This window comes from Puma concolor, chromosome C1, assembly GCF_028749965.1.
Source record: "Puma concolor isolate L17-30 chromosome C1, mPumCon1.1.hap2, whole genome shotgun sequence".
Classification (NCBI taxonomy): Eukaryota; Metazoa; Chordata; class Mammalia; order Carnivora; family Felidae; genus Puma; species Puma concolor.
This window is the reverse complement of record NC_141674.1, coordinates 155,907,831-156,027,295: the sequence shown is the minus strand read 5'-3', so window position 1 is coordinate 156,027,295 and position 119,465 is coordinate 155,907,831. Positions and strand designations below refer to the sequence as shown.

General features: G+C 37.8%; 1 protein-coding gene and 1 non-coding gene across 6 annotated transcripts; one reads left to right on the top strand and one right to left on the bottom strand.

Moving 5' to 3' along the window:
- Positions 1-14,606: 14,606 nt before the first annotated feature.
- On the top strand, positions 14,607-113,487 carry GALNT3 (polypeptide N-acetylgalactosaminyltransferase 3). 5 transcript variants are annotated; one of them, XM_086718801.1, is made up of 12 exons: positions 68,623-69,409; positions 83,711-83,789; positions 88,847-89,470; positions 93,801-93,973; positions 98,549-98,698; positions 100,355-100,589; positions 101,070-101,187; positions 102,706-102,906; positions 105,102-105,233; positions 105,444-105,545; positions 111,148-111,300; positions 112,402-113,487. In XM_086718801.1, the coding sequence occupies exons 3-12, from the start codon at positions 88,956-88,958 to the stop codon at positions 112,522-112,524; spliced, it is 1,902 nt and encodes a 633-aa protein (XP_086574927.1). In that variant the 5' UTR covers positions 68,623-69,409; positions 83,711-83,789; positions 88,847-88,955; the 3' UTR covers positions 112,525-113,487. The 5 variants fall into 5 exon arrangements, with proteins under 5 accessions (XP_086574928.1, XP_086574927.1, XP_086574926.1 ...); XM_086718800.1 differs by lacking the exon at positions 83,711-83,789 and adding an exon at positions 80,008-80,096; XM_086718802.1 differs by lacking the exons at positions 68,623-69,409; positions 83,711-83,789 and adding an exon at positions 14,607-14,704.
- On the bottom strand, positions 17,974-18,075 carry LOC112849091 (U6 spliceosomal RNA). The gene has a single exon (XR_003222533.1). It is a non-coding gene; the product is annotated as a U6 spliceosomal RNA (small nuclear RNA).
- Positions 113,488-119,465: the final 5,978 nt, after the last annotated feature.

Sequence of the window (119,465 nt, the reverse complement as noted above, 5' to 3'; positions counted from 1 at the left end):
GATCACACATCCAGGAAAGCGGGAGCTCAGACTGCTCTGAACTGCTGCTTGAAGGAATCAAGTTAGATGAGGGTTTGGGGGCTGCACTCAGGACAGAGGAGAGGAGCACAGCATGGAAGAATTTTCTGTCAACCTAGGATCAGAATACCATCCCGTCAAAGTTTAATGCACTTTGAGCTTAAATCAGCTAGTATGACGAACTGGGTCCCAAGAAGAAATCGCTTTCTTTCCAAAAGTCAAGAACCTAGAGCCATTCTGGAAGGGCTTTATGCACCCACAGCTGAGGAAGCTAGGTTGAACTTTGCATTAGGGTACGAGTAGCTAACAATCATGGAAACCAAACGACCAGTTAAGACTGACAGAAACAATTTTGAGTTTGGGACTAGAGACGACAAGTGAATAGCCTTATAACAGGATCCTATAGCAGCACTAGTGCTGATAAAGTAACAAATGCCTTGTTTGAAATGTAAGATTGGCAGAGGTGCAAGGAAACCCACATTCACACTCTGCTGGCAGAGCGCAGTGCAGCCTTACTCAAGCACATTTTGGCATCGTGGATTAAGAGTTTGTCCTTTGACTAATCCCACTTGGAGAAAATTTATCGGAAATACTCAGAAATTCCGGTTAAAAAAATGTGATAGCAAACAGCTTGAGTTTTTTGGGTTTTTTTTTGTTACCAAAAACACTCAACATAAATGAAGTGGTCAAATACATGAAAAGTGTACCCAATAATGGAGTACTACTATGTAGTCATCAAAAACTATTTTCGAAGATGTTTTTATGTGTTTTTTGAAACTTTTTCCAGATTTTTAACTACTAAATTCTCACAAAATAGTAAAAAAGAAGAAACATAACTTCATATATTAACTTGCAAAAAATGGATGCATAGATATAAATACAAAACTAGATGAAGTTAACCCAATTTATAGCTAGTTATATCTGAGTGCTGAAATAATCAGCAATTTATTTCTTTGCTATTATTCAAGTTCACTGCAGTGAACATCTACACTAAAAAAGTTCGGGTTTGGTTTTGTTTTGTCTTGTTTTTTTAGAGAATAACGTTCTCAAGCTTGCTTCTTGCTGCCTGTTTAAAGCTGTTTAGCTGAACAAAGATGAGTAGAAAAAACTACACAAAAGCTAGCATTCTTTCAACTCTTAACACCCACACTCTACTACTAATTGTTTATGCAAAATGTAATCTGGTTTATTTCAGTTGTCAGAGAAAAAGATTCAGGATGTAGAAGTTAGAACAAGACGCTGCTGGAAAATGTTAACCCGAGGGGTAATAGCCGGTAATAGAACATGGAATTACTAAGGAGGATAGGAGCTTCTCTTGTCAAAATGGGTGAAGAGCACAGTCCCACAACTGCGGGAAAATGGAGAGCAAAACCAGTCCTCTGCACTTTTAGCCCATATTCTAGCAGCAGAGTTTTGCCAGTGGAAATAACTGAAATCACACAAGGCCACAAAGTGTGGTTGTGTAGCTCGTGTCCTGAATGGAAGGACCCCGCTACGGGGGTGGTGGGTGGAGGCTGAAATCCAGCATCCAGGTCTTACGTCCTGCAACTGCCCCCCACTTGGAGGAAGAGGATCCCCTCTTCTAATCTGAACAAAAGGTCCTGGTGGGTTAGTGACAGCCCTGTGAATGGAAGGTAAGGAAATACAGTGCAGGAGAATGTTTAGATACAGGACTGAAGGTAAGGGTGACGGAGTGCTGGCTGCAGAGGGATATGACAAGTGTCTTGCTTTTTTTTTCCCCCCCCCCAAGGGAGGAACTGCTTGAACATCTTGGAATATTTAAAGCCAATAGATACTGAAGGTAGAAGAGAAGAGGGAAAAACGAAAAGGAAAAGGGTAGGTTTCTAGGGGGTGTTTAGAAAAATTAAGAGTTTGCAGGCATGCACGATTTTTATAAGAGTATAGGAACAAAATAACTGTAGAAAGAGGTGTAACATATAAGGTGGCCTCAGGAGCCCTTACACTAATTTGCTCCAATAGTTTTGTAATCAAGAAAATGGACTTTGACCTAAATGCAGTACCTCTCCTTCATATGCATGGAATTTGGGGGCCTCTGTTTTCCTTGGGTTCTAAAATATTTTTCACTTACTTCCAGGTTCCTGGTTGTGGTTGCTGGAAGTCTGCCTGCCAGATTAGAGGGGGGTTACCGTAACATAATAAATCATAGTTATGAGCAAAAAAAAAAGTGCTACACACCTTTTAATACTCTTCTTAAGAGCCAGATGTTTTCTAGAAAAATGCTTCACTCTACAATCTGCCTTACAGTGCACATAAATGAATCTGGCACAATGCCCATAAAAGCAATTTGATCCCATAAATGAGGAAAGCTGAGTAATGAGCAGGTTCTAAATGTCTTCCTTCCGAGCGGTATAACCTTAGAATCTATGGCAATCTTTAAACCAAGCTGTTTTCAAATAGTGTGCATGTTATTTTTATCTTTCTTCAAACAAATTGTTTTGGCAATGTGAAAGAAACTCTGTTTTTAAAAAAAACAAGGGTATTTTAAGAAGGTAATTACTATTTCAGTTTCTGCCAAAGGCAGGCTACTTTTATTTTTAATGGGTAAATGATGTAAGACGCTTTAAAAAAAAAAAGTTTTTTGAATCACAAACAGCTGTGAAGTAGTCAGTAGTATCCTCACTTGTAATGGGTCAGGGTAACAGGTCCTGCCCCACAGTTACAGATTAAACTTTCTTAGAAAAACACACTACGTTTAAAAACTTGGAAGGGAAAAAATAAACTTTTTTGCTAAAATGCTAAACAGTCATATAAATGCTCTTTTCAAACAGTTTACGTGAAATACTTGAAATTACTCTAGTTGGTGAATAAAAACTTCTTGACATATAATTTCTTGAAAACTGGTCAATTTTTCACATTGACCTAAGTCACAAATTGCAGAGGACAGTTTGAGGGGAATTTAGGAGTTGGGCAAGTCCAGGATTCTGAGAACACCCAAGAGCAAAGTTAAAGTGATTAAACATATGCCACACAAAGAGGCAAGAGAAAGAAATGGTACAACCAGGGTGTGTCTGTATCCCGCCATCACTTCTCTGTGCTAAACACACAACCCTGGGTTACAGTGTAACATTTTGTTGTATGTGTTGTTGTTTTCACAAATTAAGTATCAAAGAGTCCTTATTTTAGTTCCAGTACAAATTGTTTTTGTTTTCACAAAAAGAGAAAAAAAAATTTTTTTTGGTTGACTTTAACTATTTGTAAATCATTTTAAACTTACAGAAGTTTCATGAATAAGAAAAGTACAGAGAGCGCCCACATGCCACTTACTCAGATACATATTAAAATATTGCCATTATTTTACCTCATTTGTGCTGTCATTTGTGCCTTCTCTGTGTGTTTACGTATGTTTATATATACATTTATATACACTACATATATACTCCTATCATACATGAAATGTTTTTTTTTCTTTTTTAAAAATTTTTTTTTTTTTACATTTGTTTATTTTTGAGAGATAGAGTGAGACAAAGTGAGAGCGGGGGAGGGGCAGAGAGAGAGGGAGACACAGGATCGGAAGCAGGCCCCAGGCTCTGAGCTGTCAGCACAGAACCAACACGGGGCTCGAACCCACAGACCGTGAGATCATGACCTGAGCCGAAGTCGGACACTCAACCGACTGAGCCACCCAGGCAGCCCATGAAATGTTTTTTTACAAGCATTTTTGAGAATAAGTTGCATACATGCCTCTGTCCTCCTACGTACTTTCTTGTGTATCTCCCAAGAATAGGGATATCCTCTAAAATAATTACAGTACAGCTGTGAACTTCAGTAAATTGAACATAGACATGGTACTTTTCATCTTCCACTCTCTGTCCGTTGATCCCATAGTGTCCTTTATAGCATCCTTTTCCTCCAGACCCGTTCCACTGTGGGATCAGATACAACCGTGTTGCTGGTCATGTCTCTTTAGTCTTGTTTAACCTGGAGCAATTCCACAGCCTTTCTCTGTCCTTTATAACACAGCCATGTTTGAAGAATCCATCCACTCAGCCCCTCCTTTTCTTGAATAGAGTTGTTCCTTGTTTGGGGATTGTCTGATATTTCTTAATGATTAGATCCACACTGAGTATACCTGGCCATAATACCAGATATTGCTGTGTCCTCCCGGTGTCCTCTGGAAGCACACAATGTCCATCTGTCCTCACTGGTGACATTAATTTTGATTGCCTAATCAAAGTTTTCCACTATGTAGTTGTTATTGTTTTCCCTTGTAACGAGCAATCAATCTGTGAGGAGACACTTCTAGATCATACATATAGTCTACTCTTCTTCAAAAATACCCCCTAGATTAGCATGATTATTGCCTGATGTCTTCTTTACCACGATGGTCATAAAAGATGACTGTCTAGGGGCACCTTGATGGCCCAGTTGGTTGAGTGTCTGACTTTGGCTCAGGTCATGAGCTCACATTCATGGATTCGAGCCCCGTATAGGGCTTTGTGCTGACAGTGCAGAGCCTACTTAGGATTCTCTGTCTCCCTCTCCCTCTCTGCCCCTCCCCTGCATAATCTCTCACATGCACGCGCTCTTGCTCTCAAAAATAAGCATTAAAAAAATTTTTAAATACAATCTATCATCAGCACTTTCTCCACATGTACCAACCAGTCAGTACTCAGCATTTTACTGTAAGCAAGACCCCTTCCTCTATTTTTTTACTTTTTATGTATTAATCTATTATTTAATATCATATGGGTTCATGAATTCCCTTCCCCCTCCCCCCCACCAATGATTCATAAGTCATTAATGTTCTTTTTTTGGTGCTCAAATTGTTTCAGTTTTGGCCAGCAGAAACTGCTTTAAGCTGGCCCCCGTGGGCTTGTGACATCCCCCCATCACTTTTTTTTTTTTTTTTTTGAGCACTTCCCTGCTTTTCAGCATAACAAAATGTGTTAGGTTGAACTTCTAATTACCCTGCGTCAGCCCTGCAAGCTGCAGTTTCTACAAGCAGCCCTGGTTTTCTTTAGTGGGGGAATGGTATCAGAGATCAAGATCTTACTGCTAAGTGCTCATTGCTACCAGGGTGAATTGCTTCTAAACACATTGAGCAAATAAAAAACATTTGGATGTATATATATGTGTAAATACACGTGTATACACATGCATACACACATATAAATACACATACTCATATACTGACACATATTTTAGGAATCACAAAATTACATACATTTCTCAAATTCCGATTTATCATCTTAAGGTTCATTCTTGCTTTTCCCCAGTCTTCATTTGTACATCCCTTCTTCCACAGGGAGACCCTGAGTCCCAAAAACCTCAACATATTTGTTCATTTCTTCAATCCTGTAATCCATCTAAAATAGCTTCAGAATTGCTTCACTTAACACTCATGATAAAAAAACAAATCTACTAAAAGACCTCAAGGTTTGTTTACTGTCCCCCACCTTCCACAGCACCACCAATTTTGATTGATTTTAATGTTGATAAATTTAACAGCCTATCTTAAAATGTTACCATAACCATTTTGCAGTGGTATGAAGTATTTTAAAAATCAAACTAAATAATTTACTGCTGACAAGAGTGTATGCTTTGCTCCATAAACCAGCTTTGCAATTTCCTTCCAAATATTCATCTACTTGCAAAATAAATGCCATCCCTTCCCACACGAACTAGTGTCATATTAATGATGTAGTGGCAGGAAGGAGAATAGGAGACTCTGGAGCTTAAGCAAAACATCACGTGCTGAGGATTGAGAGTTGAGCTTTTCATCAAAAATATGTAGTAGATCTTATTATCATAAACTGATTTATTTTGTGTTTGCCCTTTAAGTGTTTTCAGACTCTTTGCTATGATAGTTTGCATGGCAGTTGTAAACATCTCTAAAAACATAGCAAGGAAAATTTGCTTCCTGGATTATTCAAAATATAAGTTTCTAGTTTTATAGCGACTAATACCATTTTCCCCTCAACCTGCTTTTTTCATACTGTTGCCTTTTTTCACTGAGAGAATCCTGATCTTTGCTTGAAAAGGTTAGATGTGTTTCACCCTTTCTTTATTTTTGTATTTACGTTTTGTATCTATTTTCTTGAGTCCTAGGACCTCACCAAATGGTTTTGAATAGCAGAGCTGCAGAGATGACGGGGAGGTCAACTATGTTAATTTCAAAGCGCCCCAGTCTTCGGTGTGAGGTTGCCTAGCAACCCATCTCTCAGGCCTCCTTTGTGGATGTGAGAAGAGGAAGCAATTCAATACACTCTCAAACCGAGATGGTTTTATAAAGTGAAAAACCTTTTGCAAAGGGTCCAACACAACCCGTCTCTCCTTTTCTGCCCACTTTGTACACTTCACACATGATGAGAGAAATATTCCATCCTTTGATGCCTTAGATCTGACACAGATATAAAACAGAGCTATACACGCTATGGTCAAACAGTGGAAGTGACCTGTATCCCTATGTTAAATTGAGACACATTAATTAAACCACTTGCCTTTCCCTTTCTCTTACATGAAAGCATGCTTCCCCTCAAGTTCTAAAAGCCAGTTATGTTAAATGAAACTGCAACTGCCTGCTGAGCATCAGTTACCATAGCGACGCAGGCAGGAGTGGTGGTTTTCTCCTGAGGCACAGGATGGCTGAAACGTGCTCAACCAGGGATTCATGCCGCATGCTGACTAGAAATCAGGCATCTGGGAAGAACCTGTTCTATTCCCTTTTCTCCACACTAACTTGAAAAAAATAACTAACCCCTCTGCTATTTTGCCAAAGCTATTAGCTTTTTAGAACTGAACTTCAGTGGGTGGCAGAATTGCCCTACCTTAAGGCATATAGGAGAAGGAGAGAACAATAATGCATGCCAGTAAAAGCCACATGGAAGGCTGAGACATGTAGAGAAGAGTATTATACAGGATACGCTGCCCTTTCAGACCTTCTGAAAACACAAAGCAAAAGTAACAGCTAGAAATGCATATACACAATGTTTTGAACAAAATACTTATACACAACGTTTTGAACCATTTACGACCCCTAACTTTATTTTCTAGGCAGACAATGCTATTCAGGAGAACATTCTGGTTCTGATCAATATTATGTAATGGACAGTCTTTGTGCCTGTGCCATTTTCACTTGCCTCCAATTATGGCCGAGAAGAGGGAGGTAGGAGAGCACAGTGGGCCTGGGGTCAGACAACCTGGCTTCACCGCATTCGTGCTGCCACTTGTTAGCAGTGGAATATGGGACGCGTTTCTTAAATTCTTGAAGTCTCTCTTTCCTAACATTTGAAATGAGACTAAGAAGAAGATGGTTGACAGTGTGAAATGAGAAAATACATGAAGGGGCACTTGGGTGCTTTAGTCGGTTAAATGTCCGACTCTTGATCTCAGCTCAGGTCCCCATCTCAGGGTTGTGAGTTCAAGCCCTGAGTTGAGCACCACACTGGACATGGAGCCTACTTAAAAAAAAAAAAAAAAAAAAAAAAAGGAAGAAGAAGAAGAAAAGAAAGAAAAGAAAATATATGCGTGTGTAAAGCACCCGGCACTAGTAAAAGTTCAACAACGATAGCTGTCATTATGAATTTGGCTTAATCAATCACCCAGTGCTTATACCTAAACCTGGTATAGGCCCAGCCTTATGCTTGATGTGAGAGGGATACTGAAGAACTATCCATCCAAAAAGAGGGAAACCAAGTGTGGGTGACTCCTACAAGTTATCTCCCATCCAGACATTTCAATTTGGTGTGTCTTTTCACCAAACATGGTGTATCAATATTCCATCCTTAGGGCCATGGCGCTCCCTGGAGTCTGCCTCCGGGGCCAGTTCATGGGAAAATTGTCACTGCTATTTTACAGCCAAAATTTGCCTTCTGCCCAAACTGGTGTTACCAGCACTCTCAGTCACCATTTTATCAGACTGGAGATCTGCCTCCATGGAGGGAGTTAAAATAATGTGTGACCACCTCTGAATGCACTTCCAAAAGAGCTTCCCAACTGTTTTCAGCAATGACACAACATGGAAAGTATAAGAATTTCCAGAGGGCCTACCTTGGGCACTTGGGCAACATTATACCTTGTATACAAATCATTGACACAATTCCTGGAAAGCATAACCTCTTAAAAATTCAGATCATTTAGTTTAATCCTTTCATTTTAGATATAAGGAAGAGAGCTCAGGGACACTGATTGATTTGGAGTATATATATGTACATGATACTATATATACATACACATGCATACACATACACTCATATAAATATACATATATACAAAGAGAATAAGTCCTATGGTTTTTTTTTTTTTTTTCACATAAGTCTCAAAGTAGACTCCAAACTCCCCTTATTAGTGATTACAATCTCCAGTAACAGAAACCAACATAGAATGGCTTGTGCTACTAAAGTCAGCACTGGAGCTAAGAGGCAGGAAGGAACTAGAACCAGGGACTGGAATGTGGGCAGGACTCTACCCTTTTTCTCTGCTGTTTTCTGCATGGCTGTATTCATTCTTCCATCCATCCATTCACTAATTCAAGTCATTCAACAAATGCTCACTGAAGACAACTTCCAAGCAAGAGGAGAATCCTCAAGCAGGGCAGAAACACTCTTCACTTCTCATGGACATTTCACTGCTCCCATGTTACAGTTTTAACCACAGGCAAAGACTGATGTGCAGCCCTTGGTCCCACTTCTCTCCCACTCTGGCCACAAGGGAGGCCACCCAGTGAAGCAGACTACCCAAGTCTCCTCTAGGGTTCAGAAAGTTCTAAGCAGACAGCCCAAAGGCTCCACTACAAGCATGTCCTCTGATCTTTTTGCACATCTCCCTCCAAAGTATTTAATGCAATATACTTTTTTTTAAAGGCACTGAGGCACAAGCATAGCTGACCAACTACATAAAAAAGCACAAACTTTAGTTAAATAATGGGAAAAATTACTCAACTTTCATTGATAAAGTAATTTTTAACACAGTAAATTGTTCCAAATCATAATTTCTCCATTTGTTTTCTTTCTACCAGATGTCCAAAAAGCCCCACCTAGGATGTACCGAGGTCTACACCTCTTCAGTGTTAACTAGGAGTTCAGAGGGGCCTGTATTGCTGAGAGTCTCAGTGACTTCATAACTGCCCAGGCCTATGCTTTTCCAAATCAGCCGAAATGACCAGTGCCCCTCCATATTGGTTACTAAGCTATTTTAAAGAATATGTTGACAGGGGCGCCTGGGTGGCGCAGTCGGTTAAGTGTCCGACTTCAGCCAGGTCACGATCTTGCGGTCCGTGAGTTCGAGCCCCGCGTCAGGCTCTGGGCTGATGGCTCAGAGCCTGGAGCCTGTTTCCGATTCTGTGTCTCCCTCTCTCTCTGCCCCTCCCCCGTTCATGCTCTGTCTCTCTCTGTCCCAAAAATAAATAAACGTTGAAAAAAAAAAAAATAAAGAATATGTTGATCTATAATAAGACCTTTGACCTGGATATTCCTTCTGCACAGGATGGCCCGTGTATTTACAGGGAATTTTATTATCATGTAAAAAGAAGCCATTAAACATTATCCCAGCTCATGCGAAAGACAGGTACCGGTAGGGGAGAAATTAAACTGGTTCTATTTAGCTTAGTTTTTGTTTGTTTGTTTGTTTGTTTGTTTATGCCATTCCATTAAGTTTCCAGGACTCCACCCCACTTTTCTTGGGCTCTCATTATGCTTGAGGCAGTGTGGGGTAAGAGTAAGTCAGGCAGAAACCAAGAAAAATTTAAGGAAATGGATAAGCATCATTTCTTCAGAGAGGCCTCAAACAAGATGCTAACTGATGAAGGGACATCTTCAGGAGAAGCAGAAGGCAAGTACAGATAACTGAGCCTGCAGAGGTAGGAGATGCTTGTTTGGATAAAAGCTACCACTTCCCAATGATGACTCCGCTCCGAGGAGCTGACTGGCCATGGAACTACATCCTGCTGGCACACAGTGGAGGTAAGAGTATTTTTGCAAGGTTGCTTGAGGTCCCATCTGCTTAGGTATAGTCACCTCCCCTTGCCCCTTTTCCTCCCTGTCCCACCTCTAATTCACATACACGCGGTACTTTCTCTTCTTCTTGTATGTCCAAAAGATAGAACTCCTTTCTTGCCTGGAGTGAAGCCCTGCTACTGTGTTCTCTTTCTGTTCAAGATATTTCCTTGATGTCCCCAATTCTCTTGTTTTGGCTTCTAGCCAAAGTATTTTGTCCTCTTTCTTATAACCAACCTTTAAAAACAAACTTCGTCATTACTCAGCCTTTTTATGAGGAAATTGATGGCACATCAGTCCCAGTATCTGATCAACAACAAGAATAACAACCAGAATGTCTATTTTTGCATAAGTGCCAGAGAAGCTTAAACTCTAAATTCTTCAAGTGCAGCAAGGAAAGAGAAGAAAAACAGAGTAGTTTGTCCCATTATAAAATATTAGTAATACAATGTTTGCAATTTAAAGAGAATTAATGAAGAATCTGGAAAGTAAAAAACAGGCTTTAAAGAGTTCTTGGATCTTGCTGGCCTTCTTAATCATTTCTCTCCTCCTTCCACGTAGATGAGCCTGCCTGTTCTGGACTTCCATCTGTCATTAGGAGAACATGACCATCTGGAGCCAGAACAAGATCATCAATCCTTCCACATATCCAAGTTATTTAAAAGAGATTTTTTTTTAATATAACACAACTGAGAAGTCATCGTTAAATTCCTCTGCTGATTCTGTCTGATTTTTGTTAGGGATTCATTCTAATTCTGAGTGATGTGAATGGTGCCATGATATCAGGGCAAAGATGCTGCCTTTGGATTCTGTATTGCTTTCCTGTTGCTGCTGTAACATATTACCACAAACTGAGTGGCTTCAAATAACACAAACTTATTTTCTTATACTTCTGGAGGTCCGAAGTCCAAATGGAGCTTATGGAGCTAAAATCAAGGTGGCAGTAGGACTGTTTCTTTTGGAGGCTCTCGGGGAGAATCTATTCCTTGACTTTTCCAGATTCTAGAGGATGATTGCATTCTTTGGCTCATGGTGACACCCCTCTGACCTCTGCTTCCATCATCACATCTCCCTCTTTCCCTAAAAAGGACCCTTGTGATCATATTGTGCCCACCTGGAAAAGCAGTGTATATAATTTTCCCATCTCAAGGTCCTTAACTTAATCACATCTGAAAAATCCATTTGTTAATGTCAGTTAATATATTCATAGGTCCTGGGGATTAGGATGTAGATATCTTTGTTGGGGAGGCAGGGTGGACATTATTCTGTCTGCTGTAGGGTCTAACATAATCAGAGGATTACCTCCTGGAAACCAGAGAACCTGATTTCCAGTCTACTATTAGGTACATGCATGGGGATTATTGATATCTGGGTTTAACCTTTGGATTATTTGACTATCAACCCAAATTCCGGTGTTACAAAGAACACTGGCTTCAAGTTAGACCTACCTGGGTTCTCATCTCTACCACTTAGGAAGGCTGAAAACCTGGGCAAGTCCCACAGCTTCTCTGAGTTTCATTTTTCACCTCTTCTATGGGGATGTCTTAGGGGAAACACAGAGACAGAGACTTGTCTGCTGGTGTTCTTGGGAATAAAACTAAAAGGGAGTGTAGGAAGCAGGACTGGGATGTGATGAAGTCACAAGAAAGGAAGTCACAACCAATCCTGCAGGTACTCTGTTGTTGGGATGACCTTTCAACATTGTCCCTCTGGAGGGCAAATGAGCCAAGCAATAGTACCACCTTCCAGAGTTGGGACTTGGGTGAGGTAAGGGAGGCACTCCACTCAAGGACAAAATTTAGGGATGCCAAAACCCTCAGTTACCATGATAAATATTTTTATGCACTATTTTAACAAAATCTAAATTAATACAACATCCACAATGAACAAAATATTGAACATAATAAATTAAGATAGGATAAGTAAGAGTGCTGTGTGGAGCCATATTGAAGCCCCAGGCAAAAAAGAAAAATTGGTTATTATTGATGCTGTCTTTATTTACAATTGTGATATTTGATCATCATGGATTCTTTACATTTTTTATTTTTTTTACATGTATTTATTTTTTAGAGAGAGAGAGACAGAGACAGAGCACAAGTGGGGGAGGGGCGGAGGGAGAGGGGGAAACAGAATCCGAAGCAGGCTCCAGGCTCTGAGCTGTCAGCACAGAGCCCAACGCGAGGCTCAAACTCACAAACCGTGAGATCATGACCTGAGCCAAAGTCGGACACCCAACCGACTGAGCCACCCAGGCGTCCCTACATATTTTATTTTAAAAAAACTAGTGCATTGAAATATTATTTATCTTGGTTACTGAGTTTTTGGCCCCCCTTTAAATTGAGCACCAAGGCCAGTTCCTCACTTCCTCCACCCACCTCTTGGCCCTGCATTGTGTGCAGGCTGTCCTTCCCCCACTCCAGTAGGGGATATAATCTTGGGCCAAGGATAATTCCTAAAAAAAGGGGCTTAGCTGTGAACCATCTGCAGTCACAACCTGGCAGCTGGGGGAAGGAATGCTTTGATCTTGAAGAGGGAGATGGTGCCCACTACAGAAACCACTGGCGATGCAATGCCCATCTATAAGGAGATCACTTTTTTATACAGTTGTTTTCAATCATTGGGATAGAAAAATAGTTACAAAGCACTTAAAGATATATGTGGCTACTAAAGCTAATTGTTTCAGGTGCTAGTGAATGTTGTCACAGCCAAGACTTGCCTGACCTCTTCCTTCATCTTCCTAAGATCCAAACATCTGAGTGAAAGGACCAGATAATTTACTTAGACGTGAGGTTGCCATTAATATTACTGTAAACATGTGACTTTGATCTATGGTTTCTTAGTGTTGGTTTGAATGGCTGAGCAGATAAGCCAAAGTGAAACTTCATCTATCCCATGGCCTGTCTATACCCTTAACCCCAGACAACTTTCTTCTGGTGGCGATCACAACAAAGTGATGGATAGGCATAAATCTTTCATTGCTACAAGAAAAAATAAAAGTGCAAGCCCTCCCAAATGTGGGTTAGTGAATGCCCTTGCTGAATCCAACATACACAGACCATGTTCTAGAAGCTTGTTAACCTGGCATGGAGAAAATATATAAATTCCTTATCTTCATTCCAAAGATCAGTTATTCTCAAAGGGGGAAGAGGTTTATAACCTTTGAGAACATTAGTGATTCTCAAAAAGGGAAGCACTTTACAACCCGTGGGTATCCTATAAGAATCTCCTGAGCAAGGTGTTTAAAGCTGGAGTCCCTTCCATCTCCCCACTGGAGAAAAATTCTACTACTTAGCATCATCTCCTACGAAAGCATTCATGATTAGTCGAGTGATCCCTATTACTGATAGACTAATATTTACATCAGGTGTATTGGGACATAAAAGGACAAGAACAGCCATCACACACCGTTGACAAAAGTATACATGAAACAAAACAGTGGCAAAATATTGCATAACTAGTTGATGTGCCTAGTGTCATTTGCCTGATGAAAGATGTAACTGCAGCTTTTTGGTTTTGTTTTTACCTGAAAAATAGTTGGCCATGTTACATTGGCTTCAGGTGTGCAACATAGTGATTGGACAAGTCTACACTATGCTCACCACAAGTGTAGCTGCCATCTGTCACCCTACCACACTGTTACAATGCCATTGACTGTATTCCCTACACTGTAACTTTTAGCACCATGAGTTCTTCATTCCATAATTGGAAGCCTGCCCCTCCTGCTCCCCTTCGCCCACTTTGCCCATCCCCCGCCCCCCATGTCCATCCCCTCTGGCAACCTTTTCATGAGCCAAATTTCAACAGCTGTTGAATGGTATTTAAAGGGTGCATTATTTGTAGAAATCTCTTTTCAGGAGAACTGGAAATTTTTAACTTTTATATATTAGCTGAAAGAAAAAGAAGGCACTTTATTATATTCCAATAAGCCCTCTCCACCCCTTTTGTTTCTTGACTTGATACTGGTTCTCTAGCTTTCTTTCCCCCCTCCCTTCCCTTCCTCCTCCTCTTCTTCCCCTTCCTCCTCCTCCTCCTCCTCTTATAAAATAACTTCACCGTCTTTACTAGTGCAAGCCTCACATTGATTCTGATGAAAGAAGCAATAGAATTTCTGGACACTGTGTACTTTTAGATAATGCACCTCTACAATGAATCAGTTTCTTTTTCTAATTTTTCAGATCATTTAGCAAAGTGTACATCCTACAATGGATTGTGTAAGTGCTTTTTCATGTGTGAGCTTATTATAATTCCTTTGGAAATTTTTCTTTGTGATTTTAACATCCTCTGGGGTAGGGTGCTAATGTTCTGTATTTGCTTTTGTTTTTATTTTGCTCTGGTTGCCTTTTAAATCCAACAGTCACTTCTCTTTCCTCGTGATAATCACTTCTGTTATGATCTGAGAGCATTTTGTTTTTCTTCACTGTAATCCTAGCTGATTGTACAATATCTTCATTGTTGCTCAGTAAGTCTGGAGGTTTCAGCTGCAGTGTCCAAACATGATGAGCTTCAGTCATGGCTACTGACGGGGTCTCAGGCTTTCAGCTGGTCTTTGGAACAACCTTATGTACTGCCTTTAATACCATGTCACTGGACATTTGTTCTTCTAGATGATCTGATGGAGATTACACTTCAGAATCACTTCCTTGGAATGCCAAAGATGCATTTTCCTCTCATTCATTAAGGAGGAAAAAAGAAAGAAAATATAAAATGAATGAATTGAAGAGTCTGCCTGACAGGTATCTTTTCGTGAGTATTTTCCACTGCCATCCCCTCCCATTTTAAACTAAAATAGTGTGTAACTGAATGCCCACTCAGTATTTTTTTTAAAGCAACTCCTCCACACCAAAAAATAATAGTAGCTCCACTTACACAGAGGAAAAAGTACTAATATTTTCAGAAACCTAGAAAGAATTTTGAATCCCAGAATTTTAAGACAAGTTGCAGATAATTTAATCTTGTAATTATTAAATTGAGGAAAATTACAAAATAAATTATAATAACATGGGTTAATTGTTGACCTTTAAGGTGGAAAGTAAAAGAATATTCTTTTTTTTTAACGTTTATTTATTTTTGAGACAGAGAGAGACAGAGCATGAACGGGGGAGGGTCAGAGAGAGGGAGACACAGAATCTGAAACAGGCTCCAGGCTCTGAGCTGTCAGCACAGAGCCCTACGCGGGGCTCAAACTCACAGACCGTGAGATCATGACCTGAGCCAAAGTCGGCCGCTTAGGCGACTGAGCCACTCAGGCGCCCCAAGTAAGAGAATATTCTTAAATTTAGTGAACTGTAAATGTTTTAATTATTGTCATATTATTTTAAAAGGGGCTTTCCACTATACATTCTTAAATCAGACTTAAAAATTGCATAAAACTTTTTTTATTTTTTTAACATTTTTATTCATTTTTTGAGAGACAAAGAGAAACAGAGTATGAGTGAGGGAGGGACAGAGAGAGAGGGAGACACAGAATCTGAAGCGGGCTCTGAGCTGTCAGCACAGAGCTCCATGCGGGGCTGGAACCCACAAACTGCAAGATCATAACCTGAGCTGAAGTCGGCCACTTAACTGACTGAGCCACCCAGGGGCCCCAAAAATTACACAAAATTTTTGATTGCCATGATAGTTCTTATAATTTATATGTATATGTATATTAGAAGAAAAAATTAGATACATACACATTTATTTTTTTCATTTGTCAGTATTGAGAAGTTTTTAAAGTATCACAGAATACATCTAATATGGATTATTTTTTCTGCTACAAATGGTAAACTGATTCAATTATCTTCTACAGCTTTCTTCATTGAAAATTGTCACCTATCACTTGTTGGTAATCTTGATTTGAATGTTACTGCTCAGAAATATGCCTAAATGCTTTGTCACTTTTTAAGGAATGGAGTTCTTTCTTTGGGGACAATGCATTACATGTAAATTTGTTATGTGTCATATCTGTGACTTGAGGATGTACTGAAAATGTTATATTTACACAGAAGTATTGTCTCAGTAGGGCATTAGAGTTGACTGTATGTGATTATTTAATAGTATTACAGAAACAAAGATAGGAATTAGAAGATGATCTTCTAGCACGTTTCATTCCCTTCAGGAAAATAACCTGTAAACCCCTGAAAAAGCACCTTTCATTAATACTGATTGAAGACATTACTGAATTGGAGTGTGACTGTGGCAATCTAGCATATTGCAGTTTATGCTTTTAGACCTTTTAAGTGTTGCTGTCCTGTGTGCACTCTGTGCTTGCACACTGAGAATTATTCACGTGGGCATTCAGTTGTCCTCATGCTGTTCTGATGGCCATTGCATGACATGATGCACAGCCCAGATCACCCAACCCTTCTTCAACTCTAGCCATGATAGTCCCGCAAGGAGGGGTGGTGTCTCATGGTTAAGGAAGCCTCTAGTTTGGAAGAATGTAGACCAACTCAGAAATTGTTTTACTGCTGAGCTTCCGTAACCAGCCGGGGTGGTCAGGTAAATCTTTCATCCTGACCCAGTAGGGCCAAGTGGTTATTGTTATTTTTTGTTTGCATTCTGAGAAATGAGATTGAAATGTTTCCTAGTTAAGGTTACTTTAACATTGAAATGTTTCCTAGTTAAAGAAAGAGAAATTGTGCTCTACTATTTTTAAAGTACCTACTATGAACAGGGCATGGTATTAGTGTCTGAAAGGCTTACATTTGTAGGTCGTAGTTTTTGTACTGTCCACCAGTGCTAAAAGCTCAGCCTCAAAGGACCTCCTGTGAAAAATTGCTAACTGAAATTTTGTTACAGTTCTACTGCTAAATATATAGACATAGTTTCATTCATGAGTTTTACTCTATGTGTCTGAAGAGTAGCATTTTAATGAGAAAAAAGCCTGGGAAATTGTATTCATATCTCTTCAGCTATGCTAAATTTTGCTGTTACTATAGCTAAGACCTTATTAAGATTCAGATTTTATTAGCCTCTGGAAATTTTTGGAGTAAGCAGAAGACAGCAAAGAAAAAAAAAACTTACTTTGAACTTCACTAGTAAAATGCAGGAGCAGCACAATAAAATAGGTACTGATAAAATTTTATCTGGTGTCTTGGTTGATCGCCTTGTGGAAAAAAATGAACTATAAACTCCAAATGGGACACATTTATCTATTAGTAAACAGGAAAATCCTAATAAAAATCATGACTGTTTCATTTAAAATAATTTCAATCAGAAAAGATTTTCTGGGGCGCCTGGGTGGCGCAGTCGGTTAAGCGTCCGACTTCAGCCAGGTCACGATCTCGCGGTCCGTGAGTTCCAGCCCCGCGTCAGGCTCTGGGCTGATGGCTTGGAGCCTGGAGGCTGTTTCCGATTCTGTGTCTCCCTCTCTCTCTGCCCCTCCCCCGTTCATGCTCTGTCTCTCTCTGTCCCCAAAATAAATAAACGTTGAAAAAAAAATTTTTAAAAAAGAGAAAAGATTTTCTAATCTAGATCCACCACACTTTTAGAATGTCTCTTAGGTGTTTGAGTTGGATACACACACCAGGAAATAAGGAGAAAACAACTACTCCCCATGGTTGTCACAAAATCCATGGATCCTTTTCCAGTGGGAGAGGATGTGAATGTGGTAGGCATGGGGATAGCCAACAAAGGGTGGAACAGCTAAAACAATCATGGCGGAAAGAAATGACAGGAAATTGAGAAGGAAGACACTAATAAAAGGCAGACTGGGTTTGTAAACACGTGGAAGTTCAGGGCTATTTGTATAATGCTAAGCCTTTACACCCCAATGGCCTCTGTACACATTACTGCCTTTTGTCATAATAAAATAGTTGATCTAGTGATCCTATGCTTAAAGTTATATCATTAATTTCTATTCACTGTACAAACTAGAAAATTCTACAGAAAGTGTTTAGATTTAAGAAAAAGAGGTGGGTGAACTAAAAAGAAGTAGTCATAGGGTTAAGTGATGGATCACTTACATAAAACACCATTCCCCAAAGGTATAGATAAATGAAGTAAATCCCCCCCCCCTTTTTTTAATATGGAACATGTCACGAATTTGCATGTCATCCTTGCACAAGGGCCATGATAATCTTCTCTGTATCATTAAATGGAATAATTTCTTACTCACCTTAGTTTTTTCTTTTTCCTCCATCTATCTGCTACCTTTCAAAATAGGCAAAAATCATTTTCAACCAAGTGATAACATTTACTGTAGGACATACTCCCTCAAATTTGTAGCCAAGTGATAATTGTATTTACAGCAGAGGTATGTGCCTTGTATTTTCTGTTTTGTTCGCCTTGCTTCCATTTGTCTATTTCTTGCTTCATTCATTTATAATTTGTAACTTCCTGTGTGAGTTCTAAAACACTAGATGGTAAATGTATTCTTAACCACATGTCTAAACAATGTCAAATATGTGTAATGGTTTGGAAAAGGCACACATCAAAAAAAAAAAGGAAACAAAAACTAAAACAAAAAAACAAAAAAAGAAAAGAAAAGGCACACAGCAGCTATTCCTTGTAATTTCTTCCTTGTGAAATCAGATTGACTGGAATAATATGTGTATGCACACCACACACACACACACACACACACACACACACACACACACACACACACCATTGGTATGCCCTGCCTTGTTGAGCTGGGTGTTAACAAAGACCTGAGGATGGAGATCCCACAGTCCTTGACTAGAGAGTATATAAGTGGAATGCACCATGAAACCCAGGCTTAAAGTCTCTTTTGGCTGTTTATACATAGATACAACATTATCTACTACAAGATTGCTCTGCTCAAATGTAATGATTTCAAACAGATTCTCTTCCATTAAGACAAGACTAATGCACAAGTTCTAACACCTTGCCAAAACATTTGTCATTGTATTTTCTCCAAGTACAAATCTAAGAAATTACCCACTTTATTTTTAGAAAAAAAAATCTCTCTATTCTCTTCAGCATTTGAGAGTGTGTTATCCTTATGTGGCTCTTCTCCCCAGTAAAACGTTGGGTATCCATTTTTAAATTCAAATATCTCAGGTCAGTGTAAGGTCTTCAGCCTATAAGAATAAAGTTTCATTCCACAGCATTTTTAGTTGTCTTTTGGGGGACCTCAAATGCTGAAGGATGTGTTAATCATACCTTTTAGTCCATAATGAACAATTATTAGTCCGGTCAAGACCCCACCTTTTTTTCTTTCATATGTTTTTTCTTTTAATCTATTCCCTATCCATCTACCCCCTGCCCCCACGTCATCTATCTTTCCCTCGCCTACACGCAGCCATTTTTAATGAGTTTGATGTAGGTTATTGTAAATGTTCTTTAAAAATACATAAACTGGGCTCAGTCGGTTGGGCATCCAGCTTCAGCTCAGCTCATGATGTCACAGTTTATGAGTTTGAGCCTTGTGTCAGGCTCTGTGCTGACAGCTCAGAGCCTGGAGCCTGCTTCAGATTCTGTGTCTCCCCCTCTCTCTGCCCCTCCCCTGCTCATGCTCTGTCTGTCTCTCTCAAAATATGAACATTAAAAAAAAATTAAAAATACATAAACTGATTATATGTATGGATTTTTTTTTCTTTTTGAGAGAGAGAGAGAGAGAATGAGCAGGGGTAAGGGCAGAGAGAGAGGTGGGGAGAGAATCTTAAGCAGACTCCATGCCCAGAGCAGAGCACAACACAGAGCTCGATCTCACAACTGTAAGATCATGACTTGAGCCAAAATCAAGAGTCAGATGCTTAACCAAATGTGTCATCCAGGCACCCCTGTATGCACATCTTAATATTCAGAAGTGTTCCTATACAGTAGATTTAATTCTTTACTCTCTCCTATACTTTTTATTCATTCAATGCCTTATCTTTAAGATGATGTTATACATACTAATTCATAGCTTCTAACCACTACATGTTATTTCATAGGAGGCATCCAACACTTTTAATTATCCAGTCCTTCAATAACAGATCTAGGTTGACACCTGCATCCAGCTTCTATAAAATAGGGAGTTGACACTTTGTTAGGTTTTCAAAATATACATGGTGAATCTCTCCAAATATTGCAAATTGATCTCATCAGTTCTAGTTAGCCAATAGCCTTGTACAAAGGTTCCCAAGACTTACCAACACTTGGTATTATTGAAGTTTTTAGTTTTTACCAACGTGATGAATATAAAGGGACTTCTCATTTTGATTTGTTTCTCTGACTGCTAGTGAGGGTGACCACTTTACTGTATACTTATGAGCCATTTGCAGTTCTTTTCTGTGAATTGCCTTTTTCACATCTTTTCCCAGTTTTTTTTTTTTTTTTTTTTTTTTTTTTTATTTTTGGGACAGAGAGAGACAGAGCATGAACGGGGGAGGGGCAGAGAGAGAGGGAGACACAGAATCAGAAGCAGGCTCCAGGCTCCGAGCCATCAGCCCAGAGCCTGACGTGGGGCTCGAACTCACGGACCGCGAGATCGTGACCTGGCTGAAGTCGGACGCTTAACCGACTGCGCCACCCAGGCGCCCCCCCAGTTTTTAAACTTGTTTCACTCTGTAGCATATTCATTGTTTTTTGAATATCAGATGACAGGACTAAATCAGGATGGTTGCCTATGTAACATCCTTGGGCTTAAAATATGGCATGAAAATTGGAAATCTGATTGTTTGTGGAAATTTCCAGTAGTGGGAACTGTTAATTACGTATTTGAATCACAGTTTCACAACTTAATTGCTGATTGACTTGGAGCAAAGCACTTTTTCTCTGTGTCTCTTTTTGCGTGCATACCAAGCATGTGAGTGCACAGATGTGTGTAAAATGGGGGAAAGCAATACTTGTGTCTTACTGTGAAAGGCTTATTGTTATTTAATATAGGGTTATTTACCTAAAGTTCATCATACAGTACATGGGCAATTGTAAGTGCTCCATAAAGTCAGTGCTTCCTATTCTGTGTGATGTATATGAGGAACTCGGTAAGTAGAAGATGGTAATATTCACATCGTCATCATCATTGTCATTGTACGTTTGGGAAGGTTTGGGGAAAACTTTACCTGAAGTAAAAACAGATCACCTATCTTCTTAAGATCTTTTTTGGTCCCATATGTTCATAGAATTCACCCAAATCTAAACCTTGCAGGTCACATAAATATTTTTTGTATGCTGTTTTCTTAAAATCTTTTAAGATAACTCCTTTTAATGTTTTCGAACTGATTTTAAAATGACCAAATAAGTCCTTTAAAAAATCTGGAAACTTTAACTGAAGCTGTATTCCTTTCTCCTTTCCTTCCTTTCTTCCTTCTAATGGAGGGCTAGTTATTTATGTAGCATCTTTATAACCTAACACCTTATATTAGTTCTCTCTTGCTGTGTGATGAATTACCACAAACTTAGTGGCTTAAGACAGCGCCCATTTATTATCTCACAAATTCTGTGAGTCTGGAGTCTGTGCCTGACCTAGTTGGGTCTTTTGCTTAAGGTCGTACACAGCTGCAAGCAAGGTACCAGCTGGGTCGTATTCTAATCTGGAGGCTTAACTAGGGAGGAATCTGCTTCCTAGTTCGTTCAGGTCGTTGGCAGAACTCATTTCCTTGCAGTGGACTGAAGACCCTAGCTTCTTGTTGAGTGTCAGCTAGAGGTTGCCTTCAGTTCCTAGCTGCCACCCTCTTTCCTAGAGGCTGCCTACTGCTCCTTACCACGTGGGCTTTCCCATGGCTTACCTCTCCCGGCCCGCAAGGACGCCTCTAGAGTAGTCTGCCTGCAAGACAGTCTTCTAGAAGGTAAGATAATCTCAAGAGTGACATCTCATTACTGCTACCATATTCATTGGTTAGAAGATGGTCAAAGGTCTTGGTCACGTGCAAGGGGAGAGAATTGCAGAAAGGTGTGAACCTTTATGTAGTTATTTGTTCATAGTCCCATTTTTACTAATGTATCATACTAATGATACACACATAGGCCCAGTTTTACTAATGCTATACAAATAACTAGCCCTCCATTAGGGGGAAGGAAGAAAGAAAGGAAGGGAGACAGGAGGCGGGAATCATGGGGGTTCCCTTGTATGGTGTCTGCCACAAACCTCCAACGCCCCACTTGTAAACAGACACATAAAGGCAAAGACAGAGAACTCTGCTAAGGCATGTTATGTTCTGTCCTCCTTACTTGGAGATCTTAAAACTTTGTAAATTAATTTTTGTAATTATAAATTCTAAACTGTAATTGTAAATTTTATAAACTTTTTAACTATTTAATTCTTTACATTTATTTGTACTTCTAATGCCTATTTAGATCCTACATCTCACAGAGCTTACAGGTTTGGGGGAATCAAAATATAAATTGCAACTATAATATAATGTCACAAATGTTATCAGAGACAAATTAAAGTGATGGGCAGTCATATGGAAGGGATACCCAACCTATGCTGGAGAGGAAGGGAAAGATTTATCAGAGGAAATGACCACACATTTTAACTGAAAACCTAGAAGAGTAGTAAAGTAGTCAAATATGGAAGTCTATATTGAGAACCAACATTTTTTATGACCTAAACAGCAAGCAGAATTGCCCTTAATTTTACCTGTCTGCTTGAAATTACAGCTTAAACCTCAAAAAATTCGCAGTAAAGTTTTAGTGATACACTAGTAAAAATGGGACTATGAACGAACTCATAAAAGATTATATTATGTTGTTGAATAAGATTATTAGTTATCTAAACTTGGGTAAAACTCTTTACTTCTTGATGGTTCAGTTATCTCATCTATAAAATGAGTTCAAGTTTGTCATTTCTAGGATATTTAACAGGTTCTAAATTCCATGATTCTATGAGCTTATAGGTTTGAGAATGGCTTTATGTAAACAGGAACGATGGTTCTGGAAAGCACTTCCGCTGAGATCCAAACCTAGGTCTCTCAGCCAGTCAAGGCAAGACCTCCACCAGCCAAGACTTTGTGGGGATTATCATAAGGCTCCCACTCCTGGTGGATGCACTATAGAAAGGCATTCCTTTAAGACTCAGTTTTTTCAAAAGCAGTGAGGGATGGATTTCAGGGCCTCAAATGCTCTTGTACAGAGCAAAAAAGTATATGATGGTACTGAATCCAGTGTCACTTCTGATCCACTTATAACCACTCAAGCCTCCAGTTTCACAAGAAATCAGAAATGTTCTGGAAAAGGATACTACCAACCTCAGATACATGTAAAACTCCTGAACATTCCAGTTTTTGAGGTGCTCTTAGATTTATTTTTAATATTATTTACCTGGCTACATAACATTATTAAAGGCAGAATTGTGTGTTTTTATAAAATAAGTTGATTTCATTTTCTCCCTTATTCAGTCTTTTTTTTTTTTTTTTCCAGCCTCTGGAATAATTACACTTCAGGCATTTGGGGAATGGCAAAATTATCAGATTTACAAGGTGAAGGCTACCATCTATCAAGTTGAATTTGCCATTTGCCCCTTCTGAGTGATAGCTCCTGTCATAGCCTTCTCCCTCTGCCCCAGAGCCATTAGTCCACATCAGCCAGTCCCCTTCCTGGGAGCAGATACCCCCAGCTGGCTCCTCCAAGGGACTTGCTACCTACTGCACCCTGTGATTCATCTCCTCATGGCAGGTTGGTTGCTTGGTAGCTATTCAGGAGTCATTAGGCCCATTTAATCCCCACTGGTCCCAAAGGCTCAACCCAGCAGGCATCTCTTGTTCAGACAAGGGATCATTTAGGTTCCCCAATGCCCTAGAAACTAAATGCCTTCTTTGCTGCCTCAACAGATGGCTGTTGGGTGGACCATATTTTTTTGTTCAGATTTGGCACTGATCTGGATAGTCAAGGGCTGATCAGATCCTGGAGAGAACCAACCTGAGTCTGACAGTCCTCCAGAACATGACACCCACTTCCACCATATGACAAAGCCCAAGTAGGGTCCAGAATGAAAGTATGAGGAATATTATATATATTGAGTAATGTTTTATAGATATAGGGGATAAGAAACCACTACTTTGACCATAGCAATTTATTGAGATTGAGCTCAGAGAAATGGTCAACTTTAATTATTATTACTATCATTATCAAAATGGCTAATATTTATACCTATTAATTGTTCACTATGTGCAGACTTTTTACTAAGCACTCTACTGAATTATCTAATGAAATCCTCACAATGTTCAGAATTGCTACCTACTATTATTTTCTTTCAAGGGCACTCTCCTTTGTTTCATGAATAATTTTACAATAATTAGTTAGTAAAATGAAATTTAAATGACTCCCTAGAAGGTGTTTAAAAATGAGAAAGATGATATGTACTGACAGGAAAAGATGTTCAAGGGATATTTTAAAACGGAAAACAAAATGACACAAAACCCAAAAGCTGTTGCAAAAGTTTCTTTTCTGTAATTTTAAACTTCCTGCAAGAATGATTGCATTTATTTTGTAAAGAGAAAATGTGTATATCACCATACAAAAAAAATTTATTCACAAGGAATTTTGAATTAAACTGTTAATATAGTTAATTCTAAAGAATGGGGTGGGGAAGAGAAGGAAGGGGATGGACTTTACTCAAGTCTTTGTAATTGTAATTGATTTTAACTACAAGTATTAATTGATTCTTGTAATGGAGAACTTTCTAAAGGTTAAATTAAGTGAATAAAAGATACTTTAGTTTTGTTGGGTTCTATATATTTTCTTTATATTACTCAAATGAGTATTGCATCAAAGTTTTAAAGCATCAATAAAATGCAAGCCTCTAAACATTCACAATTGGCTAAAACTAAGTAAACCTAACAAAAGTAAAGAAGTCTGTGTCTGTTTGTTTGTTTTTATTGGCCTAGATACATTGATCCAAGTAGAGTGTGCTGGCAGTTAGCTAATTCTTTTTTTTTTTTTTTTTTTCAACGTGTTTTTTATTTATTTTTGGGACAGAGAGAGACAGAGCATGAACGGGGGAGGGGCAGAGAGAGAGGGAGACACAGCATCGGAAACAGGCTCCAGGCTCCGAGCCATCAGCCCAGAGCCTGACGCGGGGCTCGAACTCACGGACCTCGAGATCGTGACCTGGCTGAAGTCGGACGCTTAACCGACTGCGCCACCCAGGCGCCCCCTTTTTTTTTTTTTTTTTTTCAACGTGTTTTTTAAGCTAATTCTTTATCATAATTTAATGATGATAATTATGACCAACATTTATACAGTGATTTTTAGATTTACAGATTAAAAAGCATATTTCCTTATATTTTTCATTTGACCCTTAGAATGACTCTTATGGAGCTATTTTATCCTAATAACTCCCCTGTGTCAGGAACTCTATAAAGTTCTTGACATATACTATCCCATTTAATCTTTTTTTTTTTTTTTTTTAATTTTTTTTTTTTTTTTTTAACGTTTATTATTTTTGGGACAGAGAGAGACAGAGCATGAACGGGGGAGGGGCAGAGAGAGAGGGAGACACAGAATCGGAAACAGGCTCCAGGCTCTGAGCCATCAGCCCAGAGCCCGACGCGGGGCTCGAACTCACGGAGTGCGAGATCGTGACCTGGCTGAAGTCGGACGCTTAACCGACTGCGCCACCCAGGCGCCCCCCATTTAATCTTTAAAAACAGCCCTAGGAATCAAGCATGTCTTGGGTTCAGCAGCACGTTACAGAAAATAAATAACAATACCTTAAACAAAATAGAAATATGTGTTTTTTTCTTCTCAAAGAGCCTGGGCAAATGATCTAGGGCATTTGTGGCTATTTCATAATCGTAAGTGACCCAGGTTCCTGCTCTTGCTCTGCTCTGCTTCACAAGCCGCTTACATCTCATTTTTCAAGACAACTGATTCAGTTCCACCTGCTGTGTCTGAATCCCAGCCTGCAGAGGGGGCGGGGGGGGGGGGGGGGGGTAGAAAACAAAAGGATGATCTCCCTCTTCTCTTAGGGAAACTTCCTGGAAGTTGTAGATACCACCTCCATTTTTATCTCTTGGGGCAGAAATTTATCACATAAACATATCTAACTGCAAGAGAGACTGGAAATGTGGACTTCATTTTGGGTATCCTGGTGTCTAGCTAACGTTCGAGGAGTCTTGGCTGATAAAGAAAGAATGGATATTGATATAAAATTAACTGTGTCTGTCATAGCGTGCTATGCAGCATAGCATGCTCTTTCTGTAAGTGAAGAAACTGAGGGTAAGAGAAGTTAACAAATATGCCCAATGTTGCACAGCTAGGAAGCAATAGACCCAAGTGGTATGTCTGATGGGCATGCTCTTTTCACTGTGATACACTGTCTCTTGGACACTCAGTTAATCTATTGCCCAAGATAGAATGCAACTAATCAGATAAAAACACTTTTTCATCAAAAGGCCAACAGAGCAAAGTTTTGCTTTTGGTGTGAGTATCTGTTTGCTGCATTAGTTACTCTGTTTACCATGAATAAACAGATACTTTCTACATATTTACTTTTGGTCAATTCATAGTTTAGAGTTCCTAGGATGAATTACAATGCATCCATGTAATAGCTGTAAACTAACATTCAGTCACTTTTTAAAATAGAGAATATATTCTCTCTACACACATATATTATATATATATATAATTATGTATAATCTATTATATATATTATATATGTATAATCTATTATATATAATCTATATATTATATATATTTATTATATATTATCTATTATATTAATATATAATAGATAATATATAATCTATTATATATATAATCTTATCTATTATATAATAAGGAAATCCTTGGGTAAAGAGAAATGGCCTCCCTTAGACCTATCAGGAAGACTGTCTTGTTAAGTTAATATCAGAAACTATGATACACATGAGATTGAATTCAATCAGATAAAAGGATAGAATGACATTAGTTTGATGATGATTGCAATAACAAGGGAAAGCAGTTACCTATCAGATGTTATGTGTCTATGGGTCTTAGGCTGTAACAGAAGTAGAGATTTGTGTCCAGCTACAACTGCACGGCTGGGCACTTGAAACGTGACTAGCCCAAATTGAGCAGTGCTAGAAACATAGAATAACAAAGATTTTTGAAGACTTAGTACAAAAATAAGAATGTAAAATAACATTAATAGTTTTATATTAAAAATGATTTTATACTGACTACATGTTGAAATTATATTTTAGATATATTGGATTAAAAATATGTCATTTAATTTAATTTCACCTGTTTCTCTTTACTTTTTAAAATATGGCTACTAGAAAATTCTTTGCTTGCATTTGAGGCTCATGTTATATTTCTTTTCAACCCTGATGGTTTACATAAACAGCAGTAAAGAAGAAGATAAGGATAGAGGGTCTCTATCATTGTCCAGGAGGAAATAAAAGTCTTGCTCTGGAATGCATGCAATTTCCCAGCCACTAGAGAGATGCTTTCTGTGTCTAAGTAGCAATATTTCAACAGGATTTCTAAAGACTGAGTTAACATCCTCTGGAAAACAATCCCATAACTATGAACTATCCCATTCCCTTTTGGGGCGCCTGAATGGCTCAGTCAGTCAAGTGTCCAACTTTGGCTCAGGTCATGATCTTGTAGTCTGGGAGTTCAAGCCCCACTTTGGGCTCTGTGCTGACATCTTGGAGTCTGGAGCCTGCTTCAGATTCTGTGTCTCCCTCTCTCTCTGCCCCTCCCTACTCACACTCTCTCTCTCTCTCAAAATAAATAAATAAATAAATAAACATTAAAAAAATAAAAAAAGATTCTACCCTCAGAGAGGAGGAAAAGAAGAAAAAAAATAAAGAAAAGTGGAGATGGGGGTGGCGGGGGAGAACCATCTGATGACTAATATGGACTTCGCAGATTTTCCAACATAACAAGGAGTGTCTGGAATAGGAGACAAATGCATTTCTGGTTATAAAAAGACTGAAGTAAATACATTGATGTTGAACCAGTTATGATGCTTTTAACCACAAATAATAGATAACTGATGTGAGCAATAAGGAAACACGTGGTTTTAACACTAAGGCCAGAGATAAGGCAGAATCTGGGTGATAAGTCTCCATTCCCCTACAGATTTCTCAGGCTCTGCCTTCTAGGCATATTTGCTTTATCTTCAAATTATGTCAAATAACATAATAAATTAATGGCTTCATTTCTTCTTTTTATTCCATTTCATTCTTGCCACATTCCTCGTCCTTAAAAATTGTAAAAACATAATTTTATCAATCTTTTCATAGGTTTTTGCTGGCATTTATTTACTTGCTTACGTATTTAGAACCTATGCCAGGGAAACACAATTCTTGCTCTTTAGGAGCTTGTTGTCTCTTTCTTATTACATGAAATAGACAAATGCATGACAAATGCGTGACCTAAACACCCGTCTAGAAGTTTACATCTTTGAGAACCGGTGGCCACATTGAGTGGAACAGCCAGATTGGTCAGTCGAAATTATTCCTGACAGGAAACTTGTATCAGCAAGCTTTTCTGTTCTTCAGTGATTTAGATCCCTCAGTGACTAATGCTTGTGGAACTATTGACGATTCTTGCTAAATGTCTTTATCAAAAGACAAGAGTGAGGTTTTAATTCTCCATGAACTTCTTTTTCTCTTTCCTCCCAGGAAAAAAATCATGAAGGGGGCTCTCTAGGGCATGCCTCCAGGAAAAAGGCCAGGTTTGTCTTTTGATTTTTACTGCCATGGCACAATTTCTCCAAACACATCCAACAGGGGGCTCCAGGGAAAAACAAATCATCCCCCGCTTTGAACTGGTGAAGCATTTTGTCTGACATTCTTAAGTGGCATTTAAGATTCCTTGCAGTTTGAACCAGACCATCCTGATTAAAGTTCCTATTTTAGAGGTTTTAGATGTGTTATCTCACATTCTATGATCAGGTTCCCTGTGGAAGTTCTGTCTTTAATTCTTTGAGAAGTAGATTTTTTTTTTTTTTTATGTTTATTTATCCTGAGAGAGACAGAGACAGTGTGAGTAGGGGAGGGGCAGAGAGAGAGGGAGACAGTACCTCAAGCAGTCTCTGCACTGTCAGTGCAGAGCCCTATGAGGGGCTCAAACATCTCGAAACCGAGAGATCATGACCTAAGCCGAAACCAAGAGTCCCATGCTTAACCAACTAACTGAGCCACCCAGGTGCCCCAGTTTTGTTTTGTTTTAATGCCTATTCAAAACCTAGGGAGCTAAAGCCCAGAGAGTGAATGGCTCCCTAACCTTCCAGCTCTTTACCAAGAACATTTGGAAGCCACAGTGAACTATGATACTGATCTCCTCTTCAAGACGTGCAAGGATCCAGGAATTCCCTGGTCATTGCACAATAAATCTCATACCTTCATCAGGGAGTTCAGTTGGCAGGAAGACAGGGGGTTCTAAAAACATTAGGAGGAGGAGCCGCTGGGTGGCTCAGTCAGTTGAGCATCCACCTCTTGATTTCTACTCTTGATTTTGGCTCAGGTCATGATCCCAGGATCCTGGGATAAAGCCCAGTGTCAGGCTCTGGAATGAACATGGAGAACACTGGAGCCTGCTTAAGATTCTCTGTTTCTCCCTCTGATCCCCTCCCCCACTCACCCTCTCCCTTTCTCTAAAATTAAAAAAAAAAAGTTTGTTTTTTTTTAATTCAAAAACTTAGGAGGAAACCAAAACCAAGCTCTATCTCCATTTCAGTTTTCCAATTTTTCATTGTCAGGCATTGGATTGTGAGAGTTAGGCTGCTATACTCTTTTTCTGCTTTCACGTTCAACAAGAAAACATGGCAATGCTGTGCCACCTACAAGTCAGCCAGTAAATATTTGTTGAAAGAATAAATGAAGAGGGGTGCCTGGGTGGCTCAGTTGGTTGAGCGGCTGACTTCAGCTCAGGTCCTGATCTCACAGCTCGTGAGTTCAAGCCCCATGTCTGGCTCTGTGCTGACAGCTCGGAGCCTGGAGCCTGCTTCGAATTCTGTGTCTCCCTCTCTCTCTGCCCCTAACCCACTCGCATTCTGTCTCTGTCTCTCTCAGATATAAATAAACATTAAAAAAAAAAATTTAAAAAAAAAAAGAAAGAAAGAATAAATGAATGAATAAGCCCAGACTTCCCCATTCCGGAGATTGCTATGGAGTTCTGTCTTCAAAGATGGGTTTAATTGCAGACCAATCTCAGAAAGAATAACGAACCAGGGTGATACAAGGGCACTAACAAGGTTTCAAATTTGGGGTTTTATCCTGAAGCCCTTATTAAGTTTCATTACCATTTCTCCATAGCAAATGCTTCTACAACTCAATTGAATGTGCTTGTGTTATGGGAAGTGACTCAGCTTTGAACCCGTCATCAATCATGAGAGTTCTCTCCTTCTGGTACGCTATGAGACTCTCCTGTTCCATTTCCTGCCACTCTACGCCCTTTGCCTGACAGATAGATCTTACCTGGTGATACAGATAACCATCCCCATTGATACTTAATATTTTTTTCTGGGTTTTATTCTTTTTATTTATTTTTGAGAGCGAGAGAGAGAGTAAGCAGGGGGATGGGGGGGCAGAGGGAGAGGGAGAGAGAGAATCTTTAAGCAGGCTTCACCCCCATTACAGAGCCCCACATGGGGCTTGATCTCATGACTCTGAGATCATGACTTGAGCCAAATTGAGAGTTGGACACTTAACCGACTAAGCCACCCAGGTGTCCCCATGCTTAATGTTTTTAGCGGCAAATTTATAACACACACACAATGTTTAGAGCAGTACACTTATAACACATACACGTACATATATGCTGGTAGATACACAAAGACTAATAACTTTCTATTTTTTCACTTATAACATTCCATGCTTATTAATACTTTTTCCACAGTACTCTTGATCCAGGGGTGAAGTCATTAACAAGTGACGTAATGGCCTTACAGAGGATTTCCTTTCATCCAAACCACTCTCTACAACACATCCTGCCATTCTATCCCTGTCTTTTTCTCTGCTCTAAAAAAGGAGAAACACACAAAAGCTGTTTTAGGGATACTTGTCAACAATTAAAATACCACCTTTTGAAGCATTTATTCCTTTGATACAACGTGTTCTCTCATGATGACGTATAGAGAGAAATTATAGGTTTGACCTGGTCATCTTAGCTTTTTATAGGATTGGGAAGAATGCAAAGACTGTGAAGATGCTAAATGAATCTTCCTGGTGCTAGCAGAGGTAAATAAGGCTGTGATGGGCAACTTGGAGTATCAAGGAAAACCTTTGCCTACTGAACATTACAGGCAGTGTTGGCCTAATGCATATGGCTAGTGAGGAATATACAAGTATGGTATAATCACGGAAAGCTCTTGGAATGACACCTGGTCCTATCAAACTTTGTTCAATTTTTTACTAATTTGAAGTTATGTGAACAAAAGTTTAATTGTTAAAATATCCACTGTCAGAACGTATTTCACAGTAAGTGAGCAGTCAGAAACACTTCGCCACTTGTTAGCTGTGTAAATGTCAACTCTTAGAGGCTTGTTTTCAGTTAAAGTGGATTTAAGGGGCACTTGGGTGGCTTAGTCGGTTAAGAGTCTGACTCTTGATTTTGGTTCAGGTCATGATCTCTTGGATCTGAGGTCGATCCCCATGTTGGGCTCTGCCCTGACAGCAAGGCACCTGCTTGGGACTCTCTCTCTCCCTCTCTCTCTCTCTCTCTCCTCTTCTGCTTACCTCTCTATCTCTCTCAAAAAAATAAATAAATAAACATTTTTAAAAATGGATAAGTAAGACAATGCATGTTAATTACTTAGCCCAAAGCAAATTCATTTAAATAGTAAAGATAGTGATGATAATGACTACAGTGATAACCCTTTCTATTTGAGAAATACTAGACAAAATTATACTCTTCTTGGTTACTCTATTTGTGTTAAGACAAAACCCCTTAGGGGCACCTGGGTTACTCACTTGGTTAAGCGCCAGACTCTCTGTTTGGCTCAGGTCATGATCTCGCGGTTTTGTGGGTTCAAGCCCCACATCGGGCTCTGCTCTGACAATACAGAGTCTGCTTGGGATTCTCTCTCTCTCTCTCTCTCTCTCTCTCTTCCCCTCCCCTACTCACACTGTCTCTGTCTTTCACAAAATAAATAAATAAAGTGAAAAAAATTGTTTAAACAAAACCCCTTAGAACCCACAGTAAAGATATGATGATGTCATGGTAATAAACTGAACATTAATTTCTTTTGATTTGATTTGATAAGTTCAAATCTATACACATATTCCCAAGGCCCAATCTGGATCTAGTATTACTGGTGACCTTCATACATCCTTTGAGCTTTTTTCAATGTAAGCAGGTCAAAGGTTACACATTGTCCTATTTCCTCAACAGTCTATAAGCCCTTTGAGTTCTACACTGAATACTTGTCTGGTCTATGCTTTCTTCTTGACATTGACCATTTCCATAGAATCAGCTAAGAGGGATTCCTTGCCCAGGGTCCAAATACCCTAAAATTTGATAATACACCCACACCCACATGCCCCCACATCCCCCTTCTCACACACACACACCGTTTATGGGTCCTTATAACGATTTTGATTGGTCTATTTCAGTGGTTTTCAAAGTGTGGTCCTTGGACCAACAGTAGCGGCATCACCTGGGAACTCGCTGAAATGTAAATTCTCACACTCCACTCCCGATTTACCGAATCAAAAGCCATGGAAGTGAGACCCAGAAATCTGTGTCTTATCCAGCTCTCCACGTGATATTAATGCATGTACAAGTTAGAAAATACTGCTCTATTCCATAGTTTACAACTGCTTAGACAACCCATAGCCAACACCCTCTTCAAAAGGAAGTGTAAGTGGCTGGATTATTTTTGGGGCAGTGTTAAGATTTTGAAAGGCATAAATCTGGTTTTCTTTGAATCTAAATCACTTATAGGATAGATATTCATTCTCTGCATATTCTTACACATAGCACTTAAATGCGAGGATTAAGGTTCAACCAGGGAACGGTGACAGTTTTAGTAAATATCTTCCAGGAAACTTACACTTAGCTCCCCATAGTTCACTATAATGGAATAAGATTAGAATAGAGAAAATTTCCTCTGCTAATATGATATGCTAGTCATCTTAAACTCAAGAGTTTTGAAATATGTCAAATAAACATGACGTAAACTTTTCAGTAAGTGTGGTTGGATTTGACTGTTACCTTCCGAGTGGCTGATTTCATGGTTTGCAACTGTTTTAAGTGTTTGAATTTGGGTGCTTAGTTACTTTCTCCCCTGTGAGATCTCCTTGACTACTCTCTGCTTTTACCCATCCTTGTAGCAGTGACTTCTTTAGGGAAAGACTAATATCATTCTCAGTGGGGGAAATAAAATCAAGAATGAAATGTAAGCAAAGTCTATTGACTTGGAATAAATATGTTTCAGACACAAGGTCTCTCTCAAGATGTTCAAAGTCCAAAAATCCCTCTCACAGGGTAATAACTGCAGCAGTGTTTAAACAAATACACTCCTAGCAATTATGTTGCACATCATTTAATGCTGAATTATCTGCTTCTAAAAGTCAAGCCTTAATGTTTGCGGTCATCTCTTTTCAAAGAATTGATTTAGCTTCTGAGAAGCTTTCTCTGGCACTCTCACCACATTTTCTTTTCCCTTAATTTGAAGTACTCTTTTGAGTTTGCAAAGGAATCTCTTTCCTGAAATCCTGCTTCTGGCATAGGAGTGAATTTAGATGAGAGAGTGAACTGATAAGATGCGAAGAGAAAAAAGAGTGTTATTAATCTAGGTAACAATGATGCTGTGTTTTTTGTAAGTGGCTTATTTTTTTTTTTTATTCTTTTTTTTTTAATGTTTATTCATTATTGAGAGACAGACACAGGATGTGAGCAGGGGAGGGGTAGAGAGAGAGGGAAACACAGAATCTGAAGCAGGCTTCAGGCTCCGAGCTGTCAGCACAGAGCCCAACGCGGGGCTCGAACTCACGAACCGTGAGATCATGACCTGAGCCGAAGTCGGTCACCCAACCGACAGAGCCACCCAGGCGCCCCGTAAGTGGTATATTATTATGCACTATCTTAATACTTAGAAAACAAGTGATTACAATGCCTTAGAGGCACACCTCTTCTTACACCTCCCAGCCAGGGTTCTACAACTGACCTTGAACTGAAAAGAGAGAGAAAAGTTTTTAATGTCTGTGGAGAATAAAACAAGGATGTTCTCTAAGTAGACTAGGAATAGAGATCAGGAGGCTGTTTCTGGACAACTAATTGAAACTTACAAGTCACAAGATCTGATACTAGGTGGGACCTGTGCTCATTCTGTAGCCTATTCCCCTCCTATTATTTCTTTGCTGTTGAATAACTTAGTGACATAAATCAACAGCACTCATTTATTATTATTATGACTTCTCATGGTTTTGGGGTAGACTGGATTTGGCGAAATGGGTGTTTGGTGGTTGCAGGTAGTGATTACAACATCTGGCATTCCTCAAGCCCCTCTCTGTACCATCATGCTCTCTCTCCAGCATCATAGCCTCAGGGGATTGGGTTTCTAGTCTGGAAACTTGGGGATCCAAAGGCACATAGAGCTTCCAATCAGCTTTCTAGTTCCTCATCCTCAAATGTGAACACATAGCCAAGGATCATCAGGCATTGGAGGAAAGTGTCTCATACAAAACATGAAAACTTAATTGAACAAAACAGGAGAAGAAGAAAAAAAAAAAGGAACTCAGAGGAAATGCATACAATAACATATTATATAAGGTTACTATTTTCCAGGGATTCTTCTAAGTGCATGGTATCTATTAATGTCATTTGTACTTCCCAACAATCCTATCCAATTGGTACCCTTATTATCTATATTTTACTAAGAAAACTGATAAACAGAGGTCAGGTAACTTGCCTAAGGTCATTGGCCATAATCAATGACACTATTAGCATTTGAATTGCTGCAGAGTCTAAGCTCCCTACGCTACAAGACATTCCATGGAGGAATGTCATATAAAACATCTTCAGAGACAAAAGTAGACATTGTACCCCTGAAACAAGAACAAAATACTATTTAAAAGGAACATTAAAAAAAAGAGAGTTCCCAAACTTAAAAAGAATATAATAGTACAAATAAAAACAGAGGAATTGTTTTGAGGAATTATTTCAGAAACTCAAATAAAAAAAAGAGGGAGATGGAAAATAGAATTGAAAAGACAAGAAAATCAGAGAAGAGTCTTCATAGCCCATAAATAAGAGTTCCACAATCAATGAAGAGATAAAATAGAGGACACAACATTATCAAAGAAGTAATAGAATAAAAATGTTTAGAGGTGAAGGACACATTTTCAGATCAAAGGGGTGGACCAAGTGTCTAGCACAATGAAGGAAGAAAAAGCCACATTAAGGCTCATCATCAGAAAGCCAAACATAAAGAAAACTTTAAAACTTTTCGAGAGAGAAAAATCAGTTCTCATGACAAGGGGTTAGAATTGAGATCAGATTCCATTGAACTTCTCAACAACAACACAGGCCATGTTCCAGTTGGAGCTCTACCTTCACTATTGTGAGGGAAAATAATTTACAACCTTGAATTCTGTACTGTGCCATGCCACAATCAAACCTTAGGACACAATAAAGATATTTTCTGATTTGTAGTGGTTCAACACAATAAATACCTCTGATGTCCTCATTCTCAATAGGCCACTGAACCATGTACTTCTTCAAAATGAGGGAGTAAATTAAAAAGAGTGAGGCACAAAATCCAAACTATAATGGGTACACTGCAAATAAAAAAGGAAGGGGATATTCAGAATGAGGGCAGAGGAAACTTCTGGGACTGCATCAGCACAGCAACCGTGAGCACAAAAGACAACCCCAGGAAGACTGTGTCCATGAAAAAGGTAGTACTGATAGTTCACTACTGCGTCTGATTTCACTAAGGGGTTAACAACAGTGTCAGAATATTGAGGGTGTGTGAATGATAGGTACATAGGAAGCTAAGGAGACAAAACAGCACAGGGCCATTTTGAAGTTCATGCAAAACAAAAATTAATACAAGAAAAAAAATGTAAGTTACGAAACATGATGTGGTTCAGCTGTGAGTGACATGCACAGTTAGTAATATAAATATTAAGCACTGACTTAACCCCAAAGTACGCTCTAACTATGGTGGAAAGATGGAAAGAGGAATATGTATTTGTGGTGTGTGATAAGAAGGGTGCATCAGACTACTTGATCTTCATTACGCATGAAGGGAAATCAGTCAATAATGATATTTCCAATTGGCAAGTCAATAGAGTGAGCAGGTAGTTGAAAAATTGGGGCGATACACGTTATGAACAAATCTAGTGCTGCTTTTGAGGTGGGGCAATGGAGCAGGGGCAAGCTATTTTTATCAAAAGGCTGAAGTGCTATTTTCCTCTGATGAAATTAAAAATTAAATAAAATTTGGGGTGCCTGGGTGGCTCAGTCGGTTAAGCATCCGACTTCAGCTCAGGTCATGATCTCACAGTTCACGAGTTCGAGCCCTGCATTGGGCTCTGTGCCGACAGCTCAGAGCCTGGAGCCTGCTTCAGATTCTGTGTCTCCCTTTCTCTCTGCACCAGCCCCGCACCGGCCTCGCTCATGCTCTCTCTCTCTCTCTCAAAAATAAATAAACATTAAAAAAATTTTTTAATTAAATAAAATTAAAGCTCTGCTGAAATATTTGTCAATTTTTCTCCACCTATAATTGTGAATAGAAACCAAGAGCTGTTGTCTTGGTGTGATTGTTCATTTACTGGAAAACATCCTGTTGTAAGAAGCCTGAATTCTGTTTATAGAAGAGTTTTTCCCACTGAAGCATTAAAGGCCACTCTTTAATTGCTGTTGTTATCACAAGTATTAACACACTGAACTACCGTCATTCATTAATTTTCAAAGGAGTTCATCAGATAAGGCAGCACCATTTAGGAATGCCTTAAGGAAACAAATTCAAAGACTAAAGCATTCAGTGTAGAGAGAGTGAGGAAAACAAATAAGATCATTGGGTCCCCACCTGAAAGTCCTATCTTAAAAAAGGACAGAGAAGGACTGGAGGAGGAGAGACCCTCAGGGACAAAGTTGGAGAGGTTTGGCACCAGAGAAATGGTGAGCAGATTGAAGAACAGTATCCAGAATATGTTTTTCTATTTCACTGGTTTGCAAAACTAGTAATGATTTTAGCCATTTAATAAACATGCCTAGATTTAAGTATTTGTAGAAGTGTAAAAGATGTCTTCATTCACTTTGGAAAAATCTCTAAGAAATAACTTCTATTTCAAAATATATTTTCTCCTGAAGGATGTCCGTTAACTAGATCAAACCCAGTAGGTTCCAGTCCAAACTGAAGATCTATGATGGAAAAAGAAGACAATGCATTTTTTTTTTTTAGTGGTGAAAGAAGGGCTTATGTTTACCACCCATTGAAAAGCGGGAAGTATTATATTTGAATATAGATTTAGGCAAGATCTCTTGTACAATCTCCCGAACAAAACAGCAACATTCCAGTTCATTCAAGCTAAAACTTTTGGATTTCTCTCCTTTAGGTAACTCGTTGCCTCACATGGGTTTTCTCTCGGCCACTGCTTTGAATTGGTGCCTGATTTCATGTAACGCCTAACCTTTTTCATTACTATTTTTTAGAAATCTCCAGTCTACGCTCATTTTTTCTACTTTCTTACAGATGACTTTTACTTTAAGAAATACGTCTAGTGTCATCTCCATCTCTTGGCTCTCCATCTCTCCTCAGCACCTCCTTTCATGCAAAGGCTCTTTCCAAATAACTCTCCTGTGAAGTTCAAATAACCCTTTAATGATACTGAAACCATGCTGTATGTTTTAACATTTTCGGAGGACAAGTTGAAAATATATTTCAAACATTTTAAGTATCCATGGTCAGGAACCTCTACAAATAAAACCTAAAGAGATAATCAGGCAAACACACAAGGATGTGTGCCTTACTTAACATTTGAATTGAAATTACTTAAATGTGAATTCATAGTGGGTTGGTGAAATAACTATAGTAGAATTCCTGCCCCATGCAGCATTGTAAACAGTGAGCAGGAGATATCTCACCTATCTATCTATTTATCTATCTATCATCTATCTATCTACCTATCTATCTATACCTATCTAATTATCTGTGTATCTCATTGTATTTTGAAGGGTCAAGGGTGTATTGTTAAGAGTATGGTACAGCCCCATTTTTGTCTTAAAAAGGGTGTTCCTGGGGCGCCTGGGTGGCTCAGTCAGTTAAGCAGCCGACTTCGACTCAGGTCATGATCTCCTGGTCCGTGAGTTCGAGCCCCGCGTCGGGCTCTGTGCTGACAGCTCAGAGCCTGGAGCCTGTTTCGGATTCTGTGTGTCTCCCTCTCTGACCCTCCCCCGTTCATGCTCTGTCTCGCTCTGTCTCAAAAATAAATAAACGTTAAAAAAAAAAAAAAAAAAGGTGTTCCTAATGTCTGGAAGGAGGTACACAAAAATGTTCATAGAGGTTTTCTTTGGGTGCTTAGAAATATAGCTGAGTTTGTCTTTCTTTCTTTCTTCCTTTCTTTCTTTCTCTTTCTTTCTTTCTTTTTCTTTCTTTTTACATTTTAAAGAATTGTCTCTGTTTTTACCACAAATAGGTATTATTTTTTAATCATTGAAAGAATAAATGATTTTTATCAAAAAATACATACTATAAAAACATTACTCTTTGATTTAAGTTCTTTACAAATCCTTCCTCCTTCTAATAAAGTTTATTCCATTCTTAGTATATCCAAATTAACCTATGAGGAAAATAGCTACACAACTTTTGGATCATAAAACAGTAGTCCTAGAGGCAATTCCAAGAAATTGTCTCAATCTTTTTTTTTTTAATTTTTTAAAGTTTTTATTTATTTTTGAGAGCGAGAGAGACAGAACATAAGTGGGGGAGGGGCAGAGAGAGAGGGAGGCACAGAATCTGAAGCAGGCTCCAGGCTCTCAGCACAGAGCCCCTCACAGGGCTCAAACCCACGAACTGTGAGATCATGACCTGAGCCGAATTTGGATGCTTAACTGACTGAGCCATCCAGGCACCCCTGAGATCATGACCTGAACCAAAATCAAGAGTCAGATGCTTAACCAACTGAGCCACCCAGGGGCCCCATAAACAGGGAGATTTTAAAAGGAGGTAGAGACTTTGACCTAGCAATTCTACTGCTAGAACTTTATCGTTCTTATATATATTTACACACTCATGGGAAAACGTGTATCTGAATGTTTATTATTTATTGAAGCATTGTTTGTAGGAAGAAGGAAGAAGCTGGTAACAACCCATCTATCCTTCAATAGAGAACTGATTCAATAAATTATGGTAATCCATATAAATTAAATATTATGTAGTCATTAGAAAGAATAATGTAGATTTATTTGGGCTTATTTGGAATGATCTCTAGGACATATTTTTACAGTTAAAAAAAATCCATGGCAGATAAAGAAAGAGAAAAGTAAAAGTACAGAGTAGGTATAAAGAAGAAAATTTCCATTTTGTAAGACATATAAATATTTACCTCTGTGTTTTATATTCTCATTTATTACAAATGAATGTTATGTATGTACAGAACATTTTTGAAAAAATAAGCACAGAACAAATAGTGATTACCTCTGGATGGGAATCTGGGCTAGACAACAGGCATACTTTTCATTGTATATCCTTTGTAGTCTGCATTTTTCACCACACTAATGTATTTTTTATTAAAAATTAATTGAAGAAAGAAAAGTAATGGAGAGAAGACATTTTTGTCAATTATATAGTGGCTTGTTGGAGACCCAGTAATATATACATTCTTGACATTAATTCCCATATTAATAAACCAGTATTTCCCAGTCCTGGTTTTATTACAAGGGCATTTTCAAATAGCTCGAATATGCATAGGATTATTTTAAAGATCTCCAAATAAAAATATATGCGAATTTAGTTTTAAAGGAAACACTTTGGTTAAGAAGGAGGTGCTTTCAAAAAGGGAGCAGTGTTCTAGTGAACAATCCATTTGCAATCCTGTGTATCTTCAAACTGAGTACAAACGAATAGTGTTCTTGTAGATGCCACAATAAAATTGCTTTAATTTTCTTGTATTTAAAGGTCGAAAACACCAGAGAGCCTATCACTCTTAACTTTAGCTCATCTGAGTAATATTTCTTTTTGCTCTGGAACATGGTTAGTTCTTGGGGGAAGAAGCCAACTTTTCAGTTTCTGCTTTTCTTGTTTTCTGTCTTCCCCTCGGCTTCAGTGCAGGTCAGTCACACAGATAAGCATTATGCCCAGAATAAAACTGGCTTTGTTTATCTGGACTAATAAATGAATGGAACCAGTTATTTTCATTGGCTTGATCTGGAAGGAAACCAAACTAACTTTCACAGACCTTAAATTGGACCTAAACCAAGTTCCTTGTCCTTATTAGTAATAACAGCACTAATGATGAACCCAAGTATAGAAGTAAAATTTTTTACAAAGGTACTACATGTTAAAAGAAAGGAAATTGGGCTAAAACTAGGAATATCACTGGGAGCTCTGAACACTCTGAGATCTGCTTCATTTCCATTTCAATGGTTTGAGGTTTGCGGGTCAGTGGAACCTTTCTTTATGTTCTAGAGGCTCCAGTTTCCCTGCGGTCAATTATCTTAATCAAGTTATTCTGCCTTATGCTGATGAGTACAAAATATTTGTGTGTTATCATCAAAACTTTTGAATAAACCTCTATTTTACCCTGGAAACTTTTAAAACTCACAGTCGTATTTCCAAGGTTCCTGAGAAGTAGGCAGTTTCTTTTCCAATTTGTTAATGAAGCAGTGAGATTTTGACTTCCATTATGCACATATAATAGAGTTTTTATCACTGATCTTCACCAAGTTTATGAAAGCAGTTACTGCCTCTGTTTAAAGGGTATTTCTGTCCTATTTAAGATCCATGGTTGGCCTTTTCATTACACTTACAACCCTGCCCCTAAATATATTCCCCGAGGGTAGGGCGGTGCGGAGGGGAATAGATATAATTATTGTTAAAAAGAAAATCACAGGCCAAATGGCCAAATGATTTAGGCCAAGTCCCCAAACCAGGGCTTAATACCTAATCTAACTGAGGATCCAGCTCCCCCAACCCCCTCACCCAAATGTATTTTAACCCGATTTTCTGATCAATGCAAATGAGTCTGCCACGTGGACCCTCTCTATGCCCCACAGGAAGATGAGATAAACCAATTGATAAGACCCTCTGCTGTTACCCCTAAGGGAAGGTGACCTTGTCTGAAACAATCCTTTTCTTTTGCCAATACCTTTCTTGCCCCACCCTCCTTCCTATAAAACCTTCCATTTTGTGCAGCTCTTTGGAGCACTGTTCACCTTGCTACATGGGCTGCTGCCTGATTCATGAACCGTTTAATAGAACCATTTAATAGATCTTCAAATTTACTGCTAATTTTTTTTTTCTTAACAATGTTTAACTTAGTTATTATCCTGCTTAAAGATCGGGACAATTCTGGGGCAGCTGGGTTGTTCAGTCGGTTAAGCGTCTGTGCTGACTGTTAAGAGCCTGGAGCCTGCTTCAGAGTCTGTCTCCCTCTCTGCCCCTCCCCTGCTCATGCTCTGTCTCTTTCTCAAAAATAAATAAACATTGGGAAAAAAATTCTCTCTCCCTCTTCCCCTCCCCCACTCATGCTCACGCTCTCTCTAAAAAAATAAAATAATAAAATAAAGAAGAAATAAAAATCTTCCTGCTTAGTAGATTTGAAAAAAAATTGTCTTTTCACTTGAATAATTTCACAATGAAAACACAAAGAATTCACTGTATAAAACAGAAACAGTGATGGGCATTGATTTAAAGCCAATAAAACACTCATTTTTGAACGATCAGTACCTCAAAAAATCAGCCATGTGGATGCTATTAAAGCAGAGAGAAAGTATCTCCATGAGTTTATACTCCCTTAAAACACACCCAACTTTCAGTTCCTGACAGAATTTGTCACCAAGTTGTGAAGAGGATACCTTTTAGAGCATTTGAGGTCTCAAAGCAATTCAAGTCAATACTGCAGGGCGTATTTGCAGTACCTGCCTACTCTTTACCAAGCCCACTGGACTGTAAAACGAACTCTGTTCTGTCCAAGCCTTCCAGGGACATGGCAGTCAGAGAAGACAACTGCTCCAACAATGTGTTTCAGGAAAGAATGAAAGACTCCTGTTTGGGGTCTCACTGTAACTTTGAAACATCTTTATTTCACAAAGTTTTGTCATAAGGAAAGACACATTTCTCTAACACATTACAACTATCAATAAATATATTTTGAAGGAAGAAAGAATAGAAGAAGGACAGGAGGAAGGCAAGGGAGAAAAGCATATGAAAAACAGGAAACATTATTCAAAGTATGCATCATGCAAAAAGACTTCTTACATGGCTTCTTTATTTTTGTGTCTCCATCAGTCATGTGATGGCCCCAAGTTCACATCTCATGACGCATCTGCCTTGAATGATTTGCGTTTCTCTGCAACACTCAAAGCCCACTCATGCTTCTCTGCCTTTGAACACACTTGGTTTTGCCAGGAATGTCTTCCTTACATTAGTCCAACCAGCAACAGCCTACTTATCCTAGCATTGCTGACTCAAGGATCATTATTTTTCCTTCCACCCAGGAAGATATACCGGCTCCTTCCCCTAAGCTCTCAATTATAGTTTCTTTCTTTTCCTGACCTCTTGTTCTTCTGTACAATCAATAGAACATACCTGTTCTTTTTTGCAACATTTATCACACACTGCCTTTATTATGGTTATTGTGAATATTACTTACAACTAGGATGTTATTTCTTTCATTATCCTCTCTGAAAATACATGTGTAGATATCTCACAATGTTTAGCACTATATTTGATTAAAACAAACAAACAAACAAACAAACAAACAAACTTAAGTGGGCTTCTGCTATCCAGGCTGTATATTAATTTAATGGCTTGTATTGCATCAGACACTTGGTAATAACACCAAATGATTATAGGCTTAGTATAGGTTGACACTCTTCAAACTATATAATTAACTTATTAATACTCACAACCATGGGATGTAGGTGTGCTTTTATTATCATTTCCGTTTTCAGATGTAGAAACTGAGGCACTGATAGGCACCTATCAGTCTAATAGCTAAATATTGGCACCAGACATCGGGTGAGAAGGACTAGGGGCTTAAGCCAATGTTTACATTAACACTTAGGGCTGGGCATCATGATTCCTATTTCAGCAGCAAGGCTCAGAGAGGCAAAATAACTTGTTCAAGATCATGCAGCTTGTTGGCAAAGACAGGTTTAATATTATGATTAGCTCCATAATCTGTATTTCCACTGCCTATACTTCAACCCAAATAAAAGTCCTATCTTTCCTAAGGCACGACTCAAGTCTGTTTGTCCTTTTCAGCAGTAGTTTTGTCTACCCAGCATCCATTTCCCCTTTTTCTACTAACACCCTGTTATTTCTTCAGGGATCTACCCCCTCTCACTCTCAGTCCATTGACACAACACATGCATTGTAATGCCATTATGTTTATGTCTTCTCCCCAGGAAGCTTTGAAGTTCCTTGACAGCAGAAATGAAGTTCCTCATTCTCTTCCTTTTCTTCTTCATCTCTTTTGCTTCTTTTTTCTTATAGGTGGATCTCTCATTCATGATACATAGTTGAAGTTGAAAGTATTTATTGAATGAATATCTTGCACATGATACTTGCTCACTCAATATTTGTGGGACTGGACAATAGTCCAGTTAGTTGAATAAGATAGCAACTAAAATGGACCTCAGCCAAGTTTTAGAATCTCAGTAGGCAAAGAAAGGTCAAGTATATGCCCAGGTATATTCTACTTCCTCATAGCATTCAAGGACAGAGTATTTGAGTCATTGAAGGTTTCTGATTCAGTTTTCATGGGAGGACCCATGTGGAACACCTGAGCATAACCCACCCTGTTAGATATAAAGGAGCAACAGTTCCACATCTCACATCTTAGAGGAAAAACAAATCAGCATTTTCCAGAAAGAGTAAAGGGATTATGATACCTATCTCAATAGCAAAAGGCAAGCAATCCCTACACAGTATTAGTCTAAATTTGATTAAGACATTTAGAGTTTCTAGCAATAAAAACAATTAAAATGTCTACCCTATTCCACCTTTCCAAAAGTATAGTTCCAAAAAAAAAGGACTCAAGCCCACAAACTCTAAACCAAAACTAAACATAACAAAGTCCTCTAAAATTCCATTTTCTTTCCACTGATGATCACTTTTAGGCTTTTTAAAAAGGATCAAATATCACATTCCTTTCAAAGAAATTTTTGGAGGAGTCTGATCTGCTGTGTCCCAAACATATATTTAGCTTTTCTTTGGGATAGTGGTATGCCGTGTCTAAGAAGAAAGGCAATAGTGATGGCAAGTGCTGACCCAGCCATAGAAAAAGAATTCTGCTTACATCTTCTCTGGTTCTGCATAGTGACCCTAACCTGAGACTTACTGGTCTCTTTCTTTATTCAGTAGTTTGACATTCATTTGCCTTGTGAAAACCCATTTGTTTCCCATTACCCACAGAGCCATTGCCCCTAGTATTTTCTGAAGAAAATATCCTTAATAGATGTAACGCAAAAGAGTGCATTGAGGTCATCCATGTATGGGGCACTCTATCTCATCCTATGGGGATATCATGCTATCACACTGCCTATCATCATATAAAGACCCTAATGGTCTTTTATATTATCATAATGTATCGTATCGTATCATCTCATCATATTATATTGTCTTTTATATTATCATATAAAGACTCTAATGGGAAAAGAAGATGAACATAGTGGTAATATTGTTGTTCCAAACAGCTGGCACTTGGAAAAGGAAAAGTGAAAGAGGTTAGTATAAATGCAGAGGTTAGACAAGATGCAAATAATTGGTACCGCACTCTAGTTCCTGCTTTTGACTAAAGACCCTACTATGTCAGTCAGTTATTCTCCAGACTATTGAGTCTAGTCTAGGAGCACTATATTTTACTGTACAGAGAAATAAAATTGTGGGAATTCAGGGAGGGGGGATGATATGAAAGAGGAAGTGTTTGCTAAGTGAAAAATTAGCATAGATTACCATTACCTCCTTGTGCAGCCATGCATACTTCTCATTTTGCTAGTTTTGGTCTAGATTTCCCATTTTTTGTCTTTATTTACAGAAAGACAGCACTGAGAAGAGCTGGGCCTGAAGATTAAGTAGCCTATAGGATTGTTCTAATAATGGCTAAAATTTCCTAAGTGCTCACATCGTGCAAGTCACTGAGACCTGGATTGTCTCATTAAATCCACTATCTCAGGATGTAGGTACTGCTGTTAACCTAAGTTTACAAATGAGGAAATAGAAGCTTACGAAGGTTAAAAACAGAACAAAACAACAAACCGAAAAAACCCAAAACAAAACAAAACAAAAACTTTCCTACGGTCACACAGCTCTGTGTGTGTGTGTGTGTGTGTGTGTGTGTGTGTATGTGTTTAAGTTTATTTTGAGAGAGTTCATGTTTGTGCAAGCAAGAGAGAGGGACAGAGAATATCCCAAGCAGGCTCCACACTGTCAGCACAGACTCCGACTCCAGGCTAGAACTCATGAACCATGAGATCATGACCTGAGCTGAGATCAAGAGCCAGATGCTTAACTGACTGAGCCAACCACACCCCCCCCAAGCTGTGTTTTAATTACTATTCCTAAATGACAGATGATCAACATAAGTGTAATAACCCGAGAGGAAGCAAGAGCTGAGTGAAAAAGATCCGTGTAGGAATAAAACACCTTAGACTAAAGTCCCACCATCTTTTAAACTTTCTGAGCCTCAGTGCTTTAACTGCTTAGGTTATGGAGTTATTGTGAAAATCAACTAAGACAATGTTTATTTTAAGGACTCTGTAAATGCACACAAACCATAGAAACAATTCATTACTATATTATACATAAAAGCGAAGGGTTGCGAGTTAGGAAGTCCTCAGCAAAGGACCGAAATTGCAGGAGACCAGGCTGCATATTAGGAGAAGCATGGCTCTGTGGCAAAGTATTCTGATATTCGGGAAGTTGGAGCAGACAGAGGAAGACACACCCAACATGCTTTCTGGGAGAGGAAAACAGGAAGTGCCAAATGGAAGGTGAGTAGAGGTTGACCAGCTTAGGGATGTTAGACCAAAAAGAAAAAATTCTGCTTGAAAGAAAGAAAGAAAGAAAGAAGAAGAGAGAGAGAGAGAAAGAAAGAGAGGAAAGAAAGAAAGAAAGAGAGAGGAAGAGAGAGAGAGAGAAGGAAAGAAAGAGAGAGAGAGGAAGAGAGGGAAAGAGAAGAAAGAAAGAAAGAGGAAGAGAGAGAGAGAAAGAGAAGAAAGAAAGAGAGAGGAATAGAGAAAGAAAGAAAGAAAGAAAGAAAGAAAGAAAGAAAGAAAGAAAGAAAGAAATTAGAGAAATTAGAGAAAGGCAAATACCATATGTGTTCACTCATATGCGGGATTTAAGAAACAAAATCATAGGGGGAAAAGAGAGAGAGGCAAACCAAGAAACAGATTCTTAACTCTAGGGAACATGCTGATGGTTACTAGAGGGGAGGAGGGTAGGGGGATGGGTAAAACAGATGATGGGGATTAAGGTGTGCAGTTGTTGTGATGAGCACGGGTATTGTATGTGTTATACACTACATTGTACACCTGACACCAATATTATATGTATATTAACTAACTAGAATTTAAATAAAAACTTAAAAAAAAAAAAGCAAGGCCTTTAAAAATACTATGACCCCAAAGGAAGGCTAGCAAAACCAGTAGGTTATAAATGAAAAAGATGGGCAGAAGTGAATAACTGTAGAAGCTGGGTGATAGGTATGTGAGGGTTCATTGTACTTGTCTCTTTGCTCATGTATAATTTGAGAAAGTTCTGTGATAAAAGTGAAAACAAAAAAAAAAAAAAAAAGAGAGAGAGAGAGGAAGGAAGGAAGAAAAGAAGGAAGGAGGGAAGGAAGGAAGGAAAAAAAAGAAAGGCACCTTGGCTAAAGCCCAAGCCAAAGTTATACACAACTAGTAAGAGAGAAATAAGGACATGGATTCTTCTCTGGCCACTGGCTTGTTTACTGTTGCTGTTGTGGCTGCTGGAACAAAAGCTAACCTATTCTGAAAAGAGAAAACTGCACCCTTGCTCTTCTGCATATTTGTTTTGGGGACTCATGAGGTATGTAGGTTATTTCTGTAGCTTGTTGTTTTCCTTTTTTTTTCCCCCTTGTGAGGGAATTCATGAAGTTGAATTTGACATTTTTGCTAAATCTCTTACACCAGAGTTTCTCGAATTTAGTAAGCATGAGAATCCCTGGGATAGGTTTGCCACATTTCACACTTAAAAATGCAGGAGGTGGGGTGCTTTGGTAGCTCATTAAGCATCTGACTCTTTTTTGTTTGTTTTTTAGTTCATTTTTTAAAATTTACATCCAAGTTAGTTAGCATATATTGCTACATTGATTTCAGGAGTAGATGCCTTAATGCCCCTTACCCATTGAGTCCATCCCCCCTCCAAAACCCCTCCAGTAACCCTCTGTCTGTTCTCCATATTTATGAGTCTCTTCTGTTTTGTCCCCCTCCCTGTTTTTATATTATTTTTGCTTCCCTTCCTTTATGTTCATCTGTTTTGTCTCTTAAAGTCCTCATATGAGTGAAGTCGTGTGATATTTGTCTCTCTCTGACTAATTTTGCTTAGCATAATACCCTCTAGTTCCATCCACATAGTTGCAGATGGCAAGATTTCATTCTTTTTGATTTCCAAGTAATACTCCATTGTATGTATGTATATCACATCTTCTTTATCCATTCATCCGTCGATGGACATCTGGACTCTTTCCATACTTTGGCTATTGTTGATAATGCTGCTATAAACATTGGGGTGCATGTGCCCCTTCGAAACAGCACACCTGTATCCCTTGGATAAATACCTAGTAGTGCAATTGCTGGGTCGTAGAGTAGTTCTATTTTTAATGTTCTGAGGAACCTCTGTACTGTTTTCCAGAGTGGCTGCACCAGCTTGCATTCCCACCAGCAGTGCAAAAGAGATCCTCTTTCTCCGCATCCTCGCCAACATCTGTTGTAAGCATCCGACTCTTGACTTCAGCCCATGGTTCATGGGTTTGAGCACCAACTCAGGCTCTGCACTGACAGTGAAGGGCCTACTTGGGATCTTCTCTTTCTCTTCCCTCTCTCTCTGCTCCTCCCTCTCTCAAGCTCTTACTCTCTCTCTCTCTCAAAAAATTAAAAAAAAAATAAAAATAAAAAAATGCAGGATGCAATGTGCTAACTATACTTCAATAAAAAAATACATATCACACAGTTAAATTTAAATTTCAAGATAAATAACAAATTATTTTTTAGTATAAGTATGTCCCAAATATTGCATGGCTCATACATATACTAAAAGTACATTTTATGTAAAATTCAAATTTGACTGCAAGTCCTGTATTTTATCTGGCAACCCTACCTGGAGAGCCTGTTACATTGCAGACTAACCAGTTCCATATTTGGTCAGTAAGTCTAAATAGGTCCAAGTGAGCCACCAGGTGTTTTCAATGAAGCTTGTTCTCAGACAACACTTTGAGAGATACTGGTTGAGCTTGGATAATGCCATCTTGGTGCTAAAGAACAAAAAATGCAGCTGAGTAAATTTGAAGATCTAATTGCCTTTATTAAACATTTCATGAGTCAGGCAGCATCCCATCTAACAAATAGAAGAGGCTCTGAGGAATTGTACAAAATGGAAGGAACAAGGGTGAGGCAAGGAAGTTAATAGCAAAAGAGAAAGAATTTTGCCAGGGAAGGACAGGTGGTCTTATTAGGTGGATTACCTTATCTTCCTTTGGGTGGTGGAGAGGCTGATGTGATAGATTACCTCATTGGTTCTAGCCAGAAAACTTGAGATTGGTTGTCTTAAAATTCCATTCCTGGAGAGGTTAAAACTGCAATTAAGTCTTGGTCTACTGTCCAGGGGGTAAGTCTCTATCTTGGCCTATCGTTTTTTTCTTTTTAACATTGGGAATGAAAGATTTCATAAGGCTAGAAAGACATCTTGGGGAGAGAAGGTGTGCATAGCTATGGAGAGCATATGAGATGCTAGAGGACCTGTTAAATGACAGCAGAGATAGGTTTGAGTGTTAGGACCCCAATATGGTAGCAAGAGAATACATTCATTGAGCTCTACTGCTGTGTCGTCTAGTGCCCTCAAAAACCACATAAAGTATCTCACTAGATGAGGAAACAAAAGCGCAGGGTTAAGTAACTTGCCCAAGGTCACATAGGTAGTATTTAGTGGAGTCACGTTTAAACTAAGACCAATTGTTTCCAAAGTCCACACTGTGAACCAGTCCTATACAACAAGCGGAGGTTTGGGCAATTTTGCCAATACAACTGCTTTTTTCCATTCACATCCTTTTTCAAATTGTTAAATTAACTATAGTCAGGGATATGACATCTGTTTTCAGAAGCGCTCAAAGATGGGGCGCCTGGGTGGCTCAGTTGGTTGAGCATCCAACTTTGGCTCAGGTTATGATCTCATGGTTTGTGGGTTGGAGCCCCGTGTTGGGTTCTGTGTTGACAGTTCAGAGCCTGGAGCCTGCTCCGGATTCTGTGTCTCCCCCTCTCTGTAACCCTCCCCTGCTCATACTCTGTCTCTCTCTCTCTCAAAAATAAACATTAAAAAAAAAAAAAAAAAGTGCTCAAAGAAGTCTACATTCCGAGGTGTAATAGCTAAGGGACCTGGAAGTTTGTGAAAGGCTTGACGGTTGGGGTCCCTGGGCAGCTCAGTCAGTTAAGCATCCAATCTTGATTTTGGCTCAGGTCATGACCTGAGTTTGAGCCCCCTGTGAGACTCATGCTGATAGTGCAGAGCCTGCTTGGGATTCTCTGTCTCCCTCTCTTTCCGCCCCTCCCCCAGTCACACTCTTGTGTGCTCTCCTTCTCTCTCTGTCAAAAATGAATGGATAAATTTCCAATAAAAAAACAAAACAAAAAACTTAAGGGTCTGAGCTGATGAAAAAATATGGGGACTATTAGATAAGGTATTATTTAAAGAAAGGGTTTTTTGTTGGTTTTTTTTTTTTTTTTTTGTCTTGTACACTCAGCATCAGCCAAAACCCATCATCCCAAAGGGGAGTGTGTCAGGGATGCCCTCCTCTAGAAAATAAACCAACAATTTTCTCACCTGGGGATCTAAGATGGCTGAACAGGCTCTAAAAGTGACGTTAGGTGAGAGCACTAAATATAGAGATCAGGCCGATGAAAGAATTGGAGCAGATTAGACTAGAAAGGAGACAGCTCAAAGAACCGCAATTTTCTAACTCTTGTAGAACTGGTAGAGAGCAAAGGTGATGAGGAAGGACCACGGGTGGGATGATAGTTGGAAAAGGATTTTGACTCAATAAACACATGGTAGATTGTATTATTATTCAAAATATTTTTTTCTCTGAGATATTTCTCCTCTTGTCCCACCCAGGGTTAAGATTTTGTGTGACTTCTGTTGGCTAATGAAATGTAGATACTTAAAGTACAGCATGGGATTTGCCATGAACTCTTTTCCTCTTTTCCTCCTTCCCCAGAGAGAAGTCAATGTGGGGCAGGGCCAAGCTGACCTGTGGTAGGCATGTAACGTAAGCAAGAAATGAGTCTCTGATGTTAAAAAGTCATTGACATTTCATGGCCTTTGTTATTGTGGAATATCTGTTATTCCAATTGGCAAACAAACAAAAAAAAAAGCTCTCTCTAAAAGAGTTGTCCAAAGATGGAAAGGACTACCTGCAGAAGCGCTGAACTCCCTGAATTGGAAGCATCAAATAAGGCTAAAAGACCACTTTGGAGGATTTTAAACAGGGTAGGTAAATTGAAATGTTGGCTGAGTGGTTAGGACCTTAAGCTCCTTTCCATATATGAGATTCTGTGCTACATTAATAGTGAAGCAAAAGGAGTTGCAAATTGGTCAAGGCTTTTTGCACATCATTCTTTACACTCACTTGAAGAGGAGGAACACAGTGACATTAGGGCAGATTAATCTCAGCTTGTGGTTACTGAAATTTAGAGTATTAACTTATGCTTGTTTGAGAACAGGCTTCTGGAATGTAACTAAAAGGAGAGTTAAATATTTATGTGGTTTGAGATTAACCATAAAAGACCTTCAAGGGAGAATTGGAACACAAGAATAGCTAGGGAAAGTGTAATTCAGTAACTACCACAAGCCTCTCCCAGAATCCTACTGTTAGAGGTACAATGCCAAGCCACATGCATGGCCCGAGATCAGAGAGAGCAGGGACACGTGGGATACTGCCATTCCGCTGACCCACAGCCTGGAGAAATACCTTGTCGGTATTCATTCCCTTCTCTCCCCTTTCCTGTTTGCTCCCTTCAGAATCCCAAGGGTTTAACTTGGCTCTTCTTCCCCCCTTTCGTTCACCTCTCACTCTTCACATTTTCTCTCTTTATAATCTCATCTCTCATCACTTTATCATCTCCATAATCTGATCTTCTTTCCATCTGCCCATTTACCTAAGTCACCCATGAGAAAGCTAGGAATGAAAAAGGGTAAGGGGTGCCAGGTGGCCCACTTGGTTAAGGGTGTGGCTCTTGATCTCAGCTCAGGTCATGATCTCACTGTGAGATTGAATCCTGCATGGAGCTCTGCTCTGACAGCGCGGAGCCTGCTTGGGATTCTCTCTCTCCCCCTCTTCCCTCTCTCTGCCTCTTCCCTGCTCATGAATGCTCTCTCTCTTTCTTAAAATAAATAAAAAACAAAATTTTAGAAAAGAAAAAGGATAAAACAAAGCAACATTATGAGGGAAGCTTCTATTCACAAAACGAAGTAAGTAGCCTGTGGTGGTGTGTGCTCTATGTGTAGACATAGCGTTGGGAAAAAAGAGAACCATTCTGAACTTCAGATCCATTGCTTAGACTTGGGTGATCGGGAACAAGTGCTTAAACTCTCAGTGTTCTCGGTTTTCTAATCCTTTTTTTTTTGTTTGTTTTTAGTTTTTTTTTTTAAGTTTTTTTTTTTTTTTTTTTTTTTTTTTTAATTAAGTAATCTCTACACCCAATGTGGGGCTCAAACTCACAACCCTAAGACCAAGAGTTACATGCTCTACCGACTGAGCCAGCCAGGTGCCCATTAGTTTCCTAATCCTCAAAATGAGGTCAATGACTACCTAGCAGCATTGTTGGGAAATTCTGATAAAATAAAATACTTATATCACTAATACATAATAGCCATAAGGTAAAAGGCTGATACTGTTATATTGATTATATAACATTTTAGTTCAGCTTGGATCTGTATTTATTGCTTCAATATCTTACCTTTAACGTTTTAAAAGCTGGAACTCTTTGCTGTTAGTATTTTTCAGCATCTACAATTTTTTGGTCATAGGATTGTATAATAAATACTTGAAGACTTAGAATAAAAATCTACATATATGTGTGTTATTATATATTTATATATGTAATATGGCATATTACATATATATGCTATGGCTTGTATATTTTTGTCCCTCCCCAAACACCCACATTGAGCTCTAACTCCGAATATGATGGTATTTGGAAGTAGGGCCCTAAAGAGGTAATTAGGTTTAGATGAGGTTATGAAATTGGGCTTCATTGGGAATAGTATTTTTAGAAGAAAAGCACTCTCTTTCCATCATATGAGGACACGGCAAGAAGGCACGAGGCTATCTGCAAGCCAGAATATATGTTTTCATCAGAAATTGAATCTCGTAGCATCCTGGGCTTGGACTTCTCACCTCCAGAACTGTGAGAAGTAAATGTCTGCTATTTAAGCTACCCAGTGCATGGTATTTAGCAGTCTGAGCTAAGATTATATATATTATATACATATATAAGATTTTATATATATGTGTGTGTATATATATATATTTATATATATAACCCTCTAGTTTTGTGTAGTACCTCTCCCATTGGTACAACTGAGTAAAATTTAGTGATAATTGCCTTAATATATAGAATATACTCTTTTACCTATATCTGATACAGGATTTGTACCATCAACAGCTTTCGTTATGACCTAAGTCCTATACGTAAGGGAAGGACTGGACACAAATCCCATATTTAAGAATTTTACATTCCAAGTAATTAGGGCATTTAGACAGACCCTTTTATGCTCCTTACCAAATACCCATTCTTTCACCTTCTTCCCTGAGAATTTATGGCTTTGTTTGAAATGTCAATGTAGCCATCTCTGAGCAGTATCCCACAATAATCTTTTTAATGTTTATTTGTTTTTGAAGGAGAGAGAGACAGAGCATGAGCAGGACAGGGGTAGAGAGAGGGGGAGACAGATTCCTAACCAGGCTCCAGGCTCTGAGCTGTCAGCACACGCCCTGAGCGAAAGTCGGCCACTTAACCAACTGAGCCACCGAGGTGCCTCTGTCTCACAATAATCTAACTCAATCATGGGAACCTTGTTTCCTGCTTTCCCAGCTTCGTTTGAAATTTGTGGGGTCCTTAAGCTGTAAGAGGTTGCTAAGGGGGCTCCTGGGAAAGCTTTTGTCTTCCTGACGAAAAGAGACAGAAGTAGCTGGGAGCCCACCCCTCCATCCCGTCCTAACTTGAGCATGCATGTATTGCTGGCCAGTGACAGTCATTTTGTGGCCCTGAGATGGTAACCAGGGGAAAGGAAAACCAACATGTTGACAACAGTGGGGCAGAAAAATAAATGTTATTGATTATATTACTGAGTAACCAAACCAAAGGCAGCAACCACCTACCTCTAGACTTGTTATGTGAGAAAATAAACTTGTATTTGTTAAGTCACTATTAGTTAGATTTTTTCCCCCGTCAACTGCAACCAAACACATTCTTAATAGATACCAGATAAAAATACAATATATAGTAGAATTTCTGCTGCTATGAAATTTCAGAGCAAGTAAACATTGGAGTGAAATATCACTGGTATGGAAACAATGAGGAGCCCTTTCCGTCATAAGAATACAATTTATTTGAGCAAATAAAATCTTCAATATTTAGAATATTTTTAAAGTATAGTAGAAAGCATAAAACTTTATTTTTTAACCCTGAAAAGAGAAATAAAAACATAATACGCATACATTTCAGAGCATAAATAAAAAATACTAAATGTATATGGATATCTGATGATGAAAACAAATTATTTGGAAGAAAGTGGGTTTTTTTTGTTTTTGGGTTTTTTTGTTTTGTTTTGTTTTTAGTAAATGTTAGTTATGTGGTGTTCACAATAACACAAAGTTTTATCACCTGTATCCACATTTGTCAGTATCAGGTATTGAGCTGTTCAAAGGAAACAAAACATCAGTATATTTAAATTCTTTTTAAAGTTTGGCTACAATCTGATTTTTTTACTCCTAACTAATCCTCCCTCACCACCACCACCACCACCACCACCAATTATCAGTTTAAATTAGACTGTTGTGGAGGGCTTACCTTACTGCTATTTTCTACTGAGACAATAGTATCTTAGAATAAATTCAGTAATTTTCTTTAGTTTTTCATTTTCAAAAATCTCTGAGTTTTATGTTTTCTAAGCCTATAAAAACTTCTAATACAAGCAGGTATTATCACAAAAATTTTTTTTCATAAAGGTGATAGATTATAGTTGGACAGTTTATATACCTTTCCTATAGACCTCTTTTTAAGTTGGCTTTCCTATATTTGTAATTGGTCATTACAAAATTTTCCGACTCAGAGAGAACCTTGTGATTTGCTGTATTTAGAGAGATTCGAGTCAAATTCAGAAGTTCCAAAGACATCCCTTCAACATGTATATCTAGTTGCAGTAGTAATTTGTATTGTGCAAGTAACCAATCTGTGAAAGTAGCCTTAGTCTTTCTGAGATTTACCCCCACAGAGTTCTAATATCAAATGATATTCCTTAAATGATCAAATGTCAATTTTAATAGTGATTGAGATGAATTTTGTAAATTACCTGTGCTAGAAACTACTCTTAAGCAAAAGAAAATGTTTTGTGTATCTGTAAATGTAATCAGTAAAGTTCAGACTCTATGTACTTTTTATATATAGAAAAACATCATTATTTAATACTATCTTAAAATAAATTTCAATAGAATTCAAATTATTTTAAAACAAAATGTTTATTTCTTAAAAAAAAAAAGGTATTCAGAGGAAATAAACCAAAACATCGAAGTGCTTTTCTACTCAGTCTCTGCCCTTGTTCTGTGCATAATCATCACTCTGTTAGCGGTGATGAAAATTGGCCTCTTTCTCTGCCATCAGCCTGTAAGAGCAATGAGGGCAGGGAATGACCTGGCCTTGTTCACCCCTGCATCTAGCACATGCGCTGACGCTTCATACTGAAAGCGGTCACTCCCTACTTCAAAACCCTCAGTGGCTCCCCTCTGTCTAATAGTTTCACACAAAATCTTCATCCCAGCATCTAGGTTTTCTTTATACATAAGCTGTCCTATTAGCTCAACCAGGTTGTCTGGCCTACAAGGTGCTTTAAGCTTTGGTTGCAGGGCATGCTTTGTGCAAAATCCTGACTTCCCCTTTCACCCTCCTCAAAAGATTCCTATCACCCGCTTTACAAAGACTCTTCATGTCCCTCTAGCCAAAAAGATTTCTTTTTTTTTATTTTGTTAATCTGTATTTATTTTTGAGAGACAGAGAGTGAGCAGGGGAGAGACAGAGAGAGGAAGACAGAATCCGAAGCAGTCTCCAGGCTCTGAGCTGTCAGCACAGAGCCTGATACGGGTCTTTAAGTCATGAGCCTTGAGATCATGCCCTGAGCTGAAGTCCGCTGCTTAACTGACTGAGCCACTGAGGCGCTCCAGGACTTCTTTTCTTTGGGCATCACCACAGTATGTCTCATATGGCACGTGTCATATTTTGCTTTTGATTATATGTATTCGTGTTTATGTTTTATCCCCCCATCTATACTGTAAGCTTCTTATGGGGAGGGACTGTGAATGGGTCCTTGTATTACTCCCCACAGCACAATGTACACAGTAGTCATTTCATTCACACATAAGTGTGTGTGTATATATATATATATATGTATATATATATAGTTTTTGAACCATCAGAATTCTTTTTTTTTTTAATTTTTTACTGTTTATTTATTTTTGACAGAGAGAGAGACAGAGCATGAGCTGGGGAGGGGCAGAGAGAGAGACACACACACACACAGAATCCAAAGCAGGCTCCAGGCTCTGAGCTGTCAGCACAGAGCCCGACATGGGGCTTGAACTCACAGACCGTGAGATCATGACCTGAGCCATCCAGGCGCCCCTGAACCATCAGAATTCTTAGATGAGAGAAGGAAGCTACTAATAGGAAACTCATACTATTATCTAGAATTGCACAGTATGATTAAGGACACAAGCTTCTATATCCGCCCACATGGGCTGAATCCTCACTTGGCTGTTTAGTAGCTTTCTAGACTGGAGTAATTTACATTATCTTTGAAGTCTCACTTTCCTCATCTTTAACGTGGTAATACTATTACATACCTCATAGAGCTTTTGTGGAAATTAAATGAAATAAGGTATGTAAAATGCTTAGTACACATAATAAGCATTCATTAATATTCACTCTTAATATCATTGTTACTTGAGCTTAAGATGTTTGATTTTTTTTTAAGTTTATTTATTTTGAGAGAGAGAGAGAGAGAGAGAGCGCACACGAGCAGGAGGGAAAGAGAGAATCCAAAGCAGGCTCCACGCTGTCAGCACAGAGCCTAATGTGGGGCTTGATCTCATGAACTGTGAGATCATGGCCTAAGCTGAGATCAAGAATCAGATGCCTAACCGACTGAGCCACTCAGGTGCCCCTTATGTTAGATTTTTTCAGTGACCGATACATTAATTTGCTTTGCAATATTGGATTGTAGATTAGAAAGCATCTCAGCACTGAATAGCTCTCCATCAACAAAACTAGAAGAATGACCAAATCATTTAGGGCCCATATATATTTTGTTTGGAAATCTTAGAAAATTTCTGCAGTTCTCCATTTAATCTTTAGCAGAAATTTCAATAAATTTCTCGCTAGGTTCATAGTAATGATTTCTTATAAATAACTCAGGCTACTCATTTAGTATTTATAAAGTATATTAGGGAGTCCACTACCCCACTGGAATGGACACATTATGAAATATATAAGCAACTGAACCTTAATTGCAAGATAGGGTTTTATAGGTTTCTGGTCCTAGTGCAAGAGATCATCAGGGCACAAACATTAATCAGTCGAACACAAGAGCTGGGAGATACCACTCAAGGAGTTTTCAAGATAATATTATCATTTGTTTGATTCTAATTTAAATAATTTGGAATTCCTATAACATTAGGAAGCTTTGAAAACTAGTGTTTACACAAACGGAGTTAAAAAAAAAAACAACACCTTTTTTTGGGACATTTTACAAAATGTTTCTTCCAAAGAACAGCACGTTTTTAGAGGCCTGCGCTGATTAAAGAAATCTTATTAGATATAAATGAGAAGCATGTGCTTCTGGTGGTATTGTACCCAGAGGATTTTAGTTAAGTCTAAACTTTTAGAATATTTGAAATATACCCAGTTGGGCAGTTAATGAACCCTCTTCAACTTAAAGTGGAGGATTGTTACAAGCAGGAAAAAAAGTCCGAAAAAAATTATGGAGGAGACAAAAAGACATTGAAATCTTTTTCAGTACTCCCATTCTGATGATTTTTAGGAGTTCTAGCTAAAGAAGCATAGTTTTCCTTCCATCCCTGAAACTGGTTTCTTGCATAACACATTATTTCGAATGTCAGCAATCAGCCCTTGAACTTCTTTAGAAGACCAAAGACCAAGATTGAGAATGGAGTGAATGCCTATTTCAGTCCTAGAAATGAAGACATCAGTAGTGTAATGGAAGGCAAGTGAAAGATAAATACATTTGTTTTTCCATCTGTTAAGACATAACTAAAACATTCTTCCCATTTTTTCCTTAATATTTTGTTTCCTGGCAACAAATAACAAAAATTCCCAATCAACCACATCTTTTACAATTCTTGGTTCTTTTGAAAAGGCAGCACTAATACTATGACTTAGATTTCTAGTATATAAAATTATTTTCAGAAAATTATATTAAAAAGAGTAATACATATATAATTATATGCATGTACAGATCTATGTGTACACCTATACACATATATACTACAGTTCAGTAAAGGAGCATGCCATCAAAACCATAAGGATGTGTTACATAACCACTCTGGAAAATAACTGGGCATTATCTGGTAAATTTGCTATAACCTAGCAATTTCACTCCTAGATATTTATCCAAGAAAACCTCTTTCACATGTACCAGAGGCAAGTATAAGAACATTCTTAGCAATATTGTTTGTGATGTCTTTCTCTCTCATACGTGCACCTGGAGATTTTTCAAATGTTGATCAAGAGCAGAATGGATAAAGTCAATATAGTGTGAAATTAATTAGTAACAGCTACATGAGAAAACATGTATAAATCTCATCTACATCGTGAGCAAAAAAAAAAAAAATCAAGTAGCAGAATATTATACATATATTTTTATCATATATAAAATGTAAAAATGTATGAAAGGAGGGGGGTGGGGAGATGGATGAAATAGATAGAGGGGACTAAGCACATTTATTGTGATGAGGACAATGTAATGTATAGAACTGTTGAATTATTGTATATCTGAAACAAATGTAATACTGAATGTTAACTATACTTCAATTAAAAAAAAGGAACTGACCTGAGGGAAAAAAATGTATAAAATTAGCCAGTATTTTATTTAGGCATACAAATGTGTGTGGCAAACTCTAAAGAAAAGCAAAGGTATGATGAATACAAAATTCAAGGTTAGGAAAAGTTGGATCCGAGAGGGTCCCACAGAAGGCATCAGAATAATATTGTTTCTCTTTAATAGGTGGTAGGTACACAGCTGTTTCTGGCATAATCATTCTTTATATATAGTATATATTCAATAAATGTTCTTTTGAAACTCCTCAGTATTTGGTAAAACCAGTAAAAAGCAAAGACTACTACACAACCATTGCCATTATTGTATTTAAGGAAAATATTTTAAAAACATAATCTTTCAGTCCTTTAAAACTCAGCTACTTGTGTGTGGTCTGGGACATTATTTCCTGATTTCTGTGAGATTATGGTAGTGTTTAACTGCTGTTAGGAAAAATATGGCAAAACTGGTCAGTCCAGTTCATTACGGTCAGTGATGCTACCAAAGGTCAAATTCCATAACAAATTGACAGCTTCTCTCAAGTCTTATGTATTTGACGATCTTTAGGAATTGAAGAGTTATTTTGAAAACTCTCTCACTCAGATGTTGTAAAACATTATTCATACATGATGATTCTTATTTTGGTCTACCTTTTTACTGAATATCTTTATATTATGCACCTCTAGAATGATCTCTCTCTCGGAGAGAGAAAGAGGGTGTAAGTGAGCGAGGGGGAGAGAGGGAGAGATTGTCTCACCTGAAGCGGGGCTTGAGCTCACAAACTGTGAGATCATGACCTGGACCGAAGTCAGATGCCTAACAGGCCACCCAGGCGCCCTAGAATGATTTCTTAAATACAGCCCACGCACTGCAATTCCATACATCTATCTAGTGTGTTTCGATGGCCTCCGATACGATACAATTACAAAATTACAATACAATACAACTACAAAACTCATAATTCCATTTTTTATATTAGTGAGTTTTGTTGTATCTTCTCAATTCACAGTTTTGCTTCTGTCAAGAGATTGATTTAATTAAGAACTATTGGTCCCAAATTCTTCACAAGTATTTCACTTTCTTCTTTAAAAAAAAATTTTTTTTTAATGTTTTTTTTATTTTTGAAGGAGAGAGAGACAGAGTGTGAGTCGGGGAGGGGCAGAGAGGGGGGGACACAGAATCCGAAGCAGGCTCCAGACTCTGAGCTGTCAGCACAGACCCGACGTGGGGCTCGAACTCACAAACGCCAAGATCATGACCTTAGCCAAAGTTGGATGCTCAACCGACTGAGCCACCCAGGCGCCCCACAAGTATTTCACTTTCAATGGAAGTTTGTGTATTACATGAAAGAAACAGAGACTCTTATTTTTTACGTCAAAATACCAATTTGGAGATATTTTATTTACATTTTTCTAGTTATAACTAAATGGACAGAATTATAGTATTAAATAGTACAAAGCATTACTTTGGAGGATTTTACAGTTTTAAATATAACATTACCAGTTGTTATACAATTATAGCATAATTTTAACCATTTGGGGGGAATCTTTTTTTTTTTTTTTAATTTTTTTTTTCAACGTTTATTTATTTTTGGGACAGAGAGAGACAGAGCATGAACGGGGGAGGGGCAGAGAGAGAGGGAGACACAGAATCGGAAACAGGCTCCAGGCTCTGAGCCATCAGCCCAGAGCCTGACGCGGGGCTCGAACTCACGGACCGCGAGATCGTGACCTGGCTGAAGTCGGACGCTTAACCGACTGCGCCACCCAGGCGCCCCGGGGGGAATCTTTGTTACACTGAAAGTTGTACATAAAGTGTCTAAATGAACAATTCTTGTATCTATTGTTAAAAAAGAGAACTGTATTAAAATAGCTTCATGCTCTCTTTTATCCTCTTTTGTTGTCTAGGGATTCCCATGATCCTCAATGTTTTGATTGTAGAAATCAGTGTGTTTGTGTTTTGGTTCCATAGCATCTTATATTTAAGGGAATCTTCATATGAAACAAAATTAACAACTTTGGTTTTAATATACTTGAAGATGTAAGATTTATATGTAGAAGAAAAAAAAAACATATATTGCTTAACTTTTCCATATGTTATCATTTACGAGTGAAATAGAAACTGTGAAAATAGAAATTGTCAATGAATGCCTTCAAGACAAGCTGAAGATACAAAATCGTTTACCCTTAGATTCAGGATAAAGCAATCTTAAAACTTCTATGACATGATGTAGTTGACAGAGCATGGGTTTGGGGTCTGACAGACCTGTTTGCCCAGTCCAACTCTATTAGCTGTACATCTCTGAGCTCCTCACCCGAAAGATTATACAGGAGTTTTGTGGAGACTAAATGAGATAATGTAGGAATAATTGCTGGGATGAAGTTAGTACTCAGTAAATGTTCTCCCTGCTCCACATCCCAGCTCAAAGCAGGAAGTAACATTTTCTCAGTGCAGGAACATAAAGTGATCGCAACAGATTATAAGCAACTTCCTTTTCATCCAAAGATCTTACCAGTCTTTTTTGTAACATAAACCACAGACCTCAGGATCCCCTCCCCACCGTCTCCTCCTACTCACTTCATACATGATTCCCAACCACTATTCTCTTTTACTTTTGGAACAAGAGAATGGTTGTCTCAGAATAAAAACATTAAAAAACAAAAACTTACAATGGAGGGAAGCAATGGAACTAAAAAGGAATGTACATCATCACCATCAGAGAAAGCTTATATAAGACATGAGTTGTGAATACATACTTCCTATATGAAAAGGCAGTGCCATCATGCAGTTTTACAAGGTAAGAGACCAAAGGAAACCCCACTGAGGCTAAACATTCAACATAGATTTCTTTTGCATCCATTTTATGCTTATAACTATGGAAGCCTTTGTAGAGGGTGCTAGTTTTTGAAGACAGAATCAGATGTATAAGAAACTCAATGTAAAATTATTTTTTATGTTTATACCTAAGCTTATTTTCTTTCAAGTCCCTATTCCACCAGGTAGTAATAATTATCAGTAAGTCTGGGATTTCCCCTGTTTCATGAGGAACACGCTGCATTCCATAGGTCCTTCCTAGAAGGTTCCAAGTACGGGATGGGAGTTGGGAAATGTATTTGTCCGAGACAATTGGCATTAGGCCATCACAGGTATCCAGGCTGTGATCTACTGATACTACATCCTGGTTCCAATGCACCTTTTAGTCATGGTCTACACATTTCACTTTTGGTCTGCATTATCCCACAAAATTTAGGTTTTCCCAGTTCTCTGTGCTTCCTCTAAAATAAGGATTGGCTTTTTTTTTTTTTTTCTATAAAAAGCCAGATAATAAGTACCTTAGGCTTTGCAGATCATGCAGTTTCTGACACAGCTACTCAGCTCTGCCTTGTAGCATCAAAGCAGTCATAGACAATAGGTAAAAGAATGGGAATGCCTCTCTTCCAATAAAATTTAATTTATAAAAACATCCAGATCGAAATCATTCTCTCCTGCATTGGAAAACATTTTGGGGACTGTCTAAATCTTCCTGGGGCACAAGAGGGCTATGGAGCTGTTCAATACCCCATTTAGAAATGTTTTCTATTCTTACCATTCTTCAACACTGGGCCAGAAATAACCCTGGGGTCTTACTGCTCTCCAGGGGAGTTTTTTTTTTTTTTTTTTTTTTGCTCTCAGAGTCCCTTCACAGCCTGTTTTTTAGGATCAAGTTTGCCTTCCTGTACCTCTTCTTCTATGAATGGTAGACCAAGTAGTTGTGCAATATAGCATTCCTGCATGGTGAGGTTATAGGGCTTCTGGCTCAGGCATGCTGCCAATGCCCCTGTCTCTAATCCACCCTGACTCTTCTTCTTTTTCCCCATTCTGCACAAATTTTATCAAGATTTGGGGTGGGGATAGAAAATGGATTCAGACTGAGCACATATTCTTTAAAATATATAGTTAATAATACGTGCTTTGTGCAGAATCATTCAAGGCTTAGACTTGCAAAATTCCAATAAATCCAAGCTTTTGCATCTCAAAGCTTTCTCTGTATGAACAGGGAGAATACAGAGGGTGCACAAATGTAAAAGGTGCTTATGTCCTTGCTCTTGTTGAGACACCAAGTTTAGAGGAAATAGTTAAATAAATAAATAAATAAACTTCCCCTTAACTTAGTGGCTTAAAACAACGATGAATTAATATTTATAATGGTTTTGTTGGTTGACCAGGTGGCCCTTCTGCTGATATTGGCCTAGGATCAGTCATAAAGTTGCATTTAGCTGGTTGTTGGCTGGGGTCTGTGCTCAGCTCAGCTGAAACATCTGGGACAGCTAGGTGTCTCTTTCTACATGGTCTTTCACTCCAGGCTTCTTCACAGAAGAAGCATAGCCTTGGAAGGGACATAACATTACTTCCACTATATCCTATCGGTCAATACAACTGGCACAGTTACCCCAGATACTCCAGAAAACAGATTTCACCTGATTGGACACCAGGTTGTGAACGCTGTGCCCTGCATAAAAGTATCCTGCCAAAGGACAAGTAGATCTGAAATGCAGACTGGGATCCATTCAGCTCATGGATGCTCTGGAGTAGATTTGCATCTACTATGAGGAAGGGGTCATCCACTTGCCAACCCAGGTACCTGTGGACTCTTCCTGCCCATAGATGAAATTTTCTAATTTACACAAAATACTGTTTAGGCTGCTAAGAGAGGTCCTGTTGGATATGATCTTACTGTGAATCAAATATATACCGTATCTCAATGAATGCTAAAATCTTTATCACAGAAGTTAGCTAATCATTCCAAAGCTATACAGAGTTTTCAGTGGGGGTCAGGGGTGGGGGGGAGGTGGGGAGAAGGGGAAAGGGAAAGAATTTGGATGTTGTTCCTGGTTTACCTCCTCTCCCTTTTCACTCTCAGAAGTGAAGCCATATTACCAGACCTTGGGGGGATGTGTCCCCAAAGATTCTCCTTAATCCTTGAGAAGATGTTCCACACAGGTGATTCCTCTGTCCTCTACTCTTCTCCTTCTCTGTCATTTCTAAGCCCTTTAACCTCTTTCTATGGTATCTCCATTCCCATTCCCCTTTTCTCTTTTATTCACCAACTGTTCCAATTTAAATAAACAAACTTCCTTCCCTAGCAGTGATTTTTTTTTTCTAGCAGTGATTTTTTTGTGTCAACCCCAAATGTCGTTACATATCAGGAACCCCTGTCCCTAAAACTTTGCAGAGGCACAAAGTGTGATGTGGTCTTAGAGTCTGCTGAAACTGTTGGGAATGGAGAACAGGTACATTCTGATTTTGTGACTAGATGTAGAGAAGGAGGTATGTTGATGAGATCCTATCTCGGGTAGCAAATTAGTTTTCTGTTAATAAATTAAAAATCAAAGACACCGAAAAAACATAATTTCCTTCAAAATTCTCCTTCTAATATGCATGAAAAATCAACATTTCTCTGTAATTACAATGATGCTATTTCTTTTGGTCTAATGCTTTAGACCTATTATGCTACAAGAACATCCCTAGGTTCAATGATATAAGTTATTTAACAGTTTATCATAACTTATTGGGCAACAAATGATATCATATGCAGGTAGTGTCTCTCCATAGTTCTCTCTTCACAATATTGGAGTAAGGAGGGGGGCAAGGACCAAGGGAGGAGGGAAGTTTATTTTATGACAGTGCACTGGAATTAAGAAATATCAAGGTTATCTGGGCTGATTTAGGAGGTTCCATGGGAGGCTAGGGCCTTCAGCTGGGCTGGATGGGATTTGGAGAAGTGAAGTGAGACACACAGATTTTCAGAAGTAGGAATCTGAATGTGGTATCATCAGGAGAAGGTAAGAGATCTGACTTTTCCATAGTAAGGGCACATTCTACTTCCCTATTTCTAAAGTGTCAAGATTTTAATCAAAATAAGCATGCTTTACATAAAGCATGTTTTGGTAACAAGGATTAATATTTTTACAAATAGGAAATGTTAAATCATTAATATATTTCCTATGATTTGTCTTTGTGATATGATTCTTCTGCTATCATCATTGTTTAGGATCTTGGATGGCTGATACAAAGCAGTTTAATAGAGCCAGAAGAATATCATTGTAAATGTTTCAACAGATGAAGAGAGAGAACACTAAAGAATGTGATCATCACAGCATGGTTTGCAATAGCAAAATTAGAAAACAATCTTCATCATCCAATAAGTGACTGAATAAATACATTCATACAAAAAGAAAGCATGTTGTAAAAAATGAATTTATTGACATGGAAAGATAAGTTAAGTAGAAAACTGTCTACCAAACAAGATCCCAATATGACCTAGTTTTTATTTTAAAAACATGTTTCTGTCTCCCCCTATATCTTCCATTCCACTCTCCCTAGTTTTTCAAAAGTATCTGGAGAGATAAACAGAAGAAAAAAAAAAGGGTCTGGCAGTTAGCACTGATTCATCTACATGGAAGGAATTTGGGGATGTTTCCAACTGACTCCTTTTAGTTTATCTGTATTTTCTCATTTTTCTAAAATAAATATGAATTGATTTATAATTTAAAAAGTCATTTTACAGAAAAAGATCAATTAGGAAAGAGTGAGTCGGGGACACCTGGAGTACATATCTAAGGTCAACATCATGCAGGACTGTCACTATCTTTTCCCAGAAAAAATCCTTTGATGCCACTGTCAGAATTTGAGCTAGCTAGATTGAATATTAGCCTGACTCAGCATGGTATTTCTTTTTGCTCTTATGCTAATGCTTAAAAGCTTGAAACTCTGCACTCTACCCAATCCATTTCATCAAATATTTATTGAGCACCTACTATGTGCCAAGCATTAAGGATACAAGATTAACAAGACATAGTTCTGTTGCAATTTAAGTCAATAAGCACACTCACAGACATGTGTACCTCTTCGAAAGTCCCAGACGGTTGTTCTGCTGCTATTCTTGAGGCGGGGGGCCCCTCATAGGTCGTCTTCATACAAGATACTGTCTCAAAAAGTTCGTACTAAAAATAATCTCTTCATGTTTTTACTGTTTTAACTCTTATTTTAAACTCAACGCAGAATTATGCTGAACAGTTATAAAAAAAAAAACCCACATATTTGTGGCTCTTCACTATGATACCAACACTATTCTCCTTTTAAATCAATAGCCTTTCAATTCTTTTAGTAGAAATTATTTCAATCTGTTTAGTCTTTGAGCCAAAACTCTCAATTTGACTTTGAGATCCTGACTGGAGACTCCAGTTTCCACATAAGGCAAAATTGTTTTTAAAGGCTCAATCAGGCAGGCAATATGTTTCAAGCTCACGTTGCTAAGCCCAGGGTAACCAACAATTAAACAATTAACAAACTAAAAACATTTAAAGTTGGACTTAGTGAATCTTAATACTACACTGTATATTATAACTAATTTTATGAATTAAAATTTCTCAGTTAAGTGATTCCCATTCTTTCATCTTTGTTTTCCATTAATTGTTATTCCTATATCCAGAGGATTTTTTTTGCATGACAATTATCATGGAATTTACATGCATCAGTGTGTAAAGGCACTTGGTGATCACCTTGTACCATTTTAAGAGAAAATTTAAGCCCAGAAGTAAAGTAACTTGTACGAGTATAAGTTGCTTTGTGTAGTGACTTTTGAAAGGATGATAAATGATAACTGATAGTTATTGTTACTAGATGCTGTCCCTCAAATTCTTAGTCTATCATTCTTACTTGCCCTAGATTATTTCTCCATACTGTTTGGTTAAACCATTCTTTGGACTTGTACTCTGTGTAAGACATTAGGCATAATGGGTTTTTCATGGCATTTAATGGATCAATTTATTAATTTAACAAATATTTATTGAGTACCTACTAAGTGTTACATACCAGTCTTGGCATTAATTTAAATGTTGACAAAAATTATTAAACAGTATTATCTTAAATTTACATAAGAATTTTACAGCTAATTCTGTGTGTGTGTGTGTGTGTGTGTGTGTGGAGAGAGAGAGAAATGTTTCTCTTTCGTGTATGAATCATCTTAATTTTCTATTTTAGCTGCCATTACATGCCAAACATGTAGAATTACAACAACCTTGTTTCTGAGAAGCATGTCTACACTAAGTTTCCTGGGTTTTATTTTATAAAGAAATACTAACTTCTTTATAAAACAAATTCTTTATTTCATAATCTTTAAATGGGATGATACTTTCAAAAACCCCTCATCTCACTGGATTTAGGGCATTAAACGTTGCAGCATCATGCTTTCTTTTCTGGGCCTGCAGCATTTGAATTTTATTGTAAAGTAAAAAACTTTTATTAGTTTTAAGACTTTGTTTTCGGAATGAAATGAAATACTATGTGCAATGCTAGTAGATATGCCAGACCCAAACAACACGGCTTTCCTTGTTTAAATTATCTGTCTCCATTGTAAAGCTGGCAGTCAATTGTTAGTAACTCCTGATTTTTATATTTGTTCTGTTCTTTTTTTACCCCTCATGCAGTATTTTGGTCCTATTTGCTTGCTCTCTTTTTTTGTAGATCTGCTCTAGCTTCTCTTTACAGTTATTATTTGACTGTACTAGTCTTGCTGTCAATGAATCTCAGTCCTTGGATTCCAAATTGCTTTTCTATATCCATTTGCTCCGTTCTGCTCTTGTTGGTGAAAATTGTTGCTCTTTGCCTGGTGGGACATCGAAACTCTCATAGTCTTTGGCTCCTCCCTCATTCAGAGATGGGTGGTGCAAGACAAGAGATACAGACTCCATGGTTATACATTTAGGATTTCTCCCAAATTTCCCAAAGACTGAGACTTTAATCTCCATCTAGAAGCAAACAACAAAGAAAATGGCAGAACCTCAAAAAAAGGTGGGGGGGGGAGGTAGGGTGGATTTGGGTAGGTAGTATTTTCAGCTCTGGATCTAAAGACAAATATTATCAAGTTAATATGGTAATACACATAAGCAGTTCCTGAATGTTTTGCGGGGGAGAGAGGGAAAGCTTAAAAACTGCTTGCAGGTACTGATATTAAAATATCACAAGCACAGAAAGGTTCCTTGATGCTTGCAAGATAACTACAATATTCAAGACAAAAAACTAAAGTGTTAAATCAGATCCATAGCTGTGGTATAAAATAGTACCATGGATGCTAAGCCCAGTGTCAGACTAGCCACGTTCTAAAGTTACACCTACTGATACTATACTAACCAGTATTTCTAAATTTTAACTTTAGGTCATATGTAACACTAATATGCCAATAAATAGAAACCATAAGTGTATGTGTCAAAATACAGGAGGAAGGCCAGAACTAAACTACACAAAAACCTGCCACCATGTAATTAAGTATGCCACTAAAACATTTTCGGCTATTTCTATTTCTATTCCTATGTACACTGAAGATAGAGCCAAATACTGGATGAGTTTATAAGAAGGTATAGAGGTCATTTTTTAAAGTTTTGTGTTTTTTTTTAATATTTTTCCCTGAGAGAGAGAGAGAGAGAGAGGCAGAGTGCGAACAGGGGAGAGGCAGAGAGAGGGAGACACAGCATCTGAAGCAGGCTCCAAGGCTCTGAGCTGTCAGCACAGAGCCCGACGCGAGGCTCGAACCCACAAACTGTGAGTTCATGACCTGAGCCGAAGTCTGAGGCCTAACCGACTGAGCCACCCAGGTGCCCCTAGGGGTCATTTTTAAGTCCTGGTTTTGGGTGTGTCAATGTTTGTCATAACAGAAGAAGGCAGGCTGAAACAAAGTTGTAAATATCATAAAAGGAAAAAAAAATACTGTCTAAAAAAAAAAGATGTCTTTAAAAACAACGGCAAAATCCCCTATCTCCCTAGAGTCTGCATCGTCACCCTCCCAGCAGATGAGCTTTCAAGCAAACCTCCAGGAGAAGCAAAACCTCTCCAGGAAACCCGTGTCTTTGCAAACAAGGACAGCAGGTTTCTCTGTACTGTCGCTGCTCGCTCTCCCATCTGGGAATCGGTTTGCCTTTCTATAGCAGCCCAGGAAGGGGTGGTGCGCCCCAAGTTAGCAAGGCTCTGCCAAATACCAGAGGCTCTTCTTTGGAAGAGGGAGGCTCCTCCTTTGGACGGGAGGCGCCCCTACCAGAGCGCGCGCTTACAGAAACGGAAACCACTAGCTGCGCTGAAGTGAGTCAAGTGATGAAATCAAGACTAGTACATGGGAAGGAAGCTCACCCAATAGCTCACGAACCTAACTGGTGACAGAAGCTGCTGAACCTTGCTCGAGGAAACCATACGAGACAACAGTTGCAGCCGTCATGAGGTGGCTCTCGGGGGGCACTGGCCCCCCCATCCCCCGGTCTCCGGGCTGTGCACCCCTTCATTTTGGCGAACCTTAGAGAAGGGAAGACGTGTGTGAGGGCAATCTAGACCCTCTGGTTCCCCAAGGACCCAGACCGTGTTCTGGTTACAAGGTGCCCACTGGCACCAGGTCTGCGCGGGACTCCTCAAATGTAGACGGGCGGAGGCACGCGCCCCTCTAGGAGAACCAGCCTCGCCGTCTGCGGAGAGGGAAGCCGCGCGGCGGCTGCGCTCCGCCCGGACGGCGCCCCCACCCTGCGCGCGCGGTGCTCGGTCCTCACCTGGAGCGCTCAGGTAGGGCTTGGGCGGGGCAGGAGGCTGGCGCGCAGGCGCGGGACGGGGGCCTCGCCCCTGCCGACGTCGCAGGCTGGAGCTCACCTGGGAGACTCCAGGAGGAAGCGGAGCCTCGGTTCGGCCTCTCCTGGCAACGCAGGAGGCCCAGCGGGAAGGCAGGAGGCGGCGGCGGCGGAGGAGGAGCTGGACTGAGCGGCAACAGTAGCGACAGCAACCGGAGGCGCCGCCGCCGCCGCCACCTGCACCTGGCGCCCGGCCCACGTCCAGCGCCCGCCCGGCCGCTGCTTCCCGCCGCCCTGCTGTGCCCACCCGCCAGGTAAGCGGGCGGGCCGGCGCTGGGGCCGGGAGACCCTGGGCAGACGGACGCCGAGGTTCACGTGGTGGGGAGAGGGGTACGGTCCCGGTGGCCGGTTGGGGGTGGTCTCGAGAGCGGTGTTTCAGTTGCCCCTCCGGAGGGGCCGAAAGGGGCGCCCGAGGCCGGGGCAGGTGGCGCTCCGGGGGTAGCCCTGTCGCCCCTGACAGTCTCTGTAGGGAGGCTCCAGAGGATCCGGACTGGGGCCCGAGTCCTGGTGGCCCGCAGCTTGACCCTGGGAGAGTCTCCCGGAGTGCGGGGTCGGAGGGACCGGGCCAGGCGCGAGGTGGCCGCGTTTGCACGCGGGCTAACAGGTTGCTGGTCTCCTCTCGCCCCCGTGCCGGGTGGGGGGCGCAAACCCGCGACGGGAAAGGGCATGGCTTTGCCAGGCAACTTTCCCAGCCGGACCCCAGACAGTCCTAGGCTGGAAACCGCGGCCGCCCGAGCCATTTAAATGGTTTCCGAGTGGTTTGGAAAGCGCTCTGTGGTCGGGACGCGGACATCCCTCTGTCTCTGTCTGTTTCTCTCTCTCTGCACTTTTCCGGGTGCACTCCCTAAGCCAGAGCTGCGCCCACTTTCCGGTTTGATCGAGTAGAGTTATTTTCTTCGTGGCAGGAAGAAATCCAACTGCCACTCACCAACCGCACACCATCTCGTTAAAGGACCTGTTGACTTAACGACCTGCATATCGCGGCTCTGGTTTGCCTGTGGCATATGACTCAAAGGTTCAGAAAAACTTTGTTTCAGGATCCTGCCACGTCTGAACCTGGGTGTGCCAGGCCCAAATTCCTTTCCCTGCCTAATTAGGCTTTTCTAAAGCTTAAGAATTGAGGGTGAAACTGGTGCTTACCTTATAGCCTTTTGCTTCCTTCTCCCTCAAAACTCCTCAAAAACACTTCACTTCAAACTCTTCAAATAACTATTTCTGTTTTTAGAACCCCATAGGTTAACAGCTTTTCTGATTTTTAGAAAATGTTATGAAGCCAACGTAACTTGTTATAAAAGTTATAATACATATAATGAAGACACTTGCGTTCAAATACTGTTGTGGAAAAATAAGAAAGTTGCTGCGTTTTCATTTTAGAATTTCTGCTTGTGGGAGAATGTGTTGCTTCATTTACTGTGTACGTTTTCTTTGAGTCTGTGGTTAAAACACATGAGGTTAAAGTCATACTCTACAATTAGAATTCTTTAAACTTAACTTTTACTTTTAATATCTGAAGTCTAGCATATGCACTAAACATTCTGAACAGTTTATTTGTACCAAGCATCTTTCTTTTTATATCGCTTTAACTAGTATTTTTACATAGAAGTTTCTCATAATAAATGGCAATTCCATTGCCTGCATTTTACTTCTATCTTCACTGAGGTTTAAAAATGTATTTCAAACTGCACACTTAACAAAATGCCTTAACAACTCATAGAGGTGCAATTAAAGATACATGACAACCACACAAACAGGACGTGGTTATTAATGATATTTTCAACCAGTGCCTTCTGCTTATGTCAAAAGAGCCTGGCCTGCCCTCTTAATCTCATCTCCATACAGAGAAATACCTATGCTAAATATTCTTTACAAATTAGGTGTAGGTGTTGTTCCCTGAGTTTAGAGTATTAATTTAAACCTCATTGATTATTGAGCCAGATGTTTCTAGACTACCTTTACTCTTTAGGGAGAAAGGTGACATGTTTGCATTAGAGTAACAGTGTGCCTCAGTTAAATTATCTGTAAAATAGAAAAAAAATATACTTCCCTAGATTAAGGTAATGAGGCCTTAAATCAGGAATCTCCTCTACCCCTACCAATCTCAGGATCCTCTTCTCAGTTTGGATAGTCAATCCATCCAGTTCGTGATAAACCAAGGCTGAGGGAGAGATTCTAATTTCAGTTCACCCAGCAAGTTAGTGGCATTATTATTATTCCAAAGACTTGACTCAAGGGTCATATTATCTTTACTTTTCACCACCCTCACTCTCACTTATCATAAGATGTTTATCTTTTTGTCTTTTGTATAATTTGTAAGGCCTTTGTAAGTACAGAATACTCCATTGTTCTTTGTCCAGCTCTGATTTACCCTAATTTCTACTTGTCCGGACTCCAGGGAGAGTGAGTGAGGATGTCACTCTTCTTCTCACATGTGTATTGAAGATGCCATGTGGATTGAGATTTTTAATCCTTTCTTGGTTTTTCAGAGCCACAGTTAATTTTTTGAGTCAACATGGACAACACAATTTAGTCTTCTGATCTTTTATTGTATTGGCTTAAAATATATTTTATAAGGCAGTAACCCAGGGCCATCCCTCCATTGGCAACACTCTAGAGTTTTGGCTGGCAAGCATACTTCTTCAACATTAGTATTTTTAAAACTTCTTTTTGGATTGCAATCCTCAATAAGAAATGAATTCGATGCCTCAATGCAGTATGCTCTCTGTGTATATATATGAAACAAGGCTCACAAAACAATATTTAGGCTCATAACGTGGATTTTCTCTATTATCTTATTTTTAAAATACTGATCTCAACACACTGGTTGACTTTTAGGACCACAGTTGGGCTAGAACCTATAATGCAAATAGCAGTATCCTATTGAATTTGTACTTTTAAGGCTGATTTTTCTATCAGCATACTATGTCATATACACACACATACTTGAAAGAAAGAAAAACAAACTGTATATTTAAAAAATGTAGAATTATACCATCATTCCTCATTAAACTTTTATTGAAGGGTTTTAGACTCTAGGATCTGGTGCTAGACTAAATTTCTCAAATATAAGGAACTGCATGAAACCTCACTGTACATTATTGTATTTTAAATGGATCCTCAGCATAGTGTATGCAGTATGTTTAGGGACAGGAAAAACTGGAAGGGTTTTTCTGAAGAATTTTTGATGGTAGCAATTATCAAGTGAAAGTTGGAAAGTGAAAAATAATTTGGGGTGCCTGGGTGGCTCAAAGCCTCTGACTTTGGCTCAGGTCATGATTTCACGGTTTATGGGTTCAGACCCCGCGTTAGGGTCTGTGCTGACAGCTCAGAGCCTGGAGCCTGTTTTGGATTCTGTCTGTCTCTCTGTCTCTCTCTCTGCCCCTCCCCCGCTCAGGCTCTGGCTCTCTCTGTCTCTCAAAAATAAATAAACGTTAAAAAAAAAAAAACATAATAATAATTCTGCCCACCTCTATTCCAAATTCTAAATTTTATGGCTATGTTAATAGTGCTAGACAGAGGCTTAAAAAACTATTAGAGTAAACATAAGCCAGTTTATTATTGGTTTGTAGTCTGTTAAAATTTTGTATATATTTTTCTTTTACTGTGAAACAGGAGACAAAGTCTAGGAATCAGACCCCTATGCCCTAAAAAGATTAGATTGGGAGATTGAGAGATTAGATTAGGTCTCTAAGGATCTGTAGGGATGTAGGCTTGGAAACTCTCATGGGATGATTAAGCCTTCCATAGAAAAATTTAATTTTAATTCCTGGTAGAAGGAATTTTTCTCTAAAAGAAAATTAGTATATTTAATATTTTGGAAATGATCAACCCCCAAATCGTCTTCAGAACATAGTCAGTTTTTTGGTTCGTAAAGTGTAGAAATGCATTTGTTATGACAGATCTTTTATGGTTAGAAAATCTGATTGAGAAGGACATATTTCCAATCACCTAATTATGCATCTAGTTAATACCAGAATAATTCTTTTATATAATTTGAGTAATTTTAACAAAATTAATGTACTGTTAATAGCAACATTGAATTCAAATCAATGCCAACAATGGCAAGAGACCAAAATGCATTAACTTATGTGGTAAAGCAAAGACAAATAGGACTCTCAATTCAAGGTCATTAGTGTCTATTGACAGATGAAGTCTCCTTGAGTCATTCTCTGAGTTGGGTTCATAGTTTTGGCACCAAATAGAGAATATTTCCCTGAGTGTACATTTTCCTTGTAATTGTTTTAGTTTCAAACTGTCCCAACTAATTTGTTCATTTATCCCATTGCTTCCTAGACATCTTTAAGATATCATAATTATCTGAGATCATACCTGAGTAAGCCAGAACCTTCATTCCATCAAAAACAAAAACAGCCTGTTTTACTTCCTATGTTTTATTTACAGGTGTTAGTACATCTATCATTTCTTATCCACAATTCCAAAGCCAACCCAAACCAAAGAAAAACAAAAACAAAAACCAAAAACCCTGGAAAACCAAAATGTTTTTGATAACTTTTTTGTCAGCAACACTTGAACTCAATTTGCTACAAAACCTAAATTTACTGTCAGGGAGCTCTTTATCATCTATTCCACTTGGTGGAATGTGTTTAATTACATGGTACTGTTCCAGGCCCTGTTGGGGGTACAATGTTATATTGGGTGTGTAAACCATATCTCCTTTCTAACATCCAAAATGTTCTGAATTTTAAAACATATTTGGCTCCAGGTATTTTGGAGAATGGGTTATGGATCCGTTCCACTATCCAGGTGTCATGTCAGAAATCCAGAGGTCATTTTTTAACTCTCTTTTCTTAACCTCCACAACTATCATATCACTGAATCTGTTAACGTTTTTTGCCCTTCTTCCTCTGCCCCTCCCCCACAAATTCTTCTACTTCTGCTCCAGTTCAGGGTCTCATCAACTCTTAAATGGGGTACCATAGCTACCTGCTACCTAATATCTCAGCAGATGGTGTTATGCTCAAATCCATCCTCAGCAGAACCCCTCCACTAATGATCTGTAAAAATGTAAACCTGGATGTCTCTCTCCTCTGCTTAAACCTATTAATAACTTCACATAACTCAGGATAGAACCCATGGTCCTTAAAATGGTCTCACAGAATCTGACCCGTGCTTACCTATGGATTTCTACTCCATAAATCAAATTTTATGTTCCAACAACAGATTTCAATGCTTTTTCTTATGTGCTTTTTTTTTTAACCCCCCCATTGATGTTACCTCTATACCTCTTTTTAGCTCTAAGACTCAATTGAGGCCTCACCTCACTTAGGAAACTGTATCTCCCCCCCCCCCCCATACATCTGGGCTAGGAGTGATGTCTTATGCATACTCCTATCATGCACTTTACATATGTGACTTAATATAGTCTGCTTTTGTGCCTGTGTACACATACACACCCATTTAGATATTTGCAAAGCATGTAATATTTTTCTTTCCTCTAAGTCTATTGTGGAGTAAAAATATTGGAGTAAAAGTGGCACAGGGAGGGGAGAGGCATTGGGCAGGCAGTATATTTGCTTTCCTATTGGGCAGCGACCACAGAAATTGAGGATTTAGGAAACTTGTTTCACTGTACTTAGTCTATTTAATTTAGATTGCTGTTATTTCCATGTTCTTCCTTTGAATTCCATATTATTGTGGCTTTTGGTTTTGTTCCAAGGTCTGGGTTTTACCATTTACAAGTGAAAAGTTAACTTTGTGATTGAAATGTCTTATAGTTTTACTTTATAAATGTTGTACGACTGAGTATATTGCTATTGGTGAGGAATTACCGGAGGGGCAACTTTTACTTAAATAATGTAATTTAATCAGACTAGACCAAAAAAAAAAAAAAAAAAAAAAAAGTCATTCTGTCAGTTTTACCTCTTAAATAAATATTTTTCGAATCCATCTACTTTTCTCCACTCTTGTCACTATCAACATCTCTTGCCTGGATTTTTACAAATGGCCTCCCTATTGATTACCTGAATTCCTTCTGGTTAGTTCCCTACGCTGCTCCCAGAGGGATCTTTTCAAAACATTCAAAACTGCTTAAAGCCCTTCGTTGCCTTAGGATTAGACCAACTCCTTCACTCAGCCTAAAGGCCTGGCACGACTGAGATTCTGCTTACTGCACACACCTGTGTCATGTTACTCTGTTGCAGCTCTACTGGCCCTTTTTATGACCACGCGCTCCTCCTGCCTCTGGTCTTTGCAAGTGTCATCATCCCTGCCTGGAACTCTCTTCCCTCCTCTTTTGGCCCATCTAGCTAAAAACTCATCCTTCAGATTCCAGTTTGAGCTCCCCTTTTCCAGGACTAACTAGAATTTTTCACCAGTCTTCGCCTCCCCCCGACCTCCTGCTTCCGCCTATGGATTTATTTTTTATTTTATTTTTTTTAATTTTTTTTAACGTTTATTTATTTTTGAGACAGAGAGAGACAGAGCATGAACAGGGGAGGAGCAGAGAGAGAGGGAGACACAGAGTCCGAAACAGGCTCCAGGCTCCGAGCTGTCAGCACAGAGCCCGACGCGGGGCTCGAACTCACGGACCGTGAGATCATGACCTGAGCCGAAGTCGGACGCTTAACCGACCAAGCCACCCAGGCGCCCCCGGCCTATGGATTTAAATTGAAGACTGTAGCCTCGAGAAACAAATTCCCACTTAGTACCTGGGAGTAGTAACTTTAAAAAAGTTAAAGTTTCCTGAGAAAGGGAGCAGACTTTAACATGTGGCTCATATATTTAAAATTAGATTTCAGTTATTAATGCCTTTACATTTTTATCAAGTAACAGAAGATAAAATTTGTTGTCTTAATAAGTATTACCCCTTCTTTACTATTTTACTATTAAGCACTTATGTGTCAGGCATATTTTAAACAATTTCATGAATTAAACATTTAATCTTCAAAGCCACTCAATGAGGTGCATGGTATTTTTCTCCCTATTTTAGAGACAGGAAAATAGAGTAAATAATTTGCCTCTGTCTACGAGGCAGTAAAATGTCAGAGCCAATATTCCAATCCAAGCTGTCTGATTCCAAGTCCTGTACTTCTACTTAAATGTAAATAAAACTAAAAAGAATTATTAAAAGCCTTACAACAGCGATAGCATCAAAAATCCAGTCAACTCTCACTTCCCCCAGTGCTGCTGCGTCTAGGAATGCTTTAACCTCTTTTAGGTGTTGCTTCCTATTTGCCTTTTGCAATAATGTGCTTATACTACTATTCCTTAATTTATCAATGTTTGACATTATCAACTGACTTCCCATTAAAGTAGATAAATATTTAGCTCTTGAGCACACATGCCTCTTGCTCTCCCTCCATCTCTGAATATAATTCTCACATTTTTTGTTTGCATTTTGGTATTTACTTATGATTATTATGTACATATTGTTTACTGCTGAGCCAAGCAAGTTATTATGAGTATGAGTAAAAATTTTTGAACCATAGAGTTAATAATTCACTTAAGAAAAAAAAAATAGCTTAGTTTTTTGAGTATCAATTTCTGTTTCTATATACTCCAATATCTTCTCAGTATGATTCTTCCACATAATCAAACCTATCAGATTTATTGGTCTCTTCTGGAGCTCTCTGTTCTCTTGTTCCAATTTGGCCTATTGCTTTCTAAGCCTGTTTCATGGCAGGTGTTTGGGATTTTTCTTTGCTGACATTTTTGAAGGAGGCCCTATTTTTTAGATACGATGATTTTGTTGTTTACTTTCTCATGTAGGAACACATCCCCTAGTAGCTTCTTGAGAAATGATGAATGGAATTAATAAATTTGAGATGTTACCTGTCCGAAAATTTTTATTCTACTCTCAATTTTTTCCCTGCTTATTTTTTTAGTAGTTACTCTATCCACATGGTCCAAAATTTAAAACAACTAAGGACGTATATATGATAAGTCTTCTTTTAACTGTTGCCCTCTAATACCTGGTTTTCCTATGAGCAAACAATGCTCCTTTTACATATACATATATTATATATGTATAATATATACATGCGTGTGTCTATGTGTGTGTATATGTATATATAATAAAGTATATGTTATATATATAAATTGCATACATAAAAATGCAAATGAATCTCATTTTTCACTTAACTTATTGTGGAGATAACCTCATATCAGCATATAAAGTAGCTTCTTTGTTTTTAATCTGGCATAATACTCCATCATATGACTGTATCATAATTTATTTATTGTAATTTATTTCCCTATTGGTAGAGTTATCGGTTGTTTTAGTGTCTTGATGTTAAAATGATGCTTTAATGTGCAGACTTACAGGTTATCATGCTACTTGCATATTAGCATATCTGTGGGATAAATTTCTAGAAGTTATCCTCATACCTGCTTGATAATTTGTTGGAGGCGAGTAGTGTGAGACCATGCAAGTTTGATAATTCTGAGTCAGATGGATAGGGTAAAGGGCAGAAGAATACCTGGTAGTAAACACCTCATGGCAGAGTGGACCCTTGTGAGGGGCAATTCATAGTACAGAGAGGGCTTCTAATGCAAATTATTGTTTGCGTTGTTTTATTTGAGCTTTCAGATATGACCCATCTTTTTTTTTTTTTTTTAATTTTTTTTTTCAACGTTTTTATTTATTTTTGGGACAGAGAGAGACAGAGCATGAACGGGGGAGGGGCAGAGAGAGAGGGAGACACAGAATTGGAAACAGGCTCCAGGCTCCGAGCCATCAGCCCAGAGCCTGACGCGGGGCTCGAACTCACGGACCGCGAGATCGTGACCTGGCTGAAGTTGGACGCTTAACCGACTGCGCCACCCAGGCGCCCCATGACCCATCTTTTTGAACTGGTTAAGACTTGTTGCTGTTATTACCTCAGTCTCCTTCTTATATCCTTTGCCCTCTGTCATTAGTCTTTTAGCATTCATAGCCCCTTGCCCTGTTATTTTAACTCCAGCTCTTCCACTGCAGATAATCCAGAGCAGAGAGCACTCATTAGCTGGTCTTTTTTCAATAAGTCAAGAACGCATCCTTACACAATTCACAATTTAACAACCTTTCCAGCCTCCACATTGATTCATTTGCTGAATTTAGCCAACTCTACCTCCTGGATCTCTTCCCAAGCCTCCACACCCCTTCTCAATTTCTTACCTGGATTAATTTTAATAGTCTGCTAATCACCTTCAGTCTCCTCTCTGGTTCACCACCCTCACCACCAAATCCATATTAAAAACAGTTTCAAGAATAATCATTTTATTTTATTTTGTTTTGTTTTATTTTATTTTATTTTATCTTATTTTTTTAATGTTTGTTTACTTTTTAAAAAAATATTTATTTTTGAGAGAGATAGAGACAGAGCACAGGCAGGGGAGGAGCAGAGAGAGAGGGAGACACAGAATCTGAAGCAGGCTCTAGGCTCTGAGCTGTCAGCACAGAGCCTGACCGTGGGACTCAAACCCACGAGCTGTGAGATCAAGACCTGAGCCGAAGTCAGGTGCCCAACCAACTGAGCCACCCAGGCACCCCTAATGTTTATTTACTTTTGAGAGAGAGAAAGAGTGTGTGTGCAGTGCCAGTCAGAGAGGGGCAGAGAGAAATAGAGACAGAGGATCCAGGCTCTGTGCTGACAGGAGAAAGCCCAATATGGGGCTTGAACTCACGAACTGTAAGATCATGACCTGAGCTAAAGCTGGACTTAACTGATTGAGCCACCCAGGGCCCCAAGAATTAAATTAAATTTAATTAAATTTAATTAAATTTCAGTTGTAATTAGGTCATCACCCTGCTTAATACCCCTCAGGGCTTCTCCCCTTTGCCAGAAGAACTAAGTACAAACCCCACAGAGTTAGGTACCCCTTCCTTCCCTATATGGAGCTGGGCATTCAGTATTCTCATAGACCTCAGTGTGTGGTAATTGTCTATGTATGAGGAAAATTTTCCTATTTGAAGTTGGCTTTTGAAAGGAGAATAAAATTTAGTCTGACACTCGTTTATTTCCAACTGAAACATGTGTTAATAAGATCTTTTCATACTCTAACCATGAGGAGTGGGGAATGCAGGAATTTCAGATGGTGACTAGATAAGTGGAGGGATATTGCATGTTTCAAAATAGGTGCAAAAATAGCCTAATCATAAAGGCAGACATTGCTTTTATGCCTTACTTTTTTTAAATGATGTTATAGATTTGTGAAGAACTGTTTTGTTCTTTTACATCTGAGAATGTGGACGCTAATGGAGAAGAGGTAAGCACAGGGAAATGAAGAAATGTTGAGATTGAAGCCATTTTGAATTTCTAGGGATTGGCACAGTACCTTGGGCCAAATTCTATCCACCACCTGTTTTTGTAAGCAAAATTTTATTGGAACTAGCTATGCCCATTCATTTGTGTATTGTGTATGACTGGTTTTGCACCACAAAAATAGAGTAGTTGCAATAGAGACCATATGGCTCACAAAGCAAAACATATTTATTATTTGGCCCTTTATGGAAAGTTTGCTGACACTTTTTCTAGAGAAGAATGGAAGCTGAGAGGTAGAGGATGAGTATGTACCCAGTGAGTTATAGCTAAGCCTGTAGTAAGGTGAATACAAAGTGATAGCAATAGAGCAATTGCTCACTTGCTCCCCTATTCCCCTATCCCTTAAATTCTGGGGCCTCAACAGGGAGAATTAGTAGAAATTGTCTACTACTCATGAGATTTGGGATTCTTTCATAAAAGGAATGTTCACTAGACTTAATTGTTTGCAACCTGAGTGCCCATCCTCCAATTATATTCCATGTCAAGGCCCAGTACACTCTCCCTTTTACTAAGATATTGAGAAAAACATTAGTGAGGGAAGTTCCTGCATTAGTGAAAAAAAAAAAAAAATCTGTGGTTGCTCTCCTTTGTAGGCCATTAAGATTGGCTCCTTGGTCAATGGAGATGATGGGATTCCATGGTAGCAGAAGACAAGTGGCAGCATTTAACCACCAAGGACAAAGTAGGTATCTACCATAATGGAAATCTGGGACATAGATATAATCAGAAGGCATTGTTTTGCAAATGTGATGAATGAAATAGATGGGCAGTACTACAGTATCACTTGTTGTAGATACCAGAAAAAACTCTAGGCTTGGTGGCAAAAAGCATTGGCTTTAGTTGCCACAGTTGAGCCTCATTACTTCTCACTCAGTTTCCAAACCCAAGTCAATTTACAGGCCCAGAGCCCTTTGATTGAAGTTGAGGCCAGTCTTGAAGGCTACACCATTGCTTCAAGCATACACCACAAATTGTCCTCAAAAGCCTTCCCCAAAGGGACCTATAACCATTTATTAGAGAGGCTATGCTTTGGGGAAAAGAAAATACACTCAGACCTTTTGTACCAATTCCTATGGAGCCAAAATACCACTTGTGGCCCTCTAGTCATCGTGTGGAGTTATAGCATTTAGGTAATAGGTGGAGTCTTAGTGAAAGTCTGACTCACAGGAGGGTCCACCTGGTCAGCAGACCTACCCTGTGCTTATTTCCCCATTTCCTTAATATATAATTGGAGTAGACATCCTGGATACTGGCAAAATCCTTATATTGGTTCTCTAAGTGTCATGGGTTGAGGACCGTTGTGATAAGAGAAGCTAAGTGGAAGACCTTAAAACTTGCCCTCCTTCTAAGATGGTAAATCAGAAAGAATACTGTATCGAAGGGAATTGTTGAGCTCAGTGCCACCATCAAAGATTTGAAATAAGACTTGAGTTATCTATCACATCTCATTTAACTCACTTATTTGTCCTGTGCCCAAGTTGGATGGATCTTAAAGAATGAATGGACTATTGTAAACTTAATCATTGGATGATTCCAAATGTGCTTGCTGAAACAGAATGTGGTGTCTTTACTTGATATAATCAACACTACCTCTGGCATTTGGTATGTAGCTATCGACTTGGTTAACTGCTTTTTCTCTGTACCAATTTACAAGGACCACCAAAAGCAATTTACTCTTTTTTTTTTTTTTTTTATAATTTTTCTTCTCTTAACGTTTATTTATTTTTGAGACAGAGAGAGACAGAACATGAACTGGGGAGGGTCAGAGAGAGAGAGGGAGACACAGAATCCGAAACAGGCTCCAGGCTCTGAGCTGTCAGCACAGAGCCCGACGCGGGGCTCGAACTCATGGACCGTGAGAACATGACCTGAGCTGAAGTCGGACGCTCAACGGACTGAGCCACCCAGGCACCCCAAAGCAATTTACTCTTATCTAGCTTGGCCAACATTGTGTCTTCACAGTCTTGTCTCAGGGCCAGGTCAGTTCTCCTGTCCTAGAAATCTTAATTATCCCAACATCCCACAAGATATCACATTGGTTTACTATGTTGATAATATTATGCTGATTGTATTTGATGAGCAGAAAGTAGCAATTACTTTAGGTATCTTAGTGAAGCATATGAGAACCAGCGGGTAATCAGACTCACAAAAATTTAGGGGCGCCTCAGTAACATTTCTGGGCATTCAGTTGTCACTGTACTTAATAGGCCTTTTGTTTTTTTGGTTTTTGTTTTTTGTGTTTTGGAGGCAATATTTTCTTCTCTCCTTCCCATTTCTTTCTTTCTTTCTTTCTTTCTTTCTTTCTTTCTTTCTTTCTTTCTTTCTTTCTTTCTTTCTTTTTTAACAAAATATTGCATAGAATTTGTTAGATACTAAGTTTACAATTTAGTCTTTAGGTAACTGAATATTACGTTGGGGATGTGTCAGAATTTGAAAAGTAATTCCCATTGTCACTGGAGACAATGGCTGTTGGCATTCTGTGTCTCATTCCAGGGTTCCTCTTCACTTGTAAGGAGGATGCTTGCATCTTGCTAGGTGCTTGTTTTGTTTTTCCACCGGAGTTCAAATGTGCGAGAAAGTGTGCATATGGAAACTGAGCAGTCAAAAGGGTAGACTATGCTGCTTATTGTCTCTCAGCTGTAAATTCATTCTCTTCTCCTGCTCTGTAATAATGGAGTGGAGCGGGGGGGGGGGGGGGTGCTGGAAATCTGTAAATATTTCTCCTTTGCTGGCTGGCACAATGTTAATTAAGCCTTGTCAGTAGAGGGCACTGGAGGGATACTGAAAGTAGAAGATACTTTTCCTTCCTGGTTTCAGGGTGACTTTCTGGCTAGGCTCTTACTGAGCATATACCTTTTTCTCTACTTCTAGGCCTCCACATAGTTTTCTCTAGTGTTAAGTAACTGCATGGCACAGTTTTCTCTAGAGTTGGCACACCTGTGCCCCCTGCACTTTCTCCAGAGCTTGACTTGGACAGCAGGGTTGTACCCTGGAGTCATAGACATCATGGACCTGTTCCCCAGCCCACGTCACTGCTCCATACACTCTTTGTTTAGCCTTATACATGTGCACATTGGGGACCCCACAAAACTGGGTTTCCAAGGCACCAACTACCCAAATTTTATCCTAGGCACCAACCTGCACCATATTGGCCCAGGCTATACATGAAAGTGCACTACATTCCTGCAGAGCACAGCTTCTTAACTCCAGGTGCCATCAGCAGCCAGCTGTTAGCATCGGCACTTAACAAGTTCCAGGGTTTGACATCTTCCTATGAATGGCTTCTTCTGGGACTCCACAGGTCAGATTTTGGGCAAGTTTCACTAGTGAGATACCTCTGTAACTTTTCCACTGTCAAGGAGCCAACACTGCTCTTTCTGTAGAGATCTCTGGATCTATGTGCTGGTGAGGGGAAGGTTCTTCCTTGGGCTCTCATCTCAGCCTTGTAGGTAGTGATTGCCCCTTATATCTACTACTCCTATATTATTTTGAATTCTTTTTAACTCTCACTAACCAATTCCCTGTTACTCCAGTCCTCTCAGAATAATATATTATACTTTCCTTTTTCAAATCACTATATAGTTTCTGTCTCCTTACTAATCCAAGAGCCATCAACTGTGTTTACAAAGTAAATAGATAAATCTTTTAGAAGGTAGTACTTCTACCCAGGAGAAGTACTAGTTAAGTGGGTAATCTGTAGGAGCACTCAATTCACTCCTCAAAATTATGCCATAACCAATCAGTATATACCTTTCACAGGTGCAGATTCAATCACAGTAGCAGGAGAGAGAATATGTGAGCTTGCCTTCACCACCATATTACCCTCCCCTGCAAAGGGTAGTGCAGTTCCATAATTACTTGTATGCTCCAAATTGTGTAGAGTTGGCTGCTCTACAAATTAAGATCCTGTTCATAACCTTTCACCTTCAAAGATAATATTGTCAATAGAGATGCTTATCTGACCAGGTTTAGCTGAGAAGTTGGATGTGTGACCACACCCTTTTCAGTATTAAATAAAAGCAGTGCCTCTGAGTTGTTGGAGCTCAGCTCTGTTACTAGACTTTTTGTCACATAACCTGCAGATGACTTTTGTTCAGAAAGTCATCTTACTCTGTGACAGTTACACGCAGTTAGTTGTTCACTGGTGGCATTTTCCAGCCAGCCAGAGCAACCCCAGTTTGTTTTTCAGCTGGGATACTTGGGATATGTCTGCTGCTTCCTCCTGTGAGGAAGCATGTAGCCATCTCAGGGCAGTTTGCTTTGTATCAGTGTTTGTCCCTTGTCATACATCCACAGGTCACTTCCTGCTTAGAAGAATTTCAGGCAAGGGTGTGGAAATGGATTTAATCATAACCGAAACTAAACAACCATAATAGTAAGTCACCGTGAAATTTGGTTTTACCAATAAATACAAGCAGAAATGACTTCCTGCCACCCCTCCATTCCCTAACTAGTAGATGAGAGGTGCTTAATAAAGTTTCTGCCCAAGCACGTAAGGTTTATTATTAGAGCAAGTTTTGTTGTTGTTTTGATTCGATTAGGAGATCTAGGTAATGTGTGGCAAAGATCAAATATGAATTAATTTACAGTAGTGTACTCTTCTTACTCTACAATCTATGCTACATTTTGGATATATAATTTTGTAATGTTTTGTTTTTTGTGATTACCCTTAATTTTTTATCGCATGCTTTAATTCATGCTGTAGCAAGCAAGTTTCATATACAATTAGGCTTTGTGCCAGTTAAAGTCACCTGGAACCAGACCTTAAATCCCTGAAGCTGTAAATGTTTATTGTCACAAATATAGGAACAAGAAATGGAAAGAACTACTATCCTCTTATTTTATTAAATGTTACTTTCACATGCGGTTATGAAACGTTCTGCTTTTCACTGCTTTAGAAGATTGCTTCAGTTGGAATATTTTAAATTAAACTAACAACTAATGTCTTTGCAATGTGTCCTTTTCCACCTGGAAGGGACAACTGGACTAAAGATGGATCTTTTCCAGTTTGAATCTGCATGTAAACGACATCCTCAGGTGACTCATTGTCACATTAAAGTTTGAGAAACTAGAGTCTACATAACTGAAAGCCACAGCTCTGTAGTTATTTTGATTTGTGATAGCTCAGTCTTTTCTGTTCAGATAGCAACATGTTTTTACCCTGGAGAATAACCCATTGATTTTTAACCCAATCTCACAGACTGTTAGAATCATGCATATTATTTCAGTCATTTTAAAGTATCATTATTTTGTGCATGTTTTAATTTATTATTAATGCCTTTTTGTAATGTCTACATATATTCTAGCATATAGATTGATAAGGCCTCTGAATATTAACTTTTTTCTAATTTTAGAAATTTATAATAGAGATCTTTGAATAGATCTTTGAATTTAAATTAATTTTTTCTAGTTTAAAAAAGCTATTTCATGATATTAATCTCTCCTGTGAATCTGACCTTTAATAATTAGCAAATGACATTTTAGATAGGTGTGTTTAAAGGTTTTAGAAAGTACAATAAGACCTCTACCTGCTAATCATATTTATATCCTGAATTTGCTGTTGTGCTGTTTTTTTTTTTTTCATTTTTGAAACTTCTGAGTTTAATTGGAAGTTGAAATTAAGAGAAATTTGTTTTGTTTCATTGGCTGTTTTCACATAGGTCTTGACATTTGGTAAGTAGTGAGGCTTAGGAACGTGATGTTATTTCCAGGAATAGGAGTTAAGAATCCTGGTTTTGTTTAACTCATTCATTTATTGTGTGGCTTTTGGATTATGTGTTTTATTGCGCAGAATCTGAGTTTTTCCATCTTTATGATAGGAATAACATATTTTAAAAGTAATTTTGCAACGCCATAATTTGTAGTAAAACCCCAGTGTGTCATTTATATCAGCATTAATCTCTGAGCCTTTTCAGGAAACTTTGGGTCATTCTTGCTTTGGATTTCATCTTATCTCTCCATGTCAAAATAACTTTTGCTCATTTTGTATCAGCATTCTATTTTGAAAAACCTGTCTTTGGAGTATCAGAAATTAATAGTGTGGTTGCTTTTGATTAGGTGCAGTCATTTCCCTATCAAGTGCTAGTTTTGATTTGCCTAAAGTCTTGTGACCTACACCAGTGATTCTTAACCCTTGCCACCCTTTAGAATTATCTGGAGAGCCTAAAATAACAACAAAAGCAGGACCTGGGCCCTGGCCCTAAAACAATTATATCAAACTCTCTAGAGGGGAGGCCTAAAGCACTCTTTTTAAAGAGCTTTCTGCTAAGTGTATCCAGAGTTGAAGACCGCTAATAGAGATGCTTAATGTTGAGTGTAATTTATCATTAATGGAAGCCTAATATTGCACATTAGCAGCAAAGGACAGAAAATTCATATAAAAATCCCTGGGAGATTCATTTCAGAATCTTCAAGTGATCAGCAATTGATAAAAGAAGACTATTCCCTTCTGAAATAATCTGCAAAGAGCAAAGCATCATGTTCCTACTCTAGTAAACTCTGCCACTAAAAGGTCTCAATCTCTTAATCCTCCATTGTTAAAATCTACAATCTCATCCTCAGCCTTATTTCCAAAAACACGTTCTGAAAATAGTTGTGTGGTTTTTATTTTTATTTTTTTTATTTTTATTTTCATTTTGTATAGAGAGAAAGCGCACACAAGTGGGGTAGAGGGGCAGAGGGAGGGAGAGAGAGAGAGAGAGAGAGAGAAAGAGAGAGAGAAAATCTCAAGCAGGTTCCACTCTCGGTGAGGAGCATGACATGGGGCTTGATTCCAGGATCCTGGAATCATGACCTGAGCCAAAATTGAGTTGGACCCTCAACTGACTGAGCCACCCCAGCGCTCCAGTGTGTGTGTGTGTGTGTGTGTGTGTGTGTGTGTGTGTGTGTGTGTGTGTGTGTGTGTGTGTGTGTGTGTGTTTATTTGACTCATTTGTCCAGAAAACCTTATGTGGTATGAAGCTATTTGTAGTTCTTTCCTTAGGGTTTCCCCTTATCTCCTTACATTTAGAGTATCATTTCTTGACCCTTGAAGATCTTATTTCAGATAACTTCAACTAAAAGCTTAGTATTGTTTTCAATGTAAATTTTAGTTAGCTAACATACAGTGCAATATTGGTTTCAGGAGAAAAAAACTTAATATTTAAAAAAAAATTTTTTTTAATGTTTATTTATTTCTGAGACAGAGACAGCGCATGAGTGGGGGAAGGGCAGAGAGAGAGGGAGACACAGAATCAGAAGCAGGCTCCAGGCTCTGAGCTGTCACCACAGAGCCCGACGCGGGGCTCAAACTCACAAACTGTGAGATTATGACCTGAGCCGAAGTCGGTCGCTCAACCGACTGAGCCACCCAGGCGCCCCAAAAAGCTTAATATTTTAGATCAGACCTGAGTTTGAACACAGTTGGGAGAATACTGCTTTTCCATTTAAACTGAATCATGTTGGCCAAGCCACTGAATCTATTTGACGCTCAGTGTTTGTGGGCAAAATGGGAATGACTTCTCAAGATTATTGGAAGACTACATGAGAACCTGTGTAATATTAAAGTATCGGGGACCTAATCAGTATTTAACAAAAGTAAATTATTATTTTATTATTTCTAATAAATTAAATCTTGGTCCTTTTTTCCTTTTCCTGGTAAAAAAATTTGTTGGGTGCTCACTGTGTCACCGACATCGTGAGTGCCAGAAAAACAACCAGGAGGAAGGGAGACATCATTTGTGTCCTTCATAAGCTTCCTTTGACTCCCTCATTAGAGACATCCTAAACTAAAACCTGCTAATTGAGTGACTTCTTCAGATAGACACACACACAATTATAGGATTATTGCCCTATTGGTGAAGAATTCCATTCTTCTTTCTCATTCCCCAGCCTACCCTCTAATATGATTTTGGGCATATAGTATCTTGGGAAAACCATCACTGCTATGGAAATATTTAGTTTTGTCATCTCCCTTTACTGTATGCTTTCCCTGGACCCTTTCTTGTTTTATGTTGCATTAAAACATCCTAAGGAGACCAGCACATTCCTTCTCAAATGCCTGATCTAGCTTACATACATACACAGCAAGAATTGTATGGTTCTGAAACTACATTGTGTCTTCAAATAATGTAAAAAGTTTACCAGGTCATTTTAATCCTTACATGAGGCTCTGAAAGCAACCAAAACTCAGATGTATTAGAATCTCATTTTTCTGGGCAGTATACATTATAACTGAATTATCTTTTGAAACCAAAGTGCCTATTCCATACATACATACATATCTTTCCAATTAGAAGTAGTATACAGAACTAACTATTCAAATTCTGCCTCTTCTGTTTATTTAGCTTAAAATTTTTTACTAAAGGCCAGAGAATCCATCTTAAAACTTGGCTTTTTAATTTTAAATTTAGCAGTATCTTTGGAAGAAAAACTGAATAAAGTGTCAAAGTTAGTTTTCACATCTATAAATTAAATTTTCCTTAAAATATGTTTAGAATGTAGGGAGAACAGGCATTCTCCTTCCCCTTTGTGCCTGCAAATTTGACTGAGTATAATGGTGCATGGTATGTAGTTATATACTGAAACCCTTTCATATTATATGTTTTAAAACATCGTGAAGAAAATCAGGCTGTCATCGATGTTCTCTTTTTTCCTTTTCCTTTCTTTTGCTTCTGGTGGCCCATATTAGAGTTTAGTAAACATGTTGTCTATTCTTAGAGTAGACACTGTTGCCTCTTTAGAGTCACTTCAAGTAAAAAGCTTAGTGCCATCTTCTTTTTGTTATTAGATTTTATTATTTGTGTGAACTATAGAAAATAGTTGTGGTATAACAACACCTTAGACACTCTTAATTTTCTACTCTTCAGTGGTTCTGTCAGGATTCACAAGTATTATCAGGTGAATAAATTTGAGAGTGTGCCAGTTTACTTGTTAAAACTACTTATAATCTTAACTGGTTTAGTTGGAATAGAGGTACATAAGTTGAGGACAAACTCCATAAAATAAAAGCCACTATTTTAGATGTATGCCTAACAGTACCTATCAGTATACCTACGCTTTCTTACGGATTTCCCCCTTTCTTAATAATCAATGCAATGAAGTCCTTTGGCCCCTTGGTCATTGAGTTAAGGTACCTTTTTTTTTTTTTTAAAGAAACTCTAAATATGTTTATAAAAATAATTGTATGCATATCATATAATAAATATTAGCCACAGTTTACAAGGTATTTTTTATTGGAGAGAAATCTCTAATATATCCTCAATAGATTATAGCTAATTATAGCAAATGTGTTCTTCCAAAAGTGTCAATTTCTTGAGGGCAAGATATCTTTGTATTTTTCTTAACCATAAGAGTACAGTTGTTTGTAGCTTATGTTGTTGGTTGAATGAATCAATTGAACCATGCCTATAGGAATGATTAGCTACTAATGCCATTTATCATTTCCGTTCATAGGTATTACCATTTAATGAAACCTTCTTGCCAGCAAATCTATGATAAAAAATATAAGTAACAGAGGAAACTATAACTGTTATTTGTCAAGTGGGAAGCTTTTAATGTCAGAATGGCTCACCTAAAACGACTAGTAAAATTACATCTTAAAAGACATTATCATAAAAAGTTCTGGAAACTTGGGGCAGTAATTTTTTTCTTTATAATATTTTTGATTTTAATGCAAAGAGAAGTAAGTGTTCAATATTCCAAAGAGGAATCACGGATGGAAAGAAACATAAAAAACAAAAACAAGATGTTTGATTTAATGATAGAAGCTGTAAACAATATTAAAGATGCAATGCCAAAAATGCAAATAGGAGCACCGGTCAGGCAAAACATTGATGCTGGTGAGAGACCCTGTTTGCAAGGATATTATACAGCAGCAGAATTGAAACCTGTTCTTGACCGCCCACCTCAGGATTCTAATGCACCTGGTGCTTCTGGTAAAGCATTCAAGACAACCAATTTAAGTATTGAAGAGCAGAAGGAAAAAGAACGTGGAGAAGCAAAACACTGTTTTAATGCTTTTGCAAGTGACAGGATTTCTCTACACCGAGATCTTGGACCAGACACTCGACCTCCTGAGTATGTTAAAGAATATTCATTGTTTACTGTTTAACATTAGAGTTTGCAGGGGAGGGGCATTAGCTAAGGAATTTGCTTGTTCTATAGTCACTCTCTGAGGCAAAATATCAGCAATTGCTGTTTAATTTAATTATGTTTGCTTATTATTATTGAGGCTTTCCATATCTATGCTTGGTGAGGCATTGCAGATGTAGAAGGTTGTTACCTTACAAATTAGGAGACTAAATTTTAGGTCTGATTTCTGTAGAACCACAAGGAAATTCTTAATTCTTAGATGCTTTAGTTTTCTAATTATTAAGAAGGGAATATTGGGCAATTTTATGGGAGATGTGGGAGGCAGAGGAGCTGTTTTTGTTCCTCTGTGTGTTGCTGTAGAATAAAAATGTTTAAAAAGTGCCGAGATTTTGGAGCTGTTAGATAAGAATTTTCTATGAACTAAGTCACAGACTTTGTGGCTACTTTCAGTACTGTAATTGTAGTTCAGAATGCCTTGTAACCTTTTGTAATCTTTCTTTTAAAGAACAATATTGTTAAATTGCTAATTCAATTATGATTTTTTTTTCTCTAGAGTTTTGTTGAATAAGTTATCATATGTATAGAATTGTCTCTCTTTAGTTTCTAAGAGGCCAACATTGCCTTTTATGTCCTTTTGTTTACATGGTATCTCAAATACACAGTATTTTTATTCTGGTTTCCCTCCAGTTCCAACTATGCTCTGTCCATTGTTATCTTTGAGGTAGTGTTCAAGTGTTCTATTTGAATTCAAATAACTAAAATAAATTCCAGCAGTTTTCAAACTATTTGTTGATTTGTTGAAAGTATAAGATAAACCGTAAGCAAGCAATGCCTACATATTTTGCTTCCTGGTTATAATAGAATTACATTTGGAAATGCATCTGAAGAAAAGAACTTTGATAGACTTAGGTCGATGGCTTCACTCCTGTTTTTCTAGATGTATGATCATGAATACTTGCTCTAAGAGTCCCTTAATACTGAAGTTGGGTAGATTAGATTTCTGTCTCTCTATTGTAATCTGTGTGATTCAAGATTAAGGTGCTAATCATTTTTAAGTGAATGTGTGAAGAAACAAATGAATGTCTATAAAATATTCTACCTTTATAACAAGGCACAGAATAGTTTTTTTCTTATGTTAATAGTTAAAATGCAGTATTGCATTTGACTGATTTGGGGAGAGGTCTTGACTGAAAAGCAATCCACATCACAAATCAAGAAGCATAATTTTTATTCTTTGACATGACAGTCAATGTCAGCTCAAGACAAGTTTTTTTTTCCCCCAATATAGCATTGAGGAGCTACAATAATATTCAATAATGAAATCATTATAAGTGAAAAACAACGAGGTACTTAAAGTAAAGAACCTTTTTTGGATAAGAATTGGATACCTAGAACTGTGAAGAATTGGTGAAGATTTAACACTTTCTTACTTTAAATTTAACTTAAATCAGCAAGGAACACATTTTCTGAAGAATTGCTGGTCATTTCCATGCTCATTGAAAATATAGATCCAGTGTCTCTCAAAGTCAGATGGTCATGTGATTGATAATTTAAGTACATATCTATATGCCAAATTTTACAAATGGTTTGAGTATAAGCAGTCAGTTTGGCAAGTTATTTAATTTCACTACTTTAAGTGACATGTAAAACAATATCTAAAGCCTCAGTTTAATTTTTTTTATTGTTTCAGAATAAATGAGGTTTATGAAATCATACTGTGAAATTGTATCACTTGCATTAATGCTATAACATGACACCTTTACTTGATGTTAGCAGTTATCAGTTAAGCAAAGAAATCCTAGCTTGAACTAAGGAAAGCTTTGTAAGATTAAAGTGATCACATTTCATTAATGTGAATTTTTGAATTTAAAATTTTGAAACCTTTTTGTAATTATTAATATTAGTCACATGACAAGTAAATGTATGTGAGGTGTTTTTTTTTTTTTTTTTTAATCCCAACACCCCATACAAATGCTTCTAAGACAATAAATCATAAGGTTTTTGGTTTTTTTTTTTTTTTTTTTTTTAAGAAAAACAGCATGGAGTTTTTAAATAATTTTTACTTTTAATTTATGTTGGTTTGCAAACCTTTATGTCTTAAAAATACAAGCTTATATTTAGTCATACATTTCTGTGTAATTGTGAGTCAAGACTAATTGTGAATAGGTAGTTTGTGTTTGGACCTTACTTCTAATTGGTAGTTTATCCAAAATTCACTTTAAAATATATCATTTGCTTTCATCTGTCAGTGAGGATGAATGTCATTATTTGCTTCTGACTATGCACGTATATTTGAAATCATGAAGGCACAAAGAGAGCAAAATCACTTTCACTCATAACCTTTGCTTCCTTTTCTTACTCAACAGTGTTGACCCACTCTATTAATACTTTATCCTCAACCTAATTCCTTGTTTATCCCTACTAATATTCCACCCTAAAGACAGCCTCTCAGAATAGTATCTGAAACATTCAAACTGAGATATGGCTATAAAAGTGAATAATGAGAACATACAGGATATCTTTCTTTGGGTGGCTTTCCCAGGCCTCTAGGGTCATACTGGGGGCTCTGTTTCCCTCACAGAGCATTTGAAGTGTGTTAGTTTCTTATCTCCATAAGTGAATGATTTACTTCCTATCTTTGGGTTTGAACAGCACTGTTTGATTGTTCACACGCTGTATTTATAGTGCCTTTTGAGTGGGAGGATTTTATATTCTGCTGTCTAAAATTGTATAACCATTTATGATTTTTAAGTGAACTTAAAGATTATTTATTTTTACCATAGACCACACATATTTTATGTCCCAGGGTTACTCTGATTTTACAGTGTTTTGAAACCCTCTACTCTGTTATATCTTTGGATCCTCACCTCAACTCAGTAGGTGAGGGACTGTGGTCAGCTTCAGTCTCAAAGGCTGGGGACTGTACAGATCCACTCATACCCAACAGCTTCTTATGAAGATTATTTTCATTGAGGAAGATATTATTATAAAAATAAATTCAAGATCAATTTGTAACTAATGTATTTAGCTAATGGTTAGTACCATTAATCAGCCAAAAACGACTTAGGGTCTATCTCCTTGTGCCTATCAATGTTTCATATGGCAAAAAGATCACATGACTTTTAACAGGGATTTAGGATTTTATGTAAAATTTTTAAGTTTAGTATTTTAAAATGCTAGGTCTTATTTTATTAAACTATAGATCAGGTTACTGGAGCAAAATCTTTAACACAGCATGGTTGGTATATGGTAGCAACTTAGTAAGTCTTGCTGAATTGTGAGCATCATAAAAAAATAGATTTTATAGTAAGCCATTTTTTTCCCTTTTGGTTCAAGTAGAGATTAAGTAAATTGATTTAAAAACTTGAAAAATATTACATACTTAGGAAAGTAAGAATCTCTACGAAGATGAATATTCATTTAATAAAGTTGCACTGTTTAAAGTTTATTTATTTTTGAGAGCTACAGTGTGTGCGTGCACACATGCACAGAGAGTGGCAGAGAGAGTGGGAGAGAGAGAATCCCAAGCTGGTTCCATGCTATCAGCATGGAGCCTAATGCGGAGCTTGATCCCACAAACCACGAGATCATGAGCTGAAAGCAAGAGTTGGACACTTAACTGACTGAGCCACCCAGGTGCCCCTGAAGTTGCACTGTTAAAAAAAATTGGAGGTAATAAGAAAAATGGATGATTTCTACAAGGGGGGGGGAGAAAAATTGGTTTTTATTTGAGCGATTACAAGTGTTTGCCATTGTTATAGGTTATCTCGCTTGTAGGTTATATTTTCTATTTAAAATGCTATTTGTGGGTGCCTGGGTGGCGTAGTCGGTTAAGCGTCCGACTTCAGCCAGGTCACGATCTCGCGGTCCGGGAGTTCGAGCCCCGCGTCAGGCTCTGGGCTGATGGCTCGGAGCCTGGAGCCTGTTTCCGATTCTGTGTCTCCCTCTCTCTCTGCCCCTCCCCCGTTCATGCTCTGTCTCTCTCTGTCCCAAAAATAAATAAACGTTGAAAAAAAAATTAAAAAAAAAATAAATAAAATAAAATGCTATTTGTATTTGAAATTATATTGTTGAGAAAACTTACAATAGCACGTTTTAATCCTTGACCTGGAATCTGTATCAGTGGACATGATCTCTGTGTAAAAAATTTTGTTTTGATTTGCATTTGCATAGCATTAAGATCAACTTACATAGAAAAAAATTGTCTGCTATTGTTTCTATGGTGATAATGGTTAAATAATAATTTTAGTAATGGCATAGCTCTGAAATAAAGTAATAAAATTCATAATTGTTCTACTTCTTTGACTTCTTCTAGATGTATTGAACAAAAATTTAAGCGCTGTCCTCCCCTGCCTACCACCAGTGTCATAATAGTTTTTCATAATGAAGCCTGGTCCACGCTGCTTAGAACTGTCCACAGTGTGCTTTATTCTTCCCCTGCCATACTGCTGAAGGAAATCATTTTGGTGGATGATGCTAGTGTAGATGGTAAGAAAGCACATGCAAATTAGGTTGTTTTCCAAGTAAATCCATGTGATGTTGTCCAAAGTCTATTTGATTGTATTGTACTCTCTGTATGCACCCCTCCCCCGCCCCCCCCAGCTTGAATATAATACCTTGGATGATGGGTATGATGGATGAGAGTAGAATTCAAAGGTGTCTATATTTAAATATTTTAAAGTTCAGAAATGTTTGAAGTACCATGACTTCTAACTTTGTGGTCCTCAATGTGAGACTTTTATTGTAAGGCATAATGGTTAACAACACAAACTTGAGCCTTGAGTCAGGCTGCCTTGGTTTGAATCCCAGTTCTGGTCCTATCCAGCTGTGTAACTTGGACAAATTACTTAACCTTTTTATGCCTCAGTTTCTTTATCTGTAAAATGGGGAAAATGCCATATTTCATCGGATTTATTGCACAATACATCATTAGTTTATTTTTTAAATTTTTATCTTTTTTTCATCATTAGTTTATATACCGCTAGAATAAAAAACCCTCACAACCAATTACACTAAGATGCCATTGATTATAATAAGTATCTAATGGTGCAGCTTAGAATTGAGGAAATACATAAATGATACATAACTCCTAGGATTGTTTTGAAGATTAGATGAGTTAATATAAATAATACATTAATTAATAATATAAATGAGTAGTTAAAAATCATTACAAAGTCACTACATCCTGTTTTATTTTGGCTGCTAAGTATTTCAATATTGTTTACAAAGTTAGCTGAATTCTTTAATGAATGTCTACTTAAAATTACAAATCAACGGTCAGTTACTAAATTGTACATTTTAAATTGGAATTGCAAGGCTAATCAGACAAATGCCCTAATTTGCTAAGTTTTCAAACATTAACGAGTATTTTAAATACCAAACAGATATAGATTATTTCAATGATCACAAAATTTATTCCTGAATTAGTTGAGTTCGGAGCCTGATTCTTTAAGGTCAAATTCTCACTCCAATACTAACTAGCTGTTTCCTCATCTGTAAAATGGGGATAGTGATACTCTTTCATCTATCCAAAAGCAACATCTGTTTTAAGATAAACCATTACTTTATGTGCCATGAAAAAAGAAAAAAATACTGCTTATTAAGTGACATGTCATCAATAACAAGATGTATCCAGACTTAAGAAATGATAATAAGTGAATAAAGCATAAAATTACTAACCTGGCTTATTTAATTTTCTACATACAATCCTAAACATGTCTTTAACTTCAAAATAAAATATCATGAGTGAATTGAGATTGTTTTCAAGTTAAGTATCATCTAGGTGGAATAAGTTTGCTTATCTCCAGAGATGTTTGACATGGATGTGAAATGTATTCACTAAATGGGGAAGTTTTATAATTCAAGTTCCCTGCATATGGGTACACAGTACTGGATCAGAGATTTGAATCTCCGGTCCTCTTACCCAGGTTATAACACCACTTAATTGTAACCAACTGATTTATTTACTGCTTGAAATGTTATGATTTATTTATTTTTTTTTAATTTAAAAAAAAAAATTTTTTTTTCAACGTTTATTTATTTTTGGGACAGAGAGAGACAGAGCATGAACGGGGGAGGGGCAGAGAGAGAGGGAGACACAGAATCGGAAACAGGCTCCGAGCCATCAGCCCAGAGCCTGACGCGGGGCTCGAACTCCCGGACCGCGAGATCGTGACCTGGCTGAAGTCGGACGCTTAACCGACTGCGCCACCCAGGCGCCCCTTATTTTTTTTTTTTTAATTCTTGGTCTGTAGTCCATAGAGGTGTGTTTTTTCCCCCCCATGTTTATGTATTTGTTTTGAGAGAGAGAGAGAGAAAGAACACAAGCAGGAGAGGGGCAGACAGAAAACGAGAGAGAAAGAGAATCCCATGCAGGCTCTGCACTGGCAGCAGAGAGCCCGATGCAGGGCTCAATCTCATGAACGATGAGATCATGAACTCAGCTGAGATCAAGAGTGGGACGCTTAACTGAGCAAATCACCCAGGCGCCCCTGCATCCATAGAGCTTTAAGTGACATTTGATTAAGTTCTGCATGCCTTTCATATGTTATATTGTAAAAAGAAAAGAAAAAAAATAATCCCTCTTTGGTTTTTTGAGCTTCCTTCTCAGATGGTTTTTATTTGTTTGATTTTTCAAGCAGTGAGAAATTAGGGTCACAGTAAGGCTACTTGTAATAAGCCTTCAGTTGAAGGTAACTTCTATTATTGCTCAAACAAAATTAATAGAATTAAAGGAAATCAGAAAGAAAAGTGATATCCAATCATAATCTTCCTATTTAATTTTAATTTCGCTTTTTCTCTCTTGATCACTGTCTAAATAAACATAAAATGTTTACCTAGTTACATCCATGTCAGAAATCCAATTTTGAAATCTGACATTTTCATATAGTATTATTATTAGCCCATTTCTTTTACCTTCAAAACTTTATTTTTAATGACCATGATGGACTAGATGCATTTTACTTATTTTACCATTCCCCTTCACTCACCCCACCCTGTTAGTATATATCACACTGTAATGAATATCCTTTCTTTTGAATTGTATCTTTGGGTAAGTTAGACTGCTTGGTCAAAGGGTCTGAATATTTTAATTCTTTATAGCATTGGCAATGAATTTGCAACAGTTTTCTTGGTGAGGAATCTTTTTGCATCCTAATGTAATTAATTTGTCTTATTGAATCAAAGATTTAATGAGTACCCGCTATAGAAAATGTGTTCCTAGTTGTTGTAGAGGAGCTTGTGATGTAGAAACTATAGTCCCTGGTTTCAATTGGTTTAGGAAAGAGCAGCATAATATGTGGATAATCAAGTGACAAAGAGATAGTTAAGTCCTAGTGACAGCAAAACAAGACAGTCAACGTTTTCAGAGCATGGGCCATGTGGTAAGCCTTGTCTTAAATGCACAACAATCTTTCATTTTTATACTCTCAGAAATCCCTTGTAAGGGTAAATGCTGTTATCCCCATCTTATAGATACACTGAGGTCCAAGTAAAATAAAATAACTTACCAAAAGTCACTCAGCTAAAAGTAATGGTGCTATAAATAAATAAACCCAGGAGGTCTGATTTCACGGCTTTGTGCTCTTAACCTTGCAAAAATACAGGTATGGATGGGGCTTGAATTTAAGGGGCAGATAAAAATTTATAGGAAGTTTGGAAGTTGTGGGTCAATAAAAAATTCTTTAATGACTCAAACAGGGGACAGTTTATTGAAGGAATCTATAGTGACTCCATTAAAAAAGATTCAATCCCCATTAAAGCCTTTGAAATGTTTTTATACAAGTTTCTATTTTATAAATAATACGATTAAGGCAGAAATATCCATGATTTATATTTTAAGACAAGTTACAATCCTGCTTGTCTTTCAGAGAATTAATTCTGAGGTTCTTAGAAGGTATGAAAAAGTTAGCCTATTATTTTGAGGCAGCAATGCTTAGATTTATTGTCCACAGAAGTTGTTCCTGAACTCTCACTTCCTTTATGAATGTTTAAACTTTGAATAAGCAAGTCTTTTATCTGTACCACTGGAGAACTGAAAAAATATATATAATCATAGATAAAGTCATCTATGTTTGCTTCTGGAATCAGGCAGAAGCAAACATCTACCCTAGGACATTTACTGATGTTCTCAGCATTCCCACATCTTTTTGAGGCTGTGCTATGGGCCCAAGAAGGCCACCTGAGGAAACACATTGTATACTCAACAAAGAATCAAGAATTTATTGGTGAAAAAAGCAGACTTAAGAAGTTGTTTCAAAATATGAGCAATACTTGACTGACATGATTAATGTGTTTTCTTTTACCTACTGTTTTAACTCTTGCTTATCATGTCTCATCTAAATTGGAATGTTGAATATCTTAAATTATATACCCATTAATAAAATTTAGCCTGTTTTTAGCTCCATTCCTAACCTACAGGCTCCTTTCTTCTTTCATATTTTTACTGGAAAAAATTCTGTGTCAGCAGACTCCAAAGCTTTCAAAAATTTTATGCTGACTGTTTGTAAAAATATTCCTAAACTGCTGTAGCCTTGGGCTTTCCTATTTGCCATTTTCCTCATCATTTTTGTTTTAAATTGTTATGATCACTGCCTAAGTATCAGAGAATCCTTTTGATACTTGGCATTTTTCTTTGAATTTCCAGACTTAAATTCCAATTTTAAAATGTGTCAAATATCTTTTTGGCCAAATTCAGTTTCCTTCACTCCGTTAGCTAGTTTTCTCAGACCCCCTAAATGAGCCTTCTTAACTCCTGGGTCTACTCCATTTGAAGTCTCTCCCTTCCCCACAAAATATATTTATTGATATTGCATGTACAGGATAAGTCAGTGTTACCACAGTATGTGTTATAGTTGTTCACAAGTTAAGATTTGCATATATAGCTATTGTTTTTCTTTAAAGAGTTAAAGATGCAATTTCATCTTAATGGAAGGATGTGTGCAACTGTTAAGATGACGAATGTGGAGATATCATTGCCCTGTGGTTTCTTCATTTGCTTTCATGTGTTCATATATGAAAATAAACTTAGGAAGAGTTAATCCTGATATTTTTTTTTTCTTACAGAGTACTTACATGATAAACTAGAGGAATATATAAAACAATTTTCTATAGTAAAAATAGTTAGACAAAGAGAGAGAAAAGGTCTGATCACTGCCAGGTTGCTAGGAGCAACAGTTGCAACAGCTGAAACCCTCACATTTTTAGATGCTCACTGTAAGTATATATGTATAGACGTAGTTGTAACATTTTCCCCTCTGCTTCCCTCTAACTTAAAAAGTGAAGAAGGCTTTTCTTTAAATAACTAATTGTATTTTCTTTAACATCATTTTCAGCTGATGCTTATAGCAATGAAAGCCTAAGCAGGTTATTGCTCTGGGTAGGAGCCTCCTTTCACTTACATGGAGTTAGGCTCCTTAACTTCAGTATCTTTCCTTCAGCGACCAGCTTTCCCAGCGAGTTATCCTTGCTTGGGATTTTTTTCAGATACTCATTGTGTCCACCCCCCCCCCCCCAAATGTTTTTCCTTATTATTATTGATTCTTATAGTTTAAAATGAATGAAAGTTTTAAGTGTAAGCAATTTTATCTTTAAACTTTGTCCTGGTACTGATATTTTTCAATTTCTATATTTCCATTCTTTTTTCAAAGATTTGCACACTCCTCTTGTGCTAAGTTAGAGGTGTCCCCTTCCAACTTTTTCTGGTATCTTTTCTACGAATAGTATCAATTTTTGTTTTTGTTGCTACTGTCTTTTTTTTTTTTTTTTTTGCCCTTTATTTTTAATGGTTTTGTTCTCTAGTGTCAATGATTTTAAAGTATTTAGAAAGTATTTTTAGAGTAAATTTTAATGGGCATGTTAGGGATCACCAAAATGTCCCTTAGTCCTTCAGCTTTAGATTTAGTGGATTATACTCTTTGTATGACTGTTTTGTTTTGAATTGAACTGACTAGCCCTTAGATTATGTTTGACCCAGCAAATGGTTTTGGTCATATGCTAATTTTTCTAGGAGGACTTTTGGATTTGTTTGAGTCTCTTTAGAGTTTTCATATCCAGTACTCCCTTAATACCTGGCCCTCAAATGAAGAGAGGTCTATAGGTAATCCAAGGGAAGTGTTTTGAAAAGGAAATGGTTCATTCTCCAATATTTCCTCTCCTGGTCCAAAATTCCAATTATGTCACACTGGGCATTCTTCCTCTGAGGCAAATGTATCTGATGATCCTCCTTGATGCCAAGTGGTCCTCCTAATAACTGCCAAATTCTGCCTGATGGGGAGACCTGGGTAGGACTGAGTCTCCTGAACTCTGTGTATTAAGTGAGCCTGGCCCCCAGCCAGGACCCAGACTTTGTATGGCATTCCTTTGCCCCCACTTTCCATTAGGGCTGGTCCTTCTCCAACTGCTGACATCAGAATATTCTGACTCGTTGGCTTATTTTCTCCTAAGACTCAGAGAAATGAAGATTTTGTTACTATACCTTACTGAGGGAGACAAGTTTATATAAATCAGAACACTTTTGGGGCTAGGTGGCATGGATCAGCAAAAACTTACCTTTGATCCAAGGCCATTTTGGAGGAAAACACATCATCTGAAATTTAAATACACCAGTATCATTTTATTTCCTCTCTAACGTTAAAAAAAAAAAAAAAAAATCATCCTCTGTAGATAAATTTTCCTAACTATGCTGAATTATGCCTTACCTTTTTCATCCAACCCTCATCTTATCACCAGAAACCTTTAAGAAATCTCCCCTATGTAAATGTTCAAAACACGAATGGCTGTTATTCTTGTTTCTCTAAATCATCTTCAAACCACAAAAGAGAAAACCCTTAGTGTTTTCGTTGGGTTAATTAGAATTGTGTTCCCTTCCAGGTGAGTGTTTCTATGGTTGGTTAGAACCTTTGTTGGCCAGGATAGCTGAGAATTACACTGCCGTGGTGAGTCCGGATATTGCATCCATAGATCTGAACACATTTGAATTCAACAAACCCTCTCCTTATGGAAGCAATCACAACCGTGGAAACTTTGACTGGAGCCTTTCCTTTGGCTGGGAATCGCTTCCTGATCACGAGAGGCAAAGAAGGAAAGATGAAACCTACCCAATTAAGTAAGACGATTGCTCCCAAAGTCTTATATGCAGTTCAGTTATTTGAATATGTATTCACACTTTGCTTTTTACAGTTTTTGCCTCCAAGGTAATTCACACTAATGAAATAAAGAAACACACACACATCCTATGTTGGGAATAGAGAAGCCATTTATGTATATACTTACACATGATGTTACCGAATAGGAAGTAGAATCAGTGAGGCCTTTTGTCTTCTCATAATCATTAGTAAAGAATCTTTAGAGTTGGTTAGAAGACACTTAATAATTTTGTTTCTCTGGGAAAATATATTTAAAGTACTTCCCTCCCCGCTTCCCCATAAAACTTGACTCTGAAGGTAGCATTTTTAGTTTCTATTAACCAATATAAAACTTCTTGAAATTGTGATCTAATTTGTTTGTGATTTGATTTAGTCATTCTTTAACTTGTTTTTCCTTATTTTATTTTTATAACAAAATTTGACAATGGATTATTTTTCAGAACACCCACTTTTGCAGGAGGCCTTTTTTCCATATCAAAAGAATATTTTGAATATATTGGAACTTATGATGAAGAAATGGAAATCTGGGGAGGTGAAAATATAGAAATGTCTTTCAGAGTAAGTTTATAAATATAACGCATATTAGACAATAAAATACACATTTTGTTCTAATTGGCTGATATGATTATCCTAGATGTGTGCAGTCTCTACTTTTTGTGCTTCTAAAATTCAATTGCTAGAACTTTTAGAATACGGGTATTTCTTTTCAAAATGTTAACTTAATATATTTACTCGTTGCGGCCAGTGTAACAAGAGGAATCAGTTAAACTCCTGTGTCCAGCCAATAGCACCAATTAATGCACTTGTAGCAACTGAATTCCAGCCAAGATAAATATAATTCAATCTAGTGCTTCAGGAAATGAGTTGATTATCAAGGGAGTCAGAATGGAAAAACATTTATGTATAATTTTAAAAAGACCTTAACTCTTTGGATTAAATGACCTTTTTTTTCCCCTATACATATTAAAAGTTAATATGAGAAACAAAACAAAAACTTTGGATGGTCTCCACATACACTTATTTCATTTCATGATTCATTTTCTGCAATGACTCTATCATTCATCTTTCATCCTTTAGACTGGAAGGTACTGGGAAAAGAACTGAACTAGTAGTTAGAAGATTTAAGTTTTAGCTCTGGCTCCATTACATAATGGCAATGATGATCTTAGCCAAATTTGAACTGCTCAAGGGAGGGGTCTTATTATATCCATTTAAGTATTCCCAACCCCTAGCGCGTGTTAGATCTCAGGCACAATTTGTTGAATTAAAAATACCACTGAGTTTTCTCATTTGTTTAAAAACAAAAGAGAGAGAGAGAGAGAGAATATGATCTCTTGCCCTAATGCTAGCACAGATTATTAAGCATGTCTTCATTTTCGATTTTTTGCTTAGTGACTGTTTATGGCAGAACTGATTGCTAAGATTTTTAAATGAGCAAGTATTGATTTAATAATTTTTCATTTTATTTAGAGATAATGCAAATAAGTTTTTTTGTCCCTCTATCTCTAAATAGGTATGAGTCTTTAATAATGACCAACTACTTCACAAGCTTAAAAGATTGTACTTTGGTATTATCTGGAATTGTTTTCTAAATTAGAAAATTGAATATGCAAGGAGTAAATAGAGTCTGGGTCCACTTACTCCAAGACTGCTAGTTCATGCCAGAGAAGAGAGAATCTGGTTCAAGTGAAGTGGCCATATAACTTGTATAAGAAGATAGAATTCAAATACAGAAGAGTCTTTGGTCTTTTGTATATATTAGAGAGCTTGCATAATTGTTTGCAAAAAAAAAAAAAAATGTGGGGCTTTATTTTTATGAGAGATCTGAAATCACTATTTTGTTGAAATATTTCCTGAAAGTATACTTACGTTGTTTTTAGTATTTGTACCATTTCATAAAGTTGTTTTTTTATATTTAAGAATTTAAGTTGAACTGGCAGAGGAGAGAGACTATTTGTGAAGTTATTATAAATCTTTTCTGTTTTGTTTTTATTAGTATCTTAAAGGTGAATTTAAAAGCAACACTTTTATATTTTAAAAATACTGTGAATTTAAACAAATATCATTAATTATCAGGTATGGCAATGTGGTGGGCAGTTGGAGATTATGCCTTGCTCTGTTGTTGGACATGTCTTTCGCAGCAAAAGCCCTCATACCTTTCCAAAAGGCACTCAGGTGATTGCTCGCAACCAAGTTCGCCTTGCAGAAGTCTGGATGGATGAATACAAGGAAATATTTTATAGGAGAAACACAGATGCAGCAAAAATTGTTAAACAAGTAAGTTAGAGCTAAATCATTAAATTACAATAAAAATCCACATCAAGTTCACATATTCTTTTACTTATTTGTGTCAGTTCAAGTGCAAAACATTTTTAAAAGTTAATTTTGAAATTGAGTTTTTTAACTCAGAATATATAACTTATTGGAGCACCTGGTGGCTCAGTCAGTTGAGTGTCTGACTCTTGATTTTGGCTCAGGTCATCTCTCTCCCTCTGCCCCTTTCCCTCGTGTGCACATGCACGTGCTCTTTCTCTCAAATATATATATAATATATATATTATATATAAATATTATATATATTTATTAAATATTTATTAAATATATTAAATATATATAAATATTATATATATTTGTGTGTATGTGTGTGTGTATACACACACACATAACTGATTGATGCCAATGTTTTCTTTTTTTTTCCTTGAGGAAAAATCAAGTAAAATGCCTTTTTAAAAATTTAGGCATTCCACTTGATGTTACTCTTTAAGTATGGAAGATATTTAGTTTTTGTAACTGCTTTGGTGTAGTATTTTACCCAAAGAATATGGTTAAGTGGAACCACTTTTAACTGGTTTTAGGTGATGTGATTAACACCTAAATAAAGGTGCTAAGTGGCTCTTTGAACTGGAGATGGAGACAATGTCAGACTGTGGTAGGAGAATAAACCAGAAGTATCAAGGCTTTTTTATTTCAAATTCTGGTTCCACTGCTCACTGGAGGGGTTACCTTTGTAAAGGCCTTCTGAGTCTGTAAAATGGGATGACACTTCATAAGGTGGTTGAGAGTTGGCCCAACATGAGGTGTGTGCTCAGCCAAGCTTCTCTCTGCTTCCCTGTTTTCAGAGATGAAACACTTGCCTGTCTCCCAGAGTAGCTATGAAATAAAGAAGTAAGTGCTCACAAATGTATGGCACTATTGTTACTGACCCGTCATAGTAAAAGCTGTGCAGAATTGTAATGCTTAAGACATTAGAACCGAGCTCCAACAGGTTCAATATTGGGTGTGGTTCACAAGCTCAACATTTTAAGAACATGCTTCAGTGAATGGCATCCAACCCCCTTTTTAAGAAACAGTGCTGATTTGCAGAGGGTATATATTGAGATTAAAGGGCATCAACATTTTGACTGTCATAAAGAAAGGTCTGGTTACCTCTTTCCAGCTTTTCTGTGGTCTCCAGTAACTTCCTGTAACATGCCAGTGGCATGCAAAGTCAGAGCACTACTGGGTTAGATGGCTATCTTTTTATCTTAGGCCACCAGGACAAATTGGGCAGATTGTGTACTTGGCTAAGCAGGCAAGTGGGCGCTAACTGCTTATCTCCCACAATAGGGCAGGGGAGCCAATAAACCCCTATTTTTACCACAAGGCAAACAGATCTCGTGATAAAACGAATAAGCTAGTCAGAAGTCCTTTAGAGTTTATATTTTTTGCTAAAATCCCTGGTCAAGACATTAAAGTTGGCGGAGAAAATATTTTCTTAACTGAAATGATAAGCTTGAGTATTTAAACTTTCTATATAATAGGTACCAAATATAATTTTCCTTTAAAATTTTGCCTATAGACCAAATACCTTTTCAGTTTAATAGTGTTCTTTAAAATTCTTTTCCTAGTCCTTTCATGATAAAGGAAAATAAAATGCAGTTATTAAAAACTTGCCTTTTTCTACTAATACATTATTATGTTTAAGATTTTGTTAGGAGTAAGTAACCCATTTAAAACTAGAAAAAAAATATATTCCCAACTGTGTTGTTTTTTGTAGTCTTGACTAGAGAAGAGATATAAATTACATTGTATTGGCAACTGTTTCTTTATACCTGCTTCCTCACACCTCACTTTACAGCTCATTTTTGGGTATAAAATTAAGATCCATTTTGGATGCCCCCACTACCATTTCTTGGCCCACAGCATTTCTCTAGACACCTTTTGCCCATGCGGGATGTCTGGTACCACAAAGAAAGAATAAAATAGTATTACGTCAGCACCACAGTGGTAACGTGACTCTCTTTGAAGGCAGAGACAAGCAGGCAGGCATACTTGTTGCCTGAATAAATGGTGGATACTTTAAATTGCATCTTGCATTTTGGCCCAGAATTTTTTTCTTTAAGATCCAAATGTAAACACAAATAGTAGCATTTAAACTACTTTATCAGTGCTGCTTTGATTAAGCATTCTTTTTACTTCTTCTCTTTCTCCAGAAATCATTTGGTGATCTTTCAAAAAGATTTGAAATAAAGCACCGCCTTCAATGTAAAAATTTCACGTGGTATCTGAACACTATTTATCCAGAAGCATATGTGCCAGACCTTAATCCTGTTATATCTGGATATGTGAGTGTTTTCCTCCTCCTTTTTACTTGGTTTATGCCTTGCCACAAACATTTATGTGGTTCAGTGAAAATTGCTGAAATACTTCCCGGTTTATTGCTTTTGAGATTTTACATTACTATTTATTAATACTACTTCCTGGAATTAACTGAAAAAAATATATAAACCACATAGATTAAAAAAAATTCTTATAACTTGAAAATTTCCCTTTAGATTAAAAGCATTGGTCAGCCTTTGTGTCTGGATGTTGGAGAAAATAATCAAGGAGGCAAACCATTAATTTTGTATACATGCCATGGACTTGGGGGAAACCAGGTGAGCACTGCGCTAAAAATCCTCCCTTTTTGTTGGCTCTTACAAATAAGTTGTCAGAAGTCCCAAATCAGCTTTATATTTTGGTATAAATTGGTATTTAAAATGCTTTTAGGTTAATAATGTTTGGCAATTAATATTAAAGTTGTTGCATACTTTGTTTTGACTTTCATCCTGACTCGGAAAACAATTTGAAGTTGCCTACCCATTCAGTAGAAAGGCAAATGAGAAAATAATACAGTCATGCCATCTGAAATTAAAAAACAAAACAAAACAAAACAGGATCTTGTATGTGGGTCTTTGATGTTTTGGGACTATTGGCAAGGTGCTTTTGCAAAATTATACATAAAGGCTATATTTAACTGCATTTGATAGCAAATTATATTAAATGTGATACCAGAAGAGCAGTATTATAAGTTATTTTTGTGGATCATGATATTATTTCAATATGTTCTTTACAAAAAGGTATGTTATGGGGCACCTGGGTGGCTCAGTCGGTTAAGCGTCCGACTTCGGCTCAGGTCATGATCTCACAGTTCGTGAGTTTGAACCCCACATCGGGCTCTGTGCTGACAGCTTAGAGCCTGGGGCCTGCTTCAAATTCTATGTCTCCCTCTCTCTCTGCTCCTCCCCTGCTCATTCTCTGTCTCTCTCTCCTTCAAAAATAAATTAAAAAAAAACATTAAAAAAATTTTTTTTTTTTTAATAAAAAAAGGCATGTTCTTGATTATCCTTGACTGATGATTTATCTGCTTGTTACCACGCTTTGACTGTTTCAGCAATTAAGACAAATGTCAAGTGTCACTGTTGGGCCTACTATGGGTAGAGAACTTATTAACATACAATTTTAGCATTTAGCTTCTTTGCCTTGCCTTTTACAAGTTAACTCCTGGAAGGATTGAACTCTTCTCATTTGTTCATTCAACAAATTCACTGAGTGACCCCTCCATGCCAGGTATTCTGCTGGGTTCAAGAAATTTAGATTCTGTCTCCCTCAAGAAATCTATATTTCAAAACCAATGGTTACCGTCAGCATGATAAGGTCTGGGATAAAGCATTCAGAGTGCTTCCAGAGTATGGGGGAGGTCATCTGAATGAATTAGACTGGGTGCCCATACATTTTCCTTGGAAAGATGACATTTGAAAACATTTTTTGAAAGGTACATAGGAGTTATGAGATGGCTGGTGGGAGTGAGAACAGGATGGGAAGAATGTGAAGGGGGGTTCTAAGGAGGAGAGCTGGTATGTCTTTCTTCTGTGAATTGCAGGTATTTTGGTGTAGAGTTCAAGATGTGTGTGGAGGATTTTCGTACTATTAAATACTCACGATGTCTTATTTTAAGCGGATGGAACTTTGGTGATGTCAGCTTTAAGAAAGTATCAGTTTATCTCCTGGTCCATCCTCTTCCATGTTTCTTCCTAGTCATTAACCTCAGCTTACTCTAGTTCTAATCCCTTCTCATCAAACCAACTAATCTACTGAGGGTAGAGAACACAGAAGCCCAGAAGCCATAGCTAGTGATTGAGATATAATTATAGAATGTGATGGAGATTCACATACACACATATACACAGGTATAGACACATGCATATATACCTATACACACATATATCTACATATGTGCATGCATATATATATATATATATATATATATATATATATAATACACACACACACACACACGTTTTAAAATAACATTGCCTTCTATATATTAGAAGAAAAATAAATAATTGTATTTTTTTTTTGGAAATAATACTGGACCATGCTAGTTAAAATTAAGTTTTTGGACAATAAGTATTTAGTCATTTGTAAAAACCTTATCACTAAATGTAAATACTTACAAATTTTCCTAAGCTTCCTCTACCATTACATTTATTTTATCATACGAGTTGAAAATATCTTATACATTGTTTATCTGTTTTTCTCTTGTCCTTGCCATAAAGATGTTTTTATAGTCTTTTCTCTGAAATCACTTGTAAATTATAAATACAGTATAGATGTATTTTAAAAATTTAGATGGAAGGCATGGTGCCTGGGTGGCTCAGTTGGTTAAGCATAAGACTCTTGGCCATGATCTCAGGCCATGATCTCACAGTTTCCCAAGTTGAGCCTCACATTGGGCTCTGCACTGGCAGCACAGAGCCTATCTGGGTTTCTCTCTGTCCCTCTCTCTGCCCCTCCCCCACTCATACTATCTCTGTCTTTCAAAATAAATAATCTTAACAAAATAAAAATAAATTAAAAAAATAATAAAACTTGGGGGATGGAGAAGTAGTTCACATGTTCTTTCAATAAATATTTGTTTAGAGCCTGTAATGTAACTAGCACTGTTGTATTGAAAAATCCTACCTTGTGGATCTTGTGTTCTTGAGGGAGAAGAAATAAACATATGTAATTTTGGGCATAAAGAAAAATGAAGTGAGGTAGATGGGTGATTTGAATGTGAGGAGCAGGGTGGAGGGGGGATTTGTTTTCAGAGGTTCAGGAAGACCTCTTTGAAAAGGTGATGTTGGAGCAGAGGCCTAAAGGAATTGGAGAGGAACCGTGTTCCAGGAAGGGGGCATCCTGGCAGAAGGGGTGCAAGGCTAGAAGCCAGTGGCAGGTAAATGGAGCGGTCAGCAAGTCAGTGTGGCTGCAGCAGAGTGGTCCAGGAAGACAGGGTAGGAAATGAGGTCAGAGACATCGATAAAGGGCCTGGTCATTGAAGGTTTTGCAGACCTCCCTTAGGAACTTGGATTTAGTTCTGAATATGACAGAGGCCATCTGAGAGTTTTGAGAAGGAGAATAATATTTCCTGGTTTCATTTTTTTAAATGTTTATTTGTGTGTGTGTGTGTGTGTGAGAGAGAGAGAGAGAGAGAGAGAGAGAGAAAACATGCAAGTGGGGGAGGGGCAGAGAGGGGGACAGAGGATCTAACCTGGCTCTGTGCTGACAGCAGTGAGCCTCATGAGCTCACAAACTGTGAGATCATGACCTGAGCCAAAGTTGGATGCTCAACCGGCTGAGCCACCCAGGTGTGGGTCCTGGTTTAAATATTAAGAAGATGACTCTGATTTCTAGCACTGTAACACCGTGGTTGATTTTATTTTGGTTTCTTTCCTTTAAATTTTATTTTAAGTCAAGCATTGAATTTAAACTACATTGCAAATTTTAGTTCCTTTAGTGCTAAGTGTTTTTGATCTGTCATCCAACTTAATCATTTCTTCATGCTCCCTTCTACTATTTTGACCAGATAATGACAATTTTATAACATAAAAACTCCATTATAACAGTATTTGTGTATGCCAAGTAAAAATAAGTAGTTTGAGGGGCGCTTGGGTAGCTCAGTCGGTTGAGCGTCCAACTTTGGCTCAGGTCATGATCTTACAGCTCGTGGGTTCAAGCCCCACGTTGGATTCTGTGCTGACAGCTCAGAGCCTGGAGCCTGCTAAGGATTCTGTGTCTCCCTCTCTCTCTGCCCCTGTTCCACTCATGCTCTGTCTCTCTCTCTCTCTCAAAAATAAATAAACATTCAAAAAAAATTTTTAAAATAAGTAATTTGATAATGTGACTATATTGATCAAATATACTGGTGCAATAATGCCGTGTAAGTCATTATGGCTTTGTAACACGTAATGCTTTGCTGCTGCTACTTTCTACTCCAGGGCATTTGTCCTGGTTCCAAGTTATGTCTCTCCACTATCCCCAGCTAGCTAATTATACATTCTTTTGGTTGCTTAAGTATCTTCAACTCTTTCCTATTCTTTATAACTACCTTTTAATGATTAAAAAATATATAACATGGGTAAACTAAGATACTGGACCTACTTTTCACACCATCTTTGAAATTCTAAGATTTATCTTTCTTGAGGAATGTTAGCCAAAGTACTATTTTCATGATCTATACTCCTATTCTTTCAGTGTCTACATCTGAAGAACTATCAGTTATAAAAATGATGGATATATTTATGGAAGGAGCTAAATTAAGCATGAGGCCAAGATCAGGGGAACTCAAGGTTAATTCAGCTAATGTTTGTGAAGTGCCTAGTCTAATACACATAAAGGGTTTAAAACAGCCCCTGCTTAGCACATAATAAAGGCTCAATAAATATTAGTGCTAAGACTGATCACTTCATTATTAAAAATCCATTATGTTCACTTATTTTATCTTTGGAATGTCAACATTGTGAAATATTTGATTTGTAATGGATGTTATTATTAGATACACTGCCTGACTTTGGTCTGTGAAGCCAGCTAGCTACACACACAATTCCGATAGAGTGCAATAAAAGTTATTTCTGATATGCCACGGGAACCCTGAAACGGGTGTAATTTTGTTCAGTAGGACAAGTTCAGGGAAACTAAAGAAGCAAAGTAACATTTGAATTGGCTTTTTGAGGCTGAAAAGGAATTAGCTAGGCAGAGAAGGATCCAGAAGGATATTTCAGGCACAGCACAGTAAAGCAGTCTTAGAGTTATGGATGCATATGCTCTGCGTTGGTAGAATTGTGCGGAAAGAATATAGCATACAGTTCAGGCATTGGTTGATATAAGATTGAAAACGGAAGAATTCACGTACCAGTTAAGGAGTGTAGACTTCTCTTAGCAGCATTAGTGACTCACTCAGGTAAGGGAGGTAGGAGATTGAATCAGTGTTATGAAAGACTGGCAGCAGGGTGAATTGGATTATGGGGGCAGAGACTGCAGGTCTCTGGAGGTATTACAGTAAAGATTCTGAGTGCCTGAATAAGAAGTGATGTACCAAGGAAAGTGGGATGGTGACGTCTGAGAAGGAAATTTGGTAGAGCTAAGAAGCTATGTAACTGGACATATGGGGAGAGAGAAACATCAATCCTAGTAATAACAGCTAAAGTGAATTAAAAGCTTACCATGTACCAGTTATTGTTCTGAGTGTTTTACACTTATTATCCCTTTTATCCTCATAACACTGTAGGGTAGGAACTATTAAATTACCCATTTTAGGGGTGCCTGGGTGGCTCAGTCAGCTAGGTGTCCGACTCTTGATTTGGGTTCAGGTGATGATCTCAGAATCGTGAGATTGAGCCCTGTGTCAGGCTCCATGCTGAGTGTGAAGCCTGCTTGGGATATTCTCTCTCTTTCTCTCTCTCTCTCTCTCTCTCAAAACAAAAAAAGAAAAAAATATAAATAAATTACCCATTTTACAGGCAAGGAAACTGAGACATGGAGAATTGTTCCTAATGTAAATGAAAATGCCATTAATTGAGAGGAATAAGAGAAAAGGAACACTTTGCAGAGAGGAAGAGGCAATTAATATGCTTGCTAGAAGTTTCCAGATCCTTTTCCATGCTGTACCTGTCCCAGCTAGCCTCCATCCCACCTGATAACCTCCTATTTCTGACATGAGAGGAAGACAATACATTCTTAAGTAACTACCTATTGCTGATACGCTGGAAAAGCATTTAGCATCTTCTGTCATAAAAGCTCAGCTTATGTTTCTAATGCCTACTTTTATTGTATTATTTTGTTCAGTACACATGACTTCATTATTCAGTGATTATTATTATTATTATTATTATTATTACTATTGGACCATTATTTTGCAACTGAGGATACAAGTCAGTAATAGCATTCTTCTTTTCACAGTATTTTGAATACTCGGCTCAACGTGAAATTCGCCATAACATCCAGAAGGAATTATGTCTTCATGCCGCTCAAGGTCTTGTTCAGCTGAGGGCATGTGCCTACAAAGGTCACAAGACAGTGGCCAGTGGAGAACAGATATGGGAGATCCAAAAGGTAACTGAGTGCAATTAATTCACCTCTCCATGTAATTATTTTGATTAGCTCTAATTGCTTATCTGAGAAAATGAATGAAACATAGCATATTAATGTTATCTATCAGAATTTCTCTTTGTTAACTTTGTTATTGTGTATATTACCAATGTGATAAAGAGAATATATCTAGGAATTAAATACTCTTAGAAGCAAAATAATAGTAAAGTTGCTTAGTGAAAGCATGATTTATACAGATCAACACTTTTGTGAATTATTAATAATAGTTGCCCATATCTGTCTTTTTAAGAGTTTCTTATAAGGCTTCTGACAACAGCCACATTTTTTTTATCCTGACAGAAAGAAAAAAAATCATTATATTTTCCTCACCTACAGTAATTAATTCTTTTCACCTGTTTTAGAACTTTTTTATGAATTTAGAATTGAAAGAATGTATAAAATATCTTTTCTGTTTTTCTGTTTGTTTTTTTTAATTTTTATTTCTGAGAGTCAGAGAGACAGAGCACAAGTGGGGGAGGGGCAGAGAGAGAGGGAGACACAGAATCCGAAGCAGGCTCCTGGCTCTAGGCTCTGAGCTGTCAGCACAGAGCCTGATGCAGGGCTTGAACTCACAAACTGTGAGATCATGATCTGAGCCGAAGTCGGATGCTCAACCGACTGAGCCACCCAGGTGCCCCTCTGTTTTTGTTTTAAGGCTTAGCTAGAACATAGCAGTTCTTACCTAAAAAGTGTTTTGTGCCCTACCAGAACACTATAAGAGACTGATTTTTATAACATAATATTTTAAAAGAGTTTGTCACTTATGGATATCCCAATGGAATGTTTCTTGTTTGAAAACTTGATTCAGCCCTCACTCTGTCTACATCTCTTTATTTATGTAATACCTTCTGTGAATTGAACAGTAGTGGCATAAATGCCAAAATACCAAAAACCAACAAGATTTTATGACATAGTTGATCTGAGGAAGATTAAAAGTTAAGAACAATGTACATTTGGTATGTGAGTCTCCCTTTAGCTTCCATGAGACCATAATGTAGTTTCCATATTTATCAGTTAGCTATGAGTCTTGAAATTTAATGCCTATTGTGTTTCCTTTTATTGTAGGATCAACTTCTATATAATCCATTCTTAAAAATGTGCCTTTCAGCAAATGGAGAGCATCCAAGCTTAGTGTCATGCAATCCGTCAGATCCACTGCAAAAATGGATTTTTAGCCAAAATGATTAAGTGTTCCTTAAAATTAAGGAGTTGAAAAAGAAGATATTCTTTCTCATAAAACTGTGACTAAGCATACACTGTAGTTGTTGAAAATTATGCAAAAGCAGCTAATTATAACTTATTCCAAGTGCATTTTTCTTATTTATATCTTAAAATGTCTATGTAGCACTGCTACAGAAATCTTTTAAGTTTCCATTTCAAAGCACAATAGCTAAGAATACCAAAGACTATTTTGAAATGTCCAGATTTAGGGAAAGAGATGTTTACAGTATGATGAAAATAATTTTCCAAGTAAAGTGATATTTGTGTATTTTGTGCACTTAAAGATATGCATAGCTACATTCACACACTCACAATTTAAAATATTTCTTCTAGTTTTTTGGGGGGGGAGGGAGAAAGATTTGATACTGTATTTTTTTAACTACATAGAAATGGATCAATGAAGGTCAAGCATTGGCCTTTGTGTACAAACCAGGAAATTTTTATAGATCTAAAATTTATTATATAAAAATGCAGGTAAACTTTTTTGCCTTTTGTTTACTTATCTGTCAAATGTTTCCTTCAACATGAAATTAAGTGAATAAGGAGAATATTTTTGATGCTGCAGTATCTTGGCAAATTTTAAAATATTTTTTAGTCTGAAGACCTCTTGACTTGAAGCACTTAAATATTGCTTAAAAGACATTTCTTAAATAACTATACTGTGTTTTCCCAGAGCAATTAAAAAAAAAAAAACTATGTTACTATCTTTTGAAAAGGTGTCTTTTTCCTTTCTGCTAGTCTTTTTTTCTTACCAAAAGTCACTAACCTTGAATGTTTGTGAAATTGAATTCCAAATGTAGAATACCTGACTCATTTAAAAGCTAAATTTTATTTGGTGCTGATTCAATTCTTTGTAAAGATTTTTCTTCATCAAAAAAACCTCTGTCTATATGGAAAACACAATAAAATGAATCCTTATCACTGTTGTAATTATTTGATTTAAATTTCTTTCCTCTTTTGGATAAAATATATAATTCATATTGGATGGGGGAGGGCATGAATTTTGTATGTTTAATTTCTAAGTACCTATCGTAGAGCCATCAGATATTTTTAAGGAATACTCAAATATTTCATGGTAATCGTATAAAAAATGGGGAATGGAGAAGATTCTATGTTAGATATTTCGAACATTTTGTACTAATTTCTGATAACTTTCCTTGAGCATCTGATAGAGTAATTAAAAAAAAAAATGTGATGCCTGCTTAGGAGATTTAACACTTTTTTTTTGCCTTTCAGTCATTTTATATAGAGATCTCCTATGTTCTTATTTAAGAAGTAAAGTATGATTGGCTGTGTATTTTAAGCCTTACTGAGCCTCAATTGTACAAAAGGAAATGTTTTAAAATTATTGGTCCCATCACCTCATTGTAACTTTGAACTTACATTAAAAGACCTGCTTTCTTTAATGTATTACAATGGCAACTTATATTTCAATTCAACTAATATTTATCATGTATCTAACTTTGTACCCAAAGTTAAGGTAGGCAGAATGAATCTTATGTTGCCTTTAAGCTTAGATCTTGTGGAGCAGAAAGACAGACAAATAATTTTGAAATAGCATAGTGACATTGTTACTTATATTTCATGATGTGACAGCTTGCCATTCATATCTGATATTTCTTTAAAAAGTAAAGGTATTTTTATTACTGTAGCTAAATACAACTAATATGTGTTGTGAAATACACACTGATGCCCACTTAAATGCACAATTTCTCAATTTGTTATTCTAGAGTAAGAAATACTGCTCTTATTTTGTTATATCTCACAAAACAAATCTGAAATTAAAAAAAAAAAGATCTGAGTGCACTCTGTGTATTAGTCATGTGTTGTCATGTCAAGACTCACCCAAAATCTATTTAGTTGATTTTATTATGGCTGTATTAAATGCATCAAAGGAGAGTCCTTCTTACCTAATTTGGAATCCTTAGACTGTTGTTCAGGTGTCACATAACTAATTTCATTAGGGATTTACCCTTCAAGATAGACGTAGTTGCTTTTAAAAGTCTCAGTTTTGAAACAGTGGTAACAAGCATTTATTTATGGAGTCTGGTTGCCATCTACCTGAGAGATTTGAATATACACAAGTGTGAAATTGTGGAGTTTTTGTTCAGTTTCAAGTGACCATGGCAAATGGTATAGTTGCTTTACAAAACCTGGCATGCTGCCTTTTTTCCAGAGGACCAAGTCCCAAGAACTCTACACTGCCAAACCTGCCAGGGTTAACCTGTTGGGTGGGCTGACTTACAACTGGATGTGACTAGCCATGAGAGAAAATAAGCAATATACTAAACTTGCCTATTACTACAATCAATAATGATGAATTTTTAAGACACTAGATTGCCAGAGAATTGGCCTTACTGTTGATAGGCAGTTTAATTATAAATACTGTGTACACCATCCGAAAATATAGGGAACTGTTATTTCTAAGAAAACAAGATTGAATGGGAAAACTAAAAAATAATAAAATTATCTTAAAAATGCTGCTACATTATGTTTGGATGAGAATTAAAGAAAACAAAAATCTCAGAAGAGTCTACTCAAATTGCTTCCAATTTACTTTTAAAAAAACAAAACAAAGTATCTTCAAATGATGCGTTTTTAGTGTGGTTTGTGCATGAAAGATGTTGCATAATTCTCATAAGCCAGTTCATACTCAAATAAAAGGCCTTGGCCTTACAATGGAATGTTTGTGAAGAAATTAATATACACAGAAGGCCTTACAATAGAATGTTTGTGAAGAAACTAATATGCATACAAATGTAGGAATGAACGTATGTGTTTTAAATTAAAAATATTTGATACATATCTTTTTTATGGTCTTCTATTTTAACTACATTTTTCAAATTATCCATCACTTATCAGTCTAACTGCACTGGAGAAGAGTTTATTTCCTGCACACATATGTAGACACTGTTGCTCTCTAATATTCAACAATATTTAGGAATTGTTTTGTGTGTTTATGTGACGGTAGTAGGCACCAGGGACTAATGATACACAAAATGGTCCCTATCTTCAAGAAGTTTACAGGTTAGAAATGAGGTATTGTACCAATGATATTCTGGAGAGAAACTTTGATAGGGATTGCATTGAATATGTAGATTGCTTTGGGTAGTATCAACATTTTAACAATATTTGTTCTTCCAATCCATGAGCATGGAATATTTTTCCACTTTTTTTGTGTGTCTTCTTCAATTTCTTTCATAAGGTTGCTATAGTTTTCAGTGTATATATTTTTCACCTCTTTGGTTAGCTTTATTCCTAGGTATTTTATGGGTTTTGGTGCAATTGTAAATGGGATCGATTCCTTGATTTCTCTTTCTGCTACTTCACTAGTGGTGTATAGAAATGCAACCGATTTCTGTACATTGATTTTATATCCTGTGACTTTGCTGAATTCATGTATCAGTTCTAGTAGTTTTTGGGTTTTCCACATGGAGTATCATGTCGTATATGAAGAGTGAAGTTTTGACTTCCTCCTTGCCAATTTGGATGCCTTTTATTTCTTTGTGTTGCCTGATTGCTGAGGCCAGGACTTCCAACACTATGTTGATTAACAGTTGTGATAATGGGCATCCCTGTGGTGTTCCTGACCTTAGGGGGAAAGCTCTCAGTTTTTCCCCATTGAGGATGATATTAGCAGTGGGCTTTTCATATATGGCCTTTATGATCTTGAGGTATGTTCCTTCTATCCCTACTTTCTTGAGGGTTTTTATCAAGAAAGCATTCTGTATTTTGTCAAATGCTTTTTCTGCATCTATTGAGAGGATCATGTGGTTCTTATCCTTTCTTTTATTAATGCATCACATTGATTGATTTATGGATATTGAACCAGCACTGCATCCCAGGAATAAATCCCACTTGATCATGGTGAATAATCCTTTTAATGTATTGTTGGATCCAGTTTGCTAGTATTTTGTTGAAAATTTTTGCATCCTTATTCTTCAGGAAAATTGGTCTGTAGTTTTCCTTTTTAGTTGGGTCTTTGGTTTTAGAATCAGGGTAATCCTGGCCTTGTAGAATGAGTTTGGAAGTTTTCCTTCCATTTCTATTTTTTCGAACAGATTCAAAAGAATAGGTGTTAACTTTTTAAATGTTTGGTAGAATTCTCCTGGAAAGCCATCCAGCCCTGGACTCTTGTTTATTGGGAGATTTTTGATTACTGATTCAATTTCTTTACTGGTTATGGGTCATTTCAGATTTTCTATTTCTTCCTGTTTCAGTCTTTGTAGTTTGTATGTTTCTAGGAATTTGTCTATTTCTTCCAGGTTGCCAAATTTGTTGGCATGTAATTGCTCATAATATTCTCTTATTGTTTTATTTCTACAGTGTTGGTTGTGATCTCTCCTCTTTCATTCTTGGTTTTATTTATTTGGATCCTTTTTCTTTTTGATCAGCCTGGCTAGGGGTTTATCAGTTTTGTTAATTCTTTCAAAGAATCAGCTCCTGGTTTCATTGATCTGTTCTACTCTTTTTTAAATTTCAGTATCATTGATTTCTGCTCTAATCTTTATTATTTCCCTTCTGGCTTTGGGCTTTATTTGCTGTTCTTTTTCCAACTCTTTTAGTTGTAAGGTTAGGTTGCATATTTGAGACTCTTCTTCCTTCTTTAGGAAGGCCTGGATGGCTATATATTTCCTTATTATGACCTCCTTTGCTGCATCCCGGAGGTTTGGGGCTGTCGTGTTTTTATTTTCATTGGCTTCCATGTACTTTTTTTTTTTTTTTTAAACATTTATTTATTTTTGAGACAGAGAGAGACAGAGCATGAACGGGGGAGGGGCAGAGAGAGAGGGAGACACAGAATCGGAAGCAGGCTCCAGGCTCTGAACCATCAGCCCAGAGCCTGACGTGGGGCTCGAACTCCCGGATCGTGAGATCGTGACCTGAGCTGAAGTCGGACGCTTAACCGACTAAGCCACCCAGGCGCCCCTTCCATGTACTTTTTAATTTCCTCTTTAATTTCTTGGTTAACCCTTTCATTCTTTAATAGGATGTTCTTTAATCTGCAAGTATTCATGGTCTTTCCAAATTTTTTCTTGTTGTTGATTTCGAGTTTCATAGTGTTGTGGTCTGAAAATATATGTCAGGTATGGTCTCAATCTTGTTGTACTTGTTGAGGTCTGATTTGTGTCCCAGTATGTGATCTATTCTGGAGAATGTTCCATGTGCGCTCAAGAAGAATGTGTATTCTACTGCTTTAGGATGAAATAATCTGAATACACCTGTTAAGTCCATCTGGTCCAGTGTGTCTTTCAAAGCCATCGTTCCCTTGTTGATTTTCTGCTTACATGGTCTGTCCATTGTTGTAAGTGGGGTATCGAAGTCCCCTACCATTACGGCATTATTATCAATGAGTTTCTTTGTGTTTTGATCATTGATTTATATATTTGGGTTCTCCCACATTGGGAGAATAAATATTTACAATTGTTAGATCTTCTTGGTGGATAGACCCCTTAATCATGGTACAATGCCCTTCTTCATCTTTTATTAACAGTCTTTTTTTTTTTTAATCTAGTTTGTCTGATAGAAGTATGGCTACTCCAGCTTACTTCTGATGACCATTGCCATGACAGATGGTTCTCCACCCCCTTACTGTCAATCTGCAGGTGTCTTTAGGTCTAAAATGAGTCCCTTGTAACCAACATATAGAAGGGTCTTATTTTCTTATCCATTCTGTCACCTTATATCTTTTGAGGCCGTATGGCCTCTACCAAATGTACTCTAAGCAGCAGACTGGCTTCTCCCTGTGTGCTATATGGATCCGGATCCATCAGACTCACTGCTTCTGGAGATTTGCCCTACTTTTCATCAGAGCACCACCAGGCACTGAGCTCCGAAACTTCAGACTCTGCACTCCACTATTTATAGAATCCTGGTGGCATTGAAACCCTCTCCTTTCTCCCCATCAATGGTTTTGGGAAACAGATTTCTTGTTCAGTCCCCTGCGAGTGTTTTCACTCTTTCCCAGCTACTGTCAGTGTGGAGTGTTTTTCTTGCAAGGTCCCGATGTGCTGCACTCTCTTCCTTTCTTTTTCTCTCTTTTCTCTCTGCGAAAGCAGCTCCCTTCCTCTGTGGCTTTTCTCTCCCCCAGTTTTCCCAGTTCACACCTCTGCACTGCATACCTGCCAAGTTCTGTGGCTTTTTGTTACATCACTTTCCTAGGTGTGCAAAATGGTTTGGTGCTGATCTAGTTGCATTTCAGGAACGAGACAAGCTCAGGATCTCCATGCTGCTCTGCCATCTTAACTCCTCCCTTCTGGAAATCTTATTATATCAGACTTCTAATATATTGATCTTCTAATATATTTGGAAGGGTCCTTTGCTCACTTTATTCCATGTCTTTGCCTATTCTATTTCTTAAGGGGGAATTCTTGATATATTATTCTAAGCCTTCCATTGAATTTTAAAATTTTTATCATTTATAATTCCCATGAACACATTCTTGTTCTCTGAATGCCTCCTGTATAAGATTTTGTTATACTATATGAATGTAATTTTTTTCCTTCATCTTTGTATGGATATTAATGGTAGTTTTTTTTAATTTTATTTTAAAGTTTTCATCAATTTGCATAACTGTTTCTTCTGACCTGCAGTTTTTTCCTATCTGTTTTACTCTCTGAATTTCATAATAGATATTTTCCTCAAATGTCTGGTGTTTCTTGCCTGTTTATCTTTAACAAAGGAATATCGAATGCTTACTGGAAAGATCTGTATATGGAGAGGACTTGTTGACTGTGGTCTTTCTTACAGGGTGACCTGATGGGACTTTTATACTGGGAAACAAAATGACTAGTTAGATTCATAGAGTAGAATCTTCCAATCACCTTTCTGGAGGATGTAAACCTAACTGTCATTGGGAGAAGAGGGCTTTCAATATAAGACTCCTGTCCTCAACTGCACTTGAAGTT

Bases quoted from the DNA above. Each gene is read 5' to 3' on its own strand.
- GALNT3 (XM_086718802.1), top strand. From the start codon at position 88,956: ATGGCTCACCTAAAACGACTAGTAAAATTACATCTTAAAAGACATTAT. The intron at 89,471-93,800 runs GTATGTTAAAGA...GACTTCTTCTAG, and splicing joins CCAGACACTCGACCTCCTGA to ATGTATTGAACAAAAATTTA. The intron at 105,546-111,147 runs GTGAGCACTGCG...TTCTTTTCACAG, and splicing joins ATGGACTTGGGGGAAACCAG to TATTTTGAATACTCGGCTCA.